General features: G+C 36.5%; 4 protein-coding genes across 10 annotated transcripts; 1 reads left to right on the top strand and 3 right to left on the bottom strand.

Annotated features, from left to right (window-relative positions):
• Positions 1-22,315: 22,315 nt before the first annotated feature.
• Positions 22,316-67,390, bottom strand: LOC120475661 (uncharacterized). Of its 3 annotated transcripts, XM_089120458.1 has the most exons (47): positions 67,346-67,390; positions 65,706-65,860; positions 63,237-63,341; positions 62,923-63,021; positions 62,493-62,597; positions 62,184-62,282; positions 60,575-60,673; positions 60,153-60,257; positions 59,458-59,556; positions 59,035-59,139; positions 56,054-56,152; positions 55,172-55,288; positions 54,126-54,210; positions 52,826-53,021; positions 50,905-52,729; positions 50,079-50,249; positions 49,262-49,432; positions 48,976-49,146; positions 48,613-48,783; positions 48,209-48,382; positions 46,685-46,858; positions 46,316-46,489; positions 46,042-46,212; positions 45,682-45,855; positions 43,200-43,370; positions 41,994-42,167; positions 41,701-41,871; positions 41,405-41,575; positions 41,053-41,226; positions 40,363-40,533; positions 38,553-38,726; positions 37,992-38,165; positions 36,853-37,026; positions 36,548-36,718; positions 34,295-34,468; positions 33,918-34,091; positions 32,165-32,335; positions 31,853-32,023; positions 31,283-31,453; positions 29,315-29,488; positions 28,928-29,101; positions 28,384-28,557; positions 28,122-28,295; positions 26,960-27,133; positions 24,457-24,618; positions 23,706-23,811; positions 22,316-23,365 (listed from the first exon to the last, which is right to left on the bottom strand). In XM_089120458.1, the coding sequence occupies exons 2-46, from the start codon at positions 65,726-65,728 to the stop codon at positions 23,736-23,738; spliced, it is 8,406 nt and encodes a 2,801-aa protein (XP_088976584.1). In that variant the 5' UTR covers positions 65,729-65,860; positions 67,346-67,390; the 3' UTR covers positions 22,316-23,365; positions 23,706-23,735. The 3 variants fall into 3 exon arrangements, with proteins under 3 accessions (XP_088976584.1, XP_088976587.1, XP_088976593.1); XM_089120461.1 differs by lacking the exon at positions 41,405-41,575; XM_089120467.1 differs by lacking the exons at positions 22,316-23,365; positions 23,706-23,811 and having other exon boundaries at positions 24,453-24,618.
• Positions 67,391-68,504: 1,114 nt separating this feature from the next.
• LOC120475650 (uncharacterized) lies at positions 68,505-101,987 on the bottom strand. Of its 3 annotated transcripts, XM_089120482.1 has the most exons (36): positions 101,879-101,987; positions 98,758-98,819; positions 97,130-97,217; positions 96,629-96,730; positions 95,658-95,759; positions 95,396-95,477; positions 92,607-92,802; positions 89,305-91,231; positions 87,619-87,789; positions 86,972-87,142; positions 86,571-86,741; positions 86,300-86,470; positions 85,955-86,125; positions 85,638-85,811; positions 85,152-85,325; positions 83,778-83,951; positions 83,433-83,603; positions 83,073-83,246; positions 82,600-82,770; positions 80,818-80,991; positions 79,939-80,103; positions 78,949-79,122; positions 78,566-78,736; positions 78,249-78,419; positions 77,552-77,725; positions 77,227-77,397; positions 76,959-77,132; positions 76,661-76,834; positions 75,474-75,647; positions 75,148-75,318; positions 74,880-75,053; positions 74,582-74,755; positions 73,701-73,874; positions 72,260-72,421; positions 69,807-69,904; positions 68,505-69,391 (listed from the first exon to the last, which is right to left on the bottom strand). In XM_089120482.1, exons 3-35 carry the CDS (start codon positions 97,186-97,188, stop codon positions 69,844-69,846), a joined length of 6,999 nt encoding a protein of 2,332 aa, XP_088976608.1. In that variant the 5' UTR covers positions 97,189-97,217; positions 98,758-98,819; positions 101,879-101,987; the 3' UTR covers positions 68,505-69,391; positions 69,807-69,843. The 3 variants fall into 3 exon arrangements, with proteins under 3 accessions (XP_088976608.1, XP_088976614.1, XP_088976610.1); XM_089120488.1 differs by lacking the exon at positions 86,571-86,741; XM_089120484.1 differs by lacking the exon at positions 86,972-87,142.
• Positions 101,988-106,659: 4,672 nt separating this feature from the next.
• On the top strand, positions 106,660-108,450 carry LOC120475677 (uncharacterized). Its single transcript, XM_039666346.2, has 4 exons — positions 106,660-106,767; positions 106,856-107,164; positions 107,815-108,093; positions 108,193-108,450. The coding sequence occupies exons 1-4, from the start codon at positions 106,725-106,727 to the stop codon at positions 108,375-108,377; spliced, it is 816 nt and encodes a 271-aa protein (XP_039522280.2). The 5' UTR covers positions 106,660-106,724; the 3' UTR covers positions 108,378-108,450.
• A 1,929-nt stretch (positions 108,451-110,379) lies between these two features.
• LOC120475670 (uncharacterized) lies at positions 110,380-122,685 on the bottom strand. Of its 3 annotated transcripts, XM_089121648.1 has the most exons (9): positions 122,389-122,685; positions 121,784-121,930; positions 120,694-120,765; positions 120,132-120,461; positions 115,406-115,537; positions 113,206-113,379; positions 111,934-112,065; positions 111,291-111,347; positions 110,380-110,915 (listed from the first exon to the last, which is right to left on the bottom strand). In XM_089121648.1, exons 2-9 carry the CDS (start codon positions 121,827-121,829, stop codon positions 110,875-110,877), a joined length of 984 nt encoding a protein of 327 aa, XP_088977774.1. In that variant the 5' UTR covers positions 121,830-121,930; positions 122,389-122,685; the 3' UTR covers positions 110,380-110,874. The 3 variants fall into 3 exon arrangements, with proteins under 3 accessions (XP_088977774.1, XP_088977773.1, XP_088977772.1); XM_089121647.1 differs by lacking the exons at positions 113,206-113,379; positions 115,406-115,537 and having other exon boundaries at positions 121,784-121,857; positions 122,389-122,678; XM_089121646.1 differs by lacking the exons at positions 113,206-113,379; positions 115,406-115,537 and having other exon boundaries at positions 122,389-122,677.
• Between the last annotated feature and the right edge of the window lie 4,860 nt (positions 122,686-127,545).

Here is a 127,545-nt window from a genome sequence, read left to right as displayed (position 1 = left end):
TCTATATTATTCATAGTTTTATAGAATAAAAAATCTAATTTAATTCTAACTCTTACTAAATTCTTAAATACTTGTACTACATCCCGACCAATTTCACCATCTATCTTTTCCTTTCTTGTCAGATAAATAGCCATTTTCACCTTTCCAATAACAAAGTTAACAGGTTGCTCTTTTTTCCCCAAAACTTGAACCCAAAGATAAAACCAACCTTTGAAAATATTACTTTAAAATCCACAAACATGACATTAAGCATCAAAAACAGGTTTTTACGCCTATCACAATGTACAAAACAGTGAAAAATAGTTTCTCTTTGATCACAAAAAGGACATTTGCTATCAACTGCTGAATTAATCATGCTAACAAACGCATTTACGGCAACAATACTGTGCAGTATTCTCCACTGCAAATCCCCATTTGCTTTGGTCAATGGTGGCTTGTACATATTCCTCCATACAGGGTTACAATCATTTTCAACACCAAAATGAGCAGCCCATGGTGTTTCAACCCGCACTTTCAATTTTTCCTTGTTTAACATTTTAACACATAATTCATACAACATTTTTCCATTCACAGAGCAAAAATCCAACCTTTCCCATCTTTTAGTCCAAAGCAACTGATGAGAACTTTCCTCTTCAGTAAACTTTGGTGCAATGTCCATGTTTGGAAAAATGTCCTTTACTTCTGGCACAGATCGTCCACTGTCGAATTCCATAATTAAAAGTTTGTCTTCATCATTCAGAGTTTTCTTTACATTGTCCAGAAACCGAACCACCACTCTCTGTGACTGGAGTCCCAAGCTTTGTGCTACAGCATTCACGTTATCAAAGTCATTACCAGCGACCTCCAGTAGTCTTCTTAAGGTGATCATTTTTGCTGTTACTAAAATTTTCATCATTCCAGGCATTGTTTGTCCACCCCAGCAACATCCAATCTTGCCCCTTTAACTAAAGGATCTTCCAGAAGCCAATGAAGAGATGACACTGGCATAGTCCTTACAGTTTTTTTTTATTTTATTTTTTTTATTTGTGCTTTGGCAGATACAGGCTTTAACAGATTGTGGCCTGAGAGCCTATCGTGATCTGCAGCTGCTCAGAACTAAGAATGTGTAAATAAGTAGCAATAAGCATCAAAAATATCACAGTTTTATGCTAAGGAGATGTTTTTTTAGTCTCTTCTTGAAGGCCTGAATATTCTTTGAGGTGATTTCACCTACTACGGTAGAGGGGAGGCAGTTACAAGTTGTTACAGCTGAATGAAGAAAGCTCCTTCCCAAGCATTTTGTGTTAGAGTTGGGTAATTTTAGTGCATGACTTGCTCGTGCTCTTCGAGTGGTTCGGCAGACGAGATCTGGTGGGGGTAGCAGAGCTTTGAGATCCTCTGGACAGTTTTCAGTGTGCATTTTGAAAAGCACAGTTGTTGCTGCAACAGTTCTCCGATGGTTGAGCTGACTGATTGCATATTTCCTTAGGGCAGTGTCCTCATCCACCCCAATGATTTTCAGTGCCTTTTTCTGGATGTTGTCAATCTGCCCGAGGGTGGTCTGTGATGCGTTCATCCAGGCAAGGCAAGAGTACTCCAAGATACTCCTGACTTGTGCCTTGTAGACATTGGCCCTACCTTTGACATCAAGTTTGTTGGCCAGCCTGCGCAGAACTCCAAGACACTGTCCAGCACGCTTACAGATGTTTGACAGGTGATTATTCCATATCAACTTACTATCGAAACATAGTCCCAGAATATTCAACTGCTCAAAGAGGTCTATTCTGGTTGTCCCAAAGAACAGGTCCGGACGGGATGGAGGCCTCTTTCTCGACAGAACCATAGCCTTGCATTTGCTAGGTTCGAACGTGACCTTCCAAGTATCTGCCCACCTGCGAATATTCTCCAGATCTTCATTTAAGGATGCTGCCACATTGGGACCATTAAGTGCTGTTACTGGGGCATAAATGGTGGAATCATCCACATACAGAAAAATGCTGCTATTGCACTGTTCTACAACATCATCAATGAAGATGGAGAATAATAGCGGGCCGAGAATCGATCCCTGGGGCACCGAGGCGTTGATTGGTTTTGGTGATGAGGACTGACCAGAGAGCATGACCTGGATGGACCTTCCTTCCAGATAATTCTGTAGCCAAGAAAGTAGTGGCCCAGTTATACCTTTTGCAGAAAGCTTATTCAGAAGACCGTTGTGCCAAAAATGGTCAAACGCTCCTTTAATGTCTAGTGCGACAATATACACCTCACCTCCTTTGTCTAAGATGTTGTTCCACGTCTGCGATAGAACTGTAAGGAGGTCTGCTGTGCAGTGGTTCGGTTTAAATCCATACTGTACAAAACAGTATCTTACTAATGACTTTTAGAACACTTCGATAGTACAAGGGAAGGCTTTTTATGTCTCCTGCTTCACAGTTAATCCAAAAAACACTTTTATTTAACCCCAAACCTCCTACTTTTTCCAAAATAAAATGTGTTCCCGCTTCCCATACATTACTTTGACCATACAACATTTTTTGAATAAACTGCAATCTAAACGCTTTCTAGATGCAGAAGACCTTGTCCACCATCATCCCTTGTTAGATATAACACACATTGTGGTACCCAATGCATCTTCTTATTCCAAAAAAAATCAACCATTAAAGCCTAGATTTTTGCCAGAAGACCTGCAGGTGGCTCAAGTACTGCCACCCGATGCCATAATGATGCCGCCACCAAATTATTAATAATCAAGGAGCGTTCTCTATATGACATCTGTGGCAATAACCACCTCCATTTTTTAAGTTTTCCCTCAACCATCTCTATAACACCATCCCAATTTTTCATCATAGTTTGATCATCACCCAAATAGACTCCCAAGTATTTAACACCCCCTTTAACCCATGATAGGCCACCTGGTAATTCTGGTTTTCCTCGAGTCCACCCACCCACTTCTAATGCAGTACATTTAGACCAATTTATTCTTGCTGACGATACTTTACCATACCTCACCATACCTCTCAAACACCCCTTTGATTTTTTCCACATCACTTCTTCCTTTAACAGCTACCATTATATAGACCAACGCCACTTTTGCGTCATCGAAGGGTAACGCCCCCTTTTGGGGGAAAACACCTCTATACTGTCTATGGGAAAACAAACGGATTCCCATGAGAACAGAACTCGCACTAGATCTGCAAAGTTTCTTGATAGCAAAAATGGCACAAACTTAAAGAAGCTAACGTTACTGAATACGGGGTTACAGAGGTGTCCCTTTGAAATGGTCGAAAACTGGATTAATGACCCCACACAGCGGCCAAATATGGACTATTCAGACATCTAACGTTACCACTATCTCGTGGAATCACCAAGTAAGTAGCCTTTTTTATTTATTTATCATTTACACACTCACAGTAGCCTATTACAAACTACTAGACGATGAGGCCATTAACTTGATTTAAGCTATTGACAGTTTTGTTGTCGACTAGCTATTAGAAAGACTAGCTGTTAGCAGCTAACGTTACCTTATTAGACTATGTCAATAGCTTAAATCAAGTTAAATATGATCCATTCATCGTCTAGTTTGTCATACTGTGAGTGTTAATGAAAAAAAAAGGCTAGCTACGTGCTTACTTGGTGATTCCACGAGATAGTTGTAACGTTAGATGTCTGAATAGTCCATATTTGGCCGCTGTGTGGGGTCATTAATCCAGTTTTCGACCATTTCAAAGGGACACCTCTGTAACCCCGTATTCAGTAACGTTAGCTTCTTTAAGTTTGTGCCATTTTTGCTATCAAGAAACGTTGCAGATCTAGTGCGAGTTCTGTTCTCATGGGAATCCGTTTGTTTTCCCATAGACAGTATAGAGGTGTTTTCCCCCAAAAGGGGGCGTTACCCTTCGATGACGCAAAAGTGGCGTTGGTCTATCATCCACATAGGCAGATAAAAAAACAAACTCTGTTCTCTATACAAAGACACCCCTTCCAAACTATCTCTCAATTTACATAAAAAGGCTCAATTGCAATTGAATACAACATGCCTGACATGGAACAACCCTGTCTGATTCCCCTTTTAACTTTTACAGGGGCGCTCAAGCCACCATTGACCTTAACAACACTTTCAATGTCACCATACAACACCTTAACCATTTCAATAAAAATTGGTGGAAACCCAAAAAAATCAAGTACATTCCATAAATATTGGTGTTCAATTCGGTCGAAGGCCTTTTCTTGGTCTAATGAAATCATGCCAAATTTCTGGCCTGTAATTTTTACTACAGCAAATTAGCCTGGCATGTCAGACCTACATCAAGATATTAGGTCTGGAAAGTCTTCATTGACAGGGCTCAATCCGAGGGGCGGGATAAACGGTTGTCTTTCAAATTCTCTCTGCACGCAATTGGATAGCGCTAAAGCCAATCAGAGCAACAAAGACGGTGACGTACTCAGCGGAGCAAGTTGATATATTAAACTTTTACCGTATCCAGTCCAGCTGTCAACATTGAACATTGAAAATAAGGGAGAATTCCCGGAATCCATCCCCAAAATAAGGGATTGTTTTTGTTTTTTACACGACCCACAAACTTTAAAAATAAAACACTAATCATTAAAAGAGTTTATAACTAGCCAACATATGTGTGAGAGAGAAAGAGACAGTATGTGTGTGTATGAGAGAGAAAGAGACAGTGTGTCATTAAAAAAATAATATCATAGAGAATGTTTAAATATTAATATCAGCTTACGAGGGAAACGGAGGCGGAGTAGTGGTGCTTGCTGGAGATGATTCGGGAGAGGTCCGTGCACCTATACCGATCAGAGCGCGCGCTGACACGGAGTAAAGCCTTAATGCGCCTTATTCACGGGAGCGCCATCTTTGATTTTTAATGAGAATGAAAGCGAGGCTGTGAGGGATAGACTTGCATCTCTTCAATGGGCTGTACTGTTATTTAATGTGTTTTCGGATTGTTCTGCTCATGAAACACTGGAAAAATATCTTTCCAAGAAATTTCAGTTGACAAAAAACTCCCGACAATGTAAGCTGTGGAAAATTTTAAGCAATCTAGGAGCTTTATTCAGCTTTTTACAGCGGATGCCATTGGAAGCACGGTAAGTCTATCCCTAACAGCCTCACTTTCATACCTGTCATGGCGCTGCTCTGAATAAGGTCTATACTCGACGTGACAGCACGAGCGCGGGCGGCAAATATGACAAGTTGATCATTTCGCCACAGCTTTTTTGTAACAGCGCGCGCGGCGCCGGCCGCATCCGAGGATGAACGACTTCAAACCGAATATGTCCGAGCTTGCTCTGATCGTCGCAACTCTGTCATCATTATGTTAAGCCCGCCCTCCGACTCTATACACGATGTGATTGGCCCTACCAGAGTTGGGGTTTTCCAGCTCAAACGTCTATGGAGAGTTGCTAGACCACACTTTGCTGCAAAATAATTTTTGCTGCCACTAGGGTGCGTCTAGATTTCTAGGCTAACATCAAATATATATCTCATTTTAAACCAATGTTTTCTGTTATCGATCTGCCCGGTACACAGTACGACTGATCCGCATGTATGATTTGCTCCATCACTTTTCTTAACCTGTTGGCCAAAGTCTTCGATAAAATCTTAAAATCAACACAAAGTAAAGACAGGCCTCCAGTTTTTGATTTCTTTGAGGTCTCCTTTCTTGGGTAAAAGGGTCAAAACCGCCCTCGTGCAGCTCAAAGGCAGCTGTCCTTTGGCAATTCTGTCACGGAAAACTTCCAACAGGTCACTGCCCACCACATCCCAGAAAGCTTTGTAGAAATCAACCGTTAGATCATCCAACCCTGAAGCCCGACCATTTTCCATGCTCATTAAAGCTGTACGCAATTCCTCCAGAGTCAATTGTCTCACCAACTTTTCTTTTGCCTCCTCCTGCACTTGAGGTAGGCCTCCGAGAAACTCTTGTACAAGCTCTTGGTCCTCTGTGTACTCACATTTGAAGAAGTCCTTGTAAAAATCAGCAGCCCTCCTGCGCACATCAGCAGTCTCAGTGAGCTCTTGCCCATCGGCTGACCGAAGACAATGAATGGTTATACTTTGTCCATTTTTCTTTTCCAAACTGAAAAAAAACTTGGATGGAGCATCCATTTCAGAAAAATTCTGAAAGCGAGACCTGATCAATGCTAGCCTGGCTGCGCCCTCCTACGCACTTCCGCTCAATTTCATTTTACTTCAGTACTACGTCTGGGACCGCTCCATATCCTTAGGTTTCCAGAAATAAATTTTTTGTAGGACCAATCAGCGAATAGAGGGAGTGGCTGAGAACGATGACGTTGATGTAGTGCGTCAGTTTGAGTGCAGTAATGGCAGCGGAGAAAGACGTGAGAAAAGCCAGTCGGTCCGTTGTTGGAAAAGAAACTGCCGAATATACAGAATTTAAAGCCGGATTGTTATCGTCTCACCTCTTGTTGCACAACGGAGGACCAAGTGAAGGAGGCAGAAAGGTTGGAAGTTTGTGCTGGGCAGCTCGTGCACAATGACCGTGACATTTTGGACTTTAGCCTGGTGTTCGGAAGCCCGAGTCCTGGCTGCTAAACTATTGTTGAAGATCCGCTCAGGAGTCATGTCAGTCGCTCAGATTCCCAACAGTAAATTTACTGATTCTTGTGATGAACATTTTGAGCCCCTTTGTGCACTCGTGCAGGAGGTTGGTCTGTCAGTTACATGTTGTAAATCATACAAATTGGTTGTGATTTAAAAAAAAAAAAAGTCATAAATAAAAATTTGAAAACCCATACTTTGGAGACTATATTTTATTTTCAGTTTTAGATGTCAATGGTTAATTTGTTTTAATAAAAAAAACAACTAAATGCCATATAAAAATGTACAAACACATACTTTGAAGACCATAATTAAGGTAATTAAGAAACAATAAGACGTAATATGAAAAATTGTTGTTTATTACACATCTGCAGACAGACTGATCACTCACTGTAGCTGCTACAGCATTTGCGGCAGATCAGAAAACGACCACAGCGGCGTATTTGTAATGATTAGACACAGCTTCGACCATTGACTGAATAATCACTGTCCTTCATGTCAAATATACATTTCAAATTAATAATTGTTCCTAGATTAACAAAACCTGCAGCTCTCGTTGACTGAAATCCTATTGTAAATTTAATCCTCTGATCATTCGGAGTTCGGACTTGTTGTTTCTTTTACTGTCTATGGTTGTTTCGGCGCATGACATACGTCACTCACGACCACACATTAGCGATTGGCTATGGCAGATCGTGAGTGACTCTGGGCAGATCCAATAGATTTGAACTTTAATAGTGAACCCGCCTACAAGGAAGGAAACGTTTCTCAATTGAGGGAGGCCAGACTCTATGTACAAATGAAATGTACTAGAGTCTGGTTGAACCAGGCTAGATCAATGCCCCCTGTGCTTTACTACCGAGCAGATCTCTAATTCTGCCTTCTTTCCAATCAAAGACATCCAATCAATCCCGGCTTGTCTATGCCTGTGCAAGCACCAAAAAAGTCACATACATAAAGATACCTCCAGGGGGCATTGTTGGGCTTTCTTACACTTCACCATAACTCACAAGGAGAGACTTTTCTCCTACTGCAAGTTTCTGCTTGAAAACATCCAACAGTTTCCCTGCTAATCTTTACAATTTTAATGACAAACTGTACCTTTTGGTTGGTGATGGTGTTTTCTCACTGAGGTTTGGTGGGTGATCCATTGACTGGTCACTCTTCACAGACACAGAAACATTTGAGCCTGTTCTTACACTAATGACACAAACAACACACACACACACACACACAGCGAGAGAGAGAGAGAGAGAGAGAGAGAGAGAGAGAGAGAAAGAGAGAGAGAGAGAGAGAGAGAGAGAGAGAATCTTTTTTTTTATTTTAACAAAACATTTATTTTATAATTCTTATACACAGCACAATTCCAATATAAATATAACCACAATAATACACATTACCTAAGACGGAAGAGGATTAGGGCAAGCAATAATAAAAAAAATTAAAAAATTCATCTTGAGATTAAAGTCATTATAATGCTAAATTAAACTTATTAAATTTCGAGAAAAAAGTCTAAATAAAATGTAGAGAATAACGCATTCATTCAGTAACAAAAAAATACTATCAACTTTAGCTAATTGAGACTAATAATAATTAGCATACAACCTTTAAAGAGAATTTGCAAGCGGCTAGGTCTGTTTAGAAGAAAAAAATCAATCCAATTTGCGCGATGTTCTCGCTTTTGTCAAACATGAAATGACAACCAGTGGACAAATGCAAGGTTATCGCTGGCTTCACCTACGAGCGATTCATCAAGGTTTAGTGGTTTTCCAGGATACCATAAAACGGATTATTTAACTTGTTGATCCTCAAGGTGTGGATTATTTAGACGTTTTTTCTCGAAATTCAAATTTATTCTCGAAACTGAATAAGTTAATCAACTTTTTTTTTCAAAACTGAACAAGTTTTTTTTTCTCGAAATACAACGACTTTATTCTCGGAATTTAACGAGTTTAATTTCGCCTTATAATGACTTTGATCTCTACCTTTTTTTATTATTGCTTGGCTAATCCTCTATCGTAGATATTCATTGTAACACACAAGAAAAAAAATAATAAAAGGTAATCTACAACAGAAGAAACTGCATCATTATAACATCATATAAAGAAAAAACATGAAGTCTTTCATCATCTTATAAAACTTAAAATCAATCCACACACACTATTGATTTTGTCCTGTTTGTTTTTTAATAGACACAACTTCACATCCTTCAGACCTTCGATTTTGTTCCTCCTGCTTAAATATTTTGCCATTTTTGCTTCACCTATAATAATATTTAAAAGTTGACATTTTATTATATTCTTTGCTGCATATCGATAGCCAAGAATAAAACTTTGAACAGTAAAAACTTAATTTAACTTACTAAACAACAATTCGAGAAAGTAAAAAAAAAATAACACAGTCTTGTACACTCCATAAAACAATGAAAGATGTCTCTCTTTTTCACAGAAAGGACACGCATTACACACATTTGGATTAATAACACTCACAAAAGAATTAACAGCAGCTGCGCCGTATAAAATTATCAACTGAAGATCTCCACTCTTTTTCCTAAAGGAGGTTTATACAAAATTCTACACACTGGTTTTATACTCTGATCCACACCAAATTTGTCTCTCCAGTATCTACTCTACCATTTAATAGTAGTAGTAAACATTTAGTAGTAAACATTTAAAAGTAATAAACATGCAGCAGTCCACTTTTTGTAAGAAAGCAAAATCAGTCTCCTATGTATCTTAACTGCCCTCTGACACAGTTCAGACATGTCCCGGCTTGTCTATGCCTGTGCAAGCACCAAAAAAGTCACATGCATAAAGATACCTCCAGGGGGCATTGTTGGGCTTTCTTACACTTCACCATAACTCACAAGGAGAGACTTTTCTCCTACTGCAAGTTTCTGCTTGAAAACATCCAACAGTTTCCCTGCTAATCTTTACAATCTTAATGACAAACTGTACCTTTTGGTTGGTGATGGTGTTTTCTCACTGAGGTTTGGTGGTAGACTCATTGACCGGTCACTCTTCACAGACACAGAAACATTTGAGCCTGTTCTTACACTAATGACACAAAGAACACACACACACACACACACACACACACACACAGCGAGAGAGAGAGAGAGAGAGAGAGAGAGAGAGAGAGAGAGAGAGAGAGAGAGAGAGAGAGAGAGAGAGAGAGAGATGATTTTTATAACACTTTAATTGTCTAAATCATTTGAAAACAATAACATACACTTACTCTAGACATTTACCAAAAATTAATTCATCATCTCTAACAAAGCACAGCATTTCTTTGTAATTCCATACATTTTCAAAATCCTCTATATTATTCATAGTTTTATAGAATAAAAAATCTAATTTAATTCTAACTCTTACTAAACTCTTAAATACTTGTACTACATCCCGACCAACTTCACCATCTATCTTTTCCTTTCTTGTCAGATAAATAGCCATTTTCACCTTTCCAATAACAAAATTAACAAGTTGCTCTTTTTTCCTCTATTTTTTTTCCAAAAATTTGAACCCAAAGATAAAACCAACCTTTGAAAATATTACTTTAAAATCCACAAACATGACATTAAGCATCAAAAACAGGTTTTTACGCCTATCACAATGTTCAAAACAGTGAAAAATAGTTTCCCTTTGATCACAAAAAGGACATTTGCTATCAACTGCTGAATTAATCATGCTAACAAACGCATTTACGGCAACAATACCGTGCAGTATTCTCCACTGCAAATCCCCATTTGCTTTGGTCAATGGTGGCTTGTACATATTCCTCCAGGTTTACAATCATTTTCAACACCAAAATGAGCAGCCCATGGTGTTTCAACCTGCACTTTCAATTTTTCCTTGTTTAACATTTTAACACATAATTCATACAACATTTTTCCATTCACAGAGCAAAAACCCAACCTTTCCAATCTTTTAGTCCCAAGCAACTGATGAGAACTTTCCTCTTCAGTAAACTTTGGTGCAATGTCTATGTTTGGAAAAATGTCCTTTACTTCTGGTACAGATCGTCCACTGTCGAATTCCATAATTAAAAGTTTGTCTTCATCATTCAGAGTTTTCTTTACATTGTCCAGAAACCGAACCACCACTCTCTGTGACTGGAGTCCCAAGCTTTGTGCTACAGCATTCACGTTATCAAAGTCATTACCAGCGACCTCCAGTAGTCTTCTTAAGGTGATCATTTTTGCTGTTACTAAAATTTTCATCATTCCAGGCATTGTTTGTCCAGCAACATCCAATCTTGCCCCTTTAACTAAAGGATCTTCCAGAAGCCAATGAAGAGATGACACTGGCATAGTCCTTACAGTTCTTACTAATGACTTTTAGAACACTTCAATAGTACAAGGGAAGGCCTTTTATGTCTCCTGCTTCACAGTTAATCCAAAAAACACTTTTATTTAACACCAAACCTACTACTTTTTCCAAAATAAAATGTGTTCCCGCTTCCCATACATTACTTTGACCATACAACATTTTTTGAATAAACTGCAATCTAAACGCTGTTTTACGGCTTTCTAGATGCAGAAGACCTTGTCCACCATCATCCCTTGTTAGATATAACACACATTGCGGTAACCAATGCATCTTCTTTTTCCAAAAAAAAATCAACCATTAAAGCCTAGATTTTTTCCAGAAGACCTGCAGGTGGCTCAAGTACTGCCACCCGATGCCATAATGATGCCGCCACCAAATTATTAATAATCAAGGAGCGTCCTCTATGACATCTGTGGCAATAACCACCTCCATTTTTTAAGTTTTCCCTCAACCATCTCTATAACACCATCCCAATTTTTCATCATAGTTTGGTCACCACCCAAATAGACTCCCAAGTATTTAACGCCCCCTTTAACCCATGATAGTCCACCTGGTAATTCTGGTTTTCCTTGAGTCCACCCACCCACTTCTAATGCAGTACATTTAGACCAATTTATTCCTGCTGACGATACTTTACCATACCTCACCATACCTCTCAAACACCCCTTTGATTTTTTCCACATCACTTCTTCCTTTAACAGCTACCATTATATCATCCGCATAGGCAGATAAAAAAAACAAACTCTGTTCTCTATACAAAGACACCCCTTCCAAACTATTTCTCAATTTACATAAAAAGGCTCAATTGCAATTGAATACAACATGCCTGACATGGAACAACCGTGTCTGATTCCCCTTTTAACTTTTACAGGGGCGCTCAAGCCACCATTGACCTTAAAAACACTTTCAATGTCACCATACAACACCTTAACCATTTCAATAAAAATTGGTGGAAACCCAAAAAAATCAAGTACATTCCATAAATATTGGTGTTCAATTCGGTCCAAGGCCTTTTCTTGGTCTAATGAAATCATGCCAAATTTCTGGCCTGTAATTTTTACTACATCAAAAATATCTCTAATTAAACCAATGTTTTCGACACAGTACGACTGATCCGCATGTATAATTTGCTCCATCACTTTTCTTAACCTGTTGGCCAAAGTCTTCGATAAAATCTTAAAATCAACACAAAGTAAAGACAAGCCTCCAGTTTTTGATTTGTTTGAGGTCTCCTTTCTTGGGTAAAAGGGTCAAAACCGCCCTCCTGCAGCTCAAAGGCAGCTGTCCTTTGGCAATGCTGTCACGGAAAACTTCCAACAGGTCACTGCCCACCACATCCCAGAAAGCTTTCTAGAAATCAACCGTTAGATCATCCAACCCTGGAGCCCGGCCATTTTCCATGCTCATTAAAGCTGTATGCAATTCCTCCAGAGTCAATTGTCTCACCAACTTTTCTTTTGCCTCCTCCTGCACTTGAGGTAGGCCTCCGAGAAACTCTTGTACAAGCTCTTGGTCCTCTGTGTACTCACATTTGAAGAAGTCCTTGTAAAAATCAGCAGCCCTCCTGCGCACATCAGCAGTCTCAGTGAGCTCTTGCCCATTGGCTGACCGAAGACAATGAATGGTTCTACTTTGTCCATTTTTCTTTTCTAAACTGAAAAAAAACTTGGATGGAGCATCCATTTCAGAAAAATTCTGAAAGCGAGACCTGATCAATGCCCTCTGTGCTTTACTACCGAGCAGATCTCTAATTCTGCCTTCTTTCCAATCAAAGACATCCAATCAATGTCCCGGCTTGTCTATGCCTGTGCAAGCACCAACAAAGCCACATACATAAAGATACCTCCAGGGGGCATTGTTGGGCTTTCTTACACTTCACCATAACTCACAAGGAGAGACTTTTCTCCTACCGCAAGTTTCTGCTTGAAAACATTCAACAGTTTCCCTGCTAATCTTTACAATTTTAATGACAAACTGTACCTTTTAGTTGGTGATGGTGTTTTCTCACTGAAGTTTAGTGGGTGACCCATTGACCGGTCACTCTTCACAGACACAGAAACATTTGAGCCTGTTCTTACACTAATGACACAAAGAACACACACACACACACACACACACACAGAGAGAGAGAGAGAGAGAGAGAGAGAGAGAGAGAGAGAGAGAGAGAGAGAGAGAGAGAGAGAGAGATTGTCACCCAGCAGTTTACAATGCATGTTTTTTAATATTCAATAACCCATGTGAATAATAAAACAAAAACATTTAGGCAGTTCTAAATTCATATTTCCAAATGTAAAAAACAACACAGCAAGTATAAAACACTACTTGTTTAAAAAGTTTTGTTGATTTAAACATGTTTAAATTTAAAAAGTTTTCAAAAAACTGAATTGAAAACTGCCTTACCTCTGTTTCTCTTGGAGATTCACTCCAGAGAGCGAGTTCATTCCTCGCTCCTCTGACATTACTGCAAAGATGCTAGTGCAAACAGCAAGCGTTGATCTGTGACAAAAAGCAGCCACTCAGTATGACCTGGGAATCACAATAAAGATCAAGAACATGATAGTTGTTTAATGAAATGAAAAATACTTTCTATTCTGCATAATCACCGCCCAAAATGGGGGGGTGGGGGGCGGGGGTGGGTGGGGGGTGGGAGAGACTGTTCTTTCAAAAACATATTGTTGTCATGACTCATATGTAGTCAGATGTTTTAATTTCTTGCAGCTGCATGGTCTGTTCAATAGGTCTTATTCAGAGCAGCGCCATGACAGGTATGAAAGTGAGGCTGTTAGGGATAGACTTACCGTGTTTCCAATGGCATCCGCTGTAAAAAGCTGAATAAAGAGGCTAGATTACTTACAATTTTCCACAGCTTACATTGTCGGGAGTTTTTTGCCAACTGACATTTCTTGAAAAGATATTTTTCCAGTGTTTCATGAGCAGAAAAATCCGAAAACACATTAAATAACAGTATTGAAGAGATGCAAGTCTATCCCTCACAGCCTCGCTTTCATTCTCATTAAAAATCAAAGATGGCGCTGCCGTGAATAAGGCGTATAACTCTGGAATTTGAAGACTTTGAATAAGACATGCTTTGCCATTCTAAGTCCACAAGACTGCAAGTGTGCATGAAGTGTGTCATTTTAAAAAGAAACAAGCATCAGAAATAAGAAATACTCAACTTCATGCAAATGAGCAACGACAATCACTGGAATAAAATAATCCCTAAGAGACACAATGGAGTGCTTAAAAAACTATCACTATCACTAACACAGTAGCATAATAACCTTATTTTAATCTTTCTCTTTTTTCTCGGTTATGAATGAATTCTATTTTTCTCTATATCAGTTTTGTTATAATTAACCAAATTCACTCCATTAACTAGCTATCCGTGTGTTTTCTCAAAGCTGTGGGTTAAGCTTTTCTGTAATAGATTTGATACTCCCATGGAATCAAATTCTATCAGAACCGCCTCCACCAATACCGGAAAATTATGGGTATTAGTCAGAGCAGAAGAAATTTTGCCAGTCATTAATGTATTAAAAAGTAACAGCTGAGCTTACGACACCATGCAATGACTTTTAGGTCACTGTGGTGAAATCTCTATTTCCAGGAGGGGCACAAGGCTAGTTGCAACACACATGCCAGCATGACAAAATTCAGTGTATTTAGCCTATATTAGTTGCCATGTCAACACTATAGGAAAAATGTGCCAACAATCTTTGGAAGATATCCCTGACCATTTATTTAAGTTAGCAGTATTTAAAAGTTAATTTCTTACTGAAGCTAATTTTTCATCTGATTTTTGTGTACATTTAAAATAAATCTGATATTATGTTAAACGTATATCTGTTATTTAAACCTGATCAAACCAGCAGAAGACATTAAATCCCGTAGATTGGGCCCATTGTAACACTGTGTGCAATGTGCCCCTATTATATTCTATACTTTTATTAATTCTAACCATGAGAAAAGGTGAATAAAGACTGAGAGTCAATTTTCAGAAATGTATAATTATTGTTTTGAACTATGCTTATTAGACTTATTAATAAAGTAGGATACCGCAAATCAACTAATGAACTCTTTATTCAAAGTCATAGCTTAAAATTTACAGATATTTTATATATAAAAATGTTGGAAATAATGTATAGAGCACTTAATAAAAGTCTCCTGGTATTCAGAAATTATTTAAGTTAAGAGAGGGTAGATAGGCTATAACTTAAGAAGGCTGTTTATGTTTGAATGTGGAAAAGAAAGAACCAATGTAAAATCCTTGTAAGCATTTAAAAGACAATTTCATTGTAAACTTTATTTAAAATTAAATAATTTTGTATTATTTTATTATTATAATTATTAATTAAATTGTATATTTTATATAAAAAATAATACATTTTATTTAGAACATATGTTAGTGCGTCTTGTATATTTTTTGATTAGATCATATATATATATATATATATATATATATATATATATATATATATATATATATATATATATATATATATATATATATATATATATATATGTCAAAGTGTTAGGTTGTGCCCCACCCTAGTTTTTTGTAATGTGTGTATTAATTACAGTAATAGAAATAAACTGCAATACTTTACATTGGCCACTGAACATATCCAAAGCACAGATTGGAATACACTATAGTGATACAGATGTGCCTAGAATCTGAAAGCAACAAGCTACACGTCATTGGGCGTTATTTCTTTGTTTTCCCTGATTAAGTACAGTACAGTTACACAAGTAGAGTAACTCGACCAAGAATGGTGAAACAAAATAAAACGTTGCACTTTTCTGGGTGTAAAGTGGAAAATGTATGGAATACCACAGCAAGTGCTTGGGAGAACTTCGACTGCAAAGTTTTATTTTTTGTCACCATTCTTGTTACAACTCGTCTTAGTTAAGGGAATAACATAGTTTAATATGAAAAAAAAGTATCCACTTTAAAGTGGGATTGCAATATAAGCCCTCTTTTCTGTTCGCGTATGTTCTGGCTGCATCATCTTCTACAACGAATCTACAAGACTGTAAATTCGAATTTACATAACTCTTAGACAAATAAAATCCCAAAATATCTGTAATTAAAGTTAAACTTACTTGAAATGCGACAATCATGCTCACCAAGAAGAGCATCCAGAAGTCTTTGAAGCAGTTTTAATGTCTGATCGCTGTTGAGAAAGCCTATGCTTGTATGCTTTCTTTTCTTTTTGAAGACATCTTAGATAAAAGGGAATAAGAGATTCTGCACCATCAAATATTTGGCTTCTTCCTATTTTTTACAGTCTATGGCTTCTTCACGTCTGCAATACTTTTCTCGATTAACATGTGACGTTTTGACGGCCGTTTAAATTCTTTAGGTTGGGAAAAAGTGACGAGTCTCTTTCTGGTATGTGAACGGCGCCGCCTAAACAACATTTCAGTTGAAGTGCACTGTTCATATAGGCTATTATTAGCCTGAAGTCTTCAGCAACATGAGTAGAATTTAACTCTTTCAGTTTCGTTTCTACAAACCGCTTTTCGTAGCATTTTACTGAATCCTATTGCACTGCAGGCTAAATTAATGTAGCCTATTTATTCTTTACATATATTTCGTATAAATTTGTATTTATATTACATTCATTTTCTTATTTCTATTTTATTTTTATTTAATTTCCTTCACTTTTATATAAACCAATTTAAATGACCATTTTGTGAGAAACGTGGTAGCCTATTTAAATAAACTTGCCTTGCATATTTTTCATTTAATTCTTAAAGGGATAGTTCACTTTGAAATTAATTATTGATATGTTTTAGCTTACTTCAAGGGCATTCAAGATGCAGTTGTCTTTTTTTCCACAGTATTTTCAATTTTGACATTTTTCGGTCAAATCGGTGTTGCCTGTCAGTCATATAATGGAGCTTTAGGGGGTCCACGTCAAAGAGCATGCACAGAGAAATCAAAATTAAACATGATTTAATGACTCGTGAATGTAGGTACACATTAATGGCCTAAGACACGAAACGAGCGGTTTGTGTGAGAAAACGAACAGTATTTATATAGGTTTTTACCTCTTGTTAACAGCTATGTCGAAGTGATCTGAATCAGACGTCCAACTGAACCGAACTGAACCGTTTCCAACGTTACGCCGGAAGTGATCGCTTACGCGTCGACGTCAGATTTCGGAAGTTTTACCTTTCACTAAACATATTTAGATACATCGAAATCGTCTTCCATTGCGATTTCCTACGGTGGCCGAGAGTGCTCAACGTGTTGCAAGCTAAAGATGCAAATGGAAAAAACGCATGCAAATAAAAAAATGCATGCAAATAGAAAAACATGCATGCAAATAGAAAAAAAAAACATCCGCAAATTAAGAAAAACATCTTCATCAGTTCCACAACACACGTGTGCTCCAAATACTCACAACACCACCAAATACAGAAACGCGTTGCAAAAGCTCACAACACAATCAAATAGCCTACAGAAAAGCTGCAAGTAACACAGACCACAACGGAAATGTTTCAGTGGAACCAAATAAGTGACGGACCTGTCTGGGATGTACTCATCATAGATATGTATATAAAGGCTAGATGTGTTACTGCGGAGTTTCCATCGTCATCACCGGCGGCCATCTTGTCACAGACAAGCTGATGCAACTGGTCAGCACGAACACAAATACTCTTATCTCGTTGAAATCTTGACGGATTTACAAACAGTTTGGCTTCTCACAAACGTTATTAACGTGGCTATAATTATCTGGATGATTATTTATTTATACACTTTTATTCATAAGTATGCAGTGTCATAACTACATCTCTGACGTTTATAACAAAACAAACCGTTTGAAAATCAGTAGAAAATTGAGCAAGTTATGGTCATTTAAATAGTACATGTACCATTAACACAATGTTACGAGTGAGCGAGCTGCCTGTGACAAGATGGCCGCCAGGTGCAGACGTCGACCTCCATTGGCCAGCAGCGTGGACGACATATCTAGCCTTTATATAGATATCAATGGTACTCATTGCTCATGAGCTTCCCTATGCCCTACTCCCTTCAAAGGGCAGACGGCAGAGCTCTTCAAGTGGGACTTTGGCGTGAGCATGACACTAGTGTGTCATTTATGTAGCCGTTTGGAACGCACTTGATGAAGAGAGCAACAAGACAACGTAATTTCCAATGTAATTATTTTTACCTAGGATGTTCCTATGACAACGCAGCACATTGTCCATCAGCTGTATAGTTGTTCTGATGATGACAGAAATATAATGATTAACATAACGGTTGCAAATAAATTATTTAATTTTTTTTTATTTTTACTTTACAAAAAACTGTTTTATGTCTATATGACAGTGTCTCAACTTTAAAACTTTGGCCCATACATTAGCTAACATTTCTTCTGAAACTTTTCTTTATGGAAATTTAAACATAAAATGAAACAATTTGTGTAACTGATAGATTAATATATTGCCTTCATGTTCTTCTCTATCTTTTTTTATTTTTATTTAGTTTAGTTTTCAGGTCGTTCTTTTCTCATTTGTATTCCGATTAAATTGAGCATATTGTTAATATATTGTATACAAGTTGTGTCTGAAATAAATTGAATCTCTGTGTTTTGCGGGGGGAAAGTTAAAAGAAATTAAATAAAAGAAAGTAGAATTTTGAGCTGTAAGCAAGGAGTATAGAAGAACTAAAAAAATAATAATAATATAATATTATTTATATATACAATATTATTTTAATAGTGTAGTTTATTTATAAAAAATATATGCTGCATCCCAATTCGCTTACTTAGGCTATACGCCCTAAAAGTATGTACTCTTTTTGTGAGGAAAAAGTACATACTTTTGAGTGTGTAGCAAAAGAGTAGGCAAGCTTTGGGACATACTATCACGTCATCTTTAACGGACAGCTCTGTCGCGTGCTCCGTGCATCCTGTCACCGTAAACTGCCCTGTCAATCATCTTGTCACAGTTAAAATCCTCCATTCTACCTAATTTTATTTCCTACCGTTTCGGAGAGCACGTTCATCTGCCAGTTGTGGGTCTTTCATGCTCTCCTCGTGTTTGCAATTTGAATATAATGATGCATTTAAAACGTAATGGCTAAACGCGTCTTTACAAAAGTTCACAATGCTGCTGCAAATGCAATATAATGTGGACAACATTGAATAAATTAATTTTCGTCAGGTTAGATACCGATAATTAATCACTCAAAGCTCTTTATCTAAACCTCTCTACACAACCGGGACTCGCGCATCCTCCATATCGACTACGTGTCTGTAGTTTTTTAACACTTTTTACTCGTGTTTGTAGTTCTAACAGAATCCTCGTCCAACACGCAATGGTTTGTGGGCAATATCAGCCGTTAGAGTGTGCATCGATCTACACTTCGGATGGGCTTTATGCCCAGCTGCACTACTTCCTGAACTTCAGCCAGCTCCTTGTTTCCTGTCTGCCATTATTGGCCAAATTGATTAATTAATTCAGGTGTGTCTGATTATTGTTGCCATGACTACTGAGGTCAGGTACAACTGAATTAATCAATTTGACCAATAATGGCAGACAGAAAACAAGGAGCTGGCTGAAGTTCAGGAAGTAGTGCAGCTGGGCATAAAGCCAATTCTGACCGGAAAAAGTAGACCATCCGGGTATCTTTGGAACACTCATTTCAACATACTACGATTTGGGACGTACTATTTCTATTTTCGAATACTATTTAGGACGGATAGTATGCGAATTGGGATGCAGCAATAGGCTTTCACAGTCAGGTCCGTCACTTCCGTCAGGTTCCCCGTAAACATTTCCGTTGTGGACCGTGTTACTTGCAGCGCGTTTCTGTATTTGGTTGTGTTGTGAACATTTGCAACATGCTTCTGTATTTGGTAGTGATGGGCAGAACGAGGCTTCATGAAGCAATGAAACAGTTGAAGCAAATGTGCCATTTTGTTTCGAGGCTTCGAATCAATCCGAAACCCGTCTCCACGGTGACACCTAGTGGTCACTTGCAGGTGTTGATTTGAAACAACCTTTACAAAGAGCTAGTAATTTTTTTTTTAAATTGTATTTTTCTATATGAAGCTTGTAACCTGCAGTCTCTTCACATTGCATAATGTGATTTTGGTCATGAAAAATGAATATTAATAAAAGAAATCAAGCCACAATGTCTCACTTTGTTATAGATTTTTATTCAAAAATATTAATTTCTCTGCTACTGAAGGACTCAGCCTACTTCTTTTTTTACAGTTCATGAGTTCATGGATCATGAGTTCTGGGCAAAAACACATCCCTGAGGTATTTTTCCACCTCCACTGTGGCATCAGCTGTAGGATTGTGTATCATCTGGTTTCAAAGTGAACTATCCCTTTAATACCCAGTGGGGGGGTGGGGGGGTGGATTGAACCCTTGACTTGTTTGAAAAGACTGCCTGACAAAACACTGTTATTTACAGTTAAGTAATAGTTGTTAATAAAATATTAGTACAGGTAAATAATAAAAAAGTATATTGTGCATAGATAAAAGTAAATAAATATACTTCCTGTAGCAAAATTAATGAAATGCCATTTTAACATGTTGGTTGTGTAGGCCTAAAACAGTTAATAGAAACGCAGTCAGGAAACAAGATAACTAACGACTTCTCAATTTATTTGCTTTCTGTTTATTTGCTTTCTTTTCCCAAATGAGGTAAAGAGCCACGCTTGGCTTCCATGTCAATGTCTCTATAAAGAGGTTTTGTTTAAAGTACAGCATTTTTTTATAGATTACTTAACAAGTGTGATGTTTGAACTGAAGCACTATAATCGGCTTTAGGACCCACGATCATTTTAGAAAAACTTTCCTGTGCTGCAGAGAACGAAAGCCTGATCTTTTCCCAGTGATATTCCTCTGACCTTTTCTTTATTGTAATGTCTCTCAGCCGTCTCTCTTTCTACAGTCTTTCTTCAAATCTCTATGAGCATAAAGAGGGAGATGAGAGCGATTTTAGCATAGTATCAGCTAAATCTAATCAGAGTTTTAGTGGACTGTGTGCTTAATATCTGCAAACACTGATCACACTTCGGATCATTGTTTCGAATCATCTTTGCTCCACAAATACCGGAACATTATGGGTATTAGTCAGAGCAGAAGCAATTTTGGCAGTCATTAATGTATTCCCTTCGGATTATATAAACAGCTAAAAAAAAAGTATCAGCTGAGCTTACGACACCATGCAATGACTTTTAGCTCACTGCGGTGGAATCTCTATTTCCAGGAGGGGCACAAGGCTAGTTGCAACACACATGGTTTAAAATGTTCCACACATGCCAGCATGACAAAACTTAGTGTATTTAGCCCATCGGTTCCCAACAGGGGGGTCGCGGCCCACAAGGGGGCCTCGGCGAGCTCTGTGGGGGGTCGCGGCATATTTTGAAGGTTTGAGCAATGAGCATTAAATAAAAGTCCTTAACTTTTTTCTGTTCAAAATTTACAAAATGTATATAATGAGTGAGTTTATCATGAACCCATTTTCCAATCCGTGTTTTTGTCTATCCTGAACCACTATGGTACACCTATAATAAGTGTTTACATTGGGACTATTTTACACTGGTTCGGATCACTGCCGCTGCGGTGACTCGTCATAGATGTACACAGAGAGAAGTAGTTCCGGCTACACTGTTCTTTCCGAAAGACGCATTATTCTGTTAATAAATGCAAGTTTATTATCGCTCGCTATTGCGCCAAAAGCGTAAAAATAAAGCCTCACATTGATAAAGCCTCACAGATGGCAAGTATTGAGGCCCCAGATAACAGTCATTTAATAGCAGATATTCTTTTTTTTAACCTAAACACCAGTGTGAATATTTTTATTTTTGCATTTCAAATAGGGCCAATTGCTTCTCCTAGGCTTATGTTTTTAAATTACAAAGGGCCTACTGATGTTTTAGTCATTGTATTTTCAATATTATAGGCTATTATTTGTGCATAAACATACCGTTTGTTTGAAAAAAAAACATATTTTGTTATCCTTGCTGCAAGCTTACAAGAGCGATAATATCATTAAATGTGAAGGGGGGCCCTAAAATATTTTCTTGGGAAAAAGGGGGTCACAGACAAAAAAAGGTTGGGAACCACTGATTTAGCCTATAATAGTTGCCATGTCAACACTATAGGAAAAATGTGCCACCATTGAACAATCTTTGGAAGATATCACTGACCATTTATTTAAGTTAGCAGTATTTAAAAGTTAATTTCTTACTGAAGCTAATTTTTCATCAGATTTTTGTGTTCATTTAAAATAAATCTGATATTATTTTGCAACTAATTGACATGTAGTTGCAAAATTACACACTGATAGTTAGTAGATTGTCTATAGACCGTCAAAACAAAGTGTAACCAAATATGTAGACATTCTCATGTTTATCAGTGTACCACATTAACATATGTTAGTCATTCACGGCACAAAAACTAAAAAGGTAGAAAGCTTGTTTAATTTAGTCTTACCAAATTTTGACACTGTAACACACAACACACATTGTAAAAATCTGTAATAAATAATATTAGCAAAGACAATTTTTTTCCAGAGGGTCTATCTAACCGTTATAAATATCAGGTAAAAAATATTACAGACATAGAAATAGTCCTCACAGTATGAATTAAATATAATAATACTACTAATAATAAGTTCCACGCTTACACAATAACAGTAAAAAACAAACAATCAGTTCCTACATAAATGGACAATAGACATTTGCCCAGTCCAAGAAATGGTCAATCACAAATGCATATCACATTATAATTACTAGCATATCACATATGCTAGTAGTCCAGAAAAAAACATTACAGCAGTTAAGGCGAGATGTGATAAATCTACCAGCGATTCAACGTCTTTTGGGCTAAAATGGGGATGGAGTTGGAAAAAAAAAATGCCGCTTTACAGAGGCTGTACTGCAATACCATGGCTGCCGTTGAAGGACTGCATTTCCAGGACCATAGCTTTATATGTTGTTGCTATGTACTAACACTTAAAAATATTTGAAATGACTGACATTTCAATTCAATATTTGTGTTAGTTAATTGTTGGGAATGATTTACCGTTAAAAATTATTCAAATTTAATATATTCCCTAACCAACCCTTAACCCTAAAGATAACCATTGGCAATCCTCTTGTAATTTTGTTTTTATCTAATTTGTTTCAATATATGAGCCTTTGTATTCTGTTTATTCTGTTACTCTTAAATTCAGTTTTCTTATAATTTATTTTCTATTTTCTGTGTATGTGCGAGACTTCAGTTTCATTAGCTGTTTGATAAGTAGAACAATAACTAAGTGGAATAAATGGTAAAACTATTTACACTAAGTATTCAATTTGACAATTAGCAACATTTGAATTGCTTCATAGATGAGTTTAATCCCAACATCATCATAAGATAGGCCTTATACTTAAGACTCATATATATTTCTATTAATCCACCTCATTTGAGTTCTAATCAGACTCTACTACCTCCTCCGTTTCACCTGTAAAAACATAAAACAAAACATAATTTGAAGGAGTACTAAAACAATAACCAGTTAACATAACTCCAACATGTTTCTATTAAGGCTGCATTATTTAATTCGAAAGCCAGATTCTTTTCCTCCTGTGAGCATTGATTAGTAAACCTTTTTAAATAGTAATGCATAAGAGATAGTATGATCAACTGTACATTTGTTAAAAGCATTGCTATCTGAACTGGTTTTAATTTACTAAAAAATGTATGTATTGAGGTTTTGCATAATAATATTGGCTGTAGCAGTATATCAAACCAATATTAATTTATTACATTATTATAGTGAGAACCTTCGGAGGACATTTCACCTGATAGTGACTTTGCTTGTTCTGTTGATTTTACAGGTTCCTTGTGATCTCCTGAGAAATCCATCCACCAATGTTAATGTTTCTAATCCAGCTGTCTTTCTTTAGGCTGTATGGAGGAATTAGAAGAGGAAATAATCAGTATTCAGGGGAAACAAGTTGCAAAGTAGTACCTATTTCAATTACTTTGAGTACAAAGTGCAATAGATGAACATTAATAACTAACATTGCATTCCTGTTATTAGACTATCACTGATTTTACATTATCTGATGTACATTTCTAATCAGGGTGGCTGATTTGGCACATATACGTCACTTTTTGCTCAGGCAGGATCACAATCCAGAATCTTATCACAATTATTTTTCATGTTTGTTTTAAACAATATTCTGCAAGTCACTGGGCAGTAAAGGCAAAATAATCTCCCTATTTAAAAATAGTAAAAAAAAGTAAGAAAAGAAAAGAAAATGACAGACCAAATTTAGGCCAAAGTAAGGGTGGGCAATATGACCAAAATCTTATTTCTCTTTATTTTATTTCATTATTTTATCTTTGTTATTAAAGAAATGATCAAACTACAAATAATAGTACAAGATACACATTTGTTTAATTAAGTATGCTGCAACTAGAACCTGCATCCTCTCTGCTTCAACCTGCTAAATTATGAACTAAACTTTTCTTTAGACTATAATACATTTAATCTTCAATTCCTGTTTGTTGGTGTTAGTGTGACTGCAGCAAAGGATATTTACTCACCTTAGTTTACATTCTGAGTTTTGTAGCACGTCAACAAGCTTCTGCTTGGATAGTCCGATGCTATTCTTACTCAAATCGAGCTCTTTTAAAAACCGCAATGCTTTTTTATCAGCCAAAGACTGAGCCAAGCAAGTAACATCTGTAATTTCACAGTCATTTAGGCTAGAAAGAGAACAGACAGAAAGTAAAAGTGTGTACTCTTTTTGTAAAGAAAAGGTATCCTTGGGTATGTAGCAGAAGAATATGCAAGCTTTGGGACATGCGTTCAAGTCATCTCGTATAGATCGTAATTACGAGTTGAACGCCACCACAATGTCGTAAATACCAGTGGGAACTAAGCTCTGGATTTTCTTTAAGCCCCGATCTGTACGAGTTGGGGGCGTGTCAGTGAGAAACGTTCATTCAACGTCTGTTGATGGTAAATTTTAATTGAATTTCAATGTTTACTCATCGACATTGTAAGGCTTTTTCATTTATAAAGCAAGCTCTCTGCACAAAATATGATATCATTGTAATATAAAAATTATACCTAATGATAGAGTTTACATTGGCTTCATAAGCTAATAAAAAAACACACCTGCTGCGCATTCTTTGTTCTTCATTTTTTTTATTAGCAGAGTTAACAAACCTTGCTGTATTTTCGTGTAATTCATTAAAAGAAGGTACACCGCCATTTTGCTCCGACGAAACTGACTTGAACGCACCTCACGTCGTAAACACGACTTCCCACCTCGTACGTACGAATTTCCCAGGAGGACTTGAACGCAGCAAAACACTACTTCGTCATAACTGCACCTTTGACGGACAGCTCTGTCGCTTATGCTGAGTTCACACTGAACGATTTTAAACTCGCCGACAGGTTTTGTGAGATCGCCGACAAATGAATGAAATCAGAGGCAAATCGGTGCCTGTTCACAGTGCGAAAGATCAGAGACACGACCTGAGAAAATTGCCGAGAGTCGCCGACGCCTGTGAGACACCTGTCGGCAATTCACAATTCTGCTGTTAAGCAGAACCGGAAATGTGAACTCTGCTGTTAATTTCCGAACCGGAAATGATGCGAAACAGCACGCGCGCCGAAGATGACGAAGAACACAACAAGCCAATATGGACGTCAGACAAAACTAGTGCTGCAAACTGTCTGGGCGATGATTTGCTCTGAAAAAAAATGCAAAAATAAGAAAAAAAAAGGATTTACCTGGTGACCTCAACCCATGCCTTGCTCTGAATCTGATTGGCTGAAGCTCATGACATCACGTGAGGTTGAGTTGTGCAACAGCTCAGGATATATAGCATGCTAGATAATTTTCTGGGCTCGGAGACGCGTCTACGAGGCACCTGCGAGGCATCTGCGAGCGTCTTTGATGCATTATTGGCTCTTTCATATAACAGATTGGCGAGCGTTCATCGCCCACTAATCCCCCGCCATTTACAAGCGATAACACCCTGACCTGTCGGCAAGCTCAACGATTTGCAAATCGGCTTAAAATCATGTAGTGTGAATTGAACGATGGCTCGGCGACAGGAGGTTTCACACTGCATGACTTAACAAAAGAAAGAATCGCCGAAACACAAACTACGTTTCACCACCAAACACATGCGAGAAGTGATAAGTAAATAACGCAAGATCACGCGTGCGTGAGACCGGGGTTCTCGCGAGAGACTTAAAATGTCATTAAAAATGATGGCCTGCAAGAAGCTTGTGATCCCATTTGTCTGTGCGCAAATTTGCAGTGAAAAGGAGAAAAGAAAAACAGATTACGCAGGAGAAATGGTTGGGGAGACGAGAGCAAGGATTCCGACTACGATTAATCGTCATTTAAACTGGCCTGTTAATCATCTTGTCACAGTTAAAATCCTCCACATTTAATTTCCTACCATTTCGTAGACAAATGTAGCACATTGATCTGCCAGTCATGGTTCTTTCATGCGGAGACTCACATGTGTTTGCAATTTGAATATAATGATCAATTTAAAAAGTTAATGGCTAGTGATAATGGTATCACTATTAAACCACTTCTAAACAGCATTTTTCAAGAAAATTAAGAGCTGCAGAATAAAGAGGCTGTTTGGTAAAATGTATTTTACACATATTCTCTTCTCTGTAATTGATATTCATTTTCTGTAACTGTTATAATCCTATTAATTACGCATCCTTCCCACCTACCTACTACCTTTGTTTAAGCTCTGTTTGGATGCCTGCAGTTTTCCCGCTGCTGTTTGCTCTGTGGTCGAAAGCATCTTATCATACACATTTTTTACTGACATAACTTACTGACTGACAGGTGGCACTTGTACCTTAAAGCACATACAAAGCTTGTTGATTATAAAATTATCACCCGACATATTAGTGGTCTGTGACACTATGACCAAAATCGACCTGCGGTTGATACTCGGGTGTCATTTTAAGACCCTGCTTTCATCAGAGAACTAAAAAGGAATTATTTTACACAAATATAATGTGAACTCAGACTTTGTTTAATGTCAAATTGATGTTCCTCACCTCAATCTCTCCAGTTTACAGTTTGGATTCTTCAGTAATTCACACATGGCTTCCACTCCTTTGTTTTCTAGTTTGTTCCCACTGAGGTCCAGCTCTCTCAGGTGTGAAAGAGAGTAACACAGAGCTGGAGACAGTTTGACAAACTGTTTCTCTGTAATACTGCAGCCACACAGACTGAAGACAGAAAGAGAAACAACTATTGCTCATAAGTGAAGCATCAGTAAATGTCATGCAATATAAGGATACAACAACAGAAACTTGGAAACATAAACCAAACCAGGAGCATAGGATTTGAGGAAACTCTGAAATCACTTATTTAAGTGAAATAATTATAGCAATTTTAGTGTAGTTTACCATTACTAAATACAAATTGTAAGACTATATTTATTTTCACCCTGCAATAAAACAATAAATCTGGAGAGAAGATATTAAAAAAAGAGCACAGGCTAGCCCAGACTTCTCTCCTTGTTCATCTACTGTATGCATTCCTCTCAACTGGCTCACTCTCCTTTCCCCCTGACTAAGTTCAGCAAGAATGTCTATATACACTGTACAACATATGAGGTATCTTGTGAATATATTGTTTGGAATCACTTTCAGGGTCTCAGTGCAATTGGTAAAATGGCACAATTTCACAGCGTCATTTGTTTTTTGAGAAAGATTGAAAACTTATGATTAAACTCTTTATATGATATCTGATGATCATTTGCGCACAGGAATAGGGTGCGATGATGCGACGTCAGCCATATTGGGCCACCACCATACACCAGAAACACTCTTTGACAGTATAGTGTCCCCGTCAGTGTACTGGGGCATTGAGACCCACACAGAGCACAGGGTGAGTGCCCCCTGCTGGCCTCACTAACACCTCATCCAGCAGCTACCTAATTTTACCAGAAGGTCTCTCATACAGATACTAACCAGGCTTGACCCTGATCAGCTTCAGTGGGCAACCGGTCTACAGGGTGATATGGCTGCTGGCTATATTAGTATTTGAAAGTTTCTACTGATAAACATCCTGAACCATCAGTCAATAAAATTGTAGTAGTTTCTTTCTTCAGATGAGGAAATGCCAGAAGAGCAATGAACATTGTGAGTTTGGCCTTAAAACAATAATACAAAAGTAAACTTTAATTACACTGTACAGCATAATGTTACAAACCTTAGTTTTTCCAACTTGGATTGTTCATTGCTCAACAGAGGATAAATATTTTTAACTCCAGAGTCTCCTAGTTTATTTCCACTGAGGTCCAGCTCTCTCAGGTGTGATGGGTTTGATTTCAGAGCTGAAGCCAGATTAGAAAAATCTTCAACTTCTATACCACAGTTTCTTAACCTGCAATCAGAGGAAAATAAAACTATTGCTTAATTTTCAATCAAATACTTACAAACTATTTCCTCTCTTGTATGTGAGTGTTACTGACCTCAAACTCTCCAGTTTACAGTGTGAATTCTTCAGTATATCATAAAACAGTTTTACTCTTGTGTGTTTTAGTTCATTGCCACTGAGGTCCAGCTCTCTCAGGTGTGATGGGTTTGATTTCAGAGCTGAAGTCAGGAAGCCACACTGCTTATCTTTAATACTGCATTTACACAATCTGGGGTTGGTTGGCAACAGAAACGACAACGATTCAGATATATGATGATCATCTTATCTTAGAGGTACACTATTCTTATATTTGGTCTATTCTACAGTTCCTATAATCTGCTTGTAACAGTGTCACACTAGTTATGTGTTCTGGACACTGTTGTAGCAGCGGATGTGACTCATAATATTTCTGCAGTACAACATATACACAATCAGTACATTGAAATTTGAAATGAATTAAATTCTTTATCTAAAAGCAATTACGTATTAGTTAGACACCAGTATAAACAATGTAACTGGAGCTCTGTTCTCTTAAATTAAATAACTAAACAGTGAACTTTTATTACACTGGAGCTGCTGTACAGTAAAATGATACTAACTGTAGTTTTTCCAGTTTGCATTGTGGGTTCATCAGTAGATCGCTGAGGTTTTTAAATCCTGAGTCTCCTAGTTTATTCCCACTCAGGTCCAGTTCTCTCACATGTGATGGGTTTGAAATCAGAGCTGAAGTCACAGCAGAACAACCTTCACCTGTCATTTTACAAGACCTTAACCTACATCGAGAAAGAGAGAGAGAGCCAATAATAAGACAGAAGAAAAGAAAGTAACACTTTATTTTGTAATGTCACATCACCTTAATGAACACACACAACAAAAAGATAGCCAGATGAATATAAATCAACTTTATTCCAATCACAACATACTAAGGTGATAAAATACTTAAGCTCATTAAAGTGCTTTGATTTATGTTTGTGAATGTCACTAACCTCAGTCTCTCCAGTTTACAGCGTTCATCTTTCAGTATTTCAGATAAGTGCTTCACTCCTTTGTTTTCTAGTTTATTCCCACTGAGGTCCAGCTCTCTCAAGTGTGAAAGGTTTGAACACAGAGCTGAAGTCAGACTGAGACACTGTTTCTCTGTAATACTGCATCCACACAAGCTGAAAACAGAAAAGGAAAGGACAATGGTCAAATTAAGCTTTTGGAAGCTTTTTGGGTCATTTGTCTGTCAAACTATTCCTTTCTATGGTTATTTTTCTAGCTAACTACTATAATATTGTCATTAAATGTCTTTCCTAAAGGTTATTGTAACATTACTTGATTTTGTTCTCCAGTTTTGTTACTGACCTCTATCCATGGTTAAAACACTGATTGATCGATTAAATGCGACATGATACATTTCAGTAAGTTGTACTGTCTCTTTCGACATACTTTCTAATGTTCATTTGAGTTTATTTACCAAATAGTAGGAAGAGTGATCAGTTCAAGCGCCGCAACTGAGGCGCTAGAGCGATCCGTCATGTTTCATTTCTTGTTTAAATTTTGTAATACAATGGACTTTATGCACAGCTTCACTACTTCCTGAACTTAAGCCAGCTCCTTGTTTCCTGTCTGCCATTATTGGTCAAATTGATTAATCGAGGTGTGCCTGACCTCAGTAGTCACGGCAACAATAATCAGACACACCTGAATTAATCAAGTTCGGCCAATAATGGCAGACAGGAATAAGGAGCTGGCTTAAAGGACAAGTTCGGTATTTTACAATTAAAGCCCTGTTTTAAGATCGTCCCTGATGAAATAGAATAGTTAAGATTGTTTTTTAGTCAAATGCTCCTGTCACGAGAATTTTTGGATTCTGTGTTAGCACCCCCCCCCCCCCACCTTTATAATGAAAGCATAGGTGCACTCGAACAATCATTCATAAAAACGCATACAACTTTAGTTTACAAAGACGTGAAACTCACCGAGTGGTCTGGGGTGTTCAATGATATGCTCACACAAAAAATCGCTGCAAAATATGCTTTCCAACAGGTTTTATCGTAGTTTTTGTCCAAGTCCATTTTCTTCCTGTTTTTGGTCGAAGTCCACAGTAGTCGATTGTCGAGTTTGAGTGCGCGATCCTTAGTTATCTAGTTACCAATGATCGCGCACGTGAACTCGACAATTTACTACTGTGGACTTCGACCGAAAACAGGAAGAAAATGAAGTCGGACAAAAGCTACGATAAAACCTGTTGGAAAGCATCTTTTGCAGCGATTTTTGTGTGAGCATATCAGTGAACACCCCAGACCACTCGGTGAGTTTCACGTCTTTGTAAACTAAAGTTGTATGCGTTTTTATGAATGATTGTTCGAGTGCACCTATGGTACCATTGTAAAGGTGGGGGGGGGGGGGGGTTGCTAACACAGAATCCAAAAATTCTCGTGACAGGAGCATTTGTATAAAAAACAATCTTATCTATTCTATTTCATCAGGGACGATCTTAAAACAGGGCTTTAATTGTAAAATACCGAACTTGTCCTTTAAGTTCAGGAAGTAGTGCAGCTGTGTATACGGTCAATTGACAGTTAGAAAGCTAAAACTTTGTTTCAAATTAAAGTAACCTGTTCTGTCTTGTCTGTCGGTATAAGTGTCCTGTTTTGCTTCTAAATTTTTCACTGAGTGAGAAAATGGATGTGTAGCGTAAGAGCATGAGAACAGTGTTGGAATGCATGAGAATTGACAGCCCTACATATATGTGTAATTAAATTTTAATTATACAGAATTAATCAGTTAAAGTTATTTTTATCTAATTGTATATGTTTTTAATTGTCAGCTTAATTTTAATATTTAACTTTATAGTAGTTGCTGAGAGAAAAATATTTCAAAATACTACTGAAATAGTATTATCCACTACTGTAAAAATAATATTAAAAGTAATGCAACATTTTAAACCATTAAATTAAGATACTCACATCAGTGTGTTGAGTTTACAGTGTTTATCCTGTAGTAGAGCAGCGATCTGATTCACTTGTGTGTCTCCAAGTTTACGGTCACTCAGATTCAGCTCTCTCAGGAGTAACGCGTTTTTACCCACAATCCTTGTCACATACTGACAGGCTTCATCTGCAACAGGACTCAAAAACCTGCAGAAAAGAAGATGACATTTAAAGGGTCTTTCTGGCTTTTAAGCAAGAGTCTGAGAAACATCAGCACATACAACTGGCTTGTGAAACTGCATATTTATGAACATCTGGAGACTGATTGACCTGCTTTAGAGAAACAGTGATACCGTGGCTCTGGACTTGGTGGAAATTAAACTACAGTACTTTCAGAAACATTTAATACCATACTACATAATACCATCAGTACCATTGTATCAAAACAAAACTCTGTTGAAATATATCATTGATACAAAACTTCCCCCAGCTGCAAAAATGTGTGCGGCTTACTGAATTACTCAAAACATATTTTATAAAGACTTTTAGCCTGAAAAAAACAAACAATCAAAAAAAACAAATATTTACTTTTTCATCACATCTCACCTCAGTGTCTTCAGTTGACAGTTTGGATCCTGTAAATCATTGAGCTGCTTCACTCCTGATTCTCCAGGATCATTTCCTGTGAGATCCAGCTCTATCAGGTGTGAAGGGTTTGATCTCAGAGCTGAAGCCAGAGCTTTATAACCTTCTTCAGTGATACTGCAGTCTGAAAGTCTACAGAAAAGACAATTTATAAAATGTATAAAAATATAATTAAACCAAATTTCTTACTGTTTAAACACAAATCGTACATGATACATTTCATATATATACATTCAAGTTAAGTGCAGTCAAACAATGGTTCATTCAACTCACCTGAGTTTCTCCAGTCGACAGTTTATATTCTCTAAAGCGTTCTGGAGATTCTTGACTCCTGAATCCTGCAGTTTATTGTTGCTCATGTCAAGCTCTTTCAGACTGGAGTTTGATCTCAGGACTGTAGCGAGAGTTGAACAGCTTTCCTCTGTTAGATCACAATTACGCAGCCTAAAATGATGAATATGAGTCGGAGAATTTACATCCTCATTTCCATTAAAATTGGTACATTTTGTAACATGCAGCAAAATCAAGAATATGGTTTTATAATTCTCTTTAACCGAAAAAAGGATATCCCCCCAGTATTTTTACTGACCAACTTAATTATATTTTGAAAAAATAAACACATTCTGATGGCTGCAAAAGACTTTACCACCGTCTCACATAACCTTTCCTTTTAATTACACTTTTCAATTTTTTTTTTAAATTGTTGCATTTTTGCTAATGGAATTTTTTGCAAAATCTCGTCTGATACAAGACCTTTAGCTGCTCAACAGTCTGTGGTCGTCACTGTCTGATTCTCCTTTTTTCATGATAGGCCAAATATTTTCAATAAGAGACAGATCTATACTGCAGGTGGAGAGTGTCTATGAAACCACACTGTTGTAGCACGTGCAGAATGCGGCCTGGCACTGTCCGAGGAAAGATGTCATATTTATTGCAGTATATGTCTCTGTAATCCCAATAGACGCCTCCGCATCAGTGGTACCATCACACAAATGCAAGTCACCCCTGCCGTTTGCACTTTTGCACCTCCATACCATGACAGATGTTTGCTCTTGCACCCGTCACTGATGAAAGTCTGGATGGTTCCTTTCACCTTTGGGACTGAGAACTCAATGTCTGTTTTTTTCCAAAAACAAGCTGAAGCATGGATTCATCTGACCACAGCACACATTTCTCCTGTCTTTTAGACCATCTGAGAGGAGTTCGGGCCCCGAGAACTTGGCAGCATCTCTGCATAGTACTGATGTATAACTTTCTCCTTGAGTAACAGAGATTCAGGTGGCATGGCATTTCTTGATGCAGCAGCAGACTGTGTTAAGTGACAATGGTTTTCCAAAGTAAAAGATTGTGAAATTTAGTAAACATTTAAAGGACTATAAACTGTAATAACTTGTTTTCATGACAGATTCATTCCATGAGCCATTTTCGCTTGCAAATACTAGCCTGGTCCCACCAGACTGTCGTGCATTTCATTTGTACAGAGAGTCTGGCCTCGCTCCATTGACAAGCGTTGACTTCCTTATAGGCGGGTCCTCTGTTGAAGTTTAAAACTATTGGATCTGTCCAGAGTCACTCTGGATCTGCCACAACCAATGACGTATGACGACTCCAACTAGCGTACGATATCAATGTCCTCGTTCTCAGCCACTCCCTCTGTTCGCTGATTGGACCAGTAAAAATTGACCCGAGAAAACCAAAGAATACACCACAAACCCAGACATAGTACTGAAGGAAAATGAAAATTGAGCGGAAGAACGTAGGAGGGTGGAGCCAGGCTATGCAAATACTGCAATCTTTTGGAAAATCTTTTCTCTGTACTTTTTTCAGTTAAATAAAGGTTCAAGAGAATTAACAAATAACAGATTTTTGGGTTTTATTGTCCCAACTTTTCTGGAAATGGGGTTGTACACTTACAAAGTACTTGATGACAACATACTGTACAGTAATTACTGAGAATTACTGTGTTTTGGTCAACTGACGTTTTTGAGAATTTAAATGTGTAATTATAAATGAACACAATACTCACAGTAGTGTGTTGAGTTTACAGTGTTTATCCTGGAGTAGAGCAGCGATCTGATTCAATTGTGTGTCTCCGAGTTCACGTTCACTCAGATCCAGCTCACTCAGGAGTAATGGATTTCTACCCACAATTCCTATCACATACTGACAGGCTTCATCTGCAACAGGACTTTTTAATAATCTAGAAACAAAGAAAGTACATTGATAATTCACAACTGTACTCTGCAGAGCTGTCTTCTACAATAACAAAGATCATCACAAAGATTTTCACACCAAATGCAACATAAACAAATATGAATGTAAAGATATGGTAAAACAATATAATTCTCTTTCAGATACAATCTTAAAACTATTGCACTTTTAATATTTGTAGAAAACATTTACCTCAGTGTCTTCAGTTGACACTTTGGATCCTGTAGTACATCAAAGAGCTGCTTCACTCCTGATTCTCCAGGATCATTTCCTGTGAGATCCAGCTCTATCAGGTGTGAAGGGTTTGATCTCAGAACTGAAGCCAGAGCTTTATAACCTTCTTCAGTGATACTGCAGTCTGAAAGTCTAGAACACATGAAAATCTGAATTAAAATGAACACTGCTACATTTTAAATTAATTAATGTCAGCCAAATAGTCGACTAAACTAAATCACACTACAGCTGAATACATCATCAGATATGCAGTTATACTCCCAAAGTAGTTTTATTTAGTCACTAATGTGCAAGTTGATTAGTTATAATTAATAACTGCACAGCTATGGTTTCGCATGACAAATAATTTTTTTCTCCATTAAATTACCTTTAATTATCTAGAGCATGCATTATTTCTTTGTCCTACTCTTTCTTTTAGAGACAAACACAAAAACAGGGACAACCTACCAATGTTGTCAAAGATATTTTAACTGAAATGATTCCAATATTTGTTTCTGCTGTATCGATACACCGATACCAGCTGCCAGTTCTCTTCTCTCCAATGGTGACTTGACATAGTTCTCTCACTCATTATTGTATTGTGTATAATTTTACTCGTTCCTGCAGGTCTCGAGCTCACACTAAATGCCTGTGCACCACTGATCCATAAAAGTGACGCATATAAAGCCGCCTCTCAAATAGCTTACAGCTACCAAATTGAGTTATTTTTCGTGAATTAATGCACTTTATTTAGTCTTTATTTCAAACTCTAAACTAAATCATGCAAATGGCACCCTGTCCCAAAAGGTCTAAACTCAAGAGACCATGACTAATGCAAATTGCCATTGCTTTCAGACACTCAGCATTATGTACTGAATTTTCTGATGTCAGAAACATCTTTTAGTCCTTATCTCTGATCATTTTATGTTATTGTCTTGATTATCTTTGAATTGATTATGTGATTGGCATGATACATTTACCTGACTAATAAATTGTTACATTTGGATTTATTCTGACTTACTCTGAAATGATTAACTATAATACGTTATATTCTTTGTGTTACTGCAAATCTGCATCAGATTAGTAACAGACTAATGTCCAGTTGAGAGTGGAGAATAGGGCACACCAAATGCAATTTTAGAGTTCCGGCTAATATTTGGCACTAATTCAAGTGTACTAGGTTGTAAAGACAAAAAATTGATTTCCGTTTAGGACAGCAAAAGATTGCTCGATCAACCTAAATAAGGTGAGACTTACCTCTGTTTAATGTAATGTTACTCTACCTACTGTTAGTGTACGTCGGAAACCATGCATGACCAAACCAAAGCTATCCGATAAGTAATACTGGTCGGCTTATATCTGTAGAAGTGGCCATGACCTCTGACTAGAGAAAGTGCACTTTTACAAATCCATGTGGGCTATTCAAAATATCTTAGATAAAGTGTGAATGCGACAGTGTAAGATATTAGCCAATTACCTCTGTTTAGTGACCAAAAACTGATGAGTTTGTGATCATGGGCCTACATAAAAATGAATGGCCGGTACGAGGACCCTGAGGGACTTTGGCATGAATGAATAAGTATGATATAATAATCAAATTTGTTGCTAAACTATAATATTAATGACCAATAACCAGTTGGCATTCCAACCTAAATTCGAGGTTGTGATAAAATGGAGTCAGATAAAAGGTTAATTGGAATTAAATTACTTTGCCATTGTAAAAAGACAGTAACACACAGTAAATCTTTGCCCGCTTATCGGAAACTGTTGTTGGACCGATTGGGCAGGCCTTACAATACATGTTATCAAATATCAATACTTGTCAAGGTATTGTATCGACCTACACAAAAACTAGATGCAGTTCTCAATTTGAAAATGCTTAATCTCTCTTTCTAATTACTGCACAACTATAATTCAATTACTAGTTCTAAAAATGGCACACTGGATTAAGAAAAAGAGGCTTGGGTTGTGTAGAAGAATGCCTAAGAATGTGGGAAGCTGTGACTGTTGCAAATGTTGGTTTGAGTTTGTTCTAAATATCATGCTTAATCTAGGAAAAATATAATTGTGAACCAGTGTTATTGCAGTTATAGTTTTTAACCACTGTCTATAAATTTTTTTTTAATCGTACATTTTCATCTCACCACTTTTTGAAGTGAGCGGACTGAAATATAAATAATTGATATGTGATTGCTGTGGTGTTGAATGTAGCTAATGATGAAATGTACTTACTTCAGTATCTTCAGCTCACACACAGGATTCTTCAGTCCCTTACAGATCTCTTTGACTCCTGAGTCCAGCAGACGGCTGTTGTTCAGGTTCATCTCTTTCAGGATGGTTTTGGAGGAGAGAACAGTAGCTAGAACAGAACAGCTTTTCTCTGTCAGCTCACAGTTATTCAGCCTAAACAAAAAATCAGCATTATTTATTATTCAACACACATCAGATCAACAGGTCTTCATATCTTCTCACAAATGTGACTGACAGGTTTTTATAATGAATAATCAGAGAATAATGTATAAATCATGTTCACTCACTTGATTTTCTCCACTTTGCTATGAGAGTCCATTAAAAAAGCAGAGAGCTTCTCCCAACTTAGGTCTCTGAGTTTATCTTCACTCAGATCCAGTTCTGTCAGAAGTAATGGACTTGTACCCAGAACTTCAGTAAGATACTGACATGCTTCCTCTGCTGCAGGACTTTTCAAAAACCTACAGGAAGCAGAATTTTACAATTTATGGGAGCCCCTCAAAAACGAGACGGTACATATCAAGTCAAGTCACCTTCATTTATACAACACTTTCAACAATGTAAATTGTTTCAAAGCAGCTTTACAGTGATAATAGAAAATTAAAGTAACAAAGACTGTTTTGTCTTTACAGCAGCTCAAGAATAAAGTTATTGTCCAGCTATAGTTAGTTTTGATTGGTTTATTCGCTAACAGTGCCGCTTTTAGCCATTTTGGTGCCCTAAGCATAATTCCTTTATGGTCTCATATTGCCCTCTGGAGATTATTTCAGAATCTATGAACCTTGTTGCATTGTATTTGGACATTTTATCAGAATACACAGCTTTAGACAATGATATGCCATTATCATGTAATATGACTAATATAGAAAGTATAAAGATATATTTTGTTGTTTTCACTTAGTACAAAACAGAATTCATAAACAGCAACCATTTATTTACAATGGATTAAACAAATTAAAACAAGCCAAAAAGTAATAGTCCCACAGAGATGCGATACGAAAATTTGGTCTAAACACATGAAACTTCCTGACAAATATGCCAAATCTTTATCAGATTTTCTCTGGTAAACACAAATATACCACAACTACTTATTTGAGAAAATATTAGTGGAAATTCTCTTATTTAAATCTTTCCTAGTGATGGAACAATAATATATCAGCCACTGATATAGTGTTCACCTCTCAGCTTATGTAGTATCTAGTTAAATTTACAGTTACAATATTTACTTTGTTTCATTGAGAAAATATGCACTGTACAATTAAAATGAATAAGTATAATTTCTCAAAACTTTGTATTCATTTGTTTTGTCATGGTCTCATAAAACTTGTGTCAGACTCAAATTAAATTGAATTTCTCATGAGTTTAATTTCTTTGAATTGAAAACACATCAGTGGTTTACTTAAAAATATTTGAAAGCATTTATCACCTGATGGGCTTTAATTTACAGTGTCCATCCTGCAGTAAGTCATTAAGCTGCTTCACTCCTGATTCTCCAGGATCGTTTCCTGTGAGATCCAGCTCTATCAGGTGTGAAGGGTTTGATCTCAGAGCTGAAGCCAGAGCTTTATAACCTTCTTCAGTGATACTGCAGTCTGAAAGTCTACATATGAAAGAAGCATTATGCATTTTACAAGTTAAAATAAACAAAAAAGACATGTATAAAGTGAGATGTTATGATCTTATTTAATAGGAAAAATAAATGTAATCCTCATTATAAAATAAAAACATTGCCATGGAACATTGCTTATTTTAATATTGGCAAAAATCTCAACCCATAAATACGCAACAAATGCAAATAACATCTGAAAATCGGAATTTAAATTTGTTTATAGAATATTTAAAAATGGCAATGTAAATAGTCAAACAAAAACGGTAATTTCAGCCTCTATCACCATCATCAAAGGTTATGACAGGTCATTTAATCAAATGGACATTTACATATGTATATTATCATCATGCAGATATGTAAATGAATGAAGATACACACTTCAGTTTTTCCAATCTGCATTGTGTATTTTTCAACAGATGACAGATCTTCCCCACTCCTGAGTTTCCAAGTTTATTTCTACTAATATCCAATTTTATCAGGTTTAAAGGGTTTGAATTAAATGCTGAAGTCAGAGCAGCAAAACCTTCTTCTGTAATACTGTTATTATTCAGCCTGCAGAGAAACAAATCAAAGACAGGAAACATTCTTCAGTTTATCGTTTAACCTTCTTTAATGAACATAAAATATAAAAAAGACTTAATTGCTTCTGTTTGTATTATTGTCATTAGTAAATTTCTCTGTATAAAACCATTTATGGACAAATCATCACACGTAGATGAATACATTAACTGAACATGATAATCCTAACCAGTTATATGAAAATACAATAATAGAAAAATGTTACATTTAAAATATATTTTAAAGGAGCTGTATGTAAGATTGTGGCCAGAACTGGCACTGCAATCACTTTCAAATTACTGTAGAGTGGGGTATGCCCTTCCCCCTGACTCGCGGTTGCCAGATAGGCCGCAGGATCCAACTTTTTTATATCCGACACATTTGTAGGTGCAGCTGTGGTAACTAGAGCAGAGCTGACAACCCGGATGCTGCAACACTACTGACCTCATGATTGGTAGATAGGTGGAGGGTAGAGCATCAGACCAATACACAACATGACAACATCAACATCAGTTGAGGGTTGCAACTTCACTTTTTAAATTACATTATCCAGTCCTTCCAGAAAAACGCTGAGTTTTTTTGTGATTGTTGCGGACAAAAATCCTTGATTACGCGGCCCATTTTCGTTAAAAATGCGATGGAATATGCGGGATATTTATGCAATTTTATGCGATGAAATTGCGGGAACTTGCAAAAATTGCGTAAACTTGCAAAAATTGCGGGAACTTGCAAAAACTGCAGTTTGATGAAAAAGAGAAAAAAAGTGATTCCCCCAACACCCTGTTCTCACTAGGCCACTACCTTAATGTAAAGAGCCATTTCTTATTAGTTCCTTTGCATACTACGTCATAGAAAGTGCTGGGAATATTTAATTTCTCATCTTGTTTTATTTCAGACTATAACGAGTGTAAATAAGGTGTGGCCCCTTTAAGAGCTGCTCGCTCCCTGTTGAATTGTCTGCAGTGTTATATGTGCGCCTCAAACACCCCATGTGTGCGGGTAATTTCTGTTTGATGCTAATTCTTTTATCTTATGTTGTTTATTAATTAACAATGTGACGGTAAAACGTGTGATAGACAGTTATACGAGTTCGATTTGTGAGATGTCAATCGCCTCCGTGAGTCTGTCTGCCTCTGCAATAACTTCAGCTGTGAGCTATCCCGTCGCGTAACTGCGTCACTTCATAACGTTCCCATGGAAACAGGGGGAAATGGTTGCTCTTGTGTGAAGCAAACACAACATTTTTCAACTTTCTGCTAAGATATATGTGACTTGTTTGCAACGAAAATGCCAGGATTATGAAATCATGCAAACCCCGCACATTTTGCACGGAAATCGGCAATTTATGCGGCGAAAGTGCGGCGTATTTGAAAAAATGCGGCCCCCGCATAAATATGCGGACTTTGGCTGATTTTGCATTGAATTCAGCGATCGCATAATCGCGTTTTTCTGGAGGGACTGATTATCCTGGCTGGACTACTGTTGTCAGTAAAATAAGTATTTGAAATGAACATGATTTCTTAATGTCTAGTGACATATCAGGGCTAGTTTATGAATATTTGAAATACATTTCTTACATACAGCTCCTTTAATGCAAAGTATAAATATAAAAACCATGCAAAATACTCACTGAATTATATTCAGTTTACAGTGTTTATCCTGCAGTAGAGCAGCAATCTGATTCATTTGTGTGTCTTCCAGTTCATGATCACTCAGATTCAGCTCTCTCTGGAGTAACAGGTTTTTACCCAAAATTCTAGTCACATACTGACAGGCTTCATCTGCAGCAGGACTCAAAAACCTGCAGATGGGAAGTTGAAGCAGGATTAATCATCAGGGGTCTAAGATGTTTTTGGGGTCCTTAAATAGTTGACATGCTCTGACTTTTTCAGTTTCTTATAAACATACTAATTGTAAATGTGTCCTTACACTCTATTTAGCACAAGCACAATTAAGCACAGGACTACCATAATATGTGAGCAGCATGTATGTACATGTTTGTATTTTTGAGAGAATAAGGTGTTATGCATGGTTACTGAAAAAAAATAGTAAGTTTCTGAAATTAAAGAATTTGTGTGGCCACAAAACAGATACTAAATGTGTCCACAAGACTTTTGACTAATAGATGTTGTCACCAAGATTTATTTTTTTTTGCATTTGCATTTGCAGACGCACGAGGGATAAATTCAGTTTGGTTATCAAAGCCTGTGTAAAGAAGAATTACATTTGATCCAAATAAATAAATAACAAAAACGTGTGAAATGGTTTATCTTGAATATACTTTGCTGTAATGCATTTTTTATAATGTATCCCAGCTCACCTCAATGTCTTCAGTTTATAGTTTGGATCCTGCAATAAATCATAGAGCTCCTTCACTCCTGATTCTCCAGGATTATTTCCTGTGAGATCCAGCTCTATCAGGTGTGAAGGGTTTGAACTCAGAGCTGAAGCCAGAGCTTTATAACCTTCTTCAGTGATACTGCAGTCTGAAAGTCTACAGAAGAGATATTTCAAAGTATTGATGAATGAATATGTAGAAAATGGCATAGAGACCGTTAATATGTTAGAATTATCAACGTATTTATCAATTCACCTAAGGTTATCTACTTTAAAGTTTTCTTTCAGTCCACCTGCTCTCTCATTGCGGTCAATCAATGGTTCATTCGACTCACCTGAGTTTCTCCAGTCTACAGTTTATATTCTCTAATGCGATCTGGAGTTTCTTCACTCCTGAATCCTGCAGATTATTGTTGCTCATGTCAAGCTCTTTCAGACTGGAGTTTGATCTCAGGACTGTAGCGAGAGTTGAACAGCTTTCCTCTGTTAGATCACACTTACTGAGCCTGAAATAATAATAATGATAATAATAATGATAATAACAACAAAGCATCAATGAAGAAGCATGATGATACTTTTCACTATATTGCTGTGATTGCTGTGGTGTTGAGTGTAACTGAAATGTACTTACTTCAGTATCTTCAGCTCACACACAGGATTCTTCAGTCCCTCACAGATCTTTTTGACTCCTGAGTCCAACAGACGGCTGTTGTTCAGGTTCATCTCTTTCAGGATGGTTTTGGAGGAGAGAACAGTAGCTAGAACCGAACAGCTTTTCTCTGTCAGCTCACAGTTATTCAGCCTAAACACAAAATCAGCATTATTTATTATTCAACACACATCAGATCAACAGGTCTTCATATATTCAGTGACAGTCTTTTATAATGAATAATCAAAAATAATGTATAAATCATGTTTACCCACTTAATTTTCTCCAGTTTGCTATGAGAGTCCATTAAAAGAGCAGAGAGCTTCTTCCCATCCAGATCTCCTAGTTTATCTTCACTCCGATCCAGTTCTGTCAGAAGTAATGGACTTGTACCCAGAACTTCAGTAAGATACTGACATGCTTCACGTGCAGCAGGACTTTTCAAAAATCTAAACAAAGTAGATTATCATTTTATCTCAAATAATCTTAAAATGTAAGGCCTTTTGCAACACTCTTTCTTTTTAATTGGCCCAGTTAATTTGCATAGTCTGTGGTTAGTGTCTTAGTGCAAAGATCTTATTTTGCTTCTTTTGGAGGATTAATTCGATTCTTTTGGAGAATTTACGAGAATAACACGTCCAAGTGATCTGAAGGCATGGGCGCTTCTGTCTGCACTTGCGCTGGAAGTGATCGCTCTCGCGTGTACGTCACATATTGTTTGCACAGAGATTTCGGAAGTTTTACCTTTCACTGTGAAGATCTAAATATCGAAATCGTCTTCCATTGCGATTTCCTGTATATCTAAATATGTTTAGATCAACTCAAGTAACCACATGTTGGGTAAATTTCTTTGTTCTAGAAACATTTGATGGTTTGCATTGATTTTCTTTAAATTGGTAATGGAATTGTAATAATACATTTACTTGACATAATAAATTGTTATATTTGATTGTTCTAACAGACTTTGACTTTATTTTCATTACAGCTAAATTAGTCAAACATAAACATGTATTTAATGATGCACAGATATTATTGTTAAACCTTTTTTCATTTATGGAGTCAGATGAAATGAGTTAATACATAAGATAAAATGTATTGCATTTAATCAAAAATCACTTTGCCATGGGAAAGACAGAACAAGCTTGAAAACTTCGCCTCTAATCGAACGTCGCCTTTGGATCGATTTAGTAGGTCTTACAAGGCATTAGTTGTGATTGCGTTCAATTTGTTGTGAAGTAGCAATACACTGCTTCACTTTCTGGGAATGGGAAATGTGATAAAAGTCTATTAAAACTGGCTGACTGGGTTCTTTGAGACGGTCAGTTTATTTTTCAAAAACATTGGTGCATCATATTCTAGTTATTTTTTTAATAATTTCATAGACATGTTTTATTGTTGTATCTTTATTTTTTAACATATATTTTCAAAACAGTCTTAAAATATTTTCATTATGACACACTTTATAAATTTAAAACACTCACCTCAGTGTTAGTTTACAGTCAGGTTTTTGTGCTACATCAAGGAGCTCCTTCACTCCTGATTCTCCAGGATCATTTCCTGTGAGATCCAGCTCTATCAGGTGTGAAGGGTTTGATCTCAGAGCTGAAGCCAGAGCTTTATAACCTTCTTCAGTGATACTGCAGTCTGAAAGTCTGTAAAACAAAAATCAAGCGTAGCATCAGTTCTGGCAGGTAACATTTATCAACTGGTATCAGCTGACTCCCAGCTGATCCACGTCTACCTATAGCAATACAACATCTGTACTTATATAAGCTCCTTCAGTATTATGGGCAGCTATCGGGTTTCTCAGGAGCAAAGCGCCCTCCTCCACCCCCAGCTCCCCAGTCAGGATTTGGCATTCTGATCCTCATCTGGATCAGACTAAATTCTTGAATTATGTTTTACATTATATTTATATTTAAATATTTATATTTAAAGCTGCAGTCCATAGCTTTTCCTCTTTGTCGCCATCTCTGTTCGAAATTGTAAATTGGCATGAAACAGCGCGGAAGAACACAGTGTTTTGAGGCGAGTGCTGCTGTCAATCACCGCGCTGTGTGGATACTGTCATACAGAATCAAAGATTTACTTTTTGAAAGTTTGACCAACATAAGAATATTCACCGGAAAATGTCTTCTGAACAAGTAACATCCATTTCATTCTGATCAACTAAGGGGGAAAAAGCATTCGACATGATAAGCTTCGCTAGATTTAATCAACGTGATTTACAGCAACCGTGCAAATTATAGCCTACTTTGTTCTCAAATTGTTCATGTTAAAAACATCAGCATTGCGTGACTAATGTTAAATTTAATGTGTTTTATGGTTACCTGTGTAGTTCAGAATTCATATTCTCCATAATAGCAAAATGAGAAAACACAACAAAGGAAACTCAATAACTGTGTGAATTAAGAAAACGTACTGTTACACGATTGAACTATTGAAATGTCTTACATGTTCAGCAGAAAAAAGCAGTCTCTTCTTCCGTTTTGAACCCCTTCAAAACACGGAGTTCACACACTTTTCAAAAGCCCCGCCAATGTTTAAATCCTTGTGTTCCATGAGACGGTTTATTTCTCTTTCTCTAGACACCTTAAATCCGAAGGACGAAGTCTTTTGGGTTTAATAACTGCTGAATCTCCAGTTGACACTGATGATTGTTGTTTGGATCTTTCTGGATGCCATAAGTTTAATTATGTGAAGTGCTGCAAGAAAAGCCTATACATCTCTACATCTCCTCACGGGCAGTATAGCCGGCTAGCCGAAACTCCTTCTTTGCGCTTACGGGTGTGATGTCATAGATATCTATATAAAGGCTAGATGTGTCACGCCGGAGTATTTATCGTCATCACCGGCGGCCATCTTGTCACAGACAGGCTTTCTGGCAGGCTCTGTGGTATGTGATATAAGAAATACACTCTTATCTCATTGAAATCTTGACGGATTTACAAACGGTTTGGTTTCTTACAAACGTTATTAACATGGCTATAATTCTGGATTATTATTTATTTATACACTTATTATTCATAAGTATGCAGTATCATAACTACATCTCTGGCATTTATAACAAACCAGGCTGTTTGAAAATCTGTAGAAAATTGAGCAAGTTACGGTGATTTAAAAAGTACATGCACCATCAAAACAATGTTACCAGTGAGCGAGCTGTCTGTGACAAGATGGCCGCCAGGTGCTGACGTCGACCTCCATTGGCCAGCAGCGCGGACGACACATCTAGCCTTTATATACATATCTATGTGTGACGTAATGACGCAGAGACATGCTCGAATTTCCCGCGGAAACCCACCAGTACCACTTGAATTAAAATCATTATTAAAAGCAATCCGTTTTGAATCTAGCTATGGCAAGCAGATAGTTTTGACCACTGGCAGAATGTTTTTTTTTTAAATAATTATTTTGGATTATTTTTAACTTAAAAAAGTTACGGACAGCAGCTTTAACTAATGATATCTGCTAAACAATCATTTTGGTTCTGTTCGGTGGGTTTACCCTAATGGGGGTTATTGCTGCTCTCCCTGCTCTTATCCATGCTAGGCTGCGTGAATGCGCAGGGAGTTCTTGCCCAGAACAGAACCATACCACCAATCCAAACTGTATGCTAATTGTCATTCGTATCCTGACAGAAATAAGTCATTAATTCTTTGTTTGGACAGAGATTAGTTGCATGCTTATAAATGCATTCTAAAAAACTACTTGGAACAACTAAAACACATTTATACAATTTAATTAGTTACATAATATTTTATTTTATTTATTTATTTATTTAATATGGACATAGCAATAACATTGGACGAACCAGATGCATTGTTTAAAGTGTAATAGCACATGTGCTAATTTTGTGATATTTAAAATCAGTTTAAGCCAGTTTATTCAGTTATTCTGATAAAAGGAGCATTTACAAATGCATATTAACTTTCAAAATTGTTGATAAATAAAAATACATACTTGAGTTTCTCCAAACTGCATTGTGCATTTTTCAGCAGAGGACAGATTTTCATTACTCCTGAGTCTCCTAGTTTATTCCAACTCAGATCCAACTTTATCAGGTTTGAAGGGTTTGAATTAAAGGCTGAAGTCAGAGCAGCACAACCTTCTGCTGCAATACTGTTATTAATCAATCTGAAGAGAAAGAAAACAAAGACATTCTTCTTCGTCGTGTTTTAGCCGCAAACACTATGATAATAACAGAGAGAGATACATCTGAGATGGTTAATTTAATAACCCCCAAAACAGCAATAACAGTATTTGATTAGACTCTGAAATGGATTAGATACTGGAGAGAATCTAACAATTTAAAATACTCACAGTAGTGTGTTGAGTTTACAGTGCTTATCCTGCAGTAGAGCAGCGACGTGACTCACTCCTGTGTCTCCAAGTTTACGTTTACTCAGATTCAGCTTTCTCAGGAGTAACGGGTTTCTACCTACAATTCTAGTCACATACTGACAGCCTTCATCTGCATCAGGACCCAAAAACCTGCAGAAGGGAAGATGAATTAACATTGTATAATGAAAAACAGCGTAAATGTGTAAAATGTTTTTCCTTTTATTTTATTTTAATCCATTTCATCGGCCCTCACCTCAGTGTCTTCAGTTGAAAGTTTGGATCCTGTAGTAAATCAATAAACTCCTTCACTCCTGATTCTCCAGGATCATTTCCTGTGAGATCCAGCTCTATCAGGTGTGAAGGGTTTGATCTCAGAGCTGAAGCCAGAGCTTTATAACCTTCTTCTGTGATACTGCAGTCTGAAAGTCTAAATAATACAACTGTAATAAATTACTCATTTAATTATTTAAACATTACTCATTTTTCTGCATGTTGTGCACCAATGCATTCACTGCTGGCTACCGTATCTGCAAAATAGTATGTTTACCATATTTTGAATTTTTTTTACAGACCAGATTTAGGCTTTAACTTTGATTCATGTTTACATGAACTGAATTCAGACCTGAGTATCTGCAGTGTACACTGTGAATTTTCTAGTAGACTGGAGACTTGTGTTACTCCAGAGTCTCCAATTTTATTCTCACTCAGATCCAGCTCTCTGAGGTTTGAAGGGTTTGAGGTAAAAGCAGCGACCAGAGCAGCACAACCTTCTTCAGTTATACAGATGTTATTTAACCTGTAGAAACAAAGTGAAAAATATAGCTTCACGAAGCATTTAACTGGGTTCAAGCACTTTAAGCTTTAACATTGTTGACTGTATTAAATATATTGATGGTAGTTTCTATTTAAAACTAATGTTAAGATGGGATTTTAGTTTTGAATGTTTTATGGTCATCTGTTTAGATATAAAAATATATATAACAAATAAATGTATATACAATGTATATATATACACTCACCTAAAGGATTATTAGAAACACCATACTAATACTGTGTTTGAGCTCATTTCATCTTCAGAACTGCCTTAATTCTATGTGGCATCGATTCAACAAGGTGCTGAAAGCATTCTTTAGAAATGTTGGCCAATATTGATAGGAAAGCATCTTGCAGTTGATTGAGATATGTGGAATGCACATACGGGGAAAAATACACATCTATTGGGTTGAGATCTGGTGACTGTGGGGGCCATTTTAGTACAGTGAACTCATCGTCATGTTCAAGAAACCAATTTGAAATGATTCGAGCTTTGTGACATGGTGCATTATCCTGCTGGAAGTAGCCAACAGAGGATGGGTACACGGTGGCCATAAAGGGATGGACATGGTCAGAAACAATGCTCAGGTAGGCTGTTGCATTTAAACGATGCCCAATTGGCACTAAGGGGCCTAAAGTGTGCCAAGAAAACATCCCCACACCATTACAACACCACCACCACCAGCCTGCACAGTGGTAACAAGGCATGATGGATCCATGTTCTCATTCTGTTTACGCCAAATTCTGACTCAACCATCTGAATGTCTCAACAGAAATCGAGACTCATCAGACCAGACAACATTTTTCCAGTCTTCAACTGTCCAATTTTGGTGAGCTGTTGCAAATTGTCGCCTCTTTTTCCTATTTGTAGTGGAGATGAGTGGTACCCGGTGGGGTCTTCTGCTGTTGTAGCCCATCCGCCTCAAGGTTGTGTGTGTTGTGTCTTCTTCACAAATGCTTTGCTGCATACCTCGGTTGTAAGGAGTGGTTATTTCAGTCAAAGTTGCTCTTCTATCAGCTTGAATAAGTCGGCCCATTCTCCTCTGACCTCCAGCATCAACAAGGCATTTTCGCCCACAGGACTGCCGCATACTGGATTTTTTTCCCTTTTCACACCATTCTTTCTAAACCCTAGAAATGGTTGTGTGAAAATTCCAGTAACTGAGGAGATTGTGAAATACTCAGACCGGCCCGTCTGGCACCAACAACCATGCCACGCTCAAAATTGCTTAAATCACCTTTCTTTCCCATTCCGACATTCAGTTTGGAATTATCCAAAGCTAAGCAACGCATACAATTATACAACTAATAGGTTGGCTATTGTTTTACTTACTTCAGCTTTACCAGTCTGCAATCTACATTTGCAAACAGAGATGAGATGATCTTCATTCCTGAGTCTCTGAGAATACTGCAACCTAAATCCAGCTCTTTCAGATTCGAAGGGTTTGAATTTAAAGCTGCAGCTAAAGCATTACAATCTTCTTCTGTAACGTCGGTGTTATTCAGACTGTATAAAGAGAAAACTAAATGTCAGTACCTTAGTAAAGATGTTAGTCCGATACTACTTTTACTGTTATATTTATTACATATACTATTTTAAGTGACCATTGATAATGATGATGATGCAAATACAAATACATACATGAAAATTTGTTTAGCACTCACCATTTCACATTATAAATAAAATACAGATTTAAAAGCACTTTAACTTGTCATCATAACAACGACACAACTTACATTAGTGTGTTGAGTTTACAGTGTTTATCCTCCAGTACAGGAACAAGTTTCTTCAATCCCGAGTATCCCAGTTGACATTCATTCAGATTCAGCTCTCTCATAAGTAACAGGTTTTCACCCAGAACATTAGTCAGATTCTGACAGACTTCCTCTGCTTCAGGACTCAAAAACCTGCAGAATGGAAATTGATACAAATTGAAATCAATTCACAACTAAGCTTGATGTAGCATTTGATTCTAATGTAAAAAGTCTGAAATGGGTAATCCTGAATTTACTTTTATTGAAATATTTCAGTGCAGCAGTACTTTCATCAATTAATTTGCCTGAATGTCACTTATTTTGTATTATTGCATCATATGTCACCTTATTGTGAGTTTACTGTCTTGTTTGTGTGGTAGATCAAGGAGATGCTTGACTCCTGATTCTCCAGGATCATTTCCTCTGAGATCCAGCTCTATCAGGTGTGAAGGGTTTGATCTCAGAACTGAAGCCAGTGCTTTATAACCTTCTTCTGTGATACTGCAGTTTGAGAGTCTACAGAAAAGAGATTTCAATCAAACATTCATCTGAATATAGAGAGAAATGAAATGCCTAGTCTTAGACATGGTAAATCTAGAGTCTAAGATTAATATGCTAGACATTAAATGACCTGAGTTTCTCCAGTTTGCAGTTCTCGTTCAGTCCATCAGAGAGCAGCCTCACTCCTGAATCCTGCAGATTATTATTGCTCAGATCAAGATCCTTCAGACTGCTGGAGTCTGAACTGAGAACTGAAGCCAGAGCTGAACAGCTATCCTCTGTTACCACACACTGCCTGAGTCTGAAAAATAAATGTCAATGTATTTGCGTGAGACTATTTCCAGTGTGAGATGCATGCTACAGAAGCAGACAGTATCTAGCGCCTCTTGAGGCCAAGGGAGTGAGGTTTACTGCACAGCTCTTACTGTTTGGCTTCTGTTATAGTCTCATAGTTTTTCTCTCACACGTCTCATGATCAGTTAACATATAGCTTTCCTGATTCTTATAACTCTTTTATTTTAACCTTTCCACAAAAGGAAAACCTCGCGCCGTCCTCTCACGTCCCTCGCCCTCGATCATCCTGCTCGCCACAGCCAACTAACTAGAAATTTTGTGTGAAATAAATTTCAAACACTGGTGGTGACAGCTAACGTTAGCCTTGCAGAAGGAAGAGTGATTTCTCTGTTTGCGCTGTTCTGGATTAGTGGGTGTGGCTTGCGGAGCTGTGCAATGTAGTGCATTGTGGGACTTGTAGTCTTTTAATACAAATGCTTTTCTTTTCACAAATCTTTTCTCGGTCAAAAGGGCACCAAATTCAAAAATGATTTTACATTTCGACTACATATATGATCCACTTTCAATAAAGATTAATGTTGAAACTGATGGTATTGAAATCCATTATTTATAAACACTAAATCACACCTTTTGTCTGTTGTCACATAACTTACCTCAGTATCTCCAGTTTACACTTTACACTCTTCAGTCCAGAGCAGAGATGAATTACTCCTGAACTCTGTAGATTATTATTGCTCATATTCAGCTCTTCCAGATTGTTATCTGATTCGAGAGCTTTGGCCAGACTTGAACAGCTTTTGTCTGATAAGTCACAATTGTTTAACCTACAAGAGAAATTGAGAATACAAAGAAAAATTGAATACCAACAAAGGATTTGCTATACAAGTATATATATAAATTCTTTAATTAATTTATACGATTGATAAATATACGACAGTAATAGGCCTAAGAGATAAAGATGATGCATACAATATACATTTAAATTTAAAGATGTTGTTTTAACCACTACAAAAAAATTGTTGGAAACATAGAATTTCCTGGGTGTTTAAAATAGTTTCTAAGTTATCTTAATAATCAATAATGGTAATAGATAACCATAACAATTGTAAATTAATACGATTAAATAACATTCGTAGTATAGAGCACATACTCTTTATAATCGTTTTTAAAATTGTGGTTTTATTTTATACTGGCATTGATAAGGTTAATGCCAGGAATTTCAAAGAAAGGGCGAGGAATTAGAGAGTTAGGCTGGTGCGCCTGTGTTATATTTGATCTGCATTACAATTAAAAGTTCAGAAACAGAACAAGGGCCCATGTGTCCTGCAGAGTTGAGCTCCAACCTTAATTAACATATCTGAACCAACTAATCAAGCTCTTCAGAATTACTTGAAAATCACAAGATGAAGCAGTTTCGACTATTGTAGGGCAGTGGGCCTTTAGGAGCCAGGTTGAAGACCTCTGCTTTAAATGACTTACAGAGCTTTTTTGGAGAGTTTCACAACTTCCAACAGTCTAAAGAGACACTCGTCTGATTTCTTGAATTTCTGAAGATCAAACTCCTCCATCTCCTCTTCTGATGTCAACAACACAAAGGCCACAGCAGACCACTGGGCAGGTGAAAGGTCAGCAGATGAGAGACTTCCTTCTCGAAGTTGAGTCTGAATCTCTTTCACCAGAGTTTGATCATTCAGCTCATTCAGACAGTAGAACAGATTGATGGATCTCTCTGGAGTCAGAGTTTTATCCAATTTCTCCTTGATGTACTGAACTATCTCCTTTTTGCTCTGGTCATTGTCTTCTTGCTGTGTCAACAGTCCTCGTAAGAGTGGACGATTTGTCTGGAGAGACAGACCGAGGAGGAAGCGAAGGAAAAGGTCCAGATGTCCAGTTTCACTCTCGAGCGCCTTGTCCACTGCAGTCTTGAGCAAATCAATCATGGCGTCATTGTTGTTTTCCTGTTCTGCAGACTCTTTAATAAACACACTTTTCTTCTCTATGTCTAGAAACAGATGTGCAAAAAGGGCTGCAATAAACTCTTGAATACTCAAGTGAACAAAGCAGAAAGTGGTACCAGAGATGATCCCTCTTTCCTCCTTGAAGATCTGGGTACACATGCCTGAGTACACTGATGCTTCAGATACGTCAATACCACAGTCTTCCAGGTCTGTGTCATAGAAGATCAGGTTGTTTCTTTCCAGCTGATGAAATGCCAGTTTCCCCAGTGAAAGGATGGCGTCTTTATCCCAGGAAAAATCAGGTGTGTATTTTCCTTCATACTTTCGTCTGCTCTGCAGGATCTGAAAGCGGAGAAAGTGTGTGTACATTTGTGTCAGAGTCTTCGGAGTGTCTTCAGTATTTGATTGTGTTTTAGAGGCTTCATCAGACTGATTGTCATTATTTCTTTTCTCTCCCAAAATGTTTCCCAAAACAGTGGCCGAAATCCAGCAGAAGACTGGGATGTAGCACATGATGAAGAGACTCTTTGATTGTTTAACATTGTCAATGATTTCGTTGGCCAGATCCACATCCGAGAATCTCTTCCTGAAGTATTCCTCCTTCTTTTGTGCATCATTGAATCCTTGTACTTCTGTCACGCGGTCGATACAGTCAGGAGGAATCTTACTGGCAGCGGCTGGTCTGGTGGTGATCCAGATGAGAGCAGAAGGAAGCAGATTTCCCTTGATGAGGTTCGTCAGGAGAACATCCAGAGAGGCTGGTGACGATACGTCACACCACGTCCCATTGCCATCAAAGTTTAGGGGAAGACGACATTCATCCAATCCATCAAGGATGAACAGGACTTTTAATTTATCATTTCTTGCAAGGTTCAATCCTTTTATCTCTGGGAAAAACTGACTTATAAGACTTGTTAAACTTTGTTTTTCTTTCTCCTTTAAGTTCATCTCTCGAAATGCAAGAGGAAATTTGAAAGTAATATCCTGATTTTCTTTTCCTTCAGCCCAATCCACAATAAACTTTTGCACAGAAATGGATTTTCCGATGCCAGCAACTCCTTTTGTCAGTACAGTTCTGATCTCTTTGTTTTGTTCAGATGGTTCAAACAAATTTTTGCACTCAACTGGAATCTCTTGTGATTCTTGCCGCCTGGAAGCAGCCTCAATCTGTCTTACTTCATGTTCAGCATTGACTTGTTGAATGGCACCCTGAGTCATATAGAGATCTGTGTAGATGTTATTCAGAAGCTTGGAGTCACCGTGTTTTCCAATTCCTTCAGATACAGATTGATGCCTGTTCTTCAGGTTTGATTTTAGCGGTCGTTGATGAATGAGGACCAGCTCATCTAACACACAAATGTTAATAAAAACCAGATATGCATCATTCTCTTGAACATTTTATAAGTGAAATTAACAGATTGTTATGCCCATTAAACTCTTACCTTGTAGAGCATCTGCAGCCTCAACTTCATTCATATCTTTCAGGAAGTAGAGAGTCAGATCAAGAGCCGCTTCTTTAATATCACGCATTTCCTCTGTAAAGTCTTGCACAAAGTATTGTGTGTTTCCTCTATTAAGTATTTTCTTAAACTTTTCCAGCTCATTCTTCAGAAATATGATTATTTTGTTCTCAACATCCTGAAAAAAAGCAAGAAAAATATGTGTCAACCAAGAAACCAAATCCTATACCCTTTGTTATATACATTTAATTTTTTTTTAATTTAAACAATTTACTTGAAGTACAAATTACAGGCAAGCAACAGTGAAATGAACTCATTTAGTTTGACAATTATGACCATATGTAAGGTAAAGTGGTGGTGAATACAAAAACACAAACAGCAGGCCCTGTTCCAGAAATAAATCAATGCTTCTAAAATGAATGAGGCTGCTCTGATAAAGTGCAGATGAAGGCTGAGCAATGGCTCCCCCATAGCATTGTAGGCTACAGAGGGACAGATAATAATATTTACAAGTCATCACTTTTACCAAAAATTGGAAAATAAATTGAAATAATATTTTGCTTTGTATATTTTTCTATAAATCTAAGTCTCCCTTTACATTGTTTTTATGTGTTTTTATGTCATGTCCTGCTGAGAACCAAAAAACAAAAAAAGTTCAGAAACTTTCTTTACTTTCTTATGAAAGTTCTTTTGTAAGAAACAAATGGGATAAATACATTTTTGAAAAGGAAATTGAAAGTATTCCAATATTATGCTATGTCATCTGTAGACGACACCAGGAACTAAAGAGATGAACAGGCAAAAACGTCTTGGGTTATGGGAATTCCCCCAGCGTAGCACGTCTGAAGCATGAATGAAATCTGTCCAATCCTAATTGGTGATGCGTCATGATGTAGTAGATGACGGCATAACCTTAAGCTACGAAGGGATGCCCAGAGCACACACACATCAGCTTTTTTTGTGATGAAGCAAGCACTCTCCCCATGATAGGTGTGGAGACGAGACGCAGTGTTTCATTCCCTTCTTGGGGAATAAGGGTTACAGTCGTAACCCAAGACGTTCCCCTTCGAAGGAACTCGCACTTCGGCATCGTCGTGATGACACTTTAGGGAACGAAATACCCACTATGCCACACTGTAATCACACACGCCCTAGTGTGGTGTGTGTGTGTGACCAGGCACACTCTCCCCCTTCCTCCCTCTCCCCCTCCCCCTTTTAAATAGTTAAATAACATGTGTTTGTTATAAAATAAATCATAAGCATTTATGTTTGTTTTACTTACCTTGAAGATCCATAGGAGATTTTCTTTGAAATTCTTGCGGAAGCGTTGATTCTTCAAATCTGAGTCTGATTTCACAGATTGAACCCTGGTAGAAAAGAAAGAGGATTATTATTAGGGACCAAGCCCTGAAAGGGCGAAGGCCCTTTTGTTTTCCTTAGGATAATTTTTTTTTAAATGTTCTATTGACTATTCGGGCACTTTTGGGGCCCTTAACATGCTCAAAAACTCTTGAAACTTTGCACATGGTTCAGAACCCGTGGCCATCAGGGCCTGGCTGATGCTGGTACCCGGGCGTCGCAGTAGGGCTCGACAGCGCCCCCTGCAATGGGCTCAGAAAACTTGGTCCATAAATCAAACACGCTTGCATGTAATAATATGAAACTCGGTACAAATATACATCTCATCGGTTCATATATACTTCACACTCTTCACACTTCTACAACCCCAGCCCAACAGGAAGTCAGATATTTACGGTTGTTTGGAAAACGCATGCAATGGAATTTGAAATACTCCTCCTAGAGAATTCAAACACATGGCACGAAAGTCAAGCATGAAGTCAAGACATTGAGGATGAAAGTTTGCGAGGGGATTTTTGACATCTCGAACGGTTTGGCCGTGACGAGGAAACGCAAATATGCGTTTAGGTAACTAAAGGAACCGGGGTTGCGGTGCCACCGGCTTGGGCCCGTCATTGCTGCTCGCAGCTATATTTATTTTTGCATTTCAATCCATACTAATGGCTCAACAATAAAAAGTTATGTAGGGGCGATATCCTCTTAGTTGTAATAATAGACTTATATGTATTCCACTTGAACCTGGTGACTAAAATTTATGAGCTCATTGCAACTTTACATTTTTAAACTTTATATTTATATATGGATCACTGCAAACTGTCAGTTTGCTTCAAAAGGCACAGGTACATTACATGTAAAGAAAACATGTTATATAAATAAAAACATATTTTGACACAGTAGATCCTTTTAAGATGAAGTTTAATTTCTGGTTCTAAATTGTAAAATGTAATCTGTCGTATATTGTGTTCTCACCTGTTGAGAAGAAAAGTTGCCAGTTCCACATCACTCTTCAATTCCTTCTGTGCTTTTAGAGCTTCCCACCGTTTAAATTCTGCACCAATATTTACTGTGGTATTTTGCCCTTTGTTACTAAACCACACACAAAAAGAAGAAAATCACATAAAAATGTACAGATTCACTGTTGTCAATTTCATTTGGTCATACCATTGTCAAGCCAGCAGCTTACTACTACCCACTTCATCAGTACAGAAAGGAGGTTTATTGGAAAAGCAGTTTTATTAAGAACACAAGAAATATGTTTTGATAGATGATGGTGTTTTCTCACTGAAGTTCAGTCCATCACCATTTAAATGGTCACTCTTTATAGACACTGAGCTGGACACACTAATTACACAAAGCTTTACTAAAGGATACTAGAGGTTCATTTAAAGAGGTTTGACGTTGCAAATGGTACTTCTATATTTTGCCCCTGTGTGTAATGTATTTATACTTGATTACCTGTTCTGTATTTCCACTGTGGAATGTAGCGCCCTATGGCTACCTGTGTTATTGAATGACCATGTTCATTAACAAGTACAGCAGTTTACAAATTTCTTTCAATACACTTTGATTTATTCTTAAATTTAGTCATTTTCCAGTACATACACCAAGTTAAAATCACTGCATGTTTGTGTAACGTGTTTGTTCTGTTTTGGTTTGGTTCTGTCATTTTCTTCTGTGATATTCTGTGTGTTTGTTTTGTATTTTGTATCAAGTGTTTGTTTTGGATTCTCATTCGCTTTATATAGACACACATCTCGTGACAGTTAGATGTGATGACAGATTTTACTTATTTAATAATAATAATGAATCAATGGATCGCTTGTAAGATGCTTGGAGAAACAGATGAAATACCTTCTATTACATGGTGTTTTCTCACTGAAGGTTGGTCCATCATCTTTTGACTGGTCACTCTTCATAGACACAGAGGACAAATATGAGCCTGATCTTACTCTAATAACAAAGAGACAAGAGAAGAAAAAGCACTTTCTCATTTGAAAAGTCTCATTTGAAAAAGGTTTAATATGGTAATTAGATGGGTAGATTGAAAAAAAACTAGAGCAAAGGAGGCTTTCTTTGAACTCTCCGCCTGCTCTTACACTGAAAAGATCTGCTAAGTTTTTCAGTATATGTGTAGCAACAATAAGAATCCCATAAACTCTCCAGGGTCAGGTGTGTTCGAGGTCCTTGAGATGTTTTGACATGCCCTGACATTTTTGCTTTTTTCGGTTGCTGTATTTTATAGTAAATATAGTAAAAACTTTATAATCTATTTCATCTGTAACAGTAATTGGCTATCTGTGCGTTAGTTCACACACCCAGACAACCGAAAATGAAAATTATGTCAGACTCACCCTCATGTCGTTCCAAGCCCGTAAGACCTCCGTTCATCTTCGGAACACAGTTTAAGATATTTTAGATTTAGTCGGGGAGCTTTCTGTTCGTCCATTGGAAATCTATGTACCTTATACTGTCCTTGTCCATAAAGGCAATACAGACATCATCAAAGTAGTCCATGTGAGATGAGTGGGTTAGTTCGAATTTTTTGAAGCATCGAAAATATTTTTTGGTTCAAACATAGCAAAAACAATGACTTTATTCAGCATTGTATTCTCTTCCGGTTCTGTTGTCATTGCTCGTTCACGATTCCAATGACGCGGCTGACGTGTAATCTTGTACGCCCGAGCTTTGTTTACAGTCTGATGGAGACGCGCGCTGTATTCAAGCTTTTCTATATTGTTTGTATTTTGGTATTGCAAAATTTTTAAAAAATGGTTTGAAAGTGTGCATGTCGCGGATGTCCTAATCGGGCGCACAAGATAACACGTCAGCAGCATCATTGGAATCGTGAACGAACAATGACAACAGAACCAGAAGAGAATACAATGCTGAATAAAGTCGTTGTTTTTGCTATGTTTGGACCAAAAAGTATTTTCGATGCTTCAAAAAATTCGAACTAACCGACTCATGTCACATGGACTACTTTGATGATGTCTGTATTGCCTTTATGGACAAGGACAGTATAAGGTACATACATTTTCAATGGAGGGACAGAAAGCTCGCCGACTAAATCTAAAATATCTTAAACTGTGTTCTGAAGATGAACGGAGGTCGTACGGGCTTGGATCGACATGAGGGTGAGTCATTAATGACAAAATTTTCATTTTTGGGTGAACTAACCTTTTAATAATAAATGACTTACTACATCAGCTGAATCTGTACTCCTCGAAATGAAACCAGCACTTCTGAGTTAACTTTGGTAACTATTAAACTGGATATTTTATCCAGCTGATGTGGGCGTTTTCATGGCTTGCCTCAACATTAGCGTTTGAATAGCGTGCGCTCTCAGTGGGCGTGGTCACATTACAATTTAATTAGATGAAAGGAAAAAGACTGACTTCTCTCTCTTTTCATACAGATTAAATCAACTGAGAATAGCTGTTTTTTATATAAATTACTTAATTTAAAAGAAGAGAATTTCAGCTTCATAAAGAGAAATATTTTGTGTCTCTGTGACTAATATTTACTTAGTTACAGTTCATTTTTCGGACGCGTTTCAGAATAAACTTCAATGACAGAGAAAAGGCAAAACGTGCATCATGTTTATTTTACTTTATTTGACAAAAAGAAGAACACTTTGTTTTTATTGTGAGTATGCACAAAAAACTAGACACTTAACAGGATCTAATGGTGTATAACACTTATATGCAGGATGCGATTTGCCGGGGGGGATGTGTGGGATTTCCCCCTTTCTGGTCAATGTATCCCTGCCTCTGCTTAATTATTTTTATCCCCGGTGGGGATAAATTTATCCCCCCCTCAGTGTGATCAGTGATCCTACACTAGTGGTGAGACGGATCAGAAAACTTATCACGGATCCGTGCTTTGATTAAAGTTAATTTTAGTTTTAAATGCGCTACTTTGGCTGACTCTCATATAGCTGCCGCTCTGCACGAGTCTGCAGACTTGCTAAATGTCCCTTCTGATTGGTTACACCTCGTATAATAGCCTATCAACACTTGCGAGATGGTTGCAGGTCTGCGCTGGGCTGTGGAGCTGCTTGTAGAAATGAAGGCAGCATAGCTATTCAGAATAAACATCACAATCTGATTTTCTGTTTCTATGATGACAAGCAGAGCTAGTGTCCAGTCACTGAGAATGGCCGAAGTTATACACACGGACCCGGTGTTTCACTCAACTGAGACTAAAGCAAAGGTTTTTGTCACTCACTCTTGAACATCTGGCGCGAGTGATTTCAATGTTAATTCAATGTAAAGACGCGTTTACGCGCGTCTAGAGGTTCTGCGGCGCAAATGAGGCGAATTAACAAACATAGATAATGCATCTGTTTTTTTTAATTATTATTTCACTGTAGGTCAGCATCGCGATGTAACGTTAACATTATAACTTTAACGTAACAGCAGCAGTAAAACTGTTTCTATTATGGTTTAACTTTGCAATCAATCCCTGGTTCAGGAGAGGCTGATATAAATTAGCCTCTAACGTTACCCTATTAATCTATTGATTTAATTATTGCATGTTTTTTGTGCATGATCACAGTTCATATATGTGTGGGAAGCTATTAAAAATTGCGTTAGGATACTTCATGAGTTATTAAGAATTTTTTTCCTGCAAATGCAGTGATGAAGTTCATGAATTTTTTTATGATTTTTTTTTTTTCAAAACATCCCCCCCTCTGTTTTTTTCACAAATCGCACCCTGCTTATATGTAAGATCAAAATCAGCAGAGTAATTTGAGTGTTCACTCTTCACTTTTAAGAAAAATAGTGAGCCTATCGCGCCGGCGCGATAGCTGACCCCAGGGGGTTAAATACCTTTTGGTAGATGATGTTTTTTTCTCACTGAAGGTTGGTCCATCATTTTTTGAATGGTCACTCTCCACAGATACAGAGCTGGACACACGTGAGAACAATCTTTCACTAATGACAAGACGGGGAAAAAAACATTAACACATGAGGCTCAGTAAAATATATGAATGCTACTAAAAACTATTCATTATTATTCTTCACTCGAATCCAAAGGAGACATTGATTCATGATTGAACAATGCATTTCATCGCCAAGGCCAGGCAAGTTTATTGATATTCAAAGTGCTTTACTGAATAAAAATAATAAAAATAATTAAAACAGTTTAGATACACATCCAGTGACAGTTACATGTGATGACCGATTTTACTTATTTAATAATAATGAATCAATGGATCGCCTATAAGATGCTTGGAGAAACAGATGAAATACCTTTTGTTACATGGTGTTTTCTCACTGAAGGTTGGTCCATCATCTTTTGACTGGTCACTCTTCATAGACACAGAGGACAAATATGAGCCTGATCTTACTCTAATAAAGAGACAAGAGAAGAAAAAGCACTTTACTAGGAGATACAGTACTTCAGTCTCATTTAAAAAGGTTTAATATGGTAATTAGATGGGTAGATTGAAAAAACTAGATCAAAGAAGGCTTTCTTTGAACTCTCCGCCTGCTCTTACACTGAAAAGATCTGCTAAGTTTTTCAGTATATGTAGCAACAATAAGAAACCCATAAACTCTCTGGGGTCAGGTGTGTTCGAGGTCCTTGAGATGTTTTGACATTTTTGCTTTTTTCGGTTGCTTATAAACATATTAATGGCATGGGTGAAATTACACTCTATTTAGCAGAGACAGGGCTACCATAATATGTGAGCAACATGTATGTACATGTTTGTATTTTTTAGAGAATTTTGTTTATGCGTGGTTATTGAAAAAACTTAAGATGAACGTTTCTAAAATTAGGCCACAAAACACATTAAATACTGTATTTTATAGTAAATATAGTAAAAACTTTATAATCTATTGAGCAAAGGAGGCTTTCTTTCAACTCCCCGCCTGCTCTTACACTGAAAAGATCTGCAAAGTTTTTCAGTATGTGTAGCAACAATAAGAAACCAATTATATACCTTTTGGTAGATGATGTTTTTTTCTCACTGAAGGTTGGTCCATCATTTTTTGAATGGTCACTCTTCACAGACACAGAGCTGGACACGTGTGAGTCTGATATTTCACTAGTGACAAAATGGAGAAAAAAAGGAGGGTTCTCAGTAAAATATATGAATGTTTTATTAAAACCATTCTTTGTTATTCTTCACTCGAATTAAAAGGATACATTGAGTCATGAACAATGCATTTCATCACCAAGGCCAGGCTGGTACAAGGCCACACTGGTAATTCAAAGTGCTTTACTGAATAAAAATAATAAAAATAATTAAAACAGTTTAGACACACATCTCGTGACAGTTAGATGTGATGACCGATTTTACTTATTTAATAATAATGAATCAATGGATCGCCTGTAAGATGCTTGGAGAAACAGATGAAATACCTTTTGTTATATGGTGTTTTCTCACTGAAGGTTGGTCCATCATCTTTTGACTGGTCACTCTTCATAGACACAGAGGACAAACGTGAGCCTGATCTTACTCTAATAAAGAGACAAGAGAAGAAAAAGCACTTTACTAGGAGATACTTCAGTCTCATTTGAAAAAGGTTTAATATGGTAATTAGATGGGTAGATTGAAAAAACTAGAGCAAAGGAGGCTTTCTTTGAACTCTCTGCCTGCTCTTACACTGAAAAGATATGCTAAGTTTTTCAGTATATGTAGCAACAATAAAGCCTGTTTTATGCTTCTGCGTCGAATCGACGGCGTACCCCCGCAGACCCCTATCCGTCGACGCGAACCCCTCTCCGACCCCTCCGCCGTAGCTCGACGTGCACCTCCGAAAATTTGTAACTACGCGTCGTGGCGACGCAGGCAGCAAGGGCTTTGATTGGTCAGATTATACATAAATTCAGGAGTGTAGCTTTTCCGATTCCCCCTCCCGCTATTAGCGCTATTTTTAACATTTGCACCCTCGTTCTGATAATTATAATACTCGTATAAAGAAAGTAAATAAAGAATTAAATGAAAAATAAACTGTTTTATTTCATTGTTAATATATATGTCTGTATTCTTTTCTTTCTTTTTTGCTCGCAATAAACTTCAATCAATCAATAAATCAACGTTTGTTTTGAAACACAGTTTGTTGTTTATTTTCAATACAATGTTCACGGTTACATCATTGATAATACAGTACTAACCAAGTCTGCCACGGGACACATTATCCTGCCATAGCACAGTTCCATGTGGAGACTGAAAAAAATCCTTCAAGTCATTCCGAACAGGTATCGTTATGGTAGCTCGGGTGGAACCTTTATTTTACTGTCTATGGGTGGAACGGGCCCTGGACATCCGTGTTGATTCTGTGGGGATAAAGTTTGTGTCGTCTCGTTATTCAACGTCGATAAGCTCCAGCTGACAGCTGCAAAAACAACATTCTCTCTCTTTCGCTCGCGGCGCACGAAACCAAAGAGATTCGCGAACCCCCCTAGCGTTCTGGCGGCGAAATGCACCGCGATGCACCACAACCTCACGGAGAAGCATAAAACGGCCACGACGCCGTAGTGGTGACGACGTAGCTACGCCGTGGAGTTGACGCAGAAGCATAATGAGGCCTTAAGAAATCCATAAACTCTCTGGGGTCAGGTGTGTTCGAGGTCCTTGAGATGTTTTGACATGCCCTGACATTTTTGCTTTTTTCGGTTGCTTATAAACATATTAATGGCACGGGTGAAATTACACTCTATTTAGCAGAGACAGGGCTACCATAATATGTGAGCAACATGTATGTACATGTTTGTATTTTTAGAGAATTTTATTTATGCGTGGTGATTGAAAAAACTTAAGATGAAAGTTTCTAAAATAAGGCCACAAAACACATTTAATACTGTATTTTATAGTAAATATAGTAAAAACTTTATAATCTATTGAGCAAAGGTGGCTTTCTTTGAACTCTCCGCCTGCTCTTAGATGTGATGACCGATTTTACTTATTTAATAATAATAATGAATCAATGGATCGCCTGTAAGATGCTTGGAGAAACAGATGAAATACCTTTTGTTATATGGTGTTTTCTCACTGAAGGTTGGTCCATCATCTTTTGACTGGTCACTCTTCATAGACACAGAGGACAAATGTGAGGATGATCTTTCACTAATGACAAAGAGACAAGAGAAGAAAAAACACTTTACTAGGAGATACTTCAGTCTCATTTGAAAAAGGTTTAATATGGTAATTAGATGGGTAGATGGAAAAAAACTAGAGCAAAGGAGGCTTTCTTTGAACTCTCCGCCTGCTCTTACACTGAAAAGATCTGCTAAGTTTTTCAGTATGTGTAGCAACAATAAGAAACCCATTAAATACCTTTTGGTAGATGATGTTTTTTTCTCACTGAAGGTTGGTCCATCATTTTTTGAATGGTCACTCTTCACAGACACAGAGCTGGACACGTGTGAGTCTAATATTTCACTAGTGACAAAATGGGGGAAAAAAAGAAGGTTCCTCAGTAAAATATATGAATGCTTTATTAAAACCATTCATTAGTATTCTTCACTCGAATTAAAAGGAGACATTTAGTCATGAACAATGCATTTCATCACCAAGGCCAGGCAAGTTTATTGATATAGCACTTTTCATACACAATAGTAATTCAAAGTGCTTTACTGAATAAAAATAATTAAAACAGTTTAGACACACATCTCGTGACAGTTAGATGTGATGACCGATTTTACTTATTTAATAATAATGAATCAATGGATCGCCTGTAAGATGCTTGGAGAAACAGATGAAATACCTTTTGTTATATGGTGTTTTCTCACGGAAGGTTGGTCCATCATCTTTTGACTGGTCACTCGTCATAGACACAGAGGACAAATATGAGCCTGCTCTTACTCTAATAACAAAGAGACAAGAGAAGAAAAAGCACTTTACTAGGAGATACAGTACTTCAGTCTCATTTGAAAAAGGTTTAATATGGTAATTAGATGGGTAGATGGAAAAAAACTAGAGCAAAGGAGGCTTTCTTTGAACTCTCCGCCTGCTCTTACACTGAAAAGATCTGCTAAGTTTTTCAGTATGTGTAGCAACAATAAGAAACCCATTAAATACATTTTGGTAGATGATGTTTTTTTCTCACTGAAGGTTGGTCCATCATTTTTTGAATGGTCACTCTTCACAGACACAGAGCTGGACACGTGTGAGTCTAATATTTCACTAGTGACAAAATGGGGGAAAAAAGAAGGTTTCTCAGTAAAATATATGAATGCTTTATTAAAACCATTCATTATTATTCTTCACTCGAATTAAAAGGAGACATTGAGTCATGAACAATGCATTTCATCACCAAGGCAAGTTTATTTATATAGCACTTTTCATACACAATGGTAATTCAAAGTGCAAACAGTTGGACGAACAAAGCCACAGTGCTCATTCATTCAATGCACAGCTGACATGATGTGTTTTGAGTCTGGATTTGAATGTGGTTACTGAATGAGCACATCTGATCTCTTCTAGAAGCTGGTTCCAGCTGCGGCTGGCATAACAATTAAAAGCAGACTCTCTCTGCAGTATAATGAGGTCATAGGCCATTGAGTGATTTATATACCAGTAATAATACTTCAAAATCAATCATATATGTAACTGCGAGCTAGTGTAAAGACCGGAGGACTGGTGTGATATGTTCATATTTTCTGGTTCTACATTCTCTATGAGCTGCAACTGTCTTATGGTCTTTTTAGGAAGTCCAGTGAGGAGTCAGGATTACAGTAATCCACCCTGCTGGTGATGAAAGCATGCACAAGTCTTGACTGGAAACAAAGCATCTAATTCTTGCAATATTTTTTTAAATGATAGTATGCTTTAGTTATTGCTTTGACATGACCACTGAAACTAAGGCCTGACTCTAGAGACACACCAAGAATAGACTTGATTTTTAGTTGTTTAACCGCGGACGAATTCTGTTTTTTTATTTATTTTTTGAACGGCTGCTGGCGAATTCTTTTTACTCGCACACAAACAATTTGACATCACACTTTCGTACGTTTATAAAAAATATAATTTAACGTAAATAAACATCCTAACACTTTTTAAATAGCCCACTTAAAGTGTTTATTACATATAAAATGATCAAATTTACCAAAAAATACTAAAAATGTATTTATTACACATTAAATGCTTAAAATTAATAAAAGTAAATGAACACAATTTTTCATTATGTTTAAACTTAAGAACGCCCCTCTTTCAAAAATCTTGCACAATACTTTATGCTGATGATGTATTGCCTGCAGGTCAGATAATCCTACAAAAGTCTCACCTAACCTACATTTCTTTCCCTCATCCCCCCACTCCGACTTCCTGATGCGAAGATCAACAAAAACGTACCCAAGAATCTAAATGGTTTAATGTGAATGGTTATCATCGAGTTGAATATGTGTAATTTCATTCGAAATGTGACCGGTATAAATGTCTCATTTCCAAATAAGTAAACCAAAAGGTAATAAGTGTTTTAAAAGTTTAGAGATAACATACACACAAAGGAGGGTGGGATGGTTAAACCGTCCTGTTCTCAAAAGATGTAACCTCTGGATGCAAATGACCATTGTTAGCACATGTTTCCATGCAAAAGAAGTTCCTGTCTATATAATAAGATGTAGGTAGGGGCTCAGGGCCTTTCTGTATCTCAGATCAGCCTGTGAATGCTGAGAGCCACCAGGAGTCATTTCATTCATGTTATGTATTTATTATCTTTGAACTGATCTTACATTTACCTGACATAATAAATTAACTTTCTGTCAGGACCACCAGCGTCAAATGTGATTGACAATTAGCATACAGTTAGGATTGAAGTAGGGTAAACAGAACAGAACCAACATGAATGTTTTGCAAATATCATTCATTCAAGATTTTAAAGAACAACATAATTCGAGGATTTATTCTGATTCAAAGGGCAATCAATCCTGACTGGACGAGAGGAGGAGCTGGGGATGGAGGAGGATAATTCGATCCTGATAAATGCGATAGCTGCTAATAATATTGAAGGAGCTTAAATACAGTGATAGGCGTCGTGTTATAAGTAGACATGGATCAGCTGAGAGTCAGCTGATGCGAGTTGACTAACGTGACCTGCCAGAACTGCTCTTGAACACAAAAGAAGACTTTGAAGAGTGTCGGAAACCAAACAGTTGATGGTAGCCATTGACTTCCATAGTATTTCTTTTTTTTCCTATGGAAGTCAAAGGCCACTGTCCACTGTCTGGTTACCAGCATTCTTCGAAATATGTTGTTCTTTTGTGTTCAACACAAGAACGAAACTCACAGGTTGTGGGTGAATAAATGATGACAGAAATAAAACTTTTGGGTGAACTATACCTTTAATGATGGAGCTGGATTGTACATTAGCTTATTATGATTTCAGTAAAAAATATACTGTAATAAATTGTATACTCAAAGTTTATGATTGTTGATTAATGATGACTGTTTGAGAAATAGAACTAAAACGTTATGACAAATACTCTACCTTACCGTAACAGTGTTACAATTTTAACACTTCATTTGGTCTGAAAACAGACACTGTCTTACCTCGGTTTCTCCGAGAGATTCATCTTAGAGAGAGAGAGAGAGAGTGATTTCCTCGCTCCTCTGACACTGCAGCTAAACCGCCATTGAAAACAGATCAGCACTGGGATCGATATGTGTTGAAGACATTCAGCAGCTCATCATGACCTGGACATGACCTAAATATTATGAGAGGAATAATTATGAGTTTTGTGATAATAAACAATCTGCATAAAAATAAAGAAATAAAATAAAATAAAAACATGGGTGTAACCAAATGTTTAGGTGCATTTCAAATAATAAATAACAAAATAAAAACATAACAAGGAGAAACACATTTTTCAACACTGGATCAATATTGTGCAGTTTTATATGGATTTACCCTCATATTTACCCATCCACCAACAACGAACCATATCTTTTCATTTGATTTCACATCACTTGATCACGTGCTCAGAATTTATTGTAGGCAATTAATTTCAAGTATACTCCCACAGTTACAATTTTTAATATAGTTTATTGTGCTATGTGAACGGAAATTATAATTATAGCTGGCGTTTGTTACATTTGACAAACAAAAATACATAAGCATCATTCACCACGTGCTATGACTTCCCGTTAGATGCTTTCGATTTTGCATCACCACAAAATAACAGCCAAAAATAAAAGGAAGGATAAAATGCCTCGTAGTACTGTAATGAAAAAGCACCTGTTCTTTAACGTAAATATCAATCACTGTAACTGAGGACGTTTAAAAAACCAAGGCTGCGGTTGCACCACGTCGGTCTGGAGCATCAAAAACTTCCTCTAAATACCCGCCCGGCTATAAATGTGGCCGTAGGCTATTGCTGTGAATAGCTACTTCCGTGTGCTGAAGTTATCATTTTCCGTGATCTTGTCATACTCTTTGAGTAACAACAATTTTAAAACGGGTATCTACAAGTTGTGACACCTGGCAGATCCCCAATGTTTATACACACCATCAGCCAAAAAGACCTTCATCACTACACTTTTTTAGTTGTAACTGAGAAGCATGACACTTTTTCCTTTCACTTTATTCCTTAGTTGTTTTTTTTTTGTTTTGCCTTCAGATACACTAACACTAAGTCTTATCCTCCATAAGCTTCATAAAGGGATAGTTTACTCAAAAATTAACTTTCTGTCAGGTTCTCTGTCGTCAAATGCGATTGACAATTAGCATAGTTTGGACTGACGTTGACGGTACTGATTTGGGCAAGAACATGCGCATTCATGCATGGATAAGAGCAGCAATAATAGGGTAAACAGAACAGAACCAACACGAATGTTTCGCAGATGTCATTAGGATTTTAAAGAACAACATAATTCGAGGATTTATTCTGATTCAAGGGACATTTTTAATATAGGTTATTGTGCAACTTGAACCCAAATCTTCTATTTGTTGCTGACATTGCTAGCTAGTAGCTACATTTGATATGACACGAAGTATCAAACACCACGCGCCTGAGGTCTGGTTTCCTGATTGCTTTACATTTTGATTTCATCATAAATAACAGCCAAAAATAAAAGGAAGGAATTTAAAAAATGCCATATTAAATACTTATTGAAAAGCCATTAGTCCTGCCTGTTTTTTTAATGTAATTATCAATTGAGGAAGTTTTTAATAAATAAATAAATAAACTTACTTGCAGCACGTTGATCTGGACCATCAGAGACGATTTGCAAAATGGTTTCTCTTTCACACGTTTACTTTTAGTCACATGATTACACCCATAAGTGACTTTTGCCATTTCCAACACTGTCCTGTTATACATTAAATGTAAATAAATATAATTAAAATTTAATTTAATATAAATTAAATTTTACGAGTTTTAAAGCCTAGATTTGTTCATGGTAAAGACGGTAACACTTTACAATAAGGTTCATTAGTTAACATTAGTAAATGCATTAACTAACAATGAGCAAAGCATTAGTTACAGTGTTTATTAATCTTTGTTAATGTTAGTTAATATAAATACAGCTGTTCATTGTGTGTTCATGTTAGTTCACAGTGCATTAACTAATGTTAACTAATACAACCTTTGATTTTTAATAATGTATTAGTAAATGTTGGAATTAATATTAACTAAGATTAATAAATGCTGAAGAAGTATTGTTTATTCTTAGTACATGTTAACTAATGTAGTTAACTAATGTTAACTAATGAACCTCATTGTAAAGTGTTACCGTAAAGACTGGTCTTTCTAACATCATCATATGTGTCTTGAATTTTCAGTCAGCCTTGAATTAATTTGTGTTAATCAGATCTTTATCATGTGCAAATCACGATGTCAGCAAACCAATTGTGAGATGTAGCTACAAGGACAGAATATTCCCTCACATAGCCTATATGCCTCAAATTGGTTTAATGCCAATTTAAACTAATTTTTAATTTTTATTAGGCCTACTTGATGTTGAATGTTCTCCGTTTGTCTAAAACACTTTCAGTTTCATTTAAACAAACATAAAATGAGTCTAGCCCACTGACATACACTTAGTATAGACACTTTGTGAATAACACACAGGCAGTTGTTAAAAAACTGTTTCTGTATTTATTCAAAACGGCACTAAAGGACCGGTTGATAAATCAGACGCACTGATTTAAGGGTGAAATTCAACCCTGTTATTTTATTTAGTTGCCTTATAATTAGGCCTACATAATCTCTGTAAAGTAACAGCGCAGTCAGCACATTTCATTTGGCATAGATTTGGCCAAACTAAATGCAATCATTACAATTTATTCGATAATTTAACAAATTAGGCTACTAGTTTTATAATAGGCCCACAAAAAAGCAAGAGAAATGGTAGATTTTGGCATTAAATTATATACAGATGCAATTAAAATGCCACATAAGCATACAATATAAAATTTACTATCTATACCAGTCACGTATTAACGAATAAGGTAAATCAGCTGTTCTCCCGCATAGATGGTTACAAAGTAGTCACTGAGGTGTTTCTGAAATGAATTCAGGTTCTAGTAAAGTGTAGGTGAATCTTGTAATATGGCTCCGGAACAACAATGTAGGCTACAGTTGAAGATTATAAAATTCAATCACTACATATAACTGCAACAGAATTTCAACACGCACAAAAATGAGGACATGGACATGACGATTTTGCATAATAGCGATCACAAAAATTCAGAAAATTAAAAAATGTTTATATTAATCAGGTAGTCTACATTTACAATTTGTGCCCATATTCTCAAATCAGAAAAGTCCATATCTGAATAATGAATATTTTAGATTTTGCTGTACAGACATCACATTATCACACATATTAATGTATCCTCTCTAGATACAGTATTATAGTGACTCTTCTGAGGATGGATGGAGAGGTGCATTATCAGATCACATATCTGACTTAATACAACTTAAAATAAGTTATCATTTCTAAAATGTGTAGAAATGTAAAATGAAAGTATGGTATTAATGATATACAAAACGACAGATGCATTCAAGAAATGGTTTTACTATTACATTTTAGAATTTCACTTTCAATGGACATAATTGGATAGAGTTGTGTGCTAATTTTGATTTGCTAAATCAGCTCTAAGATAAGGATGAGTTAAGGACGAGTTTAATTCCAACACCATTATTCCTGTAGGTCTTTTACTGAAGAACCAAATTTGTGTTTTTTGGACCCGTCTGATCTCTGAACAGACTGAGCTTCATCCTCTTGTGTTCCTCCTGTTAACAAACAAAACTATCAGTTGCATGTTTCTACTAATGCTGTATCATTTCATTCAGAAGTCCGAATCTCTTAACACAGGAGTGCATTAGCAATTATTTTTAAATGATACATAAGAGCTAGTATAAACTAAAATAACATAAAACAATGCCATTTTTTTTCTTTCAGATAAATGCATGTGTATGAACACACCGACTTCATAACGTAAGTGCTGCAAAGTGTTACTTTCTGTTTTTTTAGCAAAGGTTTAAAACTCATACTATCGAGTTTATTTTTTTGTGCTTGTATTCTCAGTCGAGTTCATATTTGAAAGGTATATTTTAGATTTAGCTGTATAGAGACACCACATCATCAGACACATAAAAATATTCTGATAAAGACAGTAATATAGTGAGGCTCTTCATGATTTCTTACCTCATGATGACGGGGCAGTTCCTGTTGATTTCACTGTCTACTGAGATTTAGATGTAAACCATCCATCTAAAGCCCACATCCAGCCTTCCTTGTCTAGGCTGAAATGAGGAATCAGAAAAGAAAATGATCAGTGATTGGGTGAAACAAGTTGCAAATAATACTAAATGAATGAATGACTACATGCCTTAAAGGATTAGTTCACTTTTAAAAAAACTTTTGCTGATAATTTACTCACCCCCATATCATCCAAGATGTCCATGTCTTTCTTTCCTCAGTCGAAAAGAAATTAAGGTTTTTGATGAAAACATTCCAGGATTTTTCTCCTTATAATGGACTTTCATGGGAACCAGGTCCAACCGAGGTCCAATCGACAGTTAATAACAGTTTCAGATGCAGCTTCAAATGTTTTTAAACGACACCAGACGATGAACAAGGGTCTTATCATGCGAAACGATCGGTTATTTCAAAGCTTATTCCAAAAATGTAACTTTTCTAAGGACAAATGCTAGCCATGCTCTATTCTGTGAGGCGCGTTTGTAACGTCACATAATACGTAATTACGTTCAAAAGGTCACGGGCGACGTAACCAGAAGTACAGAGTCAGAGAACAACCGAGGTGTTTACAAGTTGAACGCATAGGTTGAACGTGAAAACTAACTCAAACGCCGTTTACAAAAAAGGAATTAAAAGGTAAAACAACGATGTCGGACGATTTTGATTCTGTACTTCCGGCTACGTCGCCCGTGACCTTTTGAACGTAATTACGTATTACGTGACGTTGCAAACGTGCCTCACAGTATATTACAAGGCTAGCATTTGTCCTTAGAAAAGTTACATTTTTGGAATAAGCTTTGAAATAACCGATCGTTTCGCATGATAAGACCCTTATTCATCGTCTGGTGTCGTTTAAAAACATTTGAAGCTGCATCTGAAACAGTTATTAACTGTCGTTTGGACCTCGGTTGGACCTGGTTCCCATGGAAGTCCATTATAAGGAGGAAAATCCTGGAATGTTTTCATCAAAAACCTTAATTTCTTTTCGACTGAGGAAAGAAAGACATGGACATCTTGGATGACATGGGGGTGAGTAAATTATCAGCAAAAGTTTTTTCAAAAGTGAACTAATCGTTTAAGTTAGAAATTTGCATAAAAACACTCCCAAATGATCTTCACTCTCAGCAAATGTATCATGCTCTCTAAAGACGTGCTCACATTTTTTCATACGTTTACAATAAAATTAAGGAATTTATAAAACACGATTTGTTTACGAACATTTGCAAGAAGATTTACACTATACACAAAGGTTAGTAAATGAGAATATTTGTTTAAAAAAACAATGCATTTTAAACATGATTTATATTGATATGAGTTCTAGCGAGTCAGTGTAAAGGCAGAAATGCTGAAGAGTGTTGTGAAAAGGAGGAAAATACCCTTTTTTATTAAACATTTTGATTCCAGGCTTTTTGTAGTTGACTCAGACTCCCAACTCCCACCGCATGAGCCGAAGGAATAGAGTCCTCGACTCCATATTTAACTATATTTAATCTATATCGACTCCATTTACTTTACATCACAACAGGGTCAGGATTAATACAAGATTGCATTTGTTAAACACTTAACTGATTTATTTTCCCTCAACACTAAGCCTTAGTGTTCCCTTGTGTGTTCAACCGCACACTTTTGATTTAATGACTTAATTGATGCGCTATGAACATTGGCAGCTTTTGTGAAACCTAATTTTACAGAGGGAAACGTCACGAAAAACAGCTGTGATTGAATATAAATAAACAAGAAAGAAGGTATTCTAGTTTAATGAATCTTCTTATAATAGTCGGGTGATGGCGCTAAACACGCATGATCATTGTGTTAAAAGGTTGGCCAGGAGAGGTAAAGATATTAAAAATGAATTCAATACATACAAAAATACTTACAACAATGTACACTTATGTGCGTATTCTTGATGATATTTTTTATGATTAATGGTTATTTTAATGATTATGAACACAAGGTTTCCATGGGAAACCAAATCTATATTTATTGCATTCATATAACATCAATTAAACTAACTATTACATATGTATAAACTCAAGTAGGCTACTATTGGCTTTTCTATGTCTAAAGTATAAGCTACATGTAGGAAAAATGAATGTGAAAAAGTTTCTATGAAATACAAGTGTCTGAATTCCTCGCTTCATTTCATTCACCCCTTGCATGCTTATACAGAGCACTCAACTGCCATCCACTATAGAGAATCGGTTAACAAGTGAGTGATTTCAGATAGCCTAACAATAATCGATTCCTATACTGGAGTTGACCCCATTTGTACTGATTTTATATCAAATTGTAATCATTTTCTACTAAAGCAATTAATAAAGCAGATATTGTTTCATAAAGCTGGGGTCGTACAGTATCAGATTCAGAGGGGAAAAGCTCTATTTTAGACATGTACTCACCTCAGTTTACAGTTTGAGTCTTGTATCACGTTCTTGAGCCGCATCCATTTGTAATCTATCTTATTGTTTCTCAGATCAAGCTCTTTTAAAAACTTCAGTGCTTGTGTTTTAGACAAAGACTGAGTTAAAGCTGAAACATCTGTAATGCCACAGTCCTTTAGGCTAGACAGAGACAGACAGACAGAAGAAGAGAGATCATCTTACATTTACCAGATCACAAACATCTGAAAAAGGTGAGCAATGTGAACGTTTCATAAGATATTCAGTAGGGATGTAACGAAACTAAACGGTTTCTAAATGAGTGACTGAAACAGACGTTTAATTAGCACTTCTCCAATGGCACGCTTTGTGTTCAGCAAATATTTCACACAACGTGGATAAGATACAACAGTTCAACATGTCAGCTGTGTGGACACTAGCTCTGGATTGACCGTGTTCTTTTTATTTTTCATTTAAATCAGTAATGATATGGTTTCCTAGATCTAAAATCTTTGAGTCTGTGCTGTTTAAATGCTTGAACAAAACTTTTGTATTTAACTTGTTTGTATTTGTAGCATGCCTGCCATCCAATAATGGCAAAAAGCTTTGTTACATTTAATATGAAGAAAAGTCTTAACTTTAAAATACTGTCGATTTTATAACAAAATCCCAAAATTAAATGATGGCACTCGTAATGCACCATGACGGATCGCTGTAGAGCCTCAGTTCAAGCGGAGATCAATTGCAAATGAATCGGTCATCTCCTCTTTACTATTAGTTACAGCACAAAATAAACATGGGTGAACACCAGAAGATATGTTGAAAGATACATTACAACTTTATTAAAATTAATCCTGTCTCATGTAATCCTTCAGTGTTTCAACCCGGGTAAAGACGTCACTAAAACAGCTTGGCTAGACTAATGTTACTTTTACCTTAAGAAAGCTGTTCAATGTCCATAAACTCATAAACATAGAGAGAAGAGCATTTTGCTTAATATATGCACTGTTTTACATATTAGTTATATTTTTACTTAAACTATATAAATGAAGACATCTTAAAAACAGGTTATGTTTGAATAAATCAGTCATGAAAACAAGTTATTACCATTAATTGTTTAAATGTTAATATTCCACTAACAAACTGGAGCAGAAACTATTCTGTTATTAAAAAGTTGATTTAAAACTCGCCTTAGGTGCAATTTAAACGTTTGTACAGCTCAGATTTATCTTGTTTGTATAACTCAATTTTATATATTTGTGTGTTGGTTATTAATAAAGTTTGATTAATTAATTGATTATAAATTTCTAGTTTGCATCCTGTGTGCATCCTGAATTTTTTATTTCAGTTTTGACGCAGAATTTTCAGTTCAGTGCATAAATAATATTAAGTGTATACTACAGTTACAAGTTACAGTATACAAGTGTCTTAGTTGAAACTGTTGTAGGTGAATATTACCCACCTCAATCTCTCCAGTTTACAGTGTGAATCCTTCAGTATGTCACATAAGTGCTTTACTCCTTTGTTTTCTAGTTTATTCCCACTGAGGTCCAGCTCTCTCAGGTGTGAAAGGTTTAAACACAAAGATGAACTCAAACTCAGACACTGTTCCTCTGTAATACTGCATCCACACAGACTGAAGACAGAAAGAGAAGACAATGAGCCAGATTCAGTAAAATGCTAAACCCACACTAAACAAAAAGACAAAAGAAGTATATGTTTCATCAAATGTGCGTTAGATTAAGAGATCAAGAACAAATAATAAATGAATAATTATAATACATTAATTTGAAAATTAAATATTATTACATTACATTTAAAAACACTATTTTCCTAATTTAAATGTGAGAAAGTCATGAATCCTGAAGTGTCATTTACAATCCTTTGTTAATTTGCTAAGTTAGCATTAAACAATCATTTCTTAAACAATTTTATCACTGTATTATGGCATATTTCAGAGTTAAACTGTGGAACAAAAAAAATGCATGCCATCTTGTGTCTTCCACCATACTTGGGACAGATTACTTGATTATTTTAGTCTGTTGTTGATTGGATGGAATAAATTGAAAAATGAAAATTGTATACTGTAATGGAGGCGTCTCTGAATGCAATTGGGCTTAATGGAAGTGAAGTGCATGGATTTATTGTACAGTCATTTACGCCAAGTGAGCATTTCTCAGAAAGTTTAATCAAAAGATTACAAGGGAAAATTACTTTATGGTTAATCCACAACAAGTGCAGCAATATGCACAAAAAAAATGAATGTTTTGTATCACATTTTTTCCAACTTTAAACTAAACACTGAATAACACTGTATCTGCTGTAAAGTATATTGTAACTTACTCTAGTTTCTCCAGCTTGCATGATTCTTTCATCAGTAGATCACTGAGGTTATTCACTCCAGAGTCTCCTAGTTTATTCCCGCTCAGGTTCAGCTCTCTCAGGTGTGATGGGTTTAGTTTCAGAGCTGAAGTCACAGCAGAACAACCTTCATCTGTCATTTCACAGCCTCTTAACCTATATTGAGAGAAATGTTACATTCGGATATTGACACTATTTTCCCCAGGCTTTGGTTTCAACTATATAAATGATCTGTTTAATCATTTTTAGCATAGACTTTAAGCCTATAAATGTTCCTCACCTTAATCTCTCCAGTTTACAGTGTGAATCCTTCAGTATGTCACATAAGTGCTTCACTCCTGTGTTTCTTATTTCATTTCCACTCAGGTCCAGCTCTCTCAGGTGTGATGTGTTTGATTTCAGAACTGAAGTCAGGATGAGACACTGTTCCTCTGTAATACTGCATCCACACAGACTGAAGACAAAAAGGCAATACGATTCCCTCAGAGAAAATGTATGACACCGTATGGTCAACTAAATACATTTTTTAAACTATGTGAAATACTCACATCAGTGAGTTGAGTTGACAGTGTTTATCCTGCAGTAGAGCAGCGATCTGATTCACTCGTGAGTCTCCAAGTTTATGTTTACTCAGATTCAGATCTCTCAGGAATAATGGGTTTCTACCCACAATTCCCATCACATACTGACAGGCTTCATCTGCAGCAGGACCCAAAAACCTGCAGATGGGAAGATGAAGCAGGATTCAATTCAGTTATGACACATTTATGGTACAATGGAAACTATAGAACAAATTTATAAAAAACCTCTTGAAAACATTTAAACAAATTTAGAAATATCTATATATAATATGTGCCATTTCATCACTCCTCACCTCAATGTTTTCAGTGAATTATATCGATCCTGTAGTAAATCATTGAGCTGCTTGACTCCTGATTCTCCAGGATCATTTCCTGTGAGATCCAGCTCTATCAGGTGTGAAGGGTTTGATCTCAGAGCTGAAGCCAGAGCTTTATAACCTTCTTCTGTGATACTGCAGTCTGAGAGTCTACAGAAAAGAGAATTAAATTACTAAATATTTAAAAATGTATCATATCGTAAAAACATCAAATAACTCCCTAAATTTTTTTTTCATAAAAATCAACACCAAATGTATTTTAAAATACATTTATTTAATACAAATAATAAATAACACTTAATAATAATAATAATCTTTACAAACAAATATCTTGGTTAGTGAGGCACATACAATGTAAGTGAATGGGATACAATATTGAAGGATCTAGGGCCAGCCATCTAAACACTGAACTGGACTAGGTCCAAAGAGCGACAGTATGAACACAAGAGGTCTGAGACCACATTCCTACTTCAGTGGACCAAAAAAGGATCAGAGTCCTCTTTCAGGGACAGTGGGAACATAATGAAAACTGGGTCGTTTTTCACTTGGCTCACCTCTTGGTCTACTTAAAGGGGTCTGACTTTGGTCCTTTTAAAGAGGACTCAAGTGTGAAAACACCTTCAGTATACTACAAATCCATAAATATATTTACTGACATACAGTATTGTTTGAGACTTACTGATAACATTTTTATGATTAAACTTTATTCAGAGTGAATTTCAGTCTAGAAATTCAAGATATTATATTATATTTTATCACTGTATTATGGCATATTTCAGAGTTAAACTGTGGAACAAAAAAATGCATGCCATCTTGTGTCTTCCACCATACTTGGGACAGATTACTTGATTATTTTAGTCTGTTGTTGATTGGATGGAATAAATTGAAAAATGAAAATTGTATACTGTAATGGAGGCGTCTCTGAATGCAATTGGGCTTAATGGAAGTGAAGTGCATGGATTTATTGTACAGTCATTTACGCCAAGTGAGCATTTCTCAGAAAGTTTAATCAAAAGATTACAAGGGAAAATTACTTTATGGTTAATCCACAACAAGTGCAGCAATATGCACAAAAAAAATGAATGTTTTGTATCACATTTTTTCCAACTTTAAACTAAACACTGAATAACACTGTATCTGCTGTAAAGTATATTGTAACTTACTCTAGTTTCTCCAGCTTGCATGATTCTTTCATCAGTAGATCACTGAGGTTATTCACTCCAGAGTCTCCTAGTTTATTCCCGCTCAGGTTCAGCTCTCTCAGGTGTGATGGGTTTAGTTTCAGAGCTGAAGTCACAGCAGAACAACCTTCATCTGTCATTTCACAGCCTCTTAACCTATATTGAGAGAAATGTTACATTCGGATATTGACACTATTTTCCCCAGGCTTTGGTTTCAACTATATAAATGATCTGTTTAATCATTTTTAGCATAGACTTTAAGCCTATAAATGTTCCTCACCTTAATCTCTCCAGTTTACAGTGTGAATCCTTCAGTATGTCACATAAGTGCTTCACTCCTGTGTTTCTTATTTCATTTCCACTCAGGTCCAGCTCTCTCAGGTGTGATGTGTTTGATTTCAGAACTGAAGTCAGGATGAGACACTGTTCCTCTGTAATACTGCATCCACACAGACTGAAGACAAAAAGGCAATAAGATTCCCTCAGAGAAAATGTATGACACCGTATGGTCAACTAAATACATTTTTTAAACTATGTGAAATACTCACATCAGTGAGTTGAGTTGACAGTGTTTATCCTGCAGTAGAGCAGCGATCTGATTCACTCGTGAGTCTCCAAGTTTATGTTTACTCAGATTCAGATCTCTCAGGAATAATGGGTTTCTACCCACAATTCCCATCACATACTGACAGGCTTCATCTGCAGCAGGACCCAAAAACCTGCAGATGGGAAGATGAAGCAGGATTCAATTCAGTTATGACACATTTATGGTACAATGGAAACTATAGAACAAATTTATAAAAACCTCTTGAAAACATTTAAACAAATTTAGAAATATCTATATATAATATGTGCCATTTCATCACTCCTCACCTCAATGTTTTCAGTGAATTATATCGATCCTGTAGTAAATCATTGAGCTGCTTGACTCCTGATTCTCCAGGATTATTTCCTGTGAGATCCAGCTCTATCAGGTGTGAAGGGTTTGATCTCAGAGCTGAAGCCAGAGCTTTATAACCTTCTTCTGTGATACTGCAGTCTGAGAGTCTACAGAAAAGAGAATTAAATTACTAAATATTTAAAAATGTATCATATCGTAAAAACATCAAATAACTCCCTAAATTTTTTTTTCATAAAAATCAACACCAAATGTATTTTAAAATACATTTATTTAATACAAATAATAAATAACACTTAATAATAATAATAATCTTTACAAACAAATATCTTGGTTAGTGAGGCACATACAATGTAAGTGAATGGGATACAATATTGAAGGATCTAGGGCCAGCCATCTAAACACTGAACTGGACTAGGTCCAAAGAGCGACAGTATGAACACAAGAGGTCTGAGACCACATTCCTACTTCAGTGGACCAAAAAAGGATCAGAGTCCTCTTTCAGGGACAGTGGGAACATAATGAAAACTGGGTCGTTTTTCACTTGGATTCAAGATATTCAAGATATTAAGAGTGCATGTCTTTTCTTTAGTTTACTAATAATAAAATATTTAAACTTTGACTAGAAGATAATTTCATTATTAAAAATAAACAGTGGTTAATTTAAGTCACCTGAGTTTCTGCAGTCTACAGTTTATATTCTCTAATGCGATCTGGAGTTTCTTCACTCCTGAATCCTGCAGATTATTGTTGCTCATGTCAAGCTCTTTCAGACTGGAGTTTGATCTCAGGACTGTAGCGAGAGTTGAACAGCTTTCCTCTGTTAGACCACAATTACGCAGCCTAAAATGATGAAGAGAAAGAGAATGTAAAAACACAAAGTACTTGAAGCCAATATTCATTGATTACTGAGGATTATTGTGTTATGGTCAACTGATTTCTGTAAGATACTTTAGATATACAATAATAATAAAAAACACAATACTCACATCAGTTTGTTTAGATTACAGTGTTTATCTTGCAGCAAAGGAACAAGATTCTTCACGTTTGAGTCTCCTAGTTTATGCCCACTCAGATTCAGCTCTCTCAGGAGTAACGGGTTTTCACCCACAATTCCTCTCACATACTGACAGGCTTCATCTGCAGCAGGACCCAAAAACCTGGAGACAGACGATCAATAAATGTCCAGTAATGTCAATGAGGTACAATATCTTGTGAAAGTGCCTTCAGTCATTTCCAAGACACCATAAACCCATTTTTGATGGTTTATTTCTCTCAGATACAACTGTTTTAAAATGACTGGTTTTGAACTTTTTTATAAAAAAAAAATCATTATTTTTATATACTTTGTTATTTAAAAAAAAAACCTCACTTCAGTGTCTTCAGTTGACACTTTGGATACTGTAGTACATCATTGAGCTGCTTCACTCCTGATTGTCCAGGATCATTTCCTGTGAGATCCAGCTCTATCAGGTGTGAAGGGTTTGATCTCAGAGCTGAAGCCAGAGCTTTATAACCTTCTTCAGTGATACTGCAGTCTGAGAGTCTAGAACATATAAAAAATGTAAATAAATGAACATTGTTGATCCAAGTTATTAATTAGCTGAATCGCTTATCAGAGACACAGTAAACCAGATTCTGTCATTAATGTCTAAGTTGATTCATGAATTACAATTAAATAATGGTCAACAGGAGCCTCACTATTGTGAGGTCAAAGACTCAATGATCTGCTGCCATGTCAAATCTGAAACGATCTATGCCAACCACAAGCCTCAAACACACTTGTTTGTTATTATTTGTTAAGTTGACATGGTTTTAATTGTTCAGGCAGAGGAGAAGAGGATCCCCCAGTGAAGACTGGTTTCTTTCGAGTATTTTCTCCTGCTACAAACATATTTGATGTTTTTCATTCCTTACCACTGTGACCTTTGGCTCGATCACTGGGGGATTAATGCAACGTGGTGAATTTCTAGCAGCTCCATGTTAAAACTACATAGAGGTTGGGACATTTTATCAATCTTCTTTAATTGTCAAAAACAGTAATAATACATGTAACAATCTACATGTCACAATCTGATTCAAATTTTGTGATCCATTTGGTTAAAAAATGTCTAATTTGTATTTGATTTTCTATTGTATACTGTATTTTCTCTTATATTACTGCATATTTGATTTTTTTAACTCACAGACTAAGAGAGCCAGCTATTTTCATCATAAGACAATCAATCATACTTCACTTTTAGATAAATATTTAATTACCTTTGAACGCTGAGTACCCGAGTCACTGTGGCACTGATATATGTGCTGAATAATACTATAAAGCTAGATCTGGTTTGTGTAGATGATGGTGAAATGTACTTACTTCAGTATCTTCAGCTTTGATTTCTTCAGTCCCGTACAGATCTCTTTGACTCCTGAGTCCAGCAGACGACTGTTGTTCAGGTCCATCTCTTCCAGGATGGTATTTTTGGAGAGGACAGTAGATAGAACTGAACAGCTTTTCTTTGTCATCTCATAATTATTCAGCCTAAACAAGAAAATCTGATTTATTATTCTTGTTTTCAGCAAATACTCAACACACATCAGTTCAACAGGTTTTCAAACATGTGTATATCGTGGGATTCACACTCATGCACGGTGTTGCTGATTAAATAAAATTCTGTTGCTTTTAAATGAAAATAAATATGATAAACAAGACATCCAAAGTACTTGTTATTTACTTCATTCCATCCAAAAGACGTGTTTTCCCTAAATATAGACATATTTTAGATTTTTTTTTTATAAATATGATGATCACTAAAAAAATTATATCACAGTTTCAGAATTCAAACATTTTAAAAGAGAACAATACATCATGGTTGTTTAAACCAATGAGCATTAAGCACAACTTTTTACGACTGCAGAATCGGACAAGTCTGCCTTGCCAATGCGAGAGTTTTTTTTACATACGTCAACATGACAGACACAGGCACACACTCAGACACATTTCTCCGGCTTGCATCCGTTCAATAGTTCAACCGCCATTCTGCGCACATTTTTCTCATCTCAAACGAGCCTAATAAATGATGTAAACTGAAGGCATAATATACAATCAAACTAATGATGAAACAAGGAACGTGTGTGTGTGTAATTAAAAAGAAAATGAGAACCAATGACAAAAGAATTACAATGTTAAAACAATACATTAAATGCTAAATATAAAGCAAAAAGTTATAATGCGATTAAAATCATGTTGACTCACTTGATTTTCTCCAGTTTGCTATGAGAGTCCATCAAAAGAGCAGAGAGCTTTTCCCAATCCAGGTCTCCTAGTTTATCTCCACTCAGATCCAGTTCTGTCAGTAATAATGGACTTGTACCCAGAACTTCAGTGAGATACTGACACGCTTCACGTGCAGCAGGACTTTTCAAAAATCTAAACAAAGAAGATTATCATTTTATATTACCTAATCTTAAAATGAATGCCTTATGCAGCACTCTTCCTTTTTAATGGGCCCAGTTTAGTGTGTGGTAAGTGTTATTTAACAGTATATTAAATGTTTATTACAATTGTATAAAACATTTGATTTGATGTAGTTTTAAAGGTACAGACAGTGTTTATGGTAAAAGGAAAGACAGATTTCTGTGATGGTCACCAGATCACCAGATGGTTTTTAATTTATAGACCTTATGTAGCCCCGCCCCTTTTCAGCGCTACGCTCATTGGCCCTCATTTATCAAAAGTGCGTACACCAAATTTCCAGCGTACACCTTGCGTACACTCAAAACCACGGTGAGTTTGAGATTTATCAATATGGACGTGGGTGTACGGCACGGTCGAAGGAGGTACAGTACGCACGTTTTGAGTTAGTGAGGAAATACCTAACACCACAAAACGCACTGACAAACTAAAAGATATATTATGACCCACTGTAAAACAAACAAACAAAAAAACAACATGGTAATTATAAACTTCAGTGTTTATTTTTGTGTAACGTGGACTTCAATGTTTAATTTGTGTGACTTTACCAAAGCATTTGATTTGTAAGCATATTTCAGTTGCGAGCCCGCTTTACCCTGACATTTCAGGATTATCCCCGGGAGGTGCGCACGGACTGGGTTCGGTAGCCTAATGAAAGGCTTTCAATGACCAAAAAATAATCCAGACTGACAAAATAATAAAAAATACATTCTTCTTCTTTTAAATGATAATAATAATAATAGAAATAATAATAACGATATCCTTCTTCTAAATAACAATAAGCATCATTAATACAAATCATAATAATAAGAAGAATACTATTACAAATTGTCATGCAATTATTAATGTGAATGAATGGTACTTCACATCACATCATCATCATCATCATCACTATAATTTGTGACGTGATTCGAAATTGAATGCTAATTTCAAAAGACGTGCTGTAAAATAATGCATTGTGATAGGTCATTTCGGCTCCACGTCGGAGAAGTTTCTCTTCTTTGCCGTCCTCCGTGTGTCCATGGCGTAAAATGAGGGCGTGGGGGGAGCGGAGACTTGAATATTTAGGGGCGTGTTATTCTAATGACGATCGTTTTCGGCCGCGGGATTTATCAAGGGCAGGCATTGCGTACACCTGGATTTCAAAGGTACGCACATCTTCATAAATCAGGTGGTGAGAGGAGTGTAAGCATAATCTTACGCCAACATATACACCCGTTTCTACGCAAGATTGATAAATGAGGGCCATTGTCTTTTGACTTCCGGTCTGTATTTTCAGAGCGATCTTGCGTATTTATGAATAAATGGCTCATTTTAAAATCTTCCCGGTCAACTGACATTTGTTAAGACACCTGCTTGAAACATTACAATCTAAAGTTAACTTTACATTAAGTAAATCCACTTCAAAAGCTAATTACTCCTGGACAGTAATGCCATAGAGATACACTATACAGAAAAGTTAAAAGACAATATTCTAAAGATGGCTGCGCCCTTGTTTCTCTGGCGCATAAGGTCCATAGAGTTCATTCAAAATACTGCACTTTATAATTTTAAGACACTCACATCAGTGTTAGTTTACAGTCAGGATTTTGGGCTACATTAAGAAGCTGCTTGACTCCTGATTCTCCAGGATCATTTCCTGTGAGATCCAGCTCTATCAGGTGTGAAGGGTTTGATCTCAGAGCTGAAGCCAGAGCTTTATAACCTTCTTCTGTGATACTGCAGTCTGAAAGTCTGTAAAACAAAAATAAGTTTGGACAGAGATTGGTTGTGGGCTCATAAATACATTCTGAAAAACAGCTCAGAAAAACATGAACTAAACCACATTTACATACAGTAGTTTCAGTTACGTAATTGATTACGACATTTAAAATAACTGACATGAAAAGTCAAACTATCCAAATGGTAAAACTGAGGAGAAAAGAATGAATATGAAATTTAAGCCACTGTAGTTTACATTTTCAGTTAGTCTGATAAAACAGACATTTACAAATGCAGATTAACATTCAGAAATGTTAATGAATAAAAATACACACTTCAGTTTCTCTAATCTGCATTGTTGATTTTTTAACAGAGGACAGATCTTCATCATTCCTGAGTTTCCTAGTTTATTTCCACTCAGATCCAGCTCTATCAGGTTTGAAGGGTTTGAATTAAACGCTGAAGTCAGAGCAGCACAACCGTCTTCAGTAATACTGTTATTATTCAGTCTGAAGAGAAAGAAAACAAGGAAAGAAAGATTCTTCAGTTTATTTCAGCCACAATAACAGAGAGATAAACCAATATGATGGTTTATTTTATAGCCCCATACAACTTTAGAGAACTGCAATAACAGTTTTCAAATATACTCTGAAGTTGATTACTTTAGAGAGTATATAACAATATGAAATACTCACTGGAGTGTGTTGAGTTTACAGTGTTTATCCTGTAGTAGAGGAGCGATCTGATTCACTCGTGTGTCTCCAAGTTTACGTTCACTCAGATTCAGCTCTCTCAGGAGTAACGGGTTTTTACCCACAATCCCTATCACATACTGACCAGCTTCATCTGCAGCAGGACCCAAAAACCTGCAGAAGAGAAGATGAATTAACTTTGCGTAATAAAAAACAGTATCCGATTATGATAGGGAAAAGGTGAAAAATGTTTTTTCTTTAATTTATTTTGATCCAACAGACAGTATAAGTTAAATAATAATTCTATAAACAATTCACTTGCATACAATTTTTCTGTTTTTTCCTCACCTCAATGTTTTCAGTGAATTGTATCGATCCGGTAGTAAATCATTGAGCTGCTTGACTCCTGATTGTCCAGGATCATTTCCTGTGAGATCCAGCTCTATCAGGTGTGAAGGGTTTGATCTCAGAGCTGAAGCCAGAGCTGTATAACCTTCTTCTGTGATACTGCAGTCTGAGAGTCTACAGAAAAGATAATTGAATTACAAAATACTAAATACGTAAAAACATCAAATGCCTCCCTAAAACTAAAAACAAAACAAAAAATATTGTATTTTAAAATACATTTCATACTGAGAATAAATAACACTTAATAATAATAATAATAATAATAATTAACAGTAATAATTATTATTAATAATAATAATCTTTACAAACCAATATTGGTTAGTGAGGCACATACAATGTAAGTGGATGGGATACAATATTGAAGGAAATAGGGTTAGCCCTCAAAACACTGAACTGGACTAGATCCTGAGAGCAACAGTGTGAACACAAGACGTCTGAGACCACATTCCTACTTCAGTGGAGCAAAAGATCAAAGCAAAAAGATCAGAGTCCTCTTTCAGGGACTGGCACAGTGTGAACGCAAAGTGATGCTTTTCACTTGGTTTACCTCTTGGTCTACTTTAAGGAGTCTGAGTTTGGTTCTTTTAAAGAGGACTCAGGTGTGAAAACACCCTCAGTATACTACAAACCTATTAACATATTTACTGAAATATTGCATGAGACTTATTGATTACTGAATATTACAATAGGCTTTATGCCGAGCGTCACGTGACCAAACCGGAAAACAGGTCTCATCGCATCCGCTTGTCAGAGAAAGTGTAAACGGCCGTAAGAACTGACTACGTTATCTATGGATTTTTAAGGTAATCAGCTAACCTACCTAGTTCACTTTGTTATTGCAATTTTATTACATTTAAATATCTAAACGTTACTGTGACGAAGAAAAAATATAAAACGTTTAAATATCAATCTGCACATGTGAGGGACATTGGTTATGCTAATCTTTGCTCACTCTTTTTAAGTTATCTTGAGTAAAACCGCAAAAAAATTCATGAAGCACGTACAAAAGGCCTGGACCGGAAGCTATGCGACCTGTTTTACAGAATACGGAAGTAAGTTGTGCATAGAGCCTATTAAACTTTATCCAGAGTACTACTTTATTGCACAATTCACATTTCTTAATATGAAGCCTAAAATGTGTTTTAATATCACTATTAGTGCGGATAGTATGATCATCAATGTATAACATCAGTCTTTAAATGCAAGACATTCAAAGTGTATATCTTTTCTTTAGTTTACTAATAATAAAATATTTAAACTTTGACCAGAAGATAATTTTATTACTAAAAATAAACAGTGGTTCATTCAACTCACCTGAGTTTCTCCAGTCTACAGTTTGTATTCTCTAATGCGATCTGGAGTTTCTTCACTCCTGAATCCTGCAGATTATTATTGTTGCTCATGTCAAGCTCTTTCAGACTGGAGTTTGATCTCAGGACTGTAGCGAGAGTTGAACAGCTTTCCTTTGTTAGATCACAATTACGCAGCCTAAAATGATGAAGAGGAGAGAATTTACAAACAAAAATACTTGATGCCAATATTCAGTGATTACTGAATATTACAATGAAACTTTATCAAGAGTACTTCTTTATTGCACAATTCACATTTCGTAATATGAAGCCTAAAATGTGTTTTAATATCACTATTAGTAAGGATATTATAATCACTGTATAACATCAGTCTAGAAATGCAAGATATTCAGAGTCCATGTCTTCTTTAGTTTACTAATAATAAAATATTTAAACTTTGACCAGAAGATAATTTAATTATTAAAAATAAACAGTGGTTCATTTAAATCACCTGATTTTCTCCAGTCGACAGTTTGTATTTTTTAATGCGTCTTCGAGTTTCTTCACTCCTGAATCCTGCAGATTATTATTGTTGCTCATGTCAAGCTCTTTCAGACTGGAGTTTGATCTCAGGACTGTAGCGAGAGCTGAACAACTTTCCTCTGTTAGATCACAATTACACAGTCTAAAATGATGAAGAGGAGAGAATTTACAAACACAAAGTACTTGATGCCAATATTCAGTGATTACTGAGGATAATTGTGATATGGTCACCTGATTTCTGTACGATAATTTAAATACACAATAATAAAAGAACACAATACTCACATCAGTTTGTTTAGTTTGCAGTGTTTATCTTGCAGCAAAGGAACAAGATTCTTCACATTTGAGTCTCCTAGTTTACGTTTACTCAGATTCAGCTCTCTCAGGAGTAACGGGTTTTCACCCACAATTCTTCTCACATACTGACAGGCTTCATCTGCAGCAGGACTCAGAAACCTGGAGAAAGATGTTCAATAAATGTCCAGTAATGTCAATGACATACAGTATCTTGTGAAATTGCCTTTTGACATTTCCAAGACACCATACACAATTTTTTGATGGTTTGTTTCTAAACTGTTTTGAATTATTAAAACGTTTTAAAACTACTGGACTTTATTTAAAAACACTCACCATGTCTTCAGTTGACACTTTGGATACTGTAGTACATCATTGAGCTGCTTGACTCCTGATTGTCCAGGATCATTTCCTGTGAGATCCAGCTCTATCAGGTGTGAAGGGTTTGATCTCAGAGCTGAAGCCAGAGCTTTATAACCTTCTTCTGTGATACTGCAGTCTGAGAGTCTACAGAAAAGACATTTCAATTAAACATTGATCACAAAATGAACAAACAAACTGACCAGTGCTAGACAAAATAGAATTAGAGTCTTAGACATCAACTCACCTGAGTTTCTCTAGTTTACAGTCCTTTTTTAGCCCATAAGAGAGCAGCTTCACTCCTGAATCCTGCAGATTATTATTGCTCAGGTCAAGATCCTTTAGACTGCTGGAGTCTGAACTGAGAACTGAAGCCAGAGCTGAACAGCTTTCCTCTGTTACCGAACACTGGTTAAGTCTGGAAAAAAAAGTTTGTCGATGTATAAGATTTTGAAGCAGCTTCACCAGCATAGGAGGCACACTAGCAAAGTCAGTTACTAGTGCCTCGGTCAGGGACCTGGATATTGGATAGGGGCGATTCGATTCCCTTCCCCACCCAAAAAGGTTGAGAACAACTGGTCTGTATAAATATATAAAGTGTGACCAGTGCTCGACAAAATAGAATTAGAGTCTTAGACATGAACTCACCTGAGTTTCTCTAGTTTACAGTCCTTTTTCAGTCCATCAGAGAGCAGCTTCACTCCTGAATCCTGCAGATTATTATTGCTCAGGTCAAGATCCTTCAGACTGCTGGAGTCTGAACTGAGAACTGAAGCCAGAGCTGAACAGCTTTCCTCTGTTACTGAACACTGGCTAAGACTGAAAAAAAGTTTGTCAATGTATTAGGTTTTGAACCAGCTTCACCAGCATGGGAGGCACACAAGCGAAGGCAATTGCTAGCGCCTTTTGAGGCCAAAGGAGTGAGGTTTACTGCACAGCTCTCGCTGTTTCTGTTGCAGTCTCATAATTTGTTTCTCACACATCTCATGATTGGTTCATACATAGATAGCTGATATTACAATCTTTTATGATCCTTACAACTCATCTCGTTTCATTTAAAGCTTGCCAAAAAATGTTTTGCTATGCAATAAATCACGTGTTTTCTACAATTTAGAAAAAGCAGAGCAGATAGATCTACAACTACATCATTAATGTATTATGGTGAACTACAATTAACTGCCCTTATCTGTCAAAATAGTTATTAGTCATTGTAATAATTAACTGATGGTACTGTAATCCATTATTTATACGCAGTTTGTAAAATATATGTCACTCACACCCATCACACAACCTACCTCAGTATCTCCAATTTACACTTCTCACTCTTCAGTCCAGAACAGAGTTTCATTACTCCTGAACTCTGTAGATTATTATTGCTCATATTCAGCTCTTCCAGATTGTTGTCTGATTCGAGAGCCTTAGCGAGACTTGAACAGCTTTTGTCTGTTAAGTCACAATCATTTAACCTAAAAGAAATAATTTAGAACACAAACAAAAATTAATAAACATTCGCTCCACATTGCTCTACAAATGTATACAAGATTTATTAATTTGAGATAAACAATAAATATATATGCAACAGTGATATTAAGAGTTTAAATTCAGAATGCTCCCTAATGATGATGCTTACTATAAGATGCAAGCAGAATATAAACTTGCCACGCTGTATATAAATATAATTTGTAGAATTTAATTTGGATTATGATGTTTCTTTGTTTTTTTATTTATTTAATTTTATAGGTGCTTAAAAAAATCTTAATAATCAATAATGGCTATAATTAACCATGACAATTGTAAATTAATGATTAAATAACATTCACAGTGTAGTGCACAGACTCTTTATAATCATTTTGAAATTGCTGTTTTATTTTATACTGCCATTCATAGAGTTAATGCGGGGAGTTCCAAAGACAGGGCGAGGAACAAGAGACAGAGTTAGGCTGGTTCTTCTGTGTTATATTTGTTCTGCCTTACGAAGTTCAGAAACAGAGCCTCCTTCGTCTGTCGTTCTTCAGACATTACAATACTTATATCTGGTATATGATTAAAGGGATAGTTCACTTTGAAATTAATTTTTGATATGTTTTAGCTTACCTCAAGGGCATGTCTTTGTGTCTTTGTTTCCACAGTAATTTCAATTTTGATATTTTTAGGTCAAACTGTTCTTGTCAGTCAGTCATATAATGGAGGTCTATGGTCACCAGCTCAAAGAGCATGCACAGAGAACTCCAAATTAAACACGATTTAATGACTCGTAAATGTTAGTACACATTGATGGCCTAAGACACGAAATGAGCAGTTTGTGTGAGAAAACGAACAGTATTTATATCGTTTTTACCTCTTGTAACCACAGTCAACATCCAAGTACTCTAAGGGTAAGGGCGCTTCTGTCTGCGCAAGCCCCGGAAAGCCCCGGAAGTGATCTCTCGCGCGTGTGTACGTCACGCTTTGTTTACACAGAGATTTCATCAATGTGACAGACATCAATGTGTACTTACATTTACGAGTCATTTAACCATGTTTAATCTGGACTTCTCTGTGCATGCTCTTTAAGGTGGTGATCATATACCTCCATTATATGACTGACAGACAACAACACTTTGACCTAAAAATATCAAACTTGAAATTACTGTGGAAACAAAGACACCGACATCTCGGATGCCTTTGAGGTGAGCTAAAACATACAAAAATGTAATTCAAAGTGAACTATCCCTTCAATAATACATTGATCAATAATTTTTGATCAATGTATTTTCTTTCAAATTACATTTTAGTCTTTAAATCATCTGTTTTCAACCTGGCTCCTGGATGCCCAGTGTCCAGCAGAGTTTAGCGTCAACATTAATTAACACATCTGAACCAGATAATCAAGCTCTTCAGAATTATTTAAAAATCTCAAGATAAAGCAGGTTGGATTTAAACTTTGTATGGCAGTGGGCCTTTAGGAACCAGGTTAAAGACCTCTGCTTTAAATGACTTACAGAGCTCTTTTGGAGATTTTCACAACTTCCAATAGTCTAAAGAGACACTCGTCTGATTTCTTGAATTTCTGAAGATCAAACTCCTCCATCTCCTCTTCTGATGTCAGCAACACAAAGACCAATGCAGACCACTGGGCAGGTGAAAGATCAGCCGATGAGAGACTTCCTTTGCTAAGGTCGGTCTGAATCTCTTTCACCAGAGTTTGATCATTCAACTCATTCAGACAGTAGAACAGATTGATGGATCTCTCTGGAGACAGATTATCTTCAAATTTCTGCTTGATGTACTGAACTATCTCCTTTTTGCTCTGGTCATTGTCTTCTTGCTGTGTCAACAGTCCTCGTAAGAGTAGTCGATTAGACTGGAATGACAGACCGAGGAGGAAGCGAAGGAAAAGGTCCAGGTGTCCATTGTCACTCTCGAGCGCCTTGTCCACTGCAGTCTTGAGCAAATCAATCATGGTTTCATTTTTGTTTTCCTGTTCTATAGACTCTTGAAAATACACAATTGTCTTGGTGATGTCTAGAATCAGATACGAATAAAGGTTCTTGAGCAAATCAGTCATGGTTTTATTATTGTTTTCCTGTTCTGCAGACTCTTGATCAAACACACTTTTCTTGCTGATGTGTAGAAACAGATGTGCAAAAAGGGCTGCAATAAACTCTTGAATACTCAAGTGAACAAAGCAGAAAGTGGTACCAACAGTGATCCCTCTTTCCTCCTTGAAGATCTGGGTACACATGCCTGAGTACACTGATGCTTCAGATACGTCAATACCACAGTCTTCCAGGTCTGTGTCATAGAAGATCAGGTTGTTTTTCTCTAGCTGATGAAATGCCAGTTTCCCCAGTGAAAGGATGGCGTCTCTATCCCAGGAAACATCAGGAGTGTATTCTCCATTATACTTTCTGTGGCTCTGCTGGATCTGAAAGCGTAGAAAGTGTGTGTACATTTGTGTCAGAGTCTTGGGAGTGTCTTCAGTATTTGATTCCTGCAGTGTTTTAGAGGCTTCATCAGACTGATTGTCATTATTTCTCTTCTCTTCCATAATGTTCTGGAGAACAGTGGCTGAAATCCAGCAGAAGACTGGGATGTGGCACATGATGAAGAGACTCTTTGATTGTTTTATGTGATCAATAATTTCATTGGCCATTTTCTCATCTGCGAATCTTCTTTTGAAGTAAACTTCCTTTTGTGCATCATTGAATCCTCGTACTTCGGTCACCCGGTCGATACATTCAGGAGGAATCTTACTGGCAGCGGCTGGTCTGGTGGTGATCCAGATGAGAGCAGAAGGAAGCAGATTTCCCTTGATGAGGTTCGTCAGGAGAACATCCAGAGAGGCTGGTGACCATACATCACGCCACGTCTCATTACTTTCAAACCTCAGAGGAAGACGACATTCATCCAATCCATCAAGGATGAACAAGACTTTGAATTGATTCCTTTTTGTAAGGTTCAGTCCTTTTGTCTCTGGGAAAAATGTAGATATAAGATCCATCAAACTTTGCTTTTCTTTCTCCTTTAAGTTCATCTCTCTAAATGGAAGAGGAAATATGAAGCTGATATCTTTATTTTCTTTTCCTTCAGCCCAATCCAAGACAAACTTTTGCACAGAGACGGATTTCCCGATCCCAGCAACTCCTTTTGTCAGTACAGTTCTGATCTCTTTGTCTTGTTCAGATGGTTCAAACAGATTTGTGCATTGAACTGGTATCTCTTGTGAGTCTGCACTCCTCAGTGCAACCTCAATCTGTCTGACTTCATGCTCTGTATTGACATGTTCACTACCACCCTGAGTGATATAGAGATCTGTGTAGATGTTCTTCAGAAGAGTGGAGTCACCATGCTTTGCAATTCCTTCAAACACACATTGATACTTCTTCTTTAGGCTACATTTTAGTGGATGAATGAAGAAAAGCTCATCTAAACAGAGGAACAAATACAGATAGTTATAGTTTTCTCTCCTACATGTACAAGTGTTAGTCTAGCACAGGGGTCGGGAACCTTTTTACCAAGAAGAGCCAAACAAACAAAACAAAATTGAGAAATTTTTCAAAAGAGCCAGAGCAAAGTTTACACTCATATATTAGACAAATTTGCAACAGTAATATATAATAACAACAGTAGTAATATACGACTTGCACTGGTAGCAGTTCTGGTAGTTATATAACGTTACAACAACAACACTTTTTTTTCCACAAAAAAAAGTTGATTTAAAAAAAAAAAAAAAAAACTTTCACGAGGCACATAATATACGCGCGTGCATGACAGAGAGGGAGAGAGCGACACTCAAGGTCTCACGCTCTATCCGTCTCTGCCATGCATGCGCCGCGCGATATGCATGTTATGCGTGCAGCATTGATTGATAGCGAGATAGACTATCTCGCTTTAGATTCCGGGAGATTTTAACTAATTTTCGGGCATCAGGGAGACGTTGTCAATATGCGGGAGACTCCCAAAACTTCCGGGAGACTTGGGATGTCTGATATTTTGTTCACTGACATGCTGGTTTCTAGCACATTGGACGAGAAGCGCAGGGCCTCATAAAATTCAAACACTTTATTCTCTAGGTAGGACTCCATAGACTAGGAGTGTAGTGTACACCGGTGACCGGCGGCACATTCTGTCCGCGGCGCCCAGCAACAGCTCAGGACCTTTTTCAAAATCCTGCCTCGCCACATAGCGCCATTTACATAGTTTTATATAAAACTTACTTTTATTTGTCTCAAACAGTCGTTAATGTACATACTGACTTCACCGTGTGCTGCAATTTATATTTACTTTTACATTCATTTTCAGAAATCAGCTGCTTAAATGAAAATTGCTGATGAAAATTGCTGAGGTAAAGTGTTCTGCAGGCTTAGCGACGATTGTATTTAATTGTACAGTACAATTATAACATAGTACATTATCTTAATTCTATAATGTCCTTAAACATAACAATATTGCCAGCCATAAACTGAGAAAGTGTGCGTCCGGTTTGCGATACCTATGTCCTAGACGCGGCGCGCGCTTCTCGTCCGGTGTGCGATAGTTCTGTCATAGATGCGGCGCGCGTCCGGTGTGAGACCCCCTTATGACACCACACAAATTGAGAAACGGACATCATAAACAAGTGATTAACAAGTGTTGCATGGTGCATCTCAAATTATCTCTTAATATTTTACTTTTTGAGAGACTTTTTCAGTCAACATTTGAAAATTGGGAGAGCCATATAAAATCCTGAAAAGAGCCATATATGGCTCGCGAGCCATAGGTTCCCGACCCCTGGTCTAGCAGATGGTCATGAGTCTCTTACCTTTTAGAGTATTAGCAGCTTCATCTTGCTTCATCTCTCTCAGGTAGTGCAGTGTGAGATCAAGAGCTGCTTCTTTAATACTACATCGTTTCTCGTTAAAGTCCTTCACAATGTCTTGAGTGCTCACCTTTTGTAATATGTTCTTAAATTTACCCAGCTCATCCTTCAGAAACTTGATTATTTTGCTCTCAAGATCCTACAAACAAAGCAACAAAAATCAAATAAAATTAATAATAAATCAAATTTGTACATTTAAAACATCTAAAAACATGCATTCTCTTATTTTTTGAGTTCTTAAAGGTGCAAAACTCAAGTATCTGAGTTTTTGCAGAACTACACCCCCTCTGGTGACAAGCGAAACTGCAACCAGAGGTGTGCGCGTTCATGGAGGAACACACACACACACACACACACACACACACACGTTTGCACGAGCTGTTCATAACCAAAGGAGCATCAGCCGCACACTGTGTGGCACACATCTTTTGTTACAGTCATAATGAGGTAATACAGTTATAAATCTGCAAGTGATTTAAAATATATGAAAGGAAAGGCATTCGAGTAAATTACACACTTATGTGTGTGTGTGCGGAAATTCTTCCATATATCTCCATGTTGAACTGTTTTATGTTCTTACTGTATCCACTTATGATTGAATTATTATGGAAACACGTTCAGTTATTACTTTGTATAGGACCCGTTTGAGCCCTAGAGCCGACCGGAGATCTCTCCGTTTGTTGAAAGCTTCCCGATGCTGACTCTCGTCTTATTCCGACGCCTGGCACTGGACAGACTGAAGTTTTATTTTCTTTGTCTTACGTGGAGTTTGCGTTGCGGTGTGGATGAACTACAAGCCGGTCTCTTTCCGTGCTATATACAGATTTAATGAAGTGCACGTCACCGAAAGCAACAGATATGAGCTGTATTTTATTAATCATCGGCTAATTTCAAAATCAGCAAAGACAGCAATAAGAAAGAGCGGCAACAGGCCTTGTAAGATCATTTCATTCCTTTACTTTTAATGAAGATGGTAGTGTCAGGAGTCTGCGACTTACTTTCAATTTGATTTGCGATAGATTGTGGCGCGCTGGCTTTATGAATAGGCACTCAGCTGCTCATCTGAGTTGATGCACGTCGTCATATATGACTAAAACAACATGACATATAGCCTGGTTTCAACAACCAGAGGCATTTACACTTGTCCAGTTTCGTCATTGGGCTGGGCGATATATCGAATATGTGCGATGTATCGTTATATTTTTTGAAACGATATGGAATGAGGCAATACCGTTTATATCGATACAGTAGTTTGATATGAGCACATCTGAAAAATAGCGGAGGTTGCAGTGTGAGCTGCTACAGTGAAAGTAGCTAGGCTACGTAGTACAATTTGTCCTAAACATGACACAAGCTTATATTAATTGCGTCAAAATCACTTTGATTTAGTTAACAAGTTTAAGGTAGCTTGCCGCCCTGTCAAATGCTCTGACAGACACTGTTGCTGACTGACAGATATACAAATGCGTTTGAGATGTGGTGCTTTCCTCAGTGCTCAACTTACATTTCACATATTCTCCATCTGTAAATGTTAGAAAGTAAAGCAAATATGTCCATTTCACAACAAATATGTCCATGTCAGAAGAGGACGAGCTTCTGCAAGTGAATCTCCGCTAAAATTCATGCTTCCTTGAACGAGCGCCGGCGCGCGCATGCGCGTGAATAGTACTACGTAGTACGCAATAATTCTGACTAAAATAAACATATTGCTAAAATATTTGTTGTTGGAGGAAATAAATGTGCCATATGTGGAATTTTAAACCTACAAGTATATATTTTTAATGAAAGTGAAAGTGATTATAATGGGGTAATCAAATGCAGGCTAATATAATTAGTTTGTGCTTTTGTTTTTGTTTTTATTTTCATTTTTAGTTTAGCTTTTAGTCAATATAAAAACAAAAGCTTTTTGCACATAATATATTGCATAGCCTATATTATATTTGTTTCCATATCCTTCAATATCAACATTGTTTGTAGGATATCATTGGGCCGAATGAGAATATACTATATATATATATATATATATTTTTTTTTTAATATAAAGATTTTCTTTATCTAAATAGAAAACGTAGAAAGTACCGAGATATATATCGTATATCGCCATTTGACCAAAAAATATCGAGATATGATTTTTTGGCCATATCGCCCAGCCCTACTGGAATGCGGCCCAGACCACGTCCTCAAGTGGTTTGAGCGATCGGATTCAAATCCATTTCAAATCCGTTTCGGAGGGCATTTACATCCTGGTTTTTTCACGATCGAATAGCTGTCCGATCACAGAAAACGCATGAAGTGACCAGGTTAAAACAGCCCCTTTGAATCCATCGTCTACTTTGACTAAAGTTGTGTCGCTCGAGTTGTCTTCTCTGATACGGAGAACGGCGGCGAATAGCTACACGAACCTGCCAGACATAGCCAAGCGAGCATGAACGGACATGACGTCACGGCCAGTCTCAGATTCGAGCCCAAATCCCTCTTAGTTATTTCACTGTACAGGATTATAGAGGCGATCGCAGTGATCAGAGAAGGGCTCATTCAGCCCATCAGGCGATTGTTTGAGCATGTATGGGTTAGAAAACAGCTATTTTTAACATGAAATGTTGCGCAATGCACCTTTAAAATTAAGAGTAATGGTCCAAAACAATTAGAAATAAAATTTCTACTTTTTCTGAAAACATGATAAATAATCTATTTGTTTAAATATCTATGAAAATGTATAAAAGTTTCCTTACCTTGAAGATACACGGGAGATTGTCTGTGAAATTCCTGTGTTTCCTGTGAGCCTGGAAATCTGAATCTAACGTTTTATATATCCTGTTGGCAAATAAAATAAATCAAAATTCTGCATTTCCAGGAAAAAATATAACCAAAATCTCCAATCAGACTAGCGGAAATTTTATTCTGTGAATCATTGCTGTATTTAGTTAAGTTTCATCACATAGATAGACCATTGTAGAAAAATTATAACTCTATATAAAAACTTATAAAAATGACCGTTTGATAGATGTCTTCTCACTGAAGTTCGGTCGACCACCATCATTTGAAAAGTCACTCTTCACAGACACAGGGCTGGACACATGTGAGCCTGAGCTTACACTAACGACACAAAGAACAGAGAGAAAGCACATTTCACTACAGAAGACACTTCAGTATTATATTGTGTTATTGGAAAGAAGCTCCAGATTGAGTTCAATAAAGAGGAAATCAGACTAGTGGACATTCTATTCAGTGAATCATTGCTGTATTTAGTTAAGAATTGAATTGAAATATCTTTAATGTCCCCAAGCGGCAATTTAGTTCACAACCGGTAGCCAACACATACACATTCACACAAAAACAGATAAAAACATGAGATAATAAATAGATAAAAACATAAATTACATGTACCTATAATTTGTTGAGAAACCCAACAGCTATTGGTACAAATGATTTCAAATATCTGTTGGATCTGGCACGTTTTCGGTAGGTATACCTCCTTCCTGATGGTAGGGGGCAGAACTCGGAGTGTAGAGGGTGAGTGGCGTTAGCCAAAATGGCCATTGCCCTCTGTGTAGCTCTGGCCTTATACACATGCTCAATGCTGTTCAGATCAGTACCAATTATTTTCTGACATATGCTTACAGTTTTTCCCAAACTGTTTTTGTTAATTACACTCACATTGCCAAACCAGCAGATCATAGTAAAATTGACTCAACAAAAGATTAATAAAAAGCTTTCAGAAGGGATCTATCAACATTAAACTCAACTTTCTCAACTTTCTTAAAAAGAAAAGTCTCTGATTAGTTTTTTTTTTGCATATATAGTCTGTATTGGTGTCAAAATTCAATTTATCATCTAAAATGTTGCCCAAATACTTGTATTGTCTTTCCACATCTAACGCTATAACATTAATCAATGCAAGTTTCCCCATATAGATAGACCATTGTAGAGAAATTATAACTCTGTAATGTTAAACATAAAAATACCGTTTGATAGATGTCTTCTCACTGATGTTCGGTCGACCACCATCATTTGAAAAGTCACTCTTCATAGACAGAGGGCCGGACACATTTGAGCCTGAGCTTACACTAATGACACAAAGAGAGAAGAAACTATTTAATAACAGAAGTTCATCTGTTTTTGTTAACGGCACAGACTCTCTCTATTCTCTTCACAGACGGAATCCTGATGAGGCATTTGCCCAATCAACTGTAAACTTATACTTTTTATATACATTTTTCAAAAAAATCAATGTAACTATAACAATATTTTTGTACTGCAATATAACACTACTGCTGATAATTTGATTTAGACTTAATATTGTTTTTCCTTTTCAGGTTTTAGTTGTTTATCATCTGGGCCACAAAATATGTATTTATTAGGAAGTTCTGCAAAGCATTTGCAAATATAATAGCTTTGTTCTTCACAGGAATAATCTAAAACTTCAGTAGTTTAAAATGATTGTGTGAAAACAAACGCAGTCTTACCTATGTTTCTCTGAGAGACTCATCCTAGAGAGAGAGTCCTTTCCTCGCTCATCTGACATACTAAACTTCCACTGAAAGCAGATCAGCTCTGGTTTGTGGAAACAATCAGTCGTTATGATGAAGAATGTTAAGTTAGCACAGCAACAAACACTATAACAAAGTTCATGGCTCTAAAATGTATAAGTGAATAGACATTTAAATAGTGTGTTAAAACACTGAGAGGGAAAAATTAACCCAGTTTGTTACATTCTCTATTGCAGTTCAGCATAATTTTACAATCATATTCAATTTTTATTAATTGTTGATTATTTTGTCATTTTTTGATCATTATTTCAAATTCAAAAAACATTTAATCATTTTCAAATGCTCCCCTCAACACACGTCTGTTCAATCATTATTTGATATATCATTGAATGAAGAAAAACGAGAAACAAGTTATTCAGCTTGATTGTTCGTTCTGATGATAGAAAAATGTATAAACTATGGAAGTAAAATACTGCCAATGTTTTTAAAACAAAAAAGCTTGTTGAATGGCAGTCCTTGAAAAAAATGTTTCAATAACCCTGCTTGCATTTTAAAGGAGTAGTTCACTTTAAAAAAAACTTTTGCTGGTAATTTACTCACCCCCATGTCATCCAAGATGTCCACGTCATTCTTTCTTCAGTCGAAAAGAAATTAAGGTTTTTGATGAAAACATTCCATCATTTTTCTCCATGTAATGCACTTCAATGGGAGCCAAACTGTTCAAGGTCCAAAAGACACTTTCAGTACAAACTGCAAACTGTTCAAAGGGCTTTAAACGATTCCAGACGATGAATAAGAGTCTTAATAAGAGGAACGATCGCTCATTTAAAAGAAAAAAAAGTTTGTTTGCAGTTTGCACTGAAAGTGTCTTTTGGACCTTGAACCGTTTAGTTCCCACTGAAGTGCATTATATGGAGAAAAATGATGGAATGTTTTCATCAAAAACAACTGAAGAAAGAAAGACATGGACATCTTGGATGACATGAGGGTGAGTAAATTATCAGCAAAAGTTTTTTGAAAAGTGAACTACTCATTTAATGCATTATATTTTTAAAGGAGAAATTCAACATGGTTCTATGTTTAAGCAGTGAATATTTCCATTCAAAACATTTCACACACGTTTTGACCTATAAATATGAGATAATGCGGTAGGCGTAGGCCTACATGATTTGACAGTTTATTTTCTTAAATCTAAAAAATCTAAAAGGTGTGCATCATGGCTGGCATGCTCCTACAAGAAAACCTTACTGTTGGTTTTATCACTGTTAGTCATTGCTCTTCAAATGCTTTTTATGTTAGAAACATATTTTGTATGTAACTTTGGAGACGGTCCATAAATGTGCGAATATATCCAGTGTCAAGCCAGCTTTATGCCAGTATTTCACTGGGAATCTCTCAGCATGAAACTAGTTATAACTATAAAATTCTACTACATTCTATCAAAATTGGCAAATATGTCAATATCTCCAGTAATTTTTATTATTATTTTTTTTGGCAAAGACAAAAGAAAAACGCTGGTAAATATCTGAACTATATATGACAATAATTAATTGATCAAGTTTCTATCAAAGTCTGTGACCAAAAATAAGAAACACATGAAATACCTCTGGTAAGATTGTTCGGCCACCATCTGACGAGTCACTCTTCACCGACAAATTTAAGCACCCTTTTAAAGATAAAGAGTGTGTTCAATAAAGATGTCAAATTAAATATTTAAATTTAATAACAAATTATGCTCTTTGACAAAAAAAAAAAATGAAAATAAAAAATAAAACGCCGACAAAAACAAGGCCTAGCCTACATGAACGAACGTTTAAATTATCTGCAACTGTAAATTGGAAAAGTATTTTCAATTTCGCTTAACAAAAACAACAGCATAAGCGAGAAGTGAAACGTAGAAGAACCTAAGAGAGAAACGCAATAAATTGTTAAGTACTTAGCAGCTAAGTACCTCAAGTCAACATCCGGTGTTACGGATCAACTGGGGATCATGTTAACTGGGGACGCGCGCGTGCACGCAAATAGTTTTACCTGGATTTCCAGCAGATGTTAACAGCGACAGATTCGTGCCCTATTTTTCACCGATAAAAACGAATATTTCACCAGTTACCAGTACACGGTATGCAAATAAAGCGCTTTGTTTTTGCAGTGTATGATATTCCTTTGTATTTGACGCATTTTCAAAGAAGTTTAGCATACTTTAGTGTCAAGCTCAGAAACCACGCCCATGTTAACAAGGGTCATTCGCTTTCATTGGATGAACAGACTTGTCAGCGCACTTGTGTTGTCATGAGTTCTAATCACAAATAACAACAGATGTAACGTTAGATTAAGTTAAAGTAGGCTACCTAAAAGAAACATAAATTGCAAAGTCATTTACATTTTTTCAACAAGTTGCATTTTTCGATCAGCATATATAGCCTAATTTTAAAATGGATCAATTATTTTTATCTTATCAGCTTATTTTACTCTGATGATATTTAGATCTCTTTTTTGAACAACCAGCTGTGACGCGTCCGTATCATATATATCATGAAGTTAATTATCTCATGAACTTAATGTAACATTTTCAAAAGATTCATAAAATAAAAAATAATTTCTTTGTTTCTTTCAGAAGAATTTTGTATTTACTACTGCATATTTGTATAAGCATGTAATCATTTGATCAACCATCAAAACATGGAATTGAGCATTCATGTAGCTCAAATAGTAGAGTGTTGTGTGCGCAACACCAGAGTCGAGGGTTCAATTCCCAGGGAAAGCAAGAACTTATAAGACTTTAGAATGTGTACCTTGAAATGCAAAGTTGCTTAAACATTGTACATTATGCTCAGTAGCATAAACTTGAATGTTGTGTAGCCTTTCTAATGTCTTGTATTGGACATTTAGAGAACACTTTGTCTTTAGTGATTAAAGTCCTGTGAAAAACACAGAGTGTATTACTGAAATAAGCAGAACATATGATATTGTGATGATGACTTATTACAAATATACAGTATAGGCCTGATATTCTCTAGCCTATGTCTAATTTTCACCTACATCACTAACCTCTTAATCATTTGTCACCTCACATGAATGTCATGACCCTCTCTAAAACAATACGAAATGCTTTATTGTTTACTTGCTGACATCTTTAACAAAAGAAATATTACAGAATAGTCTATGAGTTTTATAAATAAAATATAATGTGTTTGGGCAACTTTTTATGTAATATAAATTATGCCAGTGCTCAAAAGGTCTATAAATTAAGTGTCATTATTGTTACTGGTGTCATTGTTGTTAGGCCATAGACTACCACAGCAAATTGATGCAATTAAAGTTACACAAATCAAAAACTTTGTAGGATAACCATTATTTGGCAGCTGCTCAATAAAGGAACACTAAGAGGAGATGTGAACATTTCTCAGTGAAGGGTGATTGTGTGTTAAATTGCTCTTACTATAGAAAGGTAATACAACTGACATTTATTTTCTAATATACCATGATTTAAATGAGATGGAGAGCAGTAAGGCCAAACTGGCCAATGGGTAAGAAAAAATTATACACATTGCAAAACAAGTAACTGTTCTTCATTAGCATGTAATTCTAACTTATTCTATAGTTTGTTCATCCTTCCTTAGATTGAATGTTCAGAAGGTGAGACTGTGTGGTCAGACCTTCACAGATGGCAAAAAAGCTGTCCTGGCTGCATGCATGCACATTTGCCTATTTTTTTCTTTCTTTTGTTGCTTTCATAGGTCTGTTTAGCTGTTTAACATTTATAGGGAATGTTCAACAAACATATTCATTAGCTAACAGTTAGCTAATGAATATGTTTGTTGAACATTCCCTATAAATGCTGTGGGTAAATCACTGGATCCATAAGCTATATGGCTTATCAATTTTCACCACTCTTTATGAACATTTATGGAGTGTACTGTATGCTTTATGTTTTAACTCATTCCTCAGAAACATTAAAATTCATAAATAATAAATAAATAAATGCTTGACATGTCCCTTTAACCACAGCAGTATTGCTGCTCAATTTTAATTAAGCCACAAATTGGCATCATAACAATAATCTGCGAATACACAAGCACTGCAAATACACAATGTCAATAGTATAATTTATTTAATATATTTACAGTTGTCATCAGATACAAATTTTATTGAAACTAATGTAAAAAAATAATGTGGGCGTGCTCTGTGTGTCGCGAAATTAAAGCACATTAAAACTTCCCTTAAAGGCGTCTGAAACATACAGCGGAGCAGCGCAGAGTAAACAACAGAGCCAAAATATGATGCAAACATTTAACAATAAAATGGAAAGCTTTGGAAATCTGCTCAGTGAAAAAATAGCTGTGACGAATCTGTCACCGTTTAACATCTGCTGGAAATCCAGGTAAAACTGTCTGCGTGCACGCGCGCGTCCCCAGTTAACATGATCCCCAGTTGATCCGTAACACCGGCCTTAAATTAAAATGTAAAACTTAATACTTACATAGGCCTACAGTATAACAAATCCATGTATTCCCCCTAATAATTAAAATCGAGAAAGTATCAAAACTTACTTGCATTCTTGTCCACTAAAAAGGGAATTTATGCGTATATTAAAAAAAAATGCTGTCCTCTTACGCCTGTGGCCTGTCAGCGCCCGTCACCAAAACTTTCTCAAAATCTCTCGCTCGAATTGTGGATGGAATATAAATAAATGACCGAAAGTATTACTGTTAATTTAGCACCTACCTTTGGTTGGTGATAAATTAAAATTCTGGGACAGACATTAATCAAATCCAACGAGCAACGCGTTCTCTTGTTATCTCCGTTTGTTTGTGTGTTTTTCCATTCCTCGTAACTTTCGTTTTTGTCTTCTTCTTGGGTTTTACTGACGCGGTTTGAAGCGGCTGAACATGTGCTTACCGCCACCTGCTGGAGCAAGACTATTCTACAACATATCGTAATAAATCCCGCAAGACGAACAAATACTTACACTAATAATAAAATATACTACTATTTAGTAAACAAATTATAATATAATCTAAAGCTTTCCGTCCAACTGATTTTTGGTTTCATCATCAGCCTACTTTGATGGCATAAACACACTTCACATGTGATGAATTCAAACTGCAGATCAATTTTACATTGTATTACAAGGCTGATAGCATTACATCCTAAAACAAAGCTGTCCTGAATGAAATCCCAGTACCATCACTGTCATTTTCCTATATATAAAAATTAGGATAAAAATAAAAAGCACAAAAATAAAATTATATATAAAAGTGCAGTAATATTTGTATTCAATTTGGTTGAACATTTTAAACAAATATGCTTTTCTATAATGAGGAAAAAAGATTTTACTAACCATGATAGTGAGGTCATTCCCATTTCTTATTTTTTTCTCTCCATTAGACAGGAGGCTAGCTTTGTGCATGTTAATGATAATGCACTGACTTTGATTTGACAATAAATAAATACAGTGATATGAGAATGTGTTGTCTGTATTGGCCAGAATAACATGTTTATTCTTAAACAGTTCGTCTCAAAAACGCTTGTGTGCCTTTTTAAACTTCAAGTCTACATATGGATTGTGAACTAATGAATCTTTCAAACAAATAAAAAATCTTGTTTTTTAAGCTGTTCTGTATATAATGAATAGAAATTCTGATATTAAAATATATGTTAAAAGAAACAATGATTTAACTTACAATTAAGACAAAGTAGACAGTATACAGTTTGTATAATTTGTAATATTTGTGTGGTAAATTTGGATTAGCTAAATCAGATTTGAGATAAGCAACATATACTTCATTATGTTTGTTTAACCTCAATATCACCAGTATCGTTTGCAAAATTTTTATTAAAGAGCCAGATTTCTGCTAACTGACTAGCCTCTTCCTTTATACCACCTGTAAAAAAAAATAATAATAATAAAATAATATATAAAAACATAATTTGCCTGTTTCTGTTAATGCTGAATGGTCACTGAACAAAATAAACCTTTAAAAAAACTATTTTTGCCCTGTCATGTATACCGTGTTACCGGTTGTTCTCAGTTACTGTTTATCATGATTATATTAATGCTTTTGATTTTCCCTTGGTTATTGAAAAAGTATGTGAACCACTTTAACATTTGTGAATGTTATTTTACTTAGTTTAAAATTCAAGTATTTAGATAGGCTAAGATTTACATATTGAAATGTAGTAAGTTTTGACTGTGAGAAGGTTATGTTAAGACTTACGTTCACTCATCCCTGCTTTAAACAATGAGATGTGTGGTTTAGGAAGTAGCTGATGACCATTTTATTAGAACAAATAAATAAAATGAAATGGGGTCCACGATCCCCCTCCTCAGGGAATAGCATGGCATATCAGCAGTAACAAGGGAAAAATAGATGTTTTCATGTTTAGTCACTAGGGGGCGCGCCAGGAGCCTTATCTGTTTGTGAGCCTTATCTTCATTGTGTTTGAATGCAATGTAGTTAATATGATAACCTAATATATAATAATAAGGCACATCATTAATATAATAAGAGTGCAGAATATCATGCCAAATTGATGAATTAAATACTAGCAGGGAGTGAATTCACACTCTGAACTTTAGATTCTGTCTAAATACATTTACGTTAAATTGTGCACAGAACATGAAGGGTCAGTTTGTGTCTGCTGAGATACTGTCAAACATCTACAGGATGTGGTCTACTGGAACTCAGAGACACAAAATAAACTTCAGTCGGAATAAAATGAGAAATTAAAAGAACAACACAAAGCTCTTTTTGTGAGATCTGATATATCCACATACTAATTTACCACTGATAAAGTGATTCGGTTGCATAGGTTTGGAAATAAGGGAAAGGTTTTGTTAACGCTGTTGTTCTCGAGACATGGTCTGTAACCGCAGAGAAGAGAAGATGCTGAAAATAAACCACAAGAACTCAGACCATCTGCAAACATTAGCTTCAGATCATCAGAGAACAGATATCAGTTTAAGACTTATTGAGTACAGAATATTTATCATAAAACATGAACTCTAAATATGACTGCTGGACAGTTTTGTAAGAACTATTGGAATCAAAAATGAAAAAAAAGGAAATGAGAAGCGAAACAAAGAACCAGTAACCAATCACAAACAAAGTGAACTGTTTTCTGGTGTCTGAGCTTGTGTGTTTAGCACAAAAAAGCTTTACTGTGGAATAAAAAAAGAGTTAAATGAAGTTTGCAAGATACCATATGTTTCCACTGAATGCTTTACACACTCTCAGCTCAGTTTCAGAGTTAAAGTGAAACCTGTTGCGGTCGAGTGTGTTTCAGGTTAGTTTAGAGGAAGACTGACCCAGATGAATGTGGTTTCTGTTGAGTGGACAAACGTCTCGCTCCTGTTTACTATTGCATGTGTGCGGTTGACTGATGGGTAAACAAGCGAAGACATTATTTTCCTTCAAGTCAGATTCACAAAAGATTCACTGTAAAATAAAGTATAATGAATTCCTCAACAGTGGTATTTGTCAAACCCATCATGCATTATTCACTCTCTATTTTCTCTAAAACAGACTGACAGAAGATCATCTCTCAGCACTAAATAAGAGCACAATATTCAACCAAACGTCGACTGCAAGTTTTTGAGACTGACTTGGTCAAGACTGACTTATTCTAATAATATGACCCATTTACAAACAAACCTTTTATTTCAAATGACCAACTTTAATTATTTTACAGCTGTTTGATTGATTGTGTTTCCATACAAACAGTGTGGATAAATATAATATAATATTATAAATCTAAACTGAATAATGCACATTAAGAAAAATACAGGCCAATAAATAGGCTCAGCACACTAAAAAGACAACTTTAGAGTGTTTTGAACATTACAGAATCTGTATACACAGGGTTCTCAAGTTTGAGCAAAAGCTTGGAGTGAGATCACACGCGGTTAGGGGAGGAGCCATAATGAAGCCCCGCCCCACCCATCCCCGCCCCCAATGTTACCCACTGTTAATAATTAACCAGAACAAATTAAAATTATAACAATTAGTAAATCTGATAAATGACAGAGCAATTCATCACATCAAATACTCTTTAATGCAGTATTACAAATATAGCTAACCAAAAATATAACAAATTGCTCCAAACAGTTTCAAACAAATCTTTAAAAATTGCATTTTGATTTTTGAATGCGTCTTCTATCTAGACGAATGATTTATTGTGTGGTGGGACATTGAGAACAAATGGACAGATTAGAGTGCACCACCTCTTCCACTGTCTCCTCCTCTAATCTGGCAACCTTTTTAGGGGGCTTACCCTTTGGTGCCCAAAATGACAAAATATCTTTCTGCTTTTTTCCTGACATCTTTGAAAAATACAAATGCAACATTATGACAATGATTAAATATTACCCAAAGCAATCTGCTGTAATACATCCTTAATGTAACTAGAAAGACTATTAATATTACAGTATAATATAATTTAAAATAAAATCAGTAAATCTTCATTCCTTTCCATACCCACTAACATGTCTCTTCGTTTCAGATAACGTAAGATAGCCAAACTGAGCCTGGTTGCAAAGTAGTTGTAGAGTTTTTGACTGCATCAATAATAATGTACGATGGGCTACATATTAATGTTCTAGCCCAAAAATGTTAGACGAGCTTCTTCCAACTTACCTTCTTCTCCATCACGACACATGTGTTCGCGCGATGTTGTTGGTTACCTAGGATACCGAGGATGTTCCGTCCATTTCCGTGTGTTCGCGCTACTGAATGACATGTCATGTATAGATCAGTGGTGCACGCAGCGCGCATATATGTTGCCTAGTAACGAACGCAATCTGGCGGAGATACGCGCTGGCGGCAGGAAACTTCACTTTGTTTGCCTGCGCCTCGTATACAGCGTTAGAAAGCTTTCAGCCAGGACAACTTGGTTGGCATTGCCTTTTCAGCGTGAGAAATACACAGTGTGGCGTGTGAGCGTGTGAAGCGGTCGAAATGAGTGTGTCTCACGGCCAATGCGTGAGACTTGAGAACCCTGGTATACACGTGATTGAGTTCATTCTTAAAACGGCTTTTGGTTAATTTGATTGATTTATTTAGAAAATGTCACCTCGAATGCAAACTTGATTTATCATATTAATTCTATTATTCGACTTGTTAACTATGAGATTGTCCAGGTCTGTGCAAAACCAGCCCAAACATCAATCAATAATAGCCAAAAAGTCAATAAAATAAAACTGGCCCTATCAATCCAAAACATATGCCACTCCCATAACTAAAATACATATTTTAGAGTCACTGTTAAGCTTTATACACATTTTCAACTTAAATCAATCATAAACGTTCAGTTTTGTTAATTTTTTTTATAAATAAGCTTATTAATATTAACTTACTTCCCAATTGACTGGATTTCCGCAAGCACAACCGGACTAAACTCTCACTGGTTGAACAGATGGATACGTCACCACGTGTTGCAGCGATGACTCGACCTCAGGCGCGTGCACGATAATGTGGGTTTCCAGACTGGCGGAGTTCTGAGGCTCTAAACTTTAGCGTATTAATTACCTTTTAGTGTCACATTAGTTTCAGTTCCCAGAGGCTTTTTGAAAATGATTCGCACATTTGTTTTGTTGTTTTTGTTGTGTCTGGTTGGTAAGTTATGAATCTATATGGAAATAGTTTTATCATAAAGTAAGAAAATAAACTTTGTTTAAATATTTACGTCACTTTTGTTCTGCAGGTGTGTTTGATGTTGAGTCACGTGAAGTTTCAGTGATGGTGGGAGATTCTGTCACTCTGGACTCTAATGTTTCTGAAATGCAACTAAAGAATGAGATCGAGTGGAGATTTGACGGCATTCGCATAGCTAAAGTAATGAAGGGAAATCCTACATATTATGATAATGCGAGATTCACAGACAGACTGAAGCTGGAGAGAACCGGATCTCTCACCATCACAGACACCAGAATCACAGACACTGGAGTCTATGAATTAAGTATTATTATTATTAATAATGAGATAACCAAGACGTTCAGAGTTACAGTTTATGGTGAGTATACTGTATTTCATTTACATTGTAAATAGTATATCATCCCAGTAATGATATCTATATTTCACGATGGTTTTCATATTTTAATAGATACATTCTAGAGACTGTGGTCCCACTTTTGTTTTAAAACAGCATTTTGACTTTTTCAAAGAGGCATCACCTGTTGCACATGTGCATTAGCATGATTTTACAGTTTTGTTTTTTTAGATACGTTTCAGACACTTTGTGATATACTTGTCAGATTCCTGAAATGAAATATTATTTAATTGTGAACCAACATAACTCATTCCATTAGATCAGGGGTTTTCAAACCATTGGAGCCTTTCCACATTGTGGATCCCTCACACCCAGTTCAGGTCGCACAGAACTAACACTGCTTCTTCCCTTAAGGCTGCCTACACTTGACGTGAAAAAGCGACCATTGCAAATCTCTTTGTTATAGCATTGCCCCGCTCTGCATCCAGTGTAGACAGCATCAATTATTATAATGGGTTATATTTGCTTTTCTCGCATCGCATCCCAAGTAGCCACGGTGTGAGGGAGACTTTAAGATAGGTCACAGTAAACACTCAACACTTAAACACTAATAAATAAAACATTCCTCTTGTTATTCTTAATGTGCAGGTTTCATCTTATTTCATGTATTGCAGCTCCACTATCCATTCCTGTCATTACCAGTGACATTTCAAAATGTTCATCAAGATGTTCACTGGTGTGTTCAGTGATGAATGTGAGTCATGTGACTCTCTCCTGGTATAAAGGAATGAGTGTATTGTCCAGCATCAGTGTGTCTGATCTCAGCATCAGTCTCTCTCTACCTTTGGAGGTGGAATATCAGGATAACAACACTTACGAATGTGTGGTGAACAATCCCATCAGCAAACAGACCAAACACGTCTGCATTACCGATCTCTGTCGTTTGTGTTCAGGTGCGTTAGCTGTCAAGTTATAATTCTTTTATGAATCAGTCTCTGTTGTGTGATATTATTGTATTTACTGTGTCGTAATATTTTGTTTCTGTGCTTAAGTTCTCTCTTCAGATGAAGCTCATAATTGTGAAAGCACTGAAGCTGTGATCCGATTGGTCGTCACTGCTCTGGTGGGCGTGTCCGCTGTGGCTGCGTTTATTGTGCTGGTTTATGACATCAGATTAAGAAGAGTTGAATTGGAGAGACATCAGACCTTCAATGATGGATCTGATGCTCTAAAATAAGAATAAACAGTTTTGTAGCTTTTAAATCGTTCTCTTCTTTTTTTGTTATGAAAATGTAATATATAAAATATACCCCCCCCCTCCCCATCGTATATATGCATATCTGCTCATAGAATCATTCACATGATGATCAGCACAATTTATTTATTTAAATGTAAACAAAAGTAGAGCATATGTACAGTATGTGTTTCAGTTCAAAATATTTACTTGACCAAATTTTACACTAAATCACACAGGTCAGAACAACACGATGTAAGATATACTGTATATTTGGCACATATACAGCAAAAAGTATGTGGACACCAACTTCTATTAAACAGGTTTGGTTTTCCAGTAATTCCAGTGAAGTCGGACCTTAAATCTACAGCATACATTTACATTCCAGAGAACTATTAAACCGAGATAAAAATTAAACCGGGTCACAAATTAGTTCAGATCATTTTGAAAACCCAATTAAACCAATTAAACTGTGAATGATTAAAGGGATACTCCATCCAAAAATGAAAAGTCTGTCATCATTTACTCACCCTCAAATTGTTGCAAACCTGTATGAGTTTCTTTCTTCTGTTGAACTCAAAGGAAGATATTTTGAAGAACGATTGAAAGCAAACAGTTGTTTGGCACCATTGACTTCCATAGTAGGAAAAAAAAATACTATGGAGGTCAATGGGGCCCAAGTTCCAATCGTTCTGCAAAATATCTTGCTTTGTGTTCAGCAGAAGAAAGAAACTCATACAGGTTTGCAACAAATTGAGGGTGAGTGGAGTATCCCTTTAAATATCATCACTAAGGTTCATCACTAACTAAAAACAACAACAAAAAAAACCTTTTTCGGGGTGTTTTTTTTTTTTACGATAACAGTGTTTTAGGGGTCTGAAAACAGAAAACATGTTTCAAAGTGCAAGTTTTTGAAAACCTTATCGTCTGCATGTAAACTACAAAAAATGTGAATTTGTGTAAACTGACATCATGCGCATGCCTATTATTGCTTTCAGTCTATAGACGTAGGGTTTCTTTACAAAGTGACATCGCCAGCTACTGGCCTGGTAGTATAATAAAGCATTTTTATTTTTATATTCTAATAATCTGTGTGAACAGGGATTATTTTGACAATGTTGTTGTCCGTTTGCAAACAACCCGGTCTCACCCCAAGACGTCATATAACTGACGTTTTGGGACGTCTTTTGACCATACGTCAATATTCGCCTTTTTAGGGCCCCCTTAAACGTCGGTAGATGAGGTTATGGGATCCTAACCCTACCCCAGACCTAAACCTACCCCTAAACCTAACCCGTCACCTAACTGACGTTAAAGGTAAAGCGTCAGTTGTATGACGGCCCGGGATCGCCATCTACCGACGTTTAAGGGGGCCCAAAAAAGGCGGATATTGACGTATGGTCAAAAGACGTCCCAAAACGTCAGTTATATGACTTTTTGGGATGAGACTGTGTTGTTGCGAAAAGCGCAAATAAAAAAACAACAACCCGTATTTAGTACATCATTGTGTAAACGTACCCTCCTGAACAGCTGACATAAATATGGACACACATCATATTTGCTGAAATATTCTCAGGTAAAATGTCACTTAGGTCGGGAGTGTTCATGGTACGACCAGCCATAGTCGCAGGCACCACTGTATTACAATGTCGATATGCTAGATTATGCATTTATTTATTTATTTATTTTTTTTTTTAAGAGACAAATATGAAGGCATCAAGGCACATCCGAATGAAATGTTAGTTTCACTTCCCGTCTCCTGAGAAACCTTCATCTGATCATTTCTTATGCCTTTGATATCCCACAATCCTGTGCTTTCCATTCTAGTTGAACTACAAAAATAAAGATGGCGTCTGATAATTGCGGTTGGTCATCAGTTTGTGGGTAAATGTACATTTTTGATCAACATTTTCCACTTATGTTGTCATTTCTAGCAAGTAATTACTATTGTAGTCATTAATATACACTTAGTAATGGGAGAAAAAAAAAAAATCAATGCTCTGTGTTCTCTCGCTAAAGTTTTTGTGTTGCCCAAAACCTTTCTGTCCCCACAAGAAACTTTGCATTCCCCCGTCTGTTCTTTGTAAAGTTTCTCGGGGCAATGCAACATGCTTGTCAGAGAACACAAATGTATTGATGTAAATGTTCTTTTTTTTTTCCCCTTCACCATGTCTCTTTAGGGGCTCCTTATACTTTTGGGCCCCAATGTACACAAAAAAAAATTCTATACAAAAGAATTAAAATTCTATCCAAAGATTAGTCAAAACTACAGAAAAAACAACAAACAGAGATTATAGCCCTCCACATTACGGCCATTTGAAGATATTTTTGAGTAAGAATACACTGATCATGATAAACTATCACATCAACTGAATAATAAATGAAAGCATGTTTCTCTATTTATGCTAAACCAAATGGAAGTCTTTCATTTTACAGTGCAAAATGTTTGATTTTCAAACACAGTTAACCTGTTCTGATTATGATTTACTAGTGCTGGGCATCATTTCAGCATTGCATCATTCTCTTTATCTGTACCACCATCTATAATAAAACACAAAACAATCACAGACGTTAAGAGAGAGAGAGAGAGAGCAATAGTGTTCTTCAGGTAATGCTAACCCTACAAATTTTGATGTTTTTATGTATGCAAGATTATTAGTTATTTTTTACATTCTCTAATGGGTAAAAATAGTAATGTTTTTGATGCTAAAATACTTTCTTTTCCCAGTTTAATATGCAGTAACATGTTAGAGAAGATAAACACACAATGATATGTGAAAATCTAGGGCTTCTCTTTTTAATAAATAATACAATTACAAATAAAATGTTGAAATATATATATACCATATACTTGACACAGTAGCTCAGTGGGTAGCACTGTCACCTGCTTTGGGTCCCTGAGTCAGGGGGTCTTACCGTCTTTCTGTTTGCCGTCTTCTCTCACTTTTGATGCATTTTCTCTGGTTCTCCCCTCTATCCAAAGACAAACAGGACAGGTCAATTGGAGACAGTAAATTGCCCTGAGGTGTGAGTGTGAATGTGTGTGTGAGCGCTGTGATGGACTGGCCATCCATCCAGGGTGATTCTACGGCCCAGGACACTGGGATAGGCTAAAGCATCCAGTATAACATACAGTACGACAAGTGGTTTGGAAAATGGATGGATGGATACCCTGTACTCAAATTCACGTCAAAACTGAGAAAAACTGGGTTCATAAAGTAAATTCACTGGGACTTTAATATTGTAATGGTGTTTCTATGGAATGGTTTTTGAGGTCTCAATGAAGTCATCACACAAACAAACTATTCAGAGTGCATTTACTACACAATTATTCAGAAACCAAACATGGATTATTCTGTCCTATCTGTTCTTAGAGTTCGGATATCAGATTCAGATGTGATCAAGTAAAATAGCAGGATCTTCCTCAGCCAAAGTTATTTCAGTTTTCCATCAGTATGGAGTTTTGTTTTACACTGAGAAGAATCATTTATTATTAAGCAGGCTAGTTTTACAAGAAACGTTCATGCCTGAATTGCACTTTTAAATTCATGTTTCTTACCCTTCGCGCTGCAGGATACATTAATACGACCCTTCCAGATCCAGATCCCGATCCCGATCCCGATTACGCTTACAATCACGACCCCGATCACGACTGCAAACGCTGTTTTCCAATGTGAACTCTGGGGGAGCTCTGTAATAGTACAGCAGAGACATGAATGATACACTCCTGGTATTCTGACCTTATATGTTGACAGACAGGCTGATTAACATTGCATATCATCCCAATGCCTAATACAGATGTGCATGAACATTTACATGAGGCTTTTAATAAGACTGCAGTACTCTGTCTCACATCTGCCGGTGATCAACACCAGCAAACAGGTCTTCTCAAAACGTGTTCATTTTAAAGGACACTAATGTCACCATTGTCAAACTCAAAAGTTTTCCATCCTCCCGAGGGTGGGACTTAATCCTTGTGTCGCATTGGAATATCATGCCATTTTTTTTGTAATGCTTAAAAAAGGAATAGTTGACCAAAAATACAAGCTTATGCAATACATTTCTTAACCTTATAGAGCTGGTAAGTCCCGCCCACCTGTAAAACTCCAAGTGGACCTCTAGATTAAAAAAGCGTCAATGCAAGTGAATGAGAGAAAATAATTATTTTCTGATCCCGTTTGAATTGTGCCATGAATGTGACATATGTTGTCTGTGAATTTTTTATGTAATTTCTCATGTAACGAGTTGACAGTATATTGTATGATTCTTTGGCTAGCAGTTGTGGAATAGACATAACGAGAAAGACTACACGTCGCATATGTGACGTCGCCGCATAACACATTTTCCCTCCACAAATCACGGTTTTCACCACCTCAACTAGTTTGTCCTCGCCTTGAAAGAAGACGGTGAAGTGCACCAAAGACACAGGCATGTTTAGCGGGATCCGTGTGCTAGTGGGGGTGATGTATATCAAACACGTCGAAAGAGTTGTAGTCCACAAAGTGCTCTCACACAAAGTCTAACTGTATGAAAATTCTACCCGCTAAATCGTAGCATTCTTTACATGAAACATTATATAAAAAAATTCACAGACAACATATGTTACATTCATTGCAAAATTCAAACGGGATTAGAAAATAATTATTTTCTCTCATTCACTTTTGACGATTGACGATTTTTCAACCTAGAGGTCCAGCGGGGTTAGCTGAAGGGGCGGGACTTACCAGCTCTATGCATAAAACATGATGATTTGATAATTAGGCCTATAGAAACCAACAAAATCATTTAAAAAAAAACCCCGATATATTATAGAAAAGTTTGAGCCACTCACCACTAACCGCAATATGGAATTTCCTGTGTAAGATCGTGCTGCTGTTGTTGATCTCCAGTTCATAGTCTCCAGAATGTTCAATTTGGATGTTTCTGATGATGAGGTCTCGGGTATGATCACTCAGTTTCACCACGTTTCTCCATCTTGCATCAATAATGCCATTTAATCCATTAACTTTCTCGAGACCATCGACGGTTCCAAAGTTTGTATGTTTACATTTACTTAATAATATTACTATCAAAGCATTAATTCATATAGACTCACAATATGTCATTTGAAAGCTCAAAGGCTCAAGATTAGAAATCTACAGTCGTGATATTATACCGATATATCATAACCACGATAACCTTCTTTTTTGATAAGCATCAACAGTTGGCATAAATACACACAACACCGAAACAGGAGTTCTGAACTGTTTTTGTCCAGTGACGATGACAGATATAATCAGTCACGCAAAATCGGTGTAGTGTTCATTATATTTATCCGGAAAACAAAATCGGTTAGACTTTGTTTAAAAATTGGAAATTTCAGACGAATTCTGAAGCATTAGCTTTGTTTACGTAACATTCTCCTGAGATGATCATGTTTTTTCATTGTCCAGGAAATTATGCACTCCAAGGCTATTTTGGTGGTAAAACGCTGTAACCATGTTTGTTAGAGTCTTATGAACACAATAACCCCGCCCCTGAGTTGTTTTTGCAGCGCTGATTGGTCAGTGACTCAAAACATTCTAACAACGTGACCTAAAAAAACAACAGCTTATTCACTTAGTGTAACGCTAGTAGTGCAAAGTTTTTACGTAAAATCCATTTTAAAAGTAATTACAGAGAATAAGAGAATATATTGTTCGGATTCGTCATTCAGCCAAATGTAAATGTTCAAGCACAGAATTTTGTACTAAGGAAGCTTAATTTTGTATTTTTACTGAAGTCTCCTTGAGTAATTTATGGGCCGCTGGGATCATTGCAAAAACAGGCTAACAGTATTGGACAGGTGTTTTTTAAACACTCCCCTTATCTTCTATTGGTTGCTCAAACAGGTAGTCCTGACCCATATGTTGAGTTAATGTTGCTTTGTCAAGCTGGTTGAAACAGATCAAAGTTTGGAAAACAGCACAGAGTCACAGTTTTCCCTTTTCATGGAAATCTATGAATGGCTCACATAGTTGATGCTGCAGAATAAATTGGGAGAGGAAAATATATTTTAACATTGAAAACACATCACTTTTAGATCTTAAAATCAACATGAAACAAATTTAGCAACCCATGTTTAATGTAATTTGACGCGTTACTAAGTGAAATGGTATATTCAATGAGAAAATAAATAAATAAATAGGGCAGGACTTTATTATTTTACACATCACAATTGATTCGACGGTAAAAGTGTTCCACATTAGAATGGAGCCAGACCTGAATGTGACTCCCACAACATCCTATAAATAATTGCTCTTTAAAAAGAATCTGATAAATCAACAGACGGAAATATTAAGTGCCAAACAGTGAATGTATGTAGAGTGGATGGCAAAAGAACAGTTCGGAATCTCAGACTTGAACATATGAATCAAACTTCAGAATGAACTGACATGAGAAGAGTCATGTTTCTAACTTGATGTGCCACTGTGCTTTCAGACCAAACATGAATGTTTTGTTTCAGACCAAACATGAATTTTTCAAACCAAAAATGAATGTTTCAGACCAAACATGAATGTTTTAGACAAAATAAAACTGTTTTATTGTTCATACAGAGTTGGTGTCAATCATGTTCTGTGTTTCACCTCATAATAATTACTGCTAATTTAAAATTACTATTTTTATTAAGTTATATTCTTCAAGAGGAAAACCTTAGGAAGCTCATTTCTTAGTGGCTGAATCTTCAATTTGAATTATAACTTGGTCAGAAGAATTGTGGCTTGGACTTCATTGCTTATTAAGTTGTTCTGGGACATTTTCATTTATTTACTCCTAAATATATTTTATGTAAATACACTTACTATTACTTTTCAAAATATTTAAGCCTCAAAGCAGTCTTTGTGTACACTGAAATAATTCATTCGGATCCTTGTGAAATAAACTCTCAACTCTCATCTTTCTAAAGAGCTGTCAGTTATGTGTGTAGTCCAAAGGGTTCATGAACTGTGACTGGTTTGGTGTGTATATGTCAGGTTTGGGTTTGAGCTCAACTAGCAGGGGCGACTGTTAACAGGTTAAGTCAGCAATGAGGACGCCTCGATCTCTAAACTTCCACAGTATCTGATCATCTTTCTCTATTTTAGTCACACCAGTCTGTAGAGTGACGGTATCTCCCTCCATCAATGACACTGACACCACATCATCTGTACAACAAACACAATTGAATTTAGACCATTAACTCTGTCAGTCTACCCATTCATCTTTTGCAGTTGCTTTGCAAATATGTATTGTGAAAATCTACACAATTACCTGAATTGAAAATGGTCATAAAATAAACTTTATTTTGAATGTACTTCTGGTGTAATAGTACATTTTATACAGTTCCATTATGTCAGATATATAGAATAAGCACACTGTACTCTGAATATCTTTGCTAGTTGCTGATTTTATTTTAACTATTTATTTTACAGAAAAAAAACTCAAAATCCATCTATACAGGTGAAAAATGATCATTTAGCAGCATAATCTCTTTTTTTAAATAGTTCTCAGACAATTAAAGTGCCAACAAAGGTTATGTTACAAAGTATTGAGTTGAACTTTTGTTATTGACCAAATACTTATTTTCCACCATAATTTACAAATAAATTCTTTAAAAATCCTACAATGTGATTTCCTGGATTTTTTTCTTCTCATTTTGTCTCTCATAGTTGAAGTGTACCTATGATGAAAATTACAGATCTCTCTCATTATTCTAAGTAGGAGAACTTGCACAATCAGTGGCTGACTAATTACTTTTTGGTCCCACTGTATACAGTGGTATGAATAAGTTTTGGCACCCATGCTAAAGTTGCCTAAAAAGAGGAATAAAAAAAATCATCTTTTGGATATTGATCTTAATGCCTTAATTAGAAAAATGAGGAAAAGTCCAATCTTTAAGGACACCAATTTTCTTTGTGAATGAATAATGTATCATATAAATAAATGTTTTTCCTTAAAATACAGGGTGCATAAGTCTGGGCACCCCTATGTTAAATTCCCATTGAGTCAGGCAGATTTTTATTTTTAAAAGCCAGTTATTTCATGGATCCAGGATAATATGCATCCTGATAAAGTTCCCTTGGCCTTTGGAATTAAAATATCCCCACATCATCACACACCTTCCACCACACCTAGAGATTGGCATGGTTTTACTTCAGTTAGCCTAATAGCTGGTTTGATTTGCATTGAAAGATAAAAATTTAAGGAAAGTACCCCATGCCAATCTCTAGGTGTGGTGGAAGGTGTGTGATGATGTGGGGATATTTTAATTCCAAAGGCCAAGGGAACTTTATCAGGATGCATATTATCCTGGATCCATGAAATAACTGGCTTTTAAAAATAAAAATCTGCCTGACTCTATGGGAATTTAACATAGGGGTGCCCAGACTTATGCACCCTGTTTTTTAAGGAAAAACATTTATTTATTTATGATACATTATTCATTCACAAAGAAAATTGGTGTCCTTAAAGGTTGGACTTTTCCTCATTTTTCTAATTAAGGCATTAAGATCAATTTCCAAAAGATGATTTTTTATTCCTCTTTTTAGGCAACTTTAGCATGGGTGCCAAAACTTATTCATACCACTGTATGTATATAGTCAACAGCAGCACACCTGCTCCAAACACAGTGACACTCAAAAATGTCCTGTTACTAGCTAAAATTACAACAACATCACATCTGTGTGAAACACAGCAAATCCAGTGTTACTCCCATATATAGCAGAAACAACACAACCATGGCGTTTGTTTTTAAGCCTTTCCACTTAGGTCTCTACAGCACTGGAAAGCTTTTCCAATATTAACGCAGGTCCTAAAGCTCCCGCCTGATCATAACCCATCTTCTTTCCAGTGATATTCCTCTGAGCATTTCTTTAAATCTCTAGGGCTGCCCTCGGCTAAAGATTTTCCTAGCCAACTCTTATGTGTGCCATTAGTCGATTAGTCAGGAGAGAAATGCTAAACCAAAATAATGAGCATTTAAAATATAAATTAAGTTTGTCACAGCGACAATGACATCCATCGCATTAACTTTTCTGAGACCAGGACGCAAACAAAATAAGTAACCTAGATTATAAATAACAGACTTAGAAAGAAACACTATTGTCAGTGTAGGAGCATTCATTATTTGAATGTATTATTGGTTATTAAATATTCACTGTCACTAGGGTACAAGTGATCACTTCCGTTTTATTTACTATTTTCTTTGGCGGATTGTTTAATTCTGTGTTTGGAAGTTGGTCAACTTTCTGTTGACCGTATTGCGTTCGTTGAATCATGTCTGCATAAGTCAAGCTGAAATAAAGTTGAAATCAAGTAAGATTGTCAGTCTATTGTTTTGGTATTGGTAACGATATGCAGTGGTGGAATGTAACGAAGTACAAATACTTTGTTACTTTACTTAAGTACATTTTTCACGTATCTTTACTTTACTTAAGTAGAATGAATAGTGCATAATTTTTACTTTTACTTCGTTACATTTTACAGCAATTATTTTACTTCTTCCTACTCCTTTTTGCACATGTAAATAGAGGGTTGTTTTTTGTTTTGTTTTTTTGTTTTGTTTTTCTTCAAGTATTGGAAAGTTTGGATTTTTTTTGTTTTGTTTCTTTTAATTAATATTCCATGTTTCATTGATTTATAATTGTATTTTTACTTATTATTTACATGTTCAAAATAAAGATCTCAAATCAAATCATTCTACTTTCTACTCCACTACATTTCTACAACTTCTGTTACATTTTCATTACATTTTCTGATCAGTTTTTTCCCCTGCCAAATCGTAATCTGACCATCCGTTCGTTGCACGTTTGTCTCACCAGTGACGTTTGATTGCCATAGATATATCAACCCGGTCACACTAAATGTGCGTTTATCGTGCGATTTATACGCGAAAATTTGTTTTTATGTGCATAGGAAACGCACCGCGTGTAATATACGTTTGGTTAGGATTATGGCAAGCCAAGAGGTTCAGAATTACACCATAAATGAATCACGTCTACTGCCAAACATATAGTTATTAACATATAGTAAGGATAAGCATGATGTGTATATTGCCTAATTGCAAGCTTGTTTCAGAAATTATGACAACAATTTTTTTCCATCATTATTGAACATCATTATAGGAGTATTAGGTTGAATGAGTTAGAATTAAATGTTTTATTAATCATTAGAAAATAGACATTAAGAGAATAAATTATGCAAGTACTTTCACTTTTAAAACTTAAAGGATTATTTCACTTTTGAAAAAACTTTTGCTGATAATTTACTCACCCCCATGTCATCCAAGATGTCCATGTCTTTCTTTCCTCAGTCGAAAAGAAATTTAGGTTTTTGATGAAAACATTCCAGGATTTTTCTCCATATAATGGACTTCAATGTGAACCGGATGGTTCAAGGTCCAAAAGACAGTTAATAACAGTTACAGATGCAGCTTCAAATGTCTTTAAACGATATCAGACGATGAATAAGGGTCTTATCGTGCGAAACGATCGGTTATTTCAAAACTTATTCCAAAAATGTAACTTTTCTAAGGACAAATGCTAGCCTTGCTCTATTCTGTGAGGCGCGTTTGCAACGTCACGTATTACGTAATTACGTTCAAAAGGTCACGGGCGACGTAGCCGAAAGTACAGAGTCAGTGTTTACAAGTTGAACGCATAGGTTGAACGTGCAAACTAGCTCAAACACCGTTTACAAAAAAAGGAATTAAAAGGAAAAACAACGATGTCGGACGATTTTGATTCTGTACTTCTGGCTACGTCGCCCGTGACCTTTTGAACGTAATTACGTATTACGTGACGTTACAAACGCGCCTCAGAGAATATAGCAAGGCTAGCATTTGTCCTTAGAAAAGTTACATTTTTGGAATAAGTTTTGAAATAATATGGATAAGACCCTTATTCATCGTCTGGTGTCGTTTAAAGACATTTCAAGCTGCATCTGAAACTGTTATTAACACTATCTTTTGGACCTTGAACCATCCGGTTCCCATTGAAGTCCATTATATGAAGAAAAATCCTGGAATGTTTTCATCAAAAACCTAAATTTCTTTTCGACTGAGGAAAGAAAGACATGGACATCTTGGATGACATGGGGGTGAGTACATTATCAGCAAGTTTTTTCAAAAGTGCTTTAAAGTACGTTTAAAATCAGGTACTTTTTACTTTTTACTTAACTATGGTTGTCATTGTGTTAATTCTACTTTTACTAAAGTAAATATTTATCTGGTTATTTGTACTTTTACTTAAGTACTGAGATTCAGTACTTCTTCCACCACTGACGATATGATGACCGAGTCACGAGTAATCCCGCTAGCATCTATGTGGCTATTGGATGCCGCAAACAGTCGGGGAGAACTCTTGCTCACAACGAAGCCGGCCTTTGCACTCTGAAGACGTGGAAACGAAGTTAAACGTGCGGTCCTAATTTAGCGTCCAAACTCCACATGAACACTGGAATGTCCCCACACTTTGGATTTTCTGCCCAAAATATTACCGTGTGGACCAGCCGTGGTAATGACCTGTCACTACATGACACTGCCAATACCTGTGGAGATTTTTTTTGCGACTCATAATAAAAATTTAGATCACCAACCCTCTTCTTATCGCCTACTTTATTAGTAGGCGGCTAATCTCCCTCTCTCTCCTCCCCCATTATGATAGGACACATCCCCTATGGTCTGATCCACTTTTAACAGCGTTTCTCAGAAATCGCTTACAGCACCTTTAATCATCACATATTAAGACTCGAGTTACTCACCACGGACAGTAACACTGAATCTCTTTGTTGTCACAGTTGTGCTCTTGATCTTTAGTTGATAAAGTCCAGTGTGTTCAGTTCTGATGTTTCTGATGGTGAGAGATCCAGTTTGTTTGTCCAGCTCCAGTCTGTCTCCGAATCGCTCATCTTCCTTAGTAGAGAACATGCCAGTTGCTTCATTCATGTTAGCTATGATAGAGTTATCATCTCCAAACATCCACAGTATCGTATCTTCTCTCTTTATTTCAGTGACATTAGTGTTTAAAGTGACAGAATCTCCCTCCATCACTATCACCGTCTTCACTCCGTCTGCCACAGCAACAAACACATCTGAAGAGAGATTGCAAAGAGTTATTTATGTGCTGTTATTATTAATAATTCATTTATCTTTTTTATATAGCAAAAATTTCAACCGTAGTCCCTGGGCGGGGGTACAATACTGCTGAAAAGCAGTGTATACACAAAGAAAATAAAAATCCTTTATAATATGAACTCACAGTGTTGCAATACTTGGTGCAATCTATTATAAATAGTAAAAAAATAAAGGGAGGAGAACACATACTCATGCCAGAAAATTGCTCAATCCTCGCTGGGTTGGATTCGTCATTGGATTTGACATGACCAGATGGAGAAACTGAAACACAAGAGAATAAAAATAAACTACACACAAAATGATTTGTATAAAAAAGGTTATTTTCACAGCCTCAGATGTTAGATTTTGATCTTTTCTACATGTGTAGTAAATGTTAAATATGATTTATATTTAACAAATATGATATTGCATTATCATATATGCTTTTAGACACTGAGATTTATTTTTTATTTTTCTTTAGTATTTCTATCCAGCTAAAACAGTAAGAAATAAGTTTGTGTTGTATTCAGAACATTTTTACAGGCCGTTAGAGACACTTGGTGTGATACGTGCACAACCAACTTGCCCTGCAAATATTATTTTTCACTAAATTGAAGAAAAAATCTCCTGATGTTTTCTTTGGCTAATACAGTGAGCTGATCTATAAAATCTTATAGAAATTAGTTTGTCCCCAATTAGCAATTAGAAAAAATTCCTAATATTGCACCAGGCCAATCATTTAAGGAAATTTTGGATTTTGAATTGGATTTTACAGTGGTGACTCAACAGCATATAGTAGAAAGATGCAAAACATATCAGGCCAAAATCAGCATGACTCAGACCCTATACACACACACATCATGCTTATAGGCCTACATAAAAGCACATTATAAATATTATGCGTGTCTCAAAATTTAATATAGGCTAAAGTTGTCACATTTATGTCAAACAAATAAATATAGTAAATTGTGAACAAGTAGTGCAACTGTACTGAGTCTGACACAACCTACCCCACGAGGTCATTAAGCAGACGCTTAATTGTGTCCATTATTGATGCACAGAATGTTACAGGCCGTCAGCGCCCTCTAGCGTATATTTCACCAAACACACACGACCAACTTAACCCCTAATACACACTTTAACTGTGTGATTTATCACGTCTATTTGACTAAAATTATTACAAGTTTGTATTTTATAAAACACTTGAAATATTAAAAACAGGAGATAAAGCAAATGCTCATTTTCTGCTGCTTATATTGAAACCGAAAGTGTTGAATATTAACAAAAATAAATGTCTTACCATCCACGAGTAATAAAACCCCCAAAAGAAAGGGAAGGTTCCTCATAGTGATGGCGTTCCTGGCCGCATCTAAACTGAATGACAGCAGTGATTCAGTGTGGTCTACTGATGACGGACTCGTGTCAAACCAACCAAGTCACGAGGTTTCTGCGAAAGAGGATGTGTTACGTCATAATATTCGAAGTGAACCTGCATGGACTAGGTCAAAAGGTCAACACTTTTGTTCATGGTATAAAATAGACACAGACACACTTGATCTGGTATAAAAATAGTTTTTTTTATTCGTAGTTAGTTCAGATTATTTATTTATAGTGTGAGTTTTAAAAATTGTCCAGCGGCCAGTTAATAAAATGACCCAATAGGAATAAAAGTGTTTTTTTTTGTTTTGTTTTGTTTTTTTGTTTTTTTGCAATATTTAGTAAATAGCAACAGTCATCGTTAGCTTTCCTAGACCACCCACGTATCACGATGCCACGTGTTTATCAAAAGAGTAGCTAGCCTACTTCAGAACCATGCAAGAACGTAAACAATGATTTAATAATAATAATAATAATAATAAAACACATCTCATTAAAATAATAGCCTAATAAGTAGCCTATACTTACTTGATATTTGAAAACTTGATGACAAACGATGACGGCTAATGGGACACAAAATAGTCTCCCACAATCCACAGAATATGCTAGGCTACTTACCACCAGGAAAGCTCAGGTAAGCTATTCGCTTTCCGTAGACCGAGAGCATGAATGAACATGTTCCACACATGCGCACTAGGACTACCAAGTGAGGCCTATCTGAGAAGACTGCAAACATGTAATTTTCAGACGAGTACATGAATGTTTTTAATTTTCAAGTGGTTTCCTCATTGACTGATTAAAGATATCGGTCTCTGTCCGACTGTCTGTTCTGTGTCTCGGTAAAAAAACAAAAAGATAAACACATTGAATATCAATTGACATTTTTATATCTGTATTTTGAACGTAGGTGTGTGCTCATCCACTAACTGGGCTCCGTTAGAAGCGTTACAATAGACAGGGGAGTTGTTAATTTTTTATATTCTGAAATCTTGAATATTCACAGAAAATGGCAGAACAAAACATAGGATATAAACAGATATCCAGTTTGATTGGATATCGTAAAACCGTGATAGCATGTCAAAAAGTAACAAATATGACCACGAGGTATTAAATGTGTTGTTATTCAACCACGCACATTCATTCATAAAGAAAATGGCGAAGCAAGCGGCTGGTGACGACCATGGTGACGACAGTGGTGAGGTGAAAGTGAAAGTATAAAGTAGGTCAACGCACAATAAGACGTTTCATAATAAAAGTCTCACTAGTATACAAATACAGCACAAAGAAAATGTATAACTTCCAAGAAGTATTACCACCCCATGTTGATCTTTGCATGAATATATATATGCATATGGATAGGCTATATATAACCTACATGTAACACACAAAAAAGTAAGCCAATACAATACATTAAAACAAACTCACATCAAACACACATCTAAAAATACTTAATAATGCAATGTGATATGATATTTGTCAAAAAGAGAGATATTTATTATGTTATGTTATTTATTATATTATGATGCGTGAGCAAGACACCCCAGAAACAGATGGGCAAGGGTCTGAGGTCAGAGGGTCATCTAGTTAAGAGGGGCTTAAAGGGTTAGTTAGTGATAAATCAAAATGCAGAAAATGGCTCTTTGTCTGTGGAAAACTACTGGGAAGCTCTGGGAAAGAACTTTGAAGTAGCAGTATAAACATTTACCATTTCTGTGTCTCAGTGTCTCACTCACCTGGTGACTGGGCCTTCTTGCAAGAATAATTCTTTCTCTTTTTATTAATTTGACTCTTGAGTGTCTATTACGCAATGATGAGGTTTAACAGAATTTAACAGAAAGAGCCAAAAAAAAAAGTCTTTAAAATGCAAACAGTTAAAGAAAAGCTTAGCTAAAAGCGGTCGCTGGAGGGCTTTCTTGTTAAGTTGTTAGTCTTTGTTTGAGATTCCCTTCAATGGCATCCTTGCTGAAAATAATTTGCCAGGTTTGTTGATTCGCTGAGGGTCTCGTCTTTCTAAAGTGACATCTTTGGGAGGCAAATCACGTTGGTGGGGCTTCAAAATCTCTGCTTACTAAATATATGGTATTTGGTTTAAAAAGAAAGTGACCTAATCTAGGGCTATATATGTATGGGTCTCCATTGGAGAAGGTAAAGGTTTTTCAGTGTTTGGGTGTTTGGTTTGAAGAGTGTATGGGCTGTGCATGTAGGTAAAATTGTATTGAAGTGTAAAAAAGTTTTGAATGTAATGAGAAGTCTGGCTGGGTGTGAGTGGGGGGCTAATAGGGAGATAATGCTGCTAATTTTTCAGGCCATGATCAGATCTGCTCTAGATGGTTGTGCTGTGTATGGATCTGCTTCCAAAAACTTCTGGCTAGGTTGGATGTGGTGCAGGGAAGGGTTTTGAGGAATTCTTTATTTCTGTTTTTTGATTTAGTTAGTTTAGGGGATGGCGATTATAGCGGATGTGTTTTGGTTTTGTTGTTTTTGTTTGTTTAGCACTAATTTTCTTTCTCTCTGTTTCTTTTTTTAGATTTGTGCTTAAGTTGTGTATATAGCTGTAAATAAGTTTGCTTCATTCTCCCACAGTACTCCCCCGAGACCAAAACTATAGGAGTGTTGCAATTTTAATATGTGCGTCTTCCTTCTACTTGTCAGGGGACGTAACACAGACACATAACTGACTAAAAGTATAAGACTTTCTGTATATAAAAGATAATTTGTAAAATGTGTAAGATTAATATTAATAATATTTTAAAATTTGATTTTCCCGCTAAGACAAAAGCTGAGATCAAAACACCCAACAATAAAACATCCCAGGAGAGAAGATCTCAAAAAAAGAGCACAGGACATCGTCTTATCCAAACTTTTCTCCTTCTTTATCTGCACATCTCCCTTCTCCCAGATTCAAATCACAGGTGGGGTCTATTCAATAATCCTCTACTCGCCCTGGAAAACCAAGTGTAACCCTCTGGGTATAGACCCAAAACAAGCCTTTTGTCTGGTCTGGGTATTTAAAGGTAAGTGACAGAGCAGTCTTTGGGAATCTGTAACCAGAAAACCCCCATGCAGTGCTGTATCTTAACCTCGGATCACACCACTGTGTGTCTCTGTCAGTTCTGCATAGAGTCCTCTTTGAGCAATTGACGTTATGTATTATTTCTGGAATGGCTTTCCTTGTGTAATTGGCATGATACATTTTTACCTGACAAATAAAATGTTATATTTGATTCGTCTGGACTCTCCTGAAATCATTATGACCAGTAGATTATGAGGAGGCTGGTGTAAGGGGATTTACAGTCAAAGACCCAGAACTAGATATGATGAATGAAGACCCGGAGTCAGAGTTATAATAAATCAAAGAAAAGTTTTACTGAAGACAGTTTGCAGTTTCATCAGCAGAAGTGCGCTTCGAGACTCACATGGAGTTCGTAGGCCACTGTTACTGCATTTAGATATCAAACATTGCTCACTAAAACAAACCCAGTCATCAAGTTTTTAGACCATGTCAAGTTTGATTTTGACATAACATAAATATGGTGAAACAATGCAACAACAAGTTGTTTACTTACTTTTTAATTAGTCTTCCCATTAACGCCATAATTTTCTTCATTCGGGCCGATGAGAACGTGCACAAAACAAGTGGCGGGATTTCAAATCATATCAATGCGCCACGGAGACATTGCCTCCTCTAATGTGACTTTCCCCCATTCATACTCAATTACCCCCACTAAACCCACCGCACACATTGGGCTGTCTGTTTTAAGTCAATGGGGATAAAGGATGTGCGCTAGTATCTTCACCTGCGGATGTTGCTGTTACTATATAAAAACGAGTGACTTTTACACTGTTCTAATGTCACATTTTGTAATATTTGCGCCGTTTTAATTTCTGTAATTTGGATTATTTTGTCTTCCAGTTTTTTGAGGAGTCACTGTCTCCCTTGACTCTTCAGAGGAAACACGCCTGGTTTGTAGGTCTTTTCCAGAAGAGCTGGATTTCTGTTGACTGAGAACAGACTGAACTTCTTCCTCCTGTGTTCCTCCTGTTAACAAGCAAAACTATCAGTTGCATGTTTAATGCTGTATCATTTCATCCAAACGTCTCAATGTCTTAACACATGTGCATTTTAGTAATACATTTACTATTGTAAGGGTTTAATAGTTCATACTATACATGGCCGTGGGAACTAGGGGTGCTGAGGGTGCTGCAGCACCTCCTGGCGACAGCTGTTTCACTACATTGAAATTTAATATGACGTGACTTTAAAAAACTTTTTGTTTTTCAGCATGTTTTTTTAAGAACACCTTCTACCTTTATAAAACGACTCTAACGATTATTTCATTTCTATATGTTGTCGAATATTAATATAGGCTGCCTATCATAAGGCAAAAGTCGATATCGCATGGAGTGAGTGACATGACACTGAGGTCCAGCATCTCAAAATTGATTTGACACTCATTTTATGCATGTGAAAAAACTAAATATAGATGTCTTGATTAAAGCATTCTTTGGCATTAAGCGCTGTTCACAAAGGACAAGTTTTTCCATTACCCTCTGCTACTGTTTCAATGATTTTCACTGTGAACGCGCACACAACTGTTGCGCTCGCATCTCGCGAACTAAACCTCATTCTCAAAACGCGGCACTCAAGTTAAAATAAGTTCAACAAAAATGCACCTCGAGACCTTGCATTCTGCCAAATTCGCCTGTATGTGCTATAATGGTAGTAATGTAATGGTCTAGTGGTAGAACATTAGACTTATGTGCAAGAGTTTCTGAGTTCTTATCCACACTCGCATAGTTATTTTTTTCCCCTCATTAAAACCGATTATGTTTATCCGTTGTTGTCAAGCAGGGACATGACAAAATGTTTGAATGCATTTTACTTTGTGGTTTCACCGGTACGAATAGAGATTTCTCCGCAACTGATCAAGCTCGTGTCCGTGTGAAGATGTTCCTTGTGGCAGCGCGAGCCACAAGAGAACACTATCAGCACAGCACTGAGTCAACGAGTAGCCTACTATGATCACTTGATTTTAAAAAATAACACATTTCAGCGTGCTATTTCTCCTCTTATTTAACAAATGAATGCTCTGCTAGACTAGTTAACCAGATATGTTTTATTTATTTGTATTGGTACATCCATGCCGCGAGATGTATAAAAGTGCTGGGGACAATTTCGACCCTGGCAAAAAGTCGTGGGGAAATTCGCAAATAATAATTATTAATAATTATAATAATAATAAAAGGTGTTTCTGTTTTTTTTTTGTTTTTTTTTTGCGTCAAAATATTTCTCAAACGGCAGTGCCCCCCCGCTGATGACCCAATGCCCCTCCAGTAGATCTGCTCTGGCGCCAACTCTGTCAAGCCACACCCATTAAGCCCCGCCCCCAGCAAGCCCATGATAAAATATGTTCCCACGGCCCTGATACTATAAGAGCTAGTATAAACTTAAATAATATAAAACAATGCCATTTAAATTTTATATCAGATAAATGCATATGTATGAATATGAACACACTCTCATTATAACGCAAGTGCTGAAAAGTGTTACCTATAGCGGTTTTCAGATTTAAAAGAGTTTATTTTTTGTGCTTGCATTCTCAGTTTATATTTTAATATATAAGGTATATTTTAGATTTTGCTGTACAGACATCACGCCATCAGACACATTAAAGAATTCTGATG

Source organism: Pimephales promelas, chromosome 2 (assembly GCF_988280905.1).
Source record: "Pimephales promelas chromosome 2, fPimPro1.hap1.1, whole genome shotgun sequence".
Lineage (NCBI taxonomy): Eukaryota > Metazoa > Chordata > Actinopteri > Cypriniformes > Leuciscidae > Pimephales > Pimephales promelas.
The sequence above is the reverse complement of the archived record's forward strand: the minus strand, read 5'-3'. Positions and strand labels throughout refer to the sequence as shown.

What these genes read in the sequence shown, in the direction of transcription:
- LOC120475661 (XM_089120458.1), bottom strand. Translation starts at nt 65,728, where the DNA reads ATGAATCTCTCGGAGAAACCGAG. An exon ending in AAAACATCATCTACCAAAAG is followed by an intron (nt 62,283 to 62,492) that starts GTATTTAATGGG and finishes CTTTGTCATTAG; the next exon opens with TGAAAGATCATCCTCACATT. An exon ending in GGCTGCAGATGCTCTACAAG is followed by an intron (nt 52,730 to 52,825) that starts GTAAGAGTTTAA and finishes TTTGTGTGTTAG; the next exon opens with ATGAGCTGGTCCTCATTCAT.
- LOC120475650 (XM_089120482.1), bottom strand. Translation starts at nt 97,188, where the DNA reads ATGTCAGATGAGCGAGGAAAGGACTCTCTCTCTAGGATGAGTCTCTCA. An exon ending in TCAAAGCTGAAGATACTGAA is followed by an intron (nt 79,123 to 79,938) that starts GTAAGTACATTT and finishes TATATGTTCTAG; the next exon opens with ACTCTCAGACTGCAGTATCA. An exon ending in TGTAAACTGGAGAGATTAAG is followed by an intron (nt 76,835 to 76,958) that starts GTGAGGAACATT and finishes CTCTCAATATAG; the next exon opens with GTTAAGAGGCTGTGAAATGA.
- LOC120475677 (XM_039666346.2), top strand. Translation starts at nt 106,725, where the DNA reads ATGATTCGCACATTTGTTTTGTTGTTTTTGTTGTGTCTGGTTG. An exon ending in GTTTTTGTTGTGTCTGGTTG is followed by an intron (nt 106,768 to 106,855) that starts GTAAGTTATGAA and finishes TTTGTTCTGCAG; the next exon opens with GTGTGTTTGATGTTGAGTCA. An exon ending in TCTCTGTCGTTTGTGTTCAG is followed by an intron (nt 108,094 to 108,192) that starts GTGCGTTAGCTG and finishes TCTGTGCTTAAG; the next exon opens with TTCTCTCTTCAGATGAAGCT.
- LOC120475670 (XM_089121648.1), bottom strand. Translation starts at nt 121,829, where the DNA reads ATGAGGAACCTTCCCTTTCTTTTGGGGGTTTTATTACTCGTGGATG. An exon ending in CCTCATTGCTGACTTAACCT is followed by an intron (nt 113,380 to 115,405) that starts GTTAACAGTCGC and finishes GTCTCGAGAAAG; the next exon opens with TTAATGGATTAAATGGCATT. An exon ending in TGTATCCTGCAGCGCGAAGG is followed by an intron (nt 111,348 to 111,933) that starts GTAAGAAACATG and finishes GTCTTTGGATAG; the next exon opens with AGGGGAGAACCAGAGAAAAT.